Source organism: Canis aureus, chromosome 4 (assembly GCF_053574225.1).
Source record: "Canis aureus isolate CA01 chromosome 4, VMU_Caureus_v.1.0, whole genome shotgun sequence".
Lineage (NCBI taxonomy): Eukaryota > Metazoa > Chordata > Mammalia > Carnivora > Canidae > Canis > Canis aureus.
In genome coordinates, this window is record NC_135614.1 from 79,141,238 (window position 1) to 79,284,432 (window position 143,195).

General features: G+C 33.7%; 1 long non-coding RNA gene across 5 annotated transcripts; it reads right to left on the reverse strand.

The window, feature by feature from the left end:
* Positions 1 to 6,909: 6,909 nt before the first annotated feature.
* Positions 6,910 to 97,712, reverse strand: LOC144313053 (uncharacterized). Of its 5 annotated transcripts, none has more exons than XR_013378748.1 (9): positions 97,361 to 97,712; positions 79,739 to 79,823; positions 67,086 to 67,154; positions 65,222 to 65,357; positions 26,422 to 26,446; positions 21,395 to 21,585; positions 15,384 to 15,489; positions 7,094 to 7,124; positions 6,910 to 7,057 (listed from the first exon to the last, which is right to left on the reverse strand). It is a non-coding gene; the product is annotated as an uncharacterized LOC144313053 (long non-coding RNA). The 5 variants fall into 5 exon arrangements; XR_013378744.1 differs by having other exon boundaries at positions 79,722 to 79,823; XR_013378747.1 differs by lacking the exon at positions 67,086 to 67,154 and having other exon boundaries at positions 79,722 to 79,823.
* Between the last annotated feature and the right edge of the window lie 45,483 nt (positions 97,713 to 143,195).

A 143,195-nucleotide genomic window follows, 5' to 3' on the forward strand; every position in this document is an offset into this window, starting at 1 on the left:
TTTCTCAAAAATTTAAAACTAGAACTCCCCTACAATCCAGCAAATATGCTACTAGTTCTTTACCCAGAGCATACAACAGTACTAATTCAAAGTGATATATGCACCCCAATGCTTATAGCAGTATTATTTATACTAGCCAAACTGTGGAAACAGCCCAAGTATCCATTGACCAATGGATGGATGAATACGTGGTATGTTTGTGTGTATGTTGAGATATTAGTCTTAAAAAGAGTCTTAAAAAGAATGAAGTATCACCATTTGTAATGATGTGGACAGAGCCGGAAAGCATTATACTCAGTGAAATAAGTCAGTCAGAGAAAGACAAATACTATATTATTTCACTCATGTGGAATTTAAGAAACAAAACAAATGAGCAAGGCAAAAGAAGAGAGAGAGAGAGAGAGAGAGAGAGAGAGAGAGAAAGGGGCAAATCAAGAAGCCAGCTTTTAACTACAGAGAACTTATAGTTACCAGAGGGCAGCAGGTGGAGGAATGGATTAAATAGGTGATGGGGATTAAGGAGTGCACTTGTTGTGATGAGCACTGAGTGATGTGTGAAAGAGTTATATTACTATATTGTACACCTGAAACTAATATAACATCGTATTAAGTAACTGGAATTAAAATTAAAACTTAAGGGAAAAAAGTTAATTTACCCGTGTTATAATATATGAAACACCTTCCTGAATGGAGAAGGGGGAAATATGTTGGCTTAAGTAACTTTGGAAATAACTAAAGACAAAATAAACTGTACATCAGTACTGTTAAAGAAAAAAAAAAGGAAGATTGATTTTACTATTTGGGGTCTTTTTGTGTTTCTGTGCAAATTTTAGGAATAGTTTTTCCAGTTCTGTGAAAAATGCAATTGGTATTTTAATAGGGATTTCAGTGAATCTGTAGATTCCTTTGGGTAGTAGGAATATTTCAATGGTATTCTCTTAATCCATGAATACAGCATATCTTTCCACTTATTTGTGTTGTCTTCAGTTTATTTCACAATGTCATAGTATTCAGAGTATAGGCCATTGCCTTTTTGGTTAAATTTATTGCTAGGTATTTTATTGTCTTTGGTACCATTATAAATGGGAAGAATATCTTGATTTTTCTTTGTGATAGTTTGCTATTATTATATAGAAGCCCAACATAATTTGTATATTAATTTTGTGTTTTTGAAAATTTACTGAATTCACTTATTTGTTTTTTGGTGGCGTTTTCAGGATTTTCTATATATATAGCATTATGCCATCTGCAAATAGTGGTAGTTTTACTTCTGCCTTACTAATTCTGATGCCTCTTTCTCTTTCTTTCTCTTTTCCTCTTTCACTGCCCTTCCTTCCTTTCTTCCCCCCCACCCCCACCCGCTTTCCTCCCTTCCTTCCTGAAGCTAGAACTCCTAGTACTATATTGAATAAAAGTGGCAGAGGCACTTTTCATGGCATCTTTGTCTTGATACTGATTTTAGAGGATGAGCTTTCAGCTTTCCACCACTGAGTGTGATGTTAACAGTGTGTTTGTCACATACGGCTTTATGACATTGAGGTATGTGCTTGGTGATAGCTTTGAATCCTCTCTCAACATACTTGTCAGTCTACCTTTTTAGCTGTACTTCTCAACAGATTCTACATGGGATTTTTCTTTTATTTTTTCCCCAAAATTTATTTCCCAAACTTTTCAAAGCTTCTCCTCAGATCTAGAATGAAATAAAACTTATCTCTAAAATGTACATGATTTAGCCCCAATCTGGCCTTTCTTACCTGTATCTTCCAATTCTTACCATATCCCATAATCTTTACCAGTTCTTGGGGTTCTTCTGCCTGGAATGTTTCTCTAGGAGATATCCCATAATGGACCCTGAGATCATTTAGCACGCATGTCAAATACCTCCTCCTCACAGACCTTTCCTGACCACCTTATGCACATTCTTCTCCCTCCTTAGCTAATATTTCCATTTGCTTTACTTCTCTTATTATAAAGTTTATTATTCAAGTTATATTATGTATTATTTTTTTTACTATATTCTGCATTTCCTACTACCATGTAATTTTTATGAGAAAAAGAGCACTTCTACTTTATCACTATTGTATCCCTGTTATCTAGAACAACCCTTGGCTCATCCACATCTACCATAAATTTTGGATTATAAATTGGGCTAGCCAAATCAGTTACAAAAAAAAAAAATCAAAAAACAACAAAACAAACAAACAAACTCCAGACTTTAGTGTGCCATTGCATTGAAGGAGATTGCCCACCAAAACAACCATAGGACAATTCAACGAGGTAAAAATGGATTATAATATTTTGGGAAACAGTGTTTTACAAGTGTAATTTAATTGAGCAGTACTTTTATATGCCCCCCCCCCAAAAAAAAGGATCGTATATAAAGTGGGGAACATCAGATCTCTACTGGAAAGTTAACTGAAAATCCCATTTCCTTGGAAACTACAGTAGGAAGATTGAATTGGGATTCTGAGTCCAGAAACCTCTTATCTGAAGCTTTTTTCCTGGATTGTAAATCAAAACAACTTTTCCTTTTCAAAGTGACTTTGGTCCTCCAGACATGAGTAGGCTGTTTCTTTCTTATGGACGTAATTTCAAAAATCACTGTTTTATGATATTTGGTGATTTTAGACAACAGAATTTCTGAGTTAGAAAGCAATATTTTCTCAAAGACAAAAGGTGGTGGACATGCTACAATATTATGAGCTGCAGCATCCCTGGGAGAAATGTTTCTTATTGAGATTACATCTGGCTTTATGTGTCTGTTACTATTGCATGATGAATGCTTGGAAAGATCTTATTTAGCTTGAGTTCACTACCTGTTGTCTCAGTATGGATAAAGAACAGAATGAATTTTATAATTCACAAAGGAAATTTTGAAACTTCTGAACTGGTACTATATCAATACTATATAGACTTTAAAATTACATTTCATCTGCTTAATAATACAAATTAAAATATTGAAGAGTATAATATTTAAAAACAGATTCTAATCAATACAGTATTGTCATAAGTTCTGTGAGTAGTAATACATATATGACTATGATAGGAGTTCAAATCTATAACTCTAGAAAAATTAATTTGATGCATTCCAATTTGACATTAAAAAAGATTTTTTGCCAAAAGTGAATAATATTTTCTAGACATATGTATACTCTTTATCTTTTGTGAAAGACACAGCAACTTTTAGAGTTTTATTATCTTCTTAGTCTATATATATTCAGAATGTTTTATATATAAAATATGAATATATAAATATATATGTGTATATATTCAGAATGTTTTATATATAAAATATGAATATATAAATATATATGTGTATATATTCAGAATATGTAAATATATATATGTATATATGAGAGTTGGCATGGCTTACTATGTCATATAGGCAATAATTGAAAGACCCAGCATGTAAAATTAGATGAATAAAACTTTTTCCGATACACCACTTTCCCTTATTCACTTTGTCTCATGCTTATAATACATTTGGAATAGAAAAGAAAAGAAGTTAAATACTTAAAACTAGCAGAAGTTAATTGGAACTAAAATGGGCTAAAGCTTTAAGGGAATGTGAGAGATTTTTCTTGCATTTGCTTTAATGTGTTTACAGAGTCATTATGTAATAGTGTTATCTCTGTTGTTTCTACTTTCCTAAGTGAGTACCTTTTGTGCTTTTTTTCCTAAAGATTTCAGAATTTGACATGTAAGTTCAATGTCAAAGAGCTCAGGCTCATTCTTTTCTTCATTTATATAAACTATTTATTTGTTTTCTTCAAAGGCAAGGAGAAAGTATCAATAAGAGTAAAACACAAAAGGTAACTCTGGGCCTGAAAACATTTGAAATACTTATATACATTATCTAAAAATCCCAACAGTTGTACAATTAATTCTGCTTAGCACATAATAATACATGATATATACATAAAGTGTCTCTCACAGCACAGTGGCAAAAAAATAAAAGAAAGTTTTTGGTTTATTTTTTTAATCAGCTACATGTATTGAAGAACATGGGCAAACGGAGTCCAAATGATTCCATACACATTTCTTTTGGTATCGTTTAAAATCAGAATTTTTTTCTGAATATTGAAAACTGTTTAGAAAGGAAACTTCAAAAAATTAAAAGCTGATAAAGGAAAGAACACCAAACATTTCTACATTCTTATTGTTTATTTTTAAAAATAAAATTGATTTCTTTTTCAAATTTTAAATTATAAAATAAATCAAGGGGCACCTGGGTGGTTTAGTTGGTTAAGTATCTAACTCTTGATTTTTGGCTCATGTCATGATCTCAGGACTGTGAGATCATTCCCTACATCAGGCTCCATATCCAGTGTAAGATTCCCTCCCCCCGCATCCCACCACTGTCGAAAGAAAGAGAAAGAAAGAAAGAAAGAAAGAAGAAAGAAAGAAAGAAAGAAAGAAAGAAAGAAAGAAAGAAAAGAAAGAAAGAAAGAAAGAAAGAAAGAAAGAAAGAAAGAAAGAAGAAAGAAAGAAAAGAAAGAAAGAGAAAGAAAGAAAGAAAGAAGAAAGAAAGAAAGAAAGAAAGAAAGAAAGAAAGAAAGAAAAGAAAGAAAGAAAAGAAAAAGAAGAAGAAAAAGGAAGGAAGGAAGGAAGGAAGGAAGGAAGGAAGGAAGGAAGAAAGAAAGAAAGAAAGAAAGAAAGAAAGAAAGAAAGAAAAAGAAAGAAAGAAAGAAAGAAAAGAAAGAGAAAGAAAGAAGAAAGAAAGAAAGAAAGAAAGAAAGAAAGAAAGAAAGAAAGAAAGAAAAAGAAAAAGAAAGAAAGAAAGAAAGAAAGAAAGAAAGAAAGAAAGAAAGAAAGAAAGAATCAGACATATAAAAATAAACACAGCAGCTATATCACTGGGAGAGCAGATTCCGAGGAGATTTAGATGTGGGGAAACAGTGCCATACTGAATATTGATCCCCATATTGGATTCATTTTACCACGGGCAGCACTGAACCACCACAATTATTTCCCAAAGGTAGAGGATATCACACTGTGTGCATCCTGAGAGCAATTGGAGGGATGGGAAGTCTGGGTTAATAATATATAGTTGCTAATTTTGTTTTTCTTTTTTTTTTCTTTTTTTTTCTTTTTTTACTGTAATCAAAATCATTGGTCAGATTGAATGGATAAAGGTATCATCTTTACCATTAAGTTTAGGCCAGACCAGTATATTTATTCTCCGTATCCAGTATATTTATTCTCTGTATCCAATCTTATTTAGAATGGAGGGAGGAAGAAGTTCAAAGTCTCTAACTCCAAATTCATTAAAGAGAAAATTCACTCTTCTTCCACTGAGATGGACTGTGTAAAGGAGTATGAGAGAGGCCTGAGAGCCAAAGTCTTTCCCTTTATTTATTTATGTGTTATGTGCTTTATTCACTTTATTGAATAAATGAGATTCTTTTGACCTGTCACCTGAAATCACACACCCTAAAGTATATTTTAATTACGTCTTCCTTATTGATTAAAAAAAAGAGAAGCCATGGAAGTGAATATGTCTCATTAGCAGTTTCTAAAATAGCTCATAACTCTCTCCAGACACTTATGTTGGAGAGGGAAAACAGTACTATATTTTGAGGGGGAAAAGCAACAATATGACGCTTCCTTCAGGGAAAATGAAAAACTATTGGAAAAAGCAAGGATCAAAAACACTAAGCCACCAGTTATTAAAAATTATTTATCACTTGAACTTTTAGTAGGAAAATTTCATTTCCTGTAGAGATGTAAGAATTTCAATCACAGAACTAATGTCCTGAGAATTAATTTTATTTACTCTGAAATCTCAGAAGATTGGTTACATTTTTATAGTTTTAAAATCAGGATAAACTCTATTGGATTGTTTTAGATGAAATACATAGATATTATTTTTTCAAGCACATGTTAGGACTTAACTAGTAAGATACCAGCCTATATGTTAGCCAGACTACATACACTCTTAGAAAATGTTACAAACTGTGACTGATGTTGATAATGTGTGTTTGTAAATTCACCTTTACTGTTCATCTCTTTTTAGATATCTGGTAACCTCCATTGAATGTCTTACTAATTTCTTTATCTTTTTTAATTTATCCCTTTATCTTCCTTGTTGCCTATCATTTTGGTATATTTTTGTATTAATGATTAAATAAGAATTACCTTGAATTATGATTAATAAGTTTTATTTAATGTATACTCTTTGCACTAGCCATTCATTTGCTTGTTTGTTTATTTATTTTAAACATTTTATTTACTCATGAGAGGCAGAGACACAGGCAGAGGGAGAAGCAGGCTCTCTGCAGAATGCCTGATGTGGGACTTGATCCCCGGACCCAGGGATCAGAGCCTGAGGCAAAGGCTCAACCACTGAGCCACCCAGGCATCTCATAGCTTTCTATTTAGTAACAGAATTGTAAACACTTAAAACCTATTAGCTTAAAACCACATACCTAAATTTACTGGGTGCTGATAAAGCATTGCCTGAGTAAAAATTATAGTTTTAAATGCCAAGAAAATATATACTAATAATCTAACATACTATTTTCAAAAATTATAAGAAAAATAAGTGCAAACTAAACCCAAAGGAAGAGGAAGAGAATAATAAAGATTAATGAGTACATTAAATGGAGATTGTATAGAAATTATTCATTGTTTTTAGTTAAAGTCCACGTGTATCTAACTCAAGACCTAGTGTATGTGTATCTTTTTATCTCCACATTTATCAATCTTTGCCTCTATGTGTCCATTTACTTATGGATTTGTTTATCATTTACATACGGAGGTATTTAACTTTGTAAATAGGTCATTTATAATTCCCACTTTTTCTTTTTTTCTAGTAATTTCAATATCTGTTTTATATTTCCCTACAACACAAGGAATTTAAAATGCCTTAGGCTTTATTTTTCATAACCCACTATTTTTATTGAAATATACATTGAAGTTAACATACCATAATTACAAAGATTGAGGCATATTCATTTAATACACTCACGTGCACAGCACCTAGATCAAGAAACTGAACATTGCAGCATCCAGAAGTCTTCTGTGTCACCTAATAGGTATATAGCCCTTGGGCAAACTACTTCATTTTTCTTTTTTTTTTTTTTTTTTTTACTTACTTCATTTTTCTTAGTCAAGTTCCTCATCTATAAAATGTGAATATATTATATTTTGTTACTGGTTTTTATCTAGGCTGCAACAGAGTTATTAAAAATAACATAAATTATTATAAATAACCTAATTCCTATTCTCTCTCATCTCCTCAGTTAATAACCCAACATAGCCTATGTACAAGGTTTTTAAGGAGTCCCAGCAGCATTGGGCACTGCCCTCACTAACTACAGTAGTCATTTGCTCAAGGTTTTGATGGTCTGTTGTGAGATGGCTTAGAACCTTTTCACTCTACGCCTGCTTTTGTGTTTACCTTATGTAGATGGTTCACCAGCTATGCAGACTGTGCTTTGATATTGTAGAGAGGTTTGTTTGCAAGGCCTAGTTTGATTTGTCCTCTTCATATTGCATCACATATAATTTTAATAATTCAATGATTTTATTAAATGCGTATAATGCCTAGAGTTGTTCCTTCATCAGTTATCACAACAATTCAATTTTAAAACTTTTCCATCACTCCTCATGCTTCCATGGAGCCTGTGCAGATAATTCACATTTCTCCCCCTACCACCCAGCCCCAGGCAACCAGTAGTCTCCTTTCTGTATTTTTCAATTTGCCCTGTTAAACACTGAAAAGTTCAGGTAAATGGTGTCATAGAATAAATATTATTTTTGCAACTGACTTAGTTTATTTAGCAAAGTTATTTTGATATTTATCCATGTTGTAGCACGCATCAGTATTTTTAATGCAGAACAGAATTGGATTATATGGATATAACACTTATGCACTGACAAGCTGATAGGCATTTGGTTTGTTTCCAATTTGGGCTATTATGAATAATTCTGCTATGAAATCTAAGTGTCTTTAGACATGTTTATTTCTCATGGGTAGATTACTAAGACTGTGATTAGTGAAATATACAGTAAATATAAACTTTAAATAGATTGTCAGACTGATTACCAAAGTATCTGTAGCCTCTTACATCCCTACCGGCAATGCCTGAGAAATCTAGTTTTCCACATACTCACCAACACTTAGTATTGTATGAGGGTTTTTTTTTTTAACTTTTTTTTAAAAAAGATTTTATTTATTTATTCATGAGAGACACAGAGAGAGAGGCAGAGACACAGGCAGAGGGAGAAGCAGGCTTCCTGCAAGGAGCTGGATGCAGGCAGGACTCAATCCTGGGATCCTGGGATCATGCCCTGAGATGAAGACAGACGATTGGCTCAATCGCTAAGCCACCCAGGCGTCCCATTGTCTGAGTCTTTCATTGTAGCCATAGTATTGGGTTTACAGTCCACAAATTGTGGGCTTAATCTACATTTTCCTAATTTATGAGATTATTCACCTTGTCTTGCCTTTATTAGGCATTTATATGTCTTAGGGTAACGTTTGGCATTTTGTATATTTTTAATTGAGTTTCTTACTATTGAGTTGTAAGTAATACATTCTGGGTACAAATGTCTTATCAGATATATAATCTGAAAATATTTTCTTCCAATCTATGGCTTGCCTATTCATATTCTTATGAACATGTTTGTCTAGAGGTTCAAAGCTGTGGTGCTGTTTTCTTTCTACTTTTAATTTTTATTTTTAGTTGAAGTATGTTTGACATACTATATTAGTTTCAGATGTTCAACATAAAACACTGTGATTCAATAATTATAAAGATTCTGAAATATCACAATAAGTGTAGCTACCATCTGTGATTATATGAAGTGATTACACTATTGACTATATTCCTTATGCTGTTTTTCACCCCTGTGACTTATTTATAGCTGGAACTTTGTACCTCTAAATCTCTTTCAATTCTGAATGACAACCATGTGGGGTAGAGTATTCTTGGTTGTTAGGATTTTTATCCTTTTGTTACTTTGAACATGTCACACTAGTCTCTTCTGGTCTACAAAATTTCTGCTAAAAACTCAGCCAGTAGCCTTATGGTGTTTTCCTATTTGCTTTTCTATTGTTGCTTTTGAGATTCTCTCTTTAACTTTTGATGTTTTAATTACTATGTGTCCTGTGTTGACCTCCTTGGGTTCATTTTGTTTGGGGCTTTCTTTGCTTCCAGAGACCTGATGTCTATTTCCTTCCCCAGGTTGGGGAAGTTTTCAGCTGTTATTTTTTCAAGTAAGTTTTATGCCCCCTCTATCTTGCTCTTTTCCTTCTGGGAGCCCTATATTAATATTATTAATTTTTATATTGTCAGAGACTCCTTAACCTATCCTTTTTATAATTCTGTTCAGATTGCATACTTCCATCATCCTTTCAGATCACTGACCCAGTCTGCATATGTATATATCATTTGTTGTATTTTTTCAGCTCTGATTGGTTCTTTTAAAAAATATTTTCTATCTCTTTGTTGAAGATTTCACTGAGTTTATCTACTCTTAATTCCAGTGAGTATTTTGTATGGCCATTATTTTGAACTCTTTATCAGATATACTGATCATTTCCATTTTGCTTAGTTCTTTTTCTGAGGTTTTGTCTTATTTCATTTAGAACATATTTTCCTATCTCTTCAGTCTGTCTGATTCTGCTTATATGTATTACATAGATCAGCTACATCTCTTTGTCTTGAGTATGGTGGCCTTCTGTCAAAGGCATTGTATGGGGTCCAGTAGTGCAACACCCCCTAGTTACTGGAAGCAGTACCTATATAACCTTTTTTTGTGACCAGGTTGCAACCGCTGAGAACATGCTAGTGGATGGCAAGAGCCCTCAGCCCTGCTGTTTATAACTCTCCGTGACTCCTGCAGGTCCACTGTTGGGCAGGGCTGACTCCCAGCTCAACCAGCTGAGAGGCTGGGTTGTGGCTGCTATAGATGTGCTGGCAAGTGAGGCCAGTCCCTTGCAAAACTGACTGAGAGGTCTGATTGAAATTGCTGCAGGTGTGCTGATGCGGGGTTCACAGGACAGGAGCCTTTTGGAAGATCAACAGTCCTAACCTGATTGCTGGTTGAGGTGAGGCAATAGTTACTTTGTGGGTATTCCAGTCCTGACCAAGACCGCCTACCAGGTGTTGCAGTGTGAGCCACTTTGAAGGAGTACCTGCTGGGGCAGGTGGGTTGGATGGGCCTGGTTTGCAGGAGAATGACAGGGCAGGACAAGCGGTGCTAGCGTGCTTGGAGACTGTCAGAACTGGCTCCCGTTAGCATCAAGCCAGCAAGGCTAAAAGAGAGTAAGAAAAGTGGTGCCCTACACTACTTTTGTTTCTAGAGGACGATCCTTCAGATTCCTGTTCTTCTAGCATATGTCCTAAAATGAGTTAATAAATCTCCTTCAAGTATAACCCAGACACTTTTCAAATTGCTTTTTCTACGCTATTTCCTACTGAGTGATATAGTTGGCTGGCTCTCTAATAGCAGAATAGTGGTTTCCTATAGACTTTTAGTTCTCCTGGAATTAAGCTTTGCTGATTTCGCAGCCAGATGTTACAAGCGCTTGTCTTTCTGGTGCAAGACTCAGGCTGGGCACACCCATTGTGGGGTTTGATCCCCTCCTCGGAGAGGCCTTGGTGCCTGTGATATTCCTGGGTCCCTCACCAGAGGTTTGATTCTTGACTATGTCCCTGCCCCTCTTACTCTTCTCAATGTGGCGTTCTCTTTACATCTTCAGTTATGGAATGTCTGGTCTGCAGTGTGCAAGTCATTTTAAGAGTGAGCTGTATCACATCTATTTGTTCCCTCTCTGAGGAAGGTAAGCCCAAGATCCTCTTACTCTACCATCTTCACTTTATTTTGGTTTCTTTTTAAAAATAAATTCCAGTTTATCTTAAAAAAAAAAAAAAACCTTCTGATTTATTCTATTGGTATCATATCTGAGATATTTTTTCCTAATCCAAAGTTAAAAGTTTTTTTCCTAGAAATCTTAGTTTTAGCTTCTAAACTTTTGTGTATGTGTATTCTTTGATTTCCTGCAAATATGATCATGTCTTTTGACAGTAAAGAAAGCTTTGCTTTTAATAGCACAGATAATTTTATACTTATTTTTATTACTCTATGGCATTGGGTAGAATGAGGTGGAAATTGTTGACTCTTGATTTTTTTCCAGTCTTAGAGGAAAAACAGCCCATCATTAAGAGATAGAAGTTTCCTTCTATCCCTAGTTTTTTGAGTTTAACTTTCTCAGATATAACTTGTCTAATACTGTTGTTCTTTTGCCTAATAATTGAATGAGAAGTAATAGCTCCAGTTATTTGCAAAATAGGGCAGAAGTATACCTGCTATGCGTGTTGTACTCAATACACTTTCATATAGTATATTAGATAAAATATTGCTCTGGGTCATTGGTGCATGTCCATACTCTGTCAGTCTCTGATTGCTAAATAAAGTGTCTTTTAGTTGTTCAGTATTTATGGGACTAGGGGTTTGATCTGGTGGACTCAATTTTTCTTTATTTTATTGAAATAGTACTTAATATAATTCAAATTGTAACTTTGAGTTTTCTTCTCTAAGTATATTCTGATCATTTCCCATTACTGTATTTCCATTTTCTCTCTACCAAAATTCTTCTGAAATCTTGTAGAGTTAATAAAGGGTCTTAGATGAGGTCCTTTAGAAGCAGACCCTGAGATGACAACACATGTGCAAGTAATTTATAAATGATATGTTTCCAGAAGAAGCTGGGCAATGGCAGAAGAAGCAGGGTGGGGAAAAGGAGGAAACTAAGTAGATGATTTCATGTGAAGTATGGGCTCTAGCCTAACCCTGCAGGGGTGCCTTAGGCTATGAATTGTACTTCAGAGTTAGTTCCAAAATTTAAGAAAATAAGCCAGGCTCTTATAGTTCTTCATTGACTAAGGGTTACCTTTGAGGGTTGGAAGCCTACCAGGAGCTACAGGATCATTGCATATAGAGGTAAAGTGGTTCCAAGCCAAGAGCAGTCATCCAAAGACCATATTAGGCACATGAATTGAAGAAAACGCATACAGGGACGCCTGGGTGGCTCAGCGGTTGAGTGTCTGCCTTTGGCTCAGAACGTGATCCCCGGGGTCCTGGTACCGAGTCCCACATCGGGCTCCCTGCTTGGAGTCTGCTTCTCCCTCTGCCTGTGTCTCTGCCTCTCTCTGTGTGTCTCTCATGAATAAATAAATAAAATCTTAAGAAAAAGTAAGAAGAAAATGCATACAAGAGCTGGGTGTGACCCCACAGGTAAAAAGAATCTAAAGGATCTGGGCATGTACAGGAAGTGTCCATCACATTAGATCTTCATGCTTTTCATAACTATTTGGAAGTCTTAAGTATTTTTATAAGTTTTTAAATGAACTATAAGTGATATATAATATCCTATTAATTTAAGTTGTACATCGAGGTAATTTAACTTAAGGTAATTATAATTTATAATGTATAATTATAATTATACATTATAAGAGGATCCTCAAAATAAGTGTCATTAACATCTATCACCATATATGTTATTAAAATATTATTGACTATATTGCCTATGTGGTACCTCTCCATGACTTATTTATGACTGAAAGTGTGTACCACTTACTCCCCTTTACCTATTTTGCCCTCCCCTTAACACCCCACACCTTGTAAACAACAGTTTGTTGTTTGTGTCTATGAGTTTGTTAATTTGTTTTGTTATTTTAGGTACGACCTATAAGTGAAATCATATGGTATTTGTCTTTTTCTGTATGACTTATTATAATACCTCTAGGTTCATCCATATTGTTGCAATAGATAAGATTTCATTGCTTTTAAAGCTGAGTAATATTCCAGTAGACACACACACACACACACACACAATTTCTTGATCGATTCACCTATCATGAACACTTATATTGCTTACATACTTCGACTATCATAAAAACCACTGCAATGAACTTAGGGGTGCAAATCTCTCTTCAATTTGGTGTTTTCATTTTCTTCAGATAAATACCTAGGAATTGAATTACTAGATAATATGTTAGTTTTAATTTTTCAGTAACCTGAAATTTTTTTCCATAGTGGCAATACCAATTTACGTTTACAGTGAACAAGTGTCCTCTTTTTTTCCCATTCTCATCAAAATCATTTTTTTTGTCTTTTTGATAATAGCCATTTTTGACAGGTGTGAGGTCATATCTCACTGTGTTTTTTTTTTTGTTTTTTTGTTTTTTTTCTCACTGTGGTTTTGATTTTGCAGTTCCCTGATGATGAGTAGTGATGTTAAACATCTTTTTATGTGTCTGTTGGCTATCTGTCTTCTTTGGAAATGTGTATTCAAGTCCTCTGCTCATTTTTTATTTGGGTTATTTTGGTATTAAGTTGTGTAAATTCTTTATATATTTTGGACATTAACCCCTTATTGGATGTATGTTTTGCATACATCTTCTTCCATTCAGTAAGTTGCCTTTTCACTCTGTTGATTATTTCCAATATTATTGTGAAAAAGTTTTTTAGTTTGATGTAATCTCTTTTGTTTATTTTAGCTTTTGTTGCCCTTTTCTGAAGTGACAAATCCAAATTTTGCTAATATCCAAGAGCTTACTGCCTATTTTCTTCTAGTAGTTTTATGGTGACAGGTCTTACGTAAAAGTTCTTGTCCATATTTTTGCATGAACTGTCCAGTTTTCCCAGCATTATTTATTGAAAACTGTTAAAAAAAACTGTCATTTTCCCATTATATATTCATGCCTCATTTGTTATAGATTAATTTATCATATATACATGGTTTTACTTCTGGGCTTTCTATTTCATTGACCTATGTGTCTGTTTCCATGAGAGTACTATACAGTTTTGATTACCACAGCATTGTAATATAGTTTGAAGCCAGGGAGTCTTTTGTTCTTCTCTGTCAAGATAACTATGGCTATTCAATGTGTTTTGTAGTTCTATTTTAGGTCTCTTTATGATAGTTTTATAAAAATGGTCATTGGTATTTTTGACAGGGAATAGAATGAATTAAGTACAGAGGTTGCTTTGGGTAGTATACATATTTAAACAATATTGATTCTTCCAATCCATGAGCCAGACTATTTTTACATTCATTTGTATCATCAACCTCTTTGGTTAAGTTTATTCCTAGGTATTTTCTTCTTTTTGATGCAGTTTTACATGGAACCATTAATTTCTCCTTCTGGTAGCTAATTATATGTGTAAAAGAACACAACCAACTTCTATATGTTAATTTTGTCTCCTACAAATTTATTGAATTCATTTAATTGTTCTAATAGTTGGGTTTTTGTTGTTGTGATTTTTATATATATAATTCAGGGTTTTTATATATAGTATCCTGTCACCTACAAATAATTTTATTTCTTCCTTTCCAATCTGGATATCTTCTATGATTTTATTTATTTTTTGCCTAATTGATTTGGATGGGACTTCCAGTACTTCATGAACATAAATGGCAAGACTGGGCATTTTATTTTTAATTTTAAAAAGTTTAAGCTTTTCATCATTGAGCATGTTGTTAGCTATGGGTTTGCAGTATATGGCTTTATGTTATGTTTCTTATATACCCACTTTTATGAGAGTTCTTATCGTAAATGGATGTTGAACTCCATCAAATGCCTTTTCTGCATCTATTGAGATGATTATATGATTTTTATCCTTTATTTTGTTAATATAATACACAACGTTGATTCACTTATGGGTGCACTTGCATCCCTGGAAGAAATCACATTTGATAACAGTGTACAATTATTTAAATATTTTTTTGGCAGGCCAGGTGGTGTGGGTACAAGCCAGGGAGGCCCAGGGGTATGACACATTGGGGACCCCTTGGTGGGATACCAGGAGGTGGCATGGATCAGGAGCCCAGGGTACACAGGGTCAATGTTAGCAGGTTGGCTAGAGTTCCTGGACCCTATTTCTAAACTTTTTTTTTTTTTTTTTTTTTTTTTATGATAGCGAGAGAGAGAGAGAGAGAGAGAGAGAGGCAGAGACACAGGCAGAGGGAAAAGCAGGCTCCATGCACCGGGAGCCCGACGTGGGATTCGATCCAGGGTCTCCCGGATCGCGCCCTGGGCCAAAGGCAGGCGCCAAACCGCTGCGCCACCCAGGGATCCCACCTGGACCCTATTTCCACCCATGTTATTAAGCTAAAGGAACATAAAATATAGTATTCAAAGGTACCTCAATCTCAGAGAAAAATATCAGAAATTCTTACTTGTTGGGCTCTTTAGGACTAGTAAGTGAATTTCCTTCACCTATAATCCTGTTGCCTTTTAAATGAGGTTTTTCGTTTTTTCTCTGTGACCCAGGTGGGTGAGTCTGCACATGGGCTCCTCAGTGATATTCCTCCTTCCTACAGATTGTCAAGGAGGGTGTGGTTCTCTTCATTACCATGTTTTTCTTACCTTTCTCCATGTTTTCCTTCTATCATTTGTTGTGCAAATTACTTCAATCAGCCTTCAGTTTTCCTTCCAGATGATTGCTTTATATGTAGGTGTAGATTTCGCATGTCTATGGGAGAAGATGAGTTCAGTGTCTTCCTATACAGTGTCAGGAACTCTAACATGATTAGGTTTCATCTAGTTGTCTGATCGTGATAGATACCACTTGGTATGTGAATACGTGCTGATAGGTGTTAAAATCCCTGGGAGTATATAATGTGTTATATAGGTCAATATGGTGAATAAATGGAATAATAGCCAATGATTAAAAATTTCTTGGAGTGAATTCCTGGAGCCAAGATTTAACCATTTATATTCAGATTTTAATTTTCTAAATCAATTTTTTGAATAATGTATACTTGGGTTTTAATTTTTTGAGTTATTTTCATGAGTATAGCATGATGTATTAGCAGACACATTCTCATGATTACTTAAAACATTCTCAGATTTATCCTGTTGTAAATCAAGAGACAATATTGCAGCAGAGCTTCTACCTAAATTAGACCTTTATATGATGGGAATAATTGGGTAGGTAGAGTTAGTTTTTTAAAAATTTTCATATAAATTGTAGTTTAAGAAAATTATACATTTGAATTTGGAGAACACCCACTCTAGAGTGGTTTCAAAACATCTTGAGATGGTAATATGAGGATGGCAGTTTTATTCTAATGGGTTTTTCTAGTTTAACAATGTTTGATGATTTCAGCAGGTCCTCTGTTGAACTTCCTTGAGTTGCTCATACAGCAATAGGCATAAAGTTGTCCACATACAATTTATTGTGGTGAATTCTCTGAAATTTACAAGTAGGTAACAAAACCTCAAATACAGTCATTACAGAACTAAAATCTGATATCTACCAGGGTATATTATTGAAACATAATCTAATATTTATCATAGATAATCATAGTAAGATAATAAGACTAACTTATTTGCGAAGAAGTCTAGTTTCAAAACACTTGGTTTGATTATTTACAAAAGTGCAGCAAGAAATGTGATTGACCAGATATAGGTGTTTTTAAACCTAATTTGATGAAACTTTTCATAAGGAATCTCAGATTGGACTCTTAAAACCATCTCAAGAATAGGAAGCCAAGCTAAGGATTTGTCTAACTGTATCCTGACACAGAAACAGACTTTTATTCAACTTATGCAAATAGATATATTGTCATGAAAAATAAGAATATTTAATAAGTTTCTGCATTCTGCAGAGATCAGGTAGTGAGAAAAAGATAAACGTATCTGCTTGTTGCAAAAATCTACTTTACCAAATTACAGTAAGCTATAGTTTGCTTAAAAGATAGAAAAGGGGGCCTTGTAAATCTGGAAAGCACACATTAAAACAGCAACGTTTTAAGTGAAGTCATAAGAATTATAGCTCTTATTTTGCTTCAACTTGGATTAGCAGCTTTATGAATCAATTTTTTTAAATATTTTTTTTCTTTATTTATTTATGATAGTCATCACAGAGAAAGAGAGAGAGGCAGAGACACAGGCAGAGGGAGAAGCAGGCTCCATGCACCAGGAGCCCGACGTGGGATTCGATCCCGGGTCTCCAGGATCGTGCCCTGTGCCAAAGGCAGGCGCCAAACCACTGCGCCACCCAGGGATCCCCTATGAATCAATTTTTCATTAGAATTTTAGAAACTTTTACTCAGTTCTGTCTTATTAAAGTTACCAGAAACCTACATTTTAGAGTAGTAGTCAGGGTCTTTTCCAAGAGCCTCAGAGTAAAACAGTAACTGTGAGTGACAAAGGACTTAAAAATGGCCATAACCAAAAATTTGATGAGTTCATTATAATTTACAAGGAAATTTGTTATCTCAGTGACATACATTTTAAAACAATAACAAATTATGACTGATAACATTTCAGAATATCAGATTTTTAGAAATTTCATATAATTTCTGAATCACTTATTTTAATGACATACATAGGCCATAAAAATGTGGTCTAAGAAAGTTAAAAATTACTTTATGTATCAAATAACATTTCTCTTTCCATTAATTCAGAATTTGATATTGAGAAGTTTAAAATGTCAAAATATTTAAGATATTTCAAGAAATAGGGTCACTATGAAACAATAGGTATCCATTCAAAGTGACAACAGATTTCAAAGGTAAATACAGAAAGTTATATAGTTGTAAAAAGCCTTAGCTATTTTCCTAAGTAATCAAAGTCTGAAATGGTTTCATCAGAAACAGGAGCCTTGTTTTCTAGGTAGATTACATTAAAGGTAAAGAAATTGTGTTCATAATTTCTTATTGAGATCAGAGTAATAATTTTTAAAAATACTTTGTCCTTTTAACAGAGAGAAAACTGAATTTGAATTCTATAACAGTGTACATTTGATATTAAAACTCTCTAACTTAAATCATTTATTTATTTATTTATTTATTTATTTTATTTTATTTTTTTTAATTTTTTAAAGCCATTTCTATTTTAGCTTGACCACATAAAGTTTCTTTCTCAGGATCTATTTTCCACCAACCTTCTGCAACTTTCTTATCCTGGAATATTTTCAGACAAAATTACCTTATTTCCCTTTAACAAAACAAAAATCCATGTCCTTTAAATCATTGCTTATCCAAAAAACACTATTTTTTAACTTTTTATGCACAATTGGTTTCTTTTATTCTTTATTTCTATTAGTTTTACTTACACATATTAATTTGAATTCTTAGCCCTTATAATCCATAATTCCTACTGAAAACTAAGAAGCAATCATCTGATTACTGGAAAGTTAATATGTAATGATAAAGACATTTTTTTATAGTATAATTTTTTTAATGTGGTGAAAAACATATTACTATCTTCTGTCTTTCTGTAAAAATTAAAAAGCCAAGTTGATAAATTTGTTTATATTATTTGGAAATAATCTAGCTATTATTTAGTATAACTGAGTAGAAACTTTGGGCTTATTTACATTTATTTAAAATATTTGTTGTTACCCAATATGCTTGGATTGCACATTAAATAACTAATCTCATTTTTCTTGATGATAAATTTTTGACATAGATATTGGGCCTATTTGATTAGTAAACCAAAGTAGAATAAGTTATATGTTTGGAATTACATTTAATATTGACATTTCTGAAGACAAGCCTGTTTTTTATTAAATCAACAGACAAACTAGCTTTTATTTATTATAGATTACTCAAGGTCATGTGAACCTGAAAAACCTTTGGGTTAATTTCTGTATTTCTTAAAGTTTTACAAATATGTAAGCATTTATTTTTTCCATAACCCAACTACATAGAACTCTACATATTTCTGTGCGTTTATGTGTGTGTATATGACAGGTACAAAACTCAAAAGAATAGTTGGATCAAATTGTGTGTATATAGGCTATATTAAGGTTACTTGCTTAGAGGGCCAACTTTGTTTTTGGAGAAGTTTATTTATTGTTATTTATTTTTTTAAAGATTTACTTTAGAGAGAGAGAGCAAGTGAGGGCAGCGGGAGAGAGAAACTCAAGCAGAGACCATGGCTGAGCATGGAGCCCAATGCTGAGCTCAATCTCATCACCTCCTGAGCAGAAACCAAAAGTCGAGTCAGATGCTTAACCAACTGAGCCACCCAGGTGCCTCTGCTTTCTAAAAGTTTTCTATTTCCATACCATAATTATTTTTAGAGCTATTTTTGTAGTCATTGTATCTTTTAGAACTTTCTGAATACTGAGGTATCCATTCCTTTGTCTTTGAGAGGTTTGAGATCCTCTCTTAGATAAGACCACCTTGAGGGTCACCCTCATAAGTTAAAGGTGTCTCAAAGTGGCCACTGCAATTACAAAAGTTCACCCATTTTCCCAAAAGACATAAGAGCATGGTCTATAGACAGGTGGAACCTGCCATGCCTTAGGATTCCCCAAGATGTCTTAACTATGAGTGACTGTTTACCAAAATTCAGGAAATCACGTATTTTCCATGCTTTTGAACAGAATAGAAATAGATTATGATGGGGTCATGCTTGATAAGAGAACCCTAAGTCCAACTCTTCTCTGTGTTTTTCTTTGTCTTTGATCTTACAAAGGAGTTAAAGATGGCTGTGTAAAGATAGAGGCAGAAATTGTTATGATGTAGCTATGAGCCAAGGATTATTAGCAAATTGCCAAAGCTAAGAAAAGGCAAAAAAGAATTCTCTCCTGAAAACTACAGGGAGAGTGTGACAGGGCTGACACTTTCATTTCAGCCTTCTTGCCTTCCAAAGTATAAGAGATCAAACTTCTACTTGAAGCCACCCAGTTTGTGGTTAAGTATTATTGCAGCTCTAGGAACCTAATACACTATTTATCCCTCTGCTTCATCTCACATTGAAATCCTCTGTAAGCCTTTCCAAACAGCCACCAAGCCAAGCTATGCGCCTCTCTGCAGTGTGTCCTTTGTGCCCTTTGCATTGTTATTCACAACACCAAATACGATATATGAAGATTCTCTGCCAACAAGTGTATCTACTACCCTAGTTTTCTCCTATCATGTTTTTAACTATTTAATTGTGGTACAATTACTATACAACAATCTGTACATGTAAAAATTGCAGAGCTCTGTCATATGAATGTACCTGTTAGAATATTACCTAATCAAAATATCGCACTGTTCTGTTGAAAATAACTATTCATATAAAACATTTTATAGTTTTGATGAAAAAAAAATCTTCTTCAACAGTGAAAGTAGAATAACTTTTGTCCATTGGTACCCTTACTTGTGACAAGGACAATGTTGGCAATGATATAAAGTGAAATGCATATTAAAAATGAAATATGAAAACTAACTTGATCATTAAAATAGAAAATGTTTGTACTAAATGCAAATTATTTATAATACATTTTGACTAATACTATTAAAGGAGATTCTTCTGCAAATGAAATGTGTTCAGTATTTTGCTAACAAATTGCATCTCAGTATTAATTATGATTGTGAAAGATAAATATACACAATAAAAGAGAGCTCATTAAAGATAGATTCACTCCATTATTTTCTTAATTATTTTTAACCATTGTATATTCTTTCCAGAAATAAAACTTGCAAATATTTAAATGCTCATTTTCTTCAGTTTATAGAAGAACATCATACAATGCATTTATACATAAAGCACTTATGGAGAGCAAACCCACATTTTAATTATACAGTATCTGCTAATGATATCTGAATAATATCAACACACAAAAACAATTCTAGGAGAAATCTAAAACTCTATTAGAGCTTTAAAATCAAACAATAGGTAACTGTATGAAATGGAAAAAGGGAGGTAATTTACTGAACAGATATTTCATAAATAAGTCCAAATTAAACACTGTATCTAATTGGAAAACATGACTTAATGATTTTCACAAAATGCAATCCTTTATCTTCATTTCTTTTGCTTTTGAAATGAATTTAGACAATCTACAGTGAATTTTTTCACTGTAGAACTTAAAAGTTATTTTGCTTACAATTTAAAAGATATACCTAACAAAGGTTCTGGTTTCAGCTCTAACACATGAAAAACACTGAAGTCATCCCTCTAAGACACACAACAGGAAAATCCTGAAAAACCTAGAAATTAATGTATCTTCTGTGGCTCGATCTGGAATCTAGTCTGTAGGGCAAATCACCATCCCAAAGTCAAGAAAAGCAGGTGAACTCAAAGGATCTGCTTAAGCAGAGAAAAAAACTACAGGAGCCAGAAAATGGTAAGGCATCTTTAATGATAATATCGATTTGGTTAGTCCGCAGAGTCCAGAATGAATGAGAAATTTCTGGGTGCTACAGTTTGAGGGAACCCCAAAATTTCATGGGTTTTATTTCCAGAAATACCACTAGATTCTCACAATGAAGAGTCAAGAAAGGTTCTTTATGATGTTAGGAATGGAAAAAATAGCTTTATTAATTTCTTAGGGCTGCTGTAACAAATCATCATAAACTCTTAAGACTTAAAACAATAGAAATATATTATCTTACAGTTTTGAAAGCTAGAGGTTAAAAATCAATTTCACTGACCTGAAATGAAAGGTTCAGCAAGGCCATGCTTCCTTGGGAGAGAGACTTTGAGGGGAGACTCCATTTCTTGCACTTCCAGGATCTTGGCTTATGGCCATATACTTCCAGGCTCTGCTTCTGTGGCCATGTTGCCTCTTCTTCCTTTATGTGCTTCTTATATCTTAACTGTGAGGGATCCTGTTTTCCAACAGCTATTCTAAAATCAGGGAATCATGTTTCCCATGCTTTTGAACAGAATAGGGTGACTTACCAAGAAACTTCAACAAACAAAATACATGTCCATTTTGAACTTGTAAATGTAAATGCGACATTATTTAGAAACAGAATTGGTGCAGATGCAATCAAGCTATGATGGGTCATGCATGATAAAGATATTCCAAGGATATAAGGGTATTCCATATTTGCAAACTGATCAGTGTGATGCATTTCATTAGTAAGAGAAAGGATAAAAAACATAGATGATCAAGGATGATCATATGATCATCTTGAAAGATGCAGATAAAGCATTTGACAAAGTACAATATCCATTCATGATAAAAACTTCCAACAAGGTAGGTTTAGAAATAACATCTCAACATACTAAAGGCCATATGTGAAAAACTCATTGCTAATATCATAGTTGTGAAAAGAATGAGAGCTTTTCCTCTAAAATCAGGAAAAAGACAAGTGTAGACATTATCACTTTTATTCAACCAACATAACACTGGAAGTGCCAGACACAACAATCAGACATAAATAAATAAATAAATAAAAATAAATAAATTCCAAATTGGTAAGGAATACATAAAACTTTATTTGCAGAATACATGATACTACATATAGAAAACCCTAAAGACTCCATGCACACACACAAAAATGTATTAGAAATGTTAAATGAATTTAGTAAAGTCAGAGGATAATTCTTTTGTATTCAATTGGTTGCATTTCTATCATTTTTTTATAGACTAAAAATGAAGTAGCAGAGAAATTAAAAGAATACCATTTAAAATTACATCAAAAGTAATAAAATACCTGGGAATAAACTTAACCAAGGTGGTGAAAAATCTGTCCTCTAAAAACTATAAAATGCTAAGAAAAAAATTGAAGATGACACAAACAAATGGAAAGATATCCCATGATAGTGAATTGAAAAAAACAATATTGCTAACATACATTTTACCCAAAGCAATCCAGATTTAATGCAATCTCTACAAAAATGCCAACATATTTTAAAAGGTTAATTTATTTTACAGAGTGAGCAAGAGAGAGTGGGCAGGGGAGAAGGAAAGAGAATCCTCAAGTAGACTCCCTGCTGAGCGTGGAGCGCAAAGCAGGTCTCAATCCCAAGACCCAGGGATCATGACCTGAATAGAAATCAGTCAGACACTTAACAGACTGAGCCACTCAGGCTTCCCCAACTACATTTTTCACAAAGCTAGAACACATAATACTGAAATTTGTATGAAAAAAAAAAAACAAAAACGAAGAATAGCCAAAGCAATCTTAAAAGAGAACAAAGCTGGAAGTATCATAATTCCAGATTTCATGATATACTTCAAGCTGTAATAAAACAGTATTATACTGGTACAAAAATAGACAGTTCAATGAAACAGAATAGAAAGCCCAGTAATAAACCTACATTTATATGGTCAATTAATCTGTGACAAAAGCAAGTATGTACAATGGGGAAAGACAATCTCTTCAACAAATAGTGCTGGGAAACTCTTATACCATACACAAAAATAAACTAAAAATGTTTTAAACACCTGAATGTGAGACTTAAAATTATAAGACTCCTAGACAAAAACACAGGCAGTAAATTCTCTGATGCCAGCTTAACAACATTTTTACAGATGGATTCCCTCAGGCAAGGAAGACAAAAGCAAAAATAATTACTGAGAATACACCAAAATAACCATTTGCAGAGCAAAGGAAATTATCAACAAAAAGAGTAGCTGACTAGAAGAAGATACTTGCAAATTATACATCCAATAAGGGGATAATGTCTAAAACATATAAAGAACTTACACAACTCAAAATATACACACAAAAACCTTCCCAATGATCCTATTAAAAATGAGCAGAAAACCTGATCAAGCATTTTTTCAGAGTACATACAGATGGCCAACATAAGACATGAAAAGACACTCAACATCACTAATCATCAGGAAAATGTGCATCAAAACTACACCTTCCAGAATGACTAGAATCAAAAACATAAATAACGTGTTCATAAGGATATGGAGAAAAGGAACCCTGGTGCACTGTTGGTAATTCAAATTGGAGCATGCACTATAGAAGATAGTACAGAAGTTACTAAAAAAAATAAATAAATAAAAATAGAATTTCCATACGGTCCAGTAATTCTACTGCTGGGTTTTTACCCCTCCCCCAATAAAAACACTAATTCAAAAAGATATGCACCCCTATGTTCACTGTCGCATTATTTACAATAGCTAAAATAAGGAACCAATGCAAGTCCATCAACAGATGAATGGATAAAGATGTGTATGTGTACACACACATACACACAGACACGTATTCACAAAGGAATATTACTCAGCCATAAAAACAAATGAGATTTTGCCATTTGTAACAGCATGGTCTAGGTCTAGATGGACCTAGAGAGTATAATGCTAAGCAAAATAAGAAAGACAAATATGATTCATTTATGTGGATTTAAGAAAAAAATAACAGACAAACATAGGAAATAAACAGACTCTTAAATACAGACAACAAACTGTAGCCATCACTTTGTTGGCTGCCAGAGGGGAGGTAAGATAGATAAAGGAGATTAAGATTTCACTTATCTTGATGAGTACTTAATAATATGTAGAAATAATATATGGAATTGTTAATTCATTATATTGTATACCTAAAACAAATATTGCAAGTTAATTTTACTTCAATAAAAAATCTGTTCAGAACTTGTATGTAAATCATACAGAGAACTCTTAAAACTAAATGATAAAACAAAACAATTGAAATGTGCAAAATATCTTAATAGACACTTACCAAAGAAGATGCTCAGAGGGCAACTAATCACTTGAACTCAAGCTCAGAATCATTTGTCATTAGGGATTTACGAAATGGAACAATAACACCACATAGGTACATCTCTATCAGAATAGCTAAAATCCAAAACCTGGCGATATTGATTGCTGGCAAGCATGCACAGCAGTGGAAACTATTTTTTCCATTTACATGATATTCTGGAAAAGGTAAGACTGTAATGATTTTGTTTTTATTTCTTTTTTAAAGATGTTATGTATTTATTCATGAGACAGAGAGAGAGAGAGACAGAGAGAGAGAGAGGGGGGCAGAGGGAGAAGCAGGCTCCATGCAGGAGCCCGATGTGGGACTAGATACTGGGACCCCAGGATTATGCCCTGTGCCGAAGGCAGGCGCTAAACTGCTGAACAACCCAGGGATCCCCCGACTGTAAAGATTTTAAACAAATTAGTCATTCCCAGGTGTCCATGTGAAGGTAATGAGAAGGTTGAATAACTGAAGTACAGGAGAAATTTTCAGTGTGGTTAAACTACAGTGTATGAGACAGTAAAGACAATACATTTGTCAATACTCAGAATTTTAAAGTACAATGCTTGAATCCTAACAAATGAAAAGAAAGTTAAGTCCTTTAGGAGAACAGAGAATTACAGGATGGAATTCAGAGTATTGAGAAAAATTAACTGTATTTGAAACATATTAAACTCACTGGAAAAGATATGAGAGATTAATCTAATAATCTAATCTAGGTAATTTTGGAAATGAATGTAATCTCTAAGACTAGAGGCAATGGAAACTGTACATGAGAACTGTATTGAGGGATGCCTAGGTGGATTGGCGGTTAGCATCTGCCTTCAGTGCAGGGCATGATCCTGGAGTTCTAGGATTGAGTCCCACATCCGGCTCCCTGCATGGAGCCTGCTTCTCTCTCTATCTGTGTCTCTGCCTCTCTCTCTGTCTCTCATGAATAAATAAATAATTTTTAAAAAAGAAAAAAAAACTATTGAGTTGATAAAGTCGTTTTTCATGGGGTATAGGTCAATAATTCTTGTACCACAATACAAATACATTGAAGAACTAAGTAAATGGATTAAGGATGGTAGGAGTCAGTTTTCTCACTTTTGGAATGGGAGATTGCACATAAGTAAGAGAAAGAGCCTAAAATAATACATGTGGTTATTTAAAAAAAAAAAGATTTTGTTTATTTGATAGAGAGAAAGAGAGAGAGAGAGAGAGAGAGAGCAGGGGGAGCTACAGATGGAGAGGAAGAAGCAGGTTCCCTACTGAGCAGGGATCCCAACTGTGGCTTGATCCCAGGACCCTAAGATCAGGACCTAAGCCAAAGGCAGACACTTGGTTAACTGAGCTACCCAGGAGATCCAGTATATGTGGTCATTAATTAGAGTCACAGACATTAGTATTAACTCATAATTAACTTAATATGGATGCAGATAACTATATATATATATATATATATATATATATATATATATATATACACACCACCCAGGGATTTCCTGACTGGGATATATATATATATATATATACCCTCAGAATTGTACTGTATAGAGTACAACTGAGCTGGAGATACATATTTTAGAGTAACTGATTAAAAACAGCAAGCCTAAATAAAAAAGATAAACCTTTAGTCACTTACTGAAATATTATAAGTAACCACCTAAGCAGAAAGTGACAACACTGCATTTCATCTCCCCTCCCAATGAATGGTATGCTAGTCAAAGATCAAATAGATCAGCAGAGACATGAAAATTGTATTACAGTACATGGATCATTAAGCAAAATATTCCTGCACATTTATGGACCCTGAGGCTAGGGGTGGATGGTGGATAGTAGGAAAAGAGGAGGAAAACAGTAGAAAGTAGAAAAGTACTATTGGGCCAGAGTGGGGAAAGCCTTGTTAAGTATTCTCTTGTTACCCTAACAAGGAGGTGTTGAAGACTACTTTGGCTGAGGACCCCAAGTAAAGAAACCTAGAAATGAAGGCACCAGGGCATTAAGCATAATGACATTTAACTTACCTGACTGTTCTCTCTCTCTTCACAACTAGAAAAGAAAAACAACGGCCTGAAATCACAGTGAAAATCAGCAGCATGACAGCATTAGAAGATGCAAATGATATCAAGCTCCTTTAAAGCCCCATTCTCAATTGTTCATATTTGATCTCTCTGGTTATTCCCTGAAATTTGTACTAAAAAACTTGTCTTTATTTGACCTGACTCAGAATTCTCCAGGGGCCAGATATGTTTCTGGTGAATATTTGTTTGAAACAATCAGTGGCAATTTTTTAACATTACAAATGTCCCAGGTGGTGAGTAAAAACTGGAGCAAACAATAAGTTAACCATAAGGCTTAATGAAAAAATCTAGGGGAAAAAGATATCCACATAAGGCAGAATAATTTTCACATATTCCTAGAAGGTTATACACAAGTTAAAGCCTGAGTGTTTCCCTGAGTTGTAGACATAATCACATTCTACATGAAGAAATTCTCAGCAACAAGCAAATAAACCTAATTACAAACATCTAAAGATCATTAACTGTCCACTAATGTGGCCAAACAAACTTCAGTGGAAATTCTATTACAGAAAGAATATATTCTTTACATAATTAACTTAGATATCTCTAAACAAACAACAATAACAACAAATACTGGGGGAGATCAGGTTTCCAGAACTGTCATGTTATTTAATATATCCATTTAAAAAAATACAAAATATACAAAGAAATAAGAAAATATGACCAATACAAAGAAAAGGAAGTAGTCAAGGGATGCCCAGGTGGCTTAATCAGTTAAACATCTGACTCTTGATCTTGGCTCAGTTTGTGCTCTCAGGGCTGTGAGATCAAACTCCACAATGGGCTCCATGCTGGACATGGAACATGCTCAAGACCTTCTTTGTCCCTCTCTCTCCTTAAAGAAGGAAAGAAAAGGAAAAAAGAAAGGAAGGAAGGAAGGAAGGAAGGAAGGAAGGAAGGAAGGAAGAGAGAAAGAGAGAAAAGAGAAAAAAGAAAAGAGTAAATAAAAATTGTCCCTTAGGAAGTTGGTGGCTGGACTTAACACTCAATAAAGACATTAAAACAGTTATCTTAAATATATTAAAAGAACTTAAGGAAAGCATGTCTGTGGTACTGAGCAAAGAACAAGAATGGTATTTATGAAATGTGGAACATCTATGAAGACATGGCAATCATTTAAAAATTATAGAAATTCAGAAGTTGGAAATCACCATAAATAGCATGCAGAATTCACTACAAGTCCCCCGGGGCAGTTTTCACTTGGCAGAAGAAATAAACACCAAATTTGAAGGTAACTAAATTGAGATTATCTGAGTAATATAATATGATAATTAAGATTATTTCAGTCTGAGAAACAGAAAGAGAAAAGAATTTTAAAGAATCAAAATTATTTGAGACCTGTGGCACATCATGATGTGTGTGTGAGTACCAGAATAAAATGGGAAAGAAAAAGGCATGGAGAGAATATTTGATGACATGATGGACCAAAACTTCACAAATTTGGTGAAAAACATTAATATACATATCTAAAGGCTCAATGAACTCCAAATAGGATAAAAGATCCACACCAAGACACAATATAAACATTTTTACAAAAAGAGAACCTTGAAATTAGCATGAGAAATACAATTTATCATACATAAGAATTCACTACAAGATTGACGGTTTTTTTTTTTTTTTCCATCAGAAACCATACAAGTCAGAAGGCAGTGGAATGATATAGCCAAAATAATAAAAGAAAAAAATACAGTAACGCAAGAGTTCTATATCTGAAACTATCTATTGAATAAAAGGGGAGATTTAAAGATTCTCAAACAAAGCTGAGGATTTCACTGCTAGTTGAACTGCTCTACAGAAAACAACAACAACAACAACACAACATACTAATGGTAACCTTTCAGACTAAAATAAGTGACAGCAATTAATTGAATCCCATAGAAGATATTAGGAACACCATTAAAGGTAACTGCATAGGTGAATGACAGCATAAGCATAGTTTTTGAAGCATTTTTCTCTTATATGTATTGAATGACAACTACAAAAATCAATATTTCTAAATCTGTGTTGTCATACATTTTACAAAGATGTAATCTGTATGACAGCAGCACAAAGAAGGGAGAGATAATTAAGATAAAGAAATATATTTTTGTGTACTCTTGAAAATGTTCATATCAATTGAAGTAAATTGTCATAATTTAGGACGTTAATTGTAAGAAAGACAACCATTGGGAGAACATCATAAAAAATATAGTCAAATAACAAGCAAATGTACACTATAAAAATATCTATTTCATACAAAGGAAAGCAATAATTAAAGGACAGAGGAACAAATTAAATATATGACATATAGAAAGGAAATAGCTAAACAGGGGATATTATGCAAAATTTAATGGATTATATTTACAATAAAAATGAAAAGATTTGAAGAATGGATAAAAATTAAAAAAATAGCAATATGTTGCCTTTAGGAGACCACTTAACCTTGAAAACATAGGTAACTTGAAAATAAATGATAGAAAAAAATTACCATGCAATAGAAAATAATCAAAAGAAACCCAAAGGGGTACGTGGGTGGCTCAATTGGTTTAGCATCTGACTGTTGATTTTGGCTCAGGTAATAGTCTCAGGCTCCTGAGATTGAACCCCATGTCAGGCCTTGCACTGAGCATATTGCCTGCTTAGGATTCTCTCTCCCTCTGCCCCTCCCCACCCAGCTAGTGCTCTCTCTGTCTCAGAAAGAAAGAAGAAAGAAAGAAAGAAAGAAAGAAAGAAAGAAAGAAAGAAAGAAAGAAAGAGAAAGAAAGAAAGAAAGGAAGGAAGGAAGGAAGGAAGGAAGGAAGGAAGGAAGGAAGGAAGAAAGAAAGAAAGAAAGAAGAAAGAAAGAAAGAAAGAAAGAAAGAAAGAAAGAAAGAAAGAAAGAAAAAAAGAAAGAAAGTAAAGAAAGAAAGAAAGAAAGAAAGAAAGAAAGAAAGAAAGAAAGAAACCTGAAAGGGTTAATATCAGACAAAATACCCTCGAGTACATAAATTGTTACTAGAGAAAAAAGAAGATATATTTTTAATGCTAAAAGTGTCAGTTAATTAAAATATATGATTATATATCCATATGTACTTCATATGAGATTTCTATAGGACATAAAACAAAATTTTATAATGGAGAAATAAATAATTTTAGAATAATATTTGGACATTTTTGCACTTTCAGTAATGGATAGACTAATATAAGATCAATAAAGAAATAGAAAAACTGAACTACATTATAAACAAACTATAAATAAACATATCTACAAAACAGTTCAGCCAACATCACCAGAATACACATTCATCTCAAGTAATATAGAATATTCTCCTGAATTGATAATATGTCAGGTCATATTAACAAGTTAACAGATTAAAATCATACAAAATATATTCTTCCAATAATAAAAGGAAATATGATATATTCAATAACATTCTCCAAAATCACTACTGGGTAAAATATGAAATCACAAGTGAAATTATGACATAATTTGAGTGGAATAAAAGGGAAAACACAGTATGCCAAAACATTAGATACTAATAAAACACTACTTAAGAGAAATGTATTGTTAGAAATGCTATTTAAAAATATTTTTTGAATTGATAACCTAATGTTCCCAATTAAGAACTAGAAAAAGAAGAGTAAACAAATCCCAAAGTGAAAAGAATGGATATAAGAAATATAAGAACAGAGGTAAGACAATAGGTACTATATAATAAATAAAAAAATCACAACTAAGTATTTATCCTTTAATGAGATCAACTAAATCAATAAACCTTTAGCTAAACTAAAAAGGGAGAAAACTCAGATTGCTATAACCAGACATGAAAAAGAGGACAATACCAATGACTTTACAAAAATAACAATTATATGGGAATACTATAAACAATTGTATGCCTAAAAATATATCCGAAATGAGAAAATTTCTAGATAGACACAAACAACGGAAACTAATGCAAACTAATATACTTGTAATAAGCAATAAAACTGAAATAGCAATCAAAAATGTTCTACAAAGAAAAATTTTATACAATAATGAAAAATTCTGCAAAATATTTAAGATGAATTTATGCTGATACTTAATGGCCTCCAAAAATAGAAGAGGAAGAAACATTGCTCATCTCATTCTATGAGGCTAGAATTACCCTGATACCAAAACCAGAAAGAAATATCACAAGAACAGAAAATTATAGAACAAATATCTCTCACAGATGTAATAGACATCAATAAAATATAGCCAACCACATCCAGAACAATATTAATGGGATTAAACAGTATGTCCAAGTGGAATTTATGCCAAAAATACAGTATTTCAATATATGAAAGTAAATCTATGTAAAACACCATGTTAAGAGAACAAAAGCTATAAAAATGTCCTTTCAATAAACCAAAGAAAAAGTCACTGACAAACACAGCAAATACCAAACTTAATAACGAAGACCAAAACCCTTCTTCTAAAATCAAGTAAAAAACAGCAATGTCCTCTTTCACTACATCAATTTAAAATTATTCTGTAGGTTTTACTCCATGCAATTAAAAAAATAGAAGGAATTATAGAAAACATATTGTTAAAGTTATACATAATGGTGAAAGATTGTCTGCTCTCACCATGTCTATTCTATTCAACCTTGTAATAAGGGTTCTAGCCAGGGCAATTAGGAACAATTATATTGAAAAGAATGCATTAAAACTATCTCTATTCACAGATAATATGATATTACATATTCATAATCTTAAGGATCCACAAAAATGATTAGATCTAATAAATGAGTTTATCAAAGCTTCAGAGTACAAAAATAATAAACAAAGAACAATTGTATTTTTATGCATAAACCAAATCAGACAGAAAATGAAATTGACGAACAATCCCATTTATAATAGCATCAACAAGTAAACTAGAGATAATTTAACAAAAGAAGTACATGACTTCTATATGAAAAACTACAAAACAATGTTAAAAGATATTAATGACTAAAACAAATGCAGGGGTGTCTTATGTTTATAGCTTGGAAGACTTTTTTTTTTTTTTTTTTTTTTTTTTTAGAGATTTTATTTGAGAGAGAGTGTGCATGTAAGCAGGAGGAGAAGCAGAGGGAAAGACTCCTTTCTGAGTGTGGAGCCTGACACAGTCCTGATCCTATAACTATGGGATTATGGCCTGAGCTGAAACCAAGAATCAGACACTCAAATGACTAAGGCACTCTGCCACCCTTGTCTGGAAGATTTAAAATTATTAAGACAGCAAACTCTTTAACTGTTTCACAGAGTTAACACAAACTATCAAAATTCCAGCTGACATTTTGCAGAAATTTATAATTGGATACAAAGTTTCATATGGGATTGCAAAAGACCTAGAATAGCCAAAACAAACTCAAAAAGGTAACAAAATGAAAAAAAAAAAAAAAACTCTCACAATATTTGAAGACTTATTTATTTCAAAACTTAGAACAAAGCTACAGTAATCAAGGCTTCATGGATTAGCATAAGTATAGACAGACAAACTATAATAAAATTTAGAGAAGAGAAACTCATTTAAGTTTAATTAATTTTGATAAAGGTGTCAGGACAATTCAATGGTAAAAGCATAGTCTCCAAAAGACCATGCTGAGGGGTGCCTGGGTGGTTGTTAACATCTGCCTTCGCCTCAGGTCATGATCCCAGCATGCTGGGTTTGAGCCCCTTATTGGGCTTCCTGCTCAGCAGAGTCTTTTTCTCCTTCCCTCTGCTCGTGTGCTCTCACTCACTCTTACTCTCTCTCTCCTTCTCAAATAAATGAATAGAATCTTCTGAAAAAAAATTTAAAAATGGTGCTGAGAAACTGAATACATGCAATGACAATGCTGAATCTCCACCTTATGCAATATACAGAAAAAGACAAAAACCAAAAGAAACAATAACAACAAAAAAAAAACCCTAGGAATAGATCAAAGACCAAAGTGTAAGAAATAAAGTGATAAAATTATTTGAAGATATACACCCAAAATTTTATGTTGTTGGATTATATGACGGTGTATTTTATATGTCAAAACACAATAATAGGCTGAGAAGATGGCAGCATAAAAAGACTGTAAGCTTACCTCATCCCACAAATCCTGCTAGATTACAGCAACATAAATAAACCAGAAAAATTACTGAAATAGTGGCAGAACAAACTCTCCAACTAAAGGTAGAGAAGAGGCCATATCAAAGAGTTTATGAAGGGCAAAGACATAGTAAAGAACAGAACAGATTTGCAAGACTCCTGTATGAAACCATTGGCTTATCTCAAAGCATGTCTGGAGGTCCAGGGATCATAGGACGACCATTCTAGGAACAAAGGAGCTGATAGGCACCATTTCCTTTGAGGTCCTCAGAGTAACTACATGGCCATATGGGAGAACCACATAGCACTGACATTCACTACCTACCTTATTTAAACCAAGTCCTACCCCCGTGATTCAGTGGATCTGCCCTTTCCAGTCACACTAGTCTCAGTCCCAGCATTGCAGGTTCCTTCCCTCAGAAGGCCAGCACAACCCCTGCCAATCTGCATCTATTTATCAGTGTGCTTTGTAGAGCCTCTGTGCCTGTGGTAGTGGTGGTGGTGGTGGTGGTGGTGGTGGTGGTGGCAGGCCCTTTGGAATTCTGAGGTGGACCTTGTTAAGAGTGCATTCCTCACTTACACATTCTTGGTCCCTGTGGCAGTGGCTACATGTATAATTTTGAAGGCAGACCTGCAAGTATTTTGTTAAAATTATGTTGCCCCATCATGGCTGGACACATGCCCACAATAAGTAAAGAGAGCCTCTGCAGGATGACTGGATTGAAGGAAAAAGTGGCAAGGAAATAACAGCTGGACACATGCAACACACATAGACGACCCCTGAAATGCCATGTTCTGGGGGACAGGAAATGCTTCACTGCAGGGTCCTATAGGATCTCTTCTTCATAAAGCCATTATTTTCAACAGCAAGAGATATAGCTCATTTTCTCAAACACAGAAAAAGAGAGTTAGATAAAATGAGGAGACAGAGGAATATATCACAAATGAAAGAATAGGACAAAACCACAGCAAGAGACCTAAGTGAAACAGATATATATAATGTGCCTGATAGAGAATTTAAAGTAATGATCATAAAGATACTCACTGCACTTGAGACAGGAGTGGAGGACATTAGTGACATTTTTAACAAAGAGATAAAAAATAACTAATCCAAGATGAAGAACACATAAATAAATTGAATATATATTAGATGGAATAAATAGTAGACTAGATGAAGCATAGGAATGAATTAGTGACTTGGAAAACAGTAATGTAGGTAATCAAGCTGAGGAGGTGACAGGGAAAAAAGAAGCAATAGGAGATTAGACTCAGGGGATTTAGCAATTCCATTAAGTAAAATAACATTTGCATTATAATGATGCCAGAAGAAGAAGAGAGAAAAGAGGTCAGAACATTTATTTGGCAAAATAATAGCTGAACATTTCCCATATCTGGAGAAGGAAACAGATATCCAGATCCAGGAGGTACAAAGATCCCCCAACAAAATCAAACTAAGGAAGTCTGTACCAAGACCCATTGTATTTAAAATGGCAAAAAATAGGGGCTCCTGGGTGGGTGATCCCATTGGTTAAACTTCTGCCTTTGGTCATGATTTGAGGGTCCTGAGATCAAGCCCCATGTTGGCTCCCCCTCAGCAGAGAGTCTGCTTTTCCCTCTGCCCCTCCCCTTACTTATGCTCTTTTTTCTTTCTTCCTTCCTTTCTTTCTTTCTTTCTTTCTTTCTTTCTTTCTTTCTTTCTTTCTTTCTTTCTTTCTTCTTTCTTTCTTTCTTTCTTTCTTTCTTCTTTCTTTCTTTTTCTTTTTCTTTTCTTTCTCTCTCTCTCAAATAAATAAATAAAATCGTTAAAAAATAAAATGGCAAAAAGTAGTGATAAAGAATTTAAAAACAGCAAAATGAAAGAAGGCAGTTACATACAAGAGAAAGCCTATACTGATACGAGCAGATTTTTCAGCGGATACTTTGCAGGCCAAAAGAGAATGGCATGATATGCTTAAAGTAGTTAAAGGAAAAATTCTGCAGCCAAGAATACTCTATCCAGGAGGTCCACCATGCAAAATAGAGGGAGAGATAAGATTTGCTCAGAAAAACAAAAGCTAGAATTCATGGCCAGTAAGTCAGCCTTACAAGAAATATTATAGGGGACTCTGAGTGGAAAGGAAAGATCACAAATGACAGTATGAAAAGTAGGAAGCACAAAAACAGAAAAATAAGTATATCTGTAAAATCAATTAAGGGATGCATAAAATAAAGCAATATAAAATATGATACCATTTACTTAAAGTGTGAAGGATAAAGGAGAAAAGAATGTGTTCAAATTTAAGTGACCATCAACATAATATAGAGTACTATATGCAGAAGATGTTATCTATAAACCTAATGGTAACCGAAAAAGAAAAACCAGTAATAGATATGCAAACACTAAAGAGAAAAGAACCCAAGAATATCATTAAAGAAGCCCAGCAAACCATGAAAGAGAACAAAAAAGGATCAGAGAAAAAACACAAAAACAGCCACAAAGTAACTAACGTAAATGGCAATAAATACCTATCTATCAATAATTACATTGAATGTTAATGCACTAAAAGCTCCAATTAAAAGACATAGGGTGACGGTATGAATAAAAAACAGGACCCATCTATATGTTGCCCACAGGAAACTCATTTCAGACCTAAAGACACATGCAGATTGAAAGTGAGAGGATAGAGAAAAATTTATCCTCCAAATAGATGTCAAAAGAAAGCCAGATTAACAATACTTCTATCAGACAAAATAGATTTTAAAACAAGGACTGTAACAAGTGACAAAAACAGACATTGTATAATAATAAACAGGACAGTCCAACAAGAAGATATAACATATAATTGTACATATTTCTGCACTCAACATAGGAGCACCCAAATATATAAGCAGTTAATAACAAACAAAGGAACTAATTGAGAGAAATATAATAGTAGGGGACATTAACACTGCACTTACATCAATGGACAAATCACCCACATGGAAAATTAATAAGGAAACAGTGGCTTTGAATGTTATACTGGACAAGATGGATTCAATATAGATATTCAGAATATTCCATTCTAAAACAGAATACACATTCTTTTCTTTTTTTTTTTAAGATTTTATTTATTTATTCATGAGAGATAGAGAGAGGCAGAAAGAGAAGCAGGCTCCATGCAGGGAACCTGATGTGGGACTCGATCCCGGGTCTCCAGGATCACACCCTGGGCTGCAGGCGGCACTAAACCGCTGAGCCACTGGGGCTGCCCCACATTCTTTTCAAATGCACAGTGAACATCCTCCAGAACAGATCACCTATTAGCCTACAAAAGAAGTCTTAACAAATTTAAAAACATCAAAGTCATATAACCATGCATCTCCTTTGACCACAACACTATGAAATTAGATATCAAACATAAGAAAAAGTTTGGAAACAGCACAAATACATGGAGGTTAAAAAATCATGCTACCAAACAATGCATGGGTCAATTGAGATCAAAGAATAATTGAAAAATTACATGGATAAAATTGAAAATGACAACAAAATGGTCCAAAATCTTTGGATGCAGTCAAAGTGGTTTTAAGAGGGAAGTTTATAGCAATACATGCCTACCTCAAGGAGCAAGAAAAATCTCAAACAACCTAGCTACACACCTAAAGAAGCTAAAAACAGAAGAACAAAACTCAAAACCAGCAGAAGGAAGGACATAATAAAAATTAAAGGAGAAATAAATGATAGAGAAATGAAGAAAGGGGGAGAAGGAGGACAATAGATCAATCCAACCAGGAGCTGATTCTTTGAAAAAAAAATCAACAAAAATGATAAACCTCTAGCCAGATTCATAAGGGAGGGAGGGAAGAAGAAGAAGAGAAGAAGAAGAAGAAGAAGAAGAAGAAGAAGAAGAAGAAGAAGAAGAAGAAGAAGAAGAAGAAGAAGAAAAAGAAAAGAAGAAGAAAAGAAGAAGAAAGAGAGAGAGAAAATTCAAAATCAGACATGAAAGAGGAGAAATAACAACTGGCATCACAGAAATACAAAGGGGTGCACGAGCATATGATGAGAAATTATATGCCAAATTGGACAGCCTTGAAGAAATACATAAATTACTGAAATCATAAAACCTATAAGATATGATGCAGGAAGAAATAGGAATTTCAAGAAGACTGATTACTAGCAATGAAATTGAATCAATAATAATAATAAAAAACTCCCAACAAGCTATAAACTTTAAGACTAGATGGCTTTGGAAGTGAATTCTACCAAACATTTAAAGAAGAGCTATACCTATTATTTTCAGACCATTCCAAAAAAAAAAAGAAGAGGAAGAAAGACTTCCCAATTCATTCTAGGACGTTAGCTTTACTCTGAAACCAAAACAACATAAAAACAGCACACAAATAAGAGAACTAAAGACAAATATCTTTGATGAACATAGATGCAAAAGTCCTCAACAAAATACCATCAAATGGAAGCCAAAAATACATTAAAAAATCATTCACCATGATCAAGTAGGAATTATTCCTGGGATGTAAAGATGGTTCAATATTTGCAAATTAATCAATGTGATACATCACATCAACAAGAGAAGAGGGTAAAAACCATATATTTATTTCAGTAGATTCAGAAAAAGCATTTGGCAAAGTACAACATCTATTCATGATAAAACCTTTAACAAAGGAGGTCTAGAAAGAACATACTTTAACATAATGAAGACCATATATAAGAAACCCATGGAGAACATCATACTCAATGGGGGAAAACTGAGAGCTATTCCTCTAAAATCTCAGGAAAAAGACAAAGATGTCTACTGTCACCACTTTTATTCAACATGGTACTGGAAGTCCTGGCCACAGCAATCAGACAACAAAAAGAAATAAAAGTAATCCAAATTGGTAAGGAAGAAGTAAAAGTTTCACTATTTGCAGATGACATGATACTCTATATAGAAAACCCTGAAGACTAATCAAAAAACTGCTAGAACTGATATATGTTTTCAGTAAACTCACAGAATATAAAATCAATATACAGAAATTCATTGAATTTCTATACACTAATAATGAAGTAGCATAAAGAGAAAGTAAGAAAACAATACCATATCTAATAGCATCAAAAACAATACCCAGGAATAAATAACCAAGGAGGAGAAAGACCTATAGTCTGAAAACTATAAAACAATGATGAAAGAAATTGAAGATGGCACAAATGGAAAGACATTCCATGTTAATGAATTAGAAGAATATTGTTAAAATATGTATTCTATCCAAAGCAATCTACACATTTAATGCAATCCCTATCAAAATACCAACAGCATTTTTTGTAAAACTAGAACAAATAATCCAAAAATTTGTATGGAACCACAGACTCCAAATAACCAAAGAAATCTTGAAAAGCAAAGACTTGAGGTATCACAATTCCAGACTTCAAGTTGTGTTACAAAGCTGCTGTAATCAAAACAGTTTGATACCGGCACAGAAATAGAATGATAGATCAAAAAAAACAGAATAGAAAACCTAGAAATAAAGTCACAATTATCTGGTCAATTAATCTTCAGCAAAGGAGGAAAGAATATCCAATGGGAAAAAATATTCTCTTTAATAAATGTTGGGAAAACTGGAGTACATACACAAGAATGAAGCTGAACCACTTTCTTACACCATACACAAAAATAAATTCAAAATGGATGAAAGAGCTAAATGTGAGACCTGAAACTATAAAAATCCTAGAGAAAAACACCTATTCCTCTTTGAAAATGGCTCTGCAACTTCTTTGTACATATGTCTCCTTAAGGCAAAGGAAATAAAAGCAAAGATACACAATTGGGACTTAATCAAAATAAAAAACTTTCTACATAGCAAAGGAAACAATCAACAAAACTAAAATACAACATACCAAATAGAAGATACTTGCAAATGACATATCCTATAATGGTTAGTATCCAAAATATATAAAGAAGTTATACAACTCAACCTCCCTGCAAAAAATCCAAAAAACCAAAACCAAAACCAAATAATTCAAGTAAAAATGAGCAGAAGACATGCAGCTAACAGACACATGAAAAGATTTATAACATTATTCATCATCAGGGAAATGCAAATCAAGATTATAATGAGGTATCACCTCACGCCTGTCAGAATGCCTAAAATCAACTCAAGAAACAACATATTATTGAGGATGTGAAAGAAAAGGACTCCTGCTATAGTGCTGGTGGAAATGCAAACTGGTGTAAGCCACTGTGGAAAGCAGTATGGAGTTTCCTCAAAAGAGTAAAAATAGAACTATCCTACAATCCAGAAATTACACTAGTGGGTATTTTCTCAAAGAATATGAAAACACTAATTACTAATTTGAAAAGACATATGCATCCCGAATATTTATTGCAGCATTATTTAAAATAAACAAACTATGGAATCAGCTCATGTATATACATATATATATACATGAGCCATAAAATCAGACATAAAAAAGAACAAAATCTTGCCATTTGCAACAACATGGATGGGTTTAGAGAGTAATATGGTAAGCAAAATAAATCAGTGAAAAAATAAAAATATAATTTGACTTCACTTATATGTGGAACTTAAGAAGCAAAACAAATGAACAAAGGGGAAAAAAGACAAACCAAAACCAGCCTCTTAACTCTAAGAACAGATGGTTACCAGATGGGAGCTGGGGGGTCGGATGGGTGAAATAAATGAAGTGGATTAAGAGTATACTTAATTTATTGACCATTGAGTGATATATTGAACTGTTGAATCATTATATTGTACACTTGAAACTAATATAACACTGTGTGTTAACTATATTGGAATTAAAATTTTAAAAATGAGCAGAGAAAAAACACAAAAGAAAAATTCATAGTTTTAGCTGTGTGATTTTTTTAAATGTGCATCAAAAAACACTTATCAGGAAGATAAAAAGACAGAATGCCAGATGATGTTTGCAAATCCTATCTCTCATAAGTGGCCAGTGTTCAGAATATATAAAGAACTCTTACAACTCAGTGATTAAAAATACTCAATTGAGATTGGACAAAACATTTGAATAAACATTCTTCTGAAGAAAATAGAAATGACTAATAATCACATGAAAGGATGCTGAATAGTCATTAGCAAAAATAGCCACCAAAACAAAAATGTGAATTGTTACATCATAGAAAATGGCAGAATAGGAAGCTTCGGACATTGGTTTCTCCAGTAAACAACAATTTAGCTGGAAAAATTATAAAAATCAATTATCTTGATACTCTAGACCCTGATTAGATACAGTGATGAGAGGAGTGTTGTATATAGAGAGATTGCACACAGGTAGTGGGGAGGAGCAGAGGGAGAGAGAGAGAGAGAATCTTAAGTAGGCTCCCAGCATGGAGTCTGATACGGAGCTCAATCTCACAATGCTGAGATCATGACCTGAGTTGAAATCAAGAGTCTAATGCTTAACCCATGAGCCACCCAGGTGCCCTGAGGGGAGTGCTGTGTAACTGAAGAGTCTACATAACTTTGGTAAGAGAAAAATGTGTACAGGGCCTGCTACTATTACCCTTGTCAGGTCTATTCTAGCCACAGAGATGGTGCCCCACACTCCTGGAGTGGTTGGTGTCAAGATAGCAAGAAGCAACTTTGTCCTTGGAGTTGTATATTTTGGTCAATCCAGCAGTTCCAAGAGATCATGGCACACACCTGTATTTGTTTTGGCTCCCTGTTTGCAGCAACCTCTCTCATAGCTTCTCTTGTAAGATTCAAAGAAACACAGGTGTTTCTTTTTTTAATTAATTAAATTAATTAACAGTAATTAAATAAATTTAAATTAATTAACAGGCTTACTGAAGAGATAATAAAGCAGAACACAGGTGAGTGATCCCACAGGACAAGGAATACAGATTAAACAAAGTTAATGTGGAAAAGATAATATACAAAATGATGACTGCAGCCCTCAGTAAGTAGTTAATGCAATTCCTGATGTGAGAAAGAATATGAATTGCAGACTTACCACATTAATGGTACTCAAGATGTCCAGTTATCATTAAAAAATTACACAGTAAACTGATGGGGAAATATGAATAACTCACAGGAAATAAACAGAAACTTTCTGAAGAAGGAAGACCTGATGTTGATATTACTAATCAGTGTCCATATTAACTGCCTTAAATATGCTCGATGTGCTAGAGGAGACCATGGGTAAAAAAAACTAAAGAAGATGATAAAAAGTTATTTGAACAAATAGGGAATGTAAACAAAGAGAAATTATGAAAGGAACTAAATAGAATTTCTAGACCTGAAAGTATAGAATTCTGGTACCGAAAGTAAAATAGTAAAGATGAAAAGATCACTAGAGGAATTCAACTGCAGCTTTTAGCAGGCAAAAGGAAGAATCAGGAAAAATTAGACATAAGGTACTCTGAGGAGCAGAAAAAGTTCAGAACGATGAACAGAACCTGAGGGACCTGTGGGACACAGTCAAATGCACCTACATACACATCATGTGAGTTTGAAGAGGGGAAGGATGAAAGGGTCAGAAAAGTATATTTGAAGAAATGGTGGCAGAAAACTTCCCAAATTGGATAAAATATATGCATATCCACATCCAAGAGGCTCAATGAACTCCAGTCATGAAAACTCAAAGAGGAACTTTATAGTCAAACTGTCAAAATACAAAAACAAAGAATCATGAAAAGCAGAAAAAAAAATGGATAAAAAGGACCATGAACAAGATTAACAGCTAATTTCTCATAAAAAAACAATAAAGGCCAGAAAAAGTGGATGGCAAAGTTAAAGCACCAAAGTTGAAAAAAATAACTGTCAACCAAGTATTCTGTATGTGGAAAACTATCCATCCAGAATGAAGAGAGAATTAAGATATTCTCAGATAAAAAAAATTAAAAAGTTTATTGCTAGTAGACTTTTCACATAAGAAACGTTAAAGGGCATTCAGGCAGAAATAGAATGATATGAGATAGTAATTTGATCAAGAAATAAAGAAGACTAATATAGGTAACTGCATAGGTTAAAAAAAAAACAATGTACTTATAAAAATAGGTACCATTTAGTGTGTAACTCTATCTCCTGTATGATTTAAAGGTGAATACATAAGACAATAATTATAAATTTATATTAATAATCACGCACATATAAACGTAATCTGTGACAATAGCAAAATAAAAGAGGTGAGATAGAGATATATTGGAACAAAATGTTTATGCATATTGACACTAAGTTGATAGCACTTAAACTATGTTGCTATGTTTAAGATACTAATTACACTGTCTAAGATAACTACTAAAATATAGCTAAATATACACAAAATGGAAAGTACAGGAGAGTCAAAATATTGTACAACAAAGAAGTACAAAAAAAGGCAGTGATGAAGAAATTGAGAAACAAAAAGTACGTACAATATACAAAAAACAAATAGCTATATTCCAAAAGTCCTTAATATAATTACTTTAAAAGTAAATGGAAAATTTTTCACTTAAAAGGCAATATTTAGAGAATGGATTTTAAAATGGAGTCCATCTATATGCTGTCTATAAGAAATTCTGTTGAGCAACTTGTTATGAATTTATCAAGTTGAGCAACTTGTTATGAATTTATCAAGTTAACACTTAGGAATTTGAACAGAGTATGCAGATGGTGAGCTAAGTTTCAACAGCAGAATATAAGAAGAACTAAAATCCTCATGAGTCCTGGAGGAAGTACCCGACATGCCTTGAAGGTCCAAACAGGAAGATGAAGACAGAGACACCCACTGGGGGGCACATGCCTTTACCAGAATCCACGGGTGAAGTGCTGTGGCTTTCCTGGGCTAAGGCTGACTTGATCAATTCCATCCAAAAGAGCCCGATAAGTTTGGTAAGTTACATGAGCATCTTATCTAAGGGGCAGAGAAGAAGGTGGCAAGAGAGAATTTTTATCATAAAGGCTTTTAAGAAAATGACATTGAAAACTTACATTCGCTTATGACTCTGTAGGCTTCTGCCAATGTGTGCATTTGCATGAGGGGTCTGGTGTCAGTTTACAGTTATTGCTGTTTGGCCAGACCAAATGGATGACAAGGCATTATTACCATGCAGTAGCTTGCCCAACTCTTCACACAATCAAATTAAAAATGAACAGTCCTTGGATTAAACATTCTCCAGAGAAGATATACAAATGGCCAACAAGGTCATAAAAGATGCTCAATGTCATTAGTCATTAGGGAAATGAAAATTTAAACCACAGTGAGATACAACTTCAGACCTATTAGGATGGCTATAATTTAAAAAATGAAAATTAAAAGTGTTGGCAAGGATTGGAAATATTTGAAACCCTCATGTATTGCTTGTGTGACTATAAAATGGTACAGCTATTTAGAAGGATAGTTGGAAATGCCTCAAAATATTTATCATAAAATTACTATATGGTCCAGCAGTTTTCAGAAATTCCACCAAAAGGAAATTAAACACATGTTCACATAAATACTTACACAGAGATTTTTTATAGTAGTATTTCTTAGAATAGCCAAAAGGTATAGACAACCCAAATATATATCTATCAACTGACGAATATATAATCGGAATAAAACATATCCATATAATAACATATCATTCAGTCATAAAAGCATAGGAAGCATCGACACTTGCTATAGCAAGAATAATTCTTGAAAATATCATGCAAAGTTTAAAAAGCTAGACACAAAAGGCTGGACATTGCATGATTTTATTTATATAAAATGTCCAGAATAGGAAAGTCTACAAGGATAGAAAGCAAAATATTGATTGTCAGGTAGAAGAGGTATGTGTGGAGTAACTGCTAATGGATACATGTTTCCTTTGAGGGTGTTAAAAGTGGGGAATTAGTGGCAATGGATACACAGTGATGTACTAAAATCTACTGTAAATAATTGCCACTGTAAATTATGCATTGCACAACGGTAAATTTTATGGTATGTGGACTACATCTCAATTAAACATGAATGAACACGCATATATAATAAAATTAGCAAACTAATAAGTACTAATATAGTTTATCCCATCATAAAGTTGAAAGAGAAGTTACGTTTCCAGAACCATTAACAGTTCATCCTACATCATCAGGGTGGTCCTAGTCACCAGAATCTTTATGTTCCATCTTTTGTGTTAAAACAGTCATTAGAATTCTGGGATGTCTACATGTGGGATACAACTGGCTTTATACCATTGCAAAGCTGATCATGTACATAATTTTGAGCTGGTGATGTTCTTAAATGAGGGAAGATAGAGAAGAACAATTCTCTTGTCGAAAAATGCAAATACTCCTTAATCATCGTCTTCCTACACACAGCTCTGAAATCGAGTTGGATTAGAGGAGAATGTTTCTTTTACAGTAGTTCCCATTATCCAAGGGTACCTCAAGACCCCTGGCGGATGCCTAACACCACAGACAGTACTGAGCTCTGTATACATTATGCTTTTTGTCCTATACATACATACCTAGCATAGAGTTTAATTTATAAACTAGACACAGTAAGAGAATAATGACAAAAATAATAAAACACAATCATAGCAATATGCTGTAATAAGTGTTGTGTGAATATCATCTCTCCCTCCCTCAAAATATTACTCACCCTTCTTGTAATGATATGCTATGATAAGATAACATGGCTACATGATAAAATGAAGTGAGGTGAATGATGTAGGTATTTTGATGTAGCATTAGGCTGATACTGAGCTTCTGACAATACATCAGAATACGGATTATTTGCTTCCGGATTGTGGTTAATTGATGGTAACTGAAACTGTGGAAAGTAAAACCATGGGTGAAAGGGGACTACTATAATCCTAAAAACAAATATCCCTCTTAGCCTGCTAACAGAAAATGAGTTTTATCGCATCTGCTTAGACATTAAAAAATATCTTAAATATTGCACCCAAACATAATGTTTCGATGTGATTAAGAAATGCAATTTATATAAGCTCCCAACGTAATAGTATATAAGCATGCTTTTAGGAGTTAATTTTAGAGGAACGCAGTGTCAACAACTATGTCCTTATGTGATTTCTAAAAAAAATCCACTCAATCTGAATTTCTTTACTCTGTTTAAATTTCCCATGTTGGAAGAATCTGTTTTAAAAGTAGCACTTAGTGTTCTAATTCCCCTAATTTAATGTCTGGAAGCTGCCCACTTGTAACTATGTAAATACCAAATTATTCTATCTTATTGTCATTGCTTCATTAATTTTCTGCAGGTTAAATGCAATTTTAGATCATACTTTCAAGTTTCATATTATATCAGCAATTTTCTAGCTCTTATTTAATACAAGCAATTTAATCAAAATGTTGCCAGTGAAATTAGAGTACAGTGAAGGGAATTTTTTTATTATTATTAAGTATTTTGTACCTCCCACAGGTTATAGTACATAAAATGTTCAGCAGTTCCTAAACAGTACTACTGTGTTTTCATATTAATGCAGCTAATGTTTGGATGTTATGGCAGGGGAAATAAAACAAGACCTCATAATTGCCATCAAACTCCTAGAATCTTCACAATCTAAATCCTATTCTGGATATTTATTTAAATACTAGCACCCCTTCTTTAAATCAGAAAGTTGTGCTAACCTTTGAACTATTTGATTTAGGGATATATTCAAAAATCCGATTAACAGAGAAGCCACTCCATTCCTAAGAATTTTTTATTTTTATATCTCTTGATTATGTTATTTTTCTTGTATTGATTTATCCTCAGAGTTTCTCCCCTTACTGATAAGATGGCTGCAGCAATGTCAAGTGTGATGTCACTTTAGCCTCATGTCCAGAAGGGAAAATAAGCAGGTGCCCTGAGTTTGACTTTCTCTTACACTGATGATGACAGGGATTGTGGCCAAGGGCATAATAGGAGGTATTTATTCCTAGAAAAAAAAAAATTGCCTGCTTGCAAAGTTGAGTATAGGGTAAATTCATCCAACTGAGTGAACTAAAACTGAGGTATATATAAGCAGATTCCCATAGAAATGTATATATTCTTTTATCAGGATGTGAGTAGATTGAAATAGGAAGAAATAGAAAAGAATGATTTCAAATACTTTGGGGGATCAGTAGTGTGCAGATATCCTATTAAAATGTTAAGAAATTACATTTAAATAAAGAGAAATTTCTGAATTCCAAACTTTTATAAATTTATTAGAGAAAATCAAAAGGTGTCTCATTTAACTAAAAATCCTAGAGAAAACTATGGGAATCTTGAAACACATGTACAACATTCATACATATTCTAATGTGCTTATTTGTCATTTGTATACCTTTGGTTTGTTTTAAGCAGTGTGAGCTATAGTTTCTACCTTTAAGAAAAGTTTAATCTCCAGTATCTTGAATTTTGGCATAAAATTTGAACACCTGAAACTCTGCTTTATAACAAAAAAGCTATCTTGGTATCCACTCTTTCTTTTACCACTGTTTTTAGTCCTCAAAAAATATTTTTATTCTGTTTTTTTTTTTTTCTGTACTCAGTCATGAATTTCTCAATTTCTCTCTCCCTTACTTTAATTTGCTCATCTACCAGAGATTTAAGGAAGCAAGCCTATCAATACAGAGAAGCAGACAGAAACATCACCAGCCTTTATAGGAAAAGATTAATGCATTTGCTTATTCTGTCCCTTTTTGTGGCACGTCTGAGCAATGATTGTATTAAATACAGGCTCAGCTTTAGGCAGTAATATAAAAAATGATAGTAGGAAGGAAAGTAAGTTTATCATAGAGAGAATGCTGTCATGAATTAGTCTTCTTTTTTTTTTTTTTTTTTTAAGATTTTATTTATTCATGAGAGACACAGAGAGAGGCAGAGACACAGGCAGAAGGAGAAGCAGGCTCCCTATGGGAAGCCTAATGCGGGACTTGATCCCAGAACCCTGGGATCATGGCCTGAGCCAAAAGCAGATGTTCAACCACTGAGCCACCCAGGCGTCTCTAGTCTTCTGTTGATAGGCCTGGCTGGAATGTGATTGGTGTTCATTACTGGTTCTTTTATGCTCTATTTTTCTGACTAGCTGCCATCTTGCATATGATCTTTATTTTATCTTATTTTATTTTAAATAAAATATTTTATCTTTTTTATTTATTTATCTTTTTGTTTTATCTTTTATTTTATCTTTTAAAGATTTTATTTATTTAATCATGAGAGACAGAAAAAAGAGGCAGAGAAACAGGCAGAGGGAGAAGCAGGCTCCATGCAGGGAGCCCGATGTGAGACTCAATCCGGAGACTCATATGAGTTATTTTAAAGATAAAATTATTACTGGAAAAATAAGGAAGTAGTTCACTTTCTTTTTTTTTTTTTTTTAAATTTTTATTTATTTATGATAGTCACACACACAGAGAGAGAGAGAGAGAGAGAGAGAGAGAGAGGCGCAGAGACACAGGCAGAGGGAGAAGCAGGCTCCATGCACCGGGAGCCCGACGTGGGATTCGATCCCGGGTCTCCAGGATCGCGCCCTGGGCCAAAGGCAGGCGCCAAACCGCTGCGCCACCCAGGGATCCCAGTAGTTCACTTTCTTGCTTCATTATTCTTCACCTATTATTTTCAGGAAATACATAAGGCAAAGATAGGAAAATGAGAAATTATTTTTAACTACATCATAATTTATTAAGTGATCTGGACTCTACAAGGGCAGAGGAAATGTGTCATACTGCATTAAGTAAAACCTATAACTACACATTTTAACAAAACAGGTTTTTTGGGTTAGCTTTCGTCACCTAGAAAATTAAGGATGAATTCATATTTTTTCATATTTGGTAGGTAAATATTACATGGAGCATGTAATCTTGAAATGAATAAGTATATAAAAGTGGGCCTTTTAATCACTTGCAATAAATAAGAAAAGACTGCAGTTAGCTAAAAGAAAGAGTACCTATTTTCCATTAATCTTAGTCCAATATACTATGTAACCAGAAAAAGATGCGGTGACGATTATGAGCTATGTGTTCCAGCAATGTCCCACTCAAGCTGTCAGGTTAAAGAAAATTTTCCTGACCTTCTGTTAAGATACATGAAGAGCAAAATGAAAGCTAACTTAAAGAATAATCTGCAAGTGCTCTCTTTTGAGTGATCAAACGCATAAGTAGGTGATGAGCTTTCTTACAATCTTCCCTTGCTTTCAACTGGCCTTTACTTTCACATTATTTTTTCTTCAGCATTCTATGCTCTGAGTTTGTCTTTGATCTCTCCCCAGAAGGAAGCATGAATATGCACTTCCAATTTCGAGGGATATTGTAAAACTTTCAAGAAATTGCTTATTTTATGTTCATTACTTTCCTGTTTCAGTTATATACACCCTAAACTCTCTAATGTCATATGCTTGTAAAATCCATTAAGAAAAAGAAAAATAGTCTACATCTATAAAATTGGGAAATTCCAATACCCGAGGGACCTTCCCTTTTACTTCTGCAATTCTAAGATTTCTCTACCATAATGTAGCCCATAGCAATAGAGGAGGAAAGAAAGAAAACAAAAAAACAACTTGAGTCAATACATGTTTTTTTTGAAACAACAACAACAACAACAACAACATTGTATACTTCCATGATGCTGTCAAATAACATAGAAAACTGACTTAATTAGGATAAACTCAAGGTCATTTTCCATGTTAGGCACTGATTACTAAAATGTCACCTATAACCTTCTCAAATAATTAGATTCTCCATTTAAATATTCACTGATAAAGCATTTTAAAAGGCAAAATAATTACTGTTAAACCATTCTGTTTTATTCAGGGTCTTATTTGCTGCTTTGTCACATCCATAGAGTGCTGTTAGTAATTTAAATAATTCAAGCTTTGGAAGATTGGTATGTTAATTTAATTAAAACTTTTCTGCCAATTGTTATTTTGCCATGTCTTATTGCCAGTACTTTCATAAACTGTGGAAGCTGTTGAGGAAAGAGACTACAATTTGCAATGAATTTCCCTTTCTGTTGAAAATGAGAACCATTATAAAATTTTATTTAGCCATTTATCCAAGATGGCAATACACTATACCCAGGATTATAGGCCTGTGAGTTTGAAATCTTCTGTGATTTAATGCTGACTGTCCTTTTCCAGCTCCATGGTAACCTGATTACATTGCCTTGAAGTAGTAAACATGTTGCTTGATATCTAAATACATGCAGAACTTTTGCCAAAGGCACAGCATCTACTAATGAATTTCAGTGGTGTTGGCCAGGAGAGTGTCAGTGAAGGCCAAGTACGGCTTTAACTTGAGAGTCTTGATACTGATCACGGAAGAATTTAGCTACAACAGTGTTTTTAAGCCACCAATTTTGCAGGTGACTTAGCAAATTAAAGGTGACAATATGAAGTTTTAAAAAGTCTGAATAAAAGCAATGTATAGGCAGTAATCCAATCCAGGAATCAGAAGATACAGATCCAGGCTAAACTCTGCACTATGAAACTTTAGGGAGAAACATTTGCCTGTAAGAGTTTATTTACAGAGAATCTGATTTAAAGTATGAAATGAGAAATAGAACCTATTATAAAAAGCAAACATAGATAGATGTTATTTACAGAGAAGAAAATAGGCTTAAAGTATTTTATACAACCTAGCCTTTGGTGGGGAGGACCTGTAATTAACGCCAGGTCATTAGATGTCATAGACAGCCCACAAGCTTAACCTTTTATACATTATATTTCCTCCCAGCTGATGATGTAAGAGGTTAAGTAGTGGAGGTGAAGAAAATTCAAAATAAATAGGAAGTCATCTCAAATGTGTCACTTTTGTCTTTCTCCCAGGGCTAACCTAATCATCTCTTTGTCTTCTCACTGTCTGCGGCCACACTCTGGTGTCCACTAAGAGGCCATGGCATTGCTCCCTGTTCCAGATCGTCTCTTCATCCATTCTAGTCAATGTCATTTTACCTTCTTTTTTTTCTCAAGTAAATAAAAAGTTAATAATAAATCTGTGATAACAAAAAATTTTTGAAAATGTGGGGAAAAGAGGGTAAGCCCAAAGCTAAGTGTCTTATAATCATTTTCATTTTAAGATTGTGTGATGAAATAAGGTTTATCCTGAGTTTTTTGACATTCATCCAGTGAAGAGACACCTCTCCTTGAATATGGGCAAGCTTTTGGACTGCTTTTATTCACAGAACATGGAGGAAATGCTTCTATCTTCTGGGTGGAGGCTACTATTGCTTTCTATCTCTTAAAACATATATGTTTAGGACCCAACTATTCTGAGAAGCTCAAGAGATGTTAGGAGGCTATGTGGGGACGAAGTATGATAAACTCTAGCTGGGTTCCCAGCCAGCAAACAGAACGGACTCTCAGCAATGTGAATGAGACATCTTGATTTTCCTGCCATGTCAATCTTAAAAATGACTCTAGTTTCAACTTCTCTTCAACTGCATTCACTATGAGAGGCAACAAGCAAGAACTGCCCAGCTGATCCTAAGCAACACATAGAAATAGGATAGAAAACAGTTTTTAAATTTTTTTCCTTTAAGCCATTAAGTTTTGTGGTGTGTTATATAGCAATGGAACAGGTTGCCATATACCCAGTTATCTATCCATCACAGTAAATGCAGTGCCTTATGCCAACTAAAATATACTGGTACCTGACCCATCTCTGGCATCTATTTAAAACTTGTTACCCAGGATTTAATCTTAAATTTAGCTAAATCCTTATCTTGTTGTGTCTCAACTATTTTTGGATTTCTCTGTTTAGAACTTCCACATTCAATTCAAACAATAACGTTTACTCTCCTTCACCATGTCCATTTCTTCTTATATTCCTTTCTCAGGTTAATGGAAATAGAATTTGAGAATCACATATTCTCTAAAGAGCTATCAATTTTGACTTGAATTGTTTTTGGCATCTAAGCTCTTTCTTTATATTCTCTTAGTGGCATCCTTAGTTGAAATCCTCTATTTTACATACATTAATTAAAGAGTTTTTCAGCCACTGTTTCTCTGCTCAATTTACCACTTAGCAATGAATCTATCTTCTACACAGTTCCTTATTTTTCCAAAAGTAAAATGTAATAATGCCATTACTACACTTAGTTGATTTATTGTATAAAAACATTGTTTTCCCTCCATCTGTAAGATACCAGATGAAAGATACACAGACAGATCTTGAAGGTTTAGAACTTGGGAATTCACTAAGATTCAGGGAGCCAACACCTGTCTTTACAGGAATAAAGCCAAAAAAAAAAAAATGATACTGAGGAGAAATACATAGCTAGTACTAACAATAACCCAGATGCTATTCTAAGCATCCCAGATGTATTGACTCATTTCATCCTCACAATATTTGTATTTGATAGGTACTGTTATCCCACTTTACAGATAAAGAAATTGAGACACAGAGGTTAAAATAATTTGGACATTTAGCACTTCTATATCCCTTTCAAATATTAATACTTGATAAGCATTGGTACTAACAGTCTTCATAAATGTCATGAAATTTATGAAAGATATGAAAAAAAGGAGAGTATATAGATTAGAACATCTAGGTTTGCTTCAAAACCATTACAGTATCCAGATAGAAAATTGCTCTATTCAAACACAAGAGTGACTTGATCAGAACTTTAAAGTCATCTCTAGAGCTAGGAAGAAATTTTGAAGGTATACCTTTCCATGGAAGCATGAATTGCACAAGAGCAGATTTCGTAAAAAGTAAAATAAATAGTATAGAAACTGTATACTGAAATGTAAATTAATGATATGGGTCAATTTCTATTTTTTCTCACCTCTTCTCACAAATGTACATAAAACTACAAAGACTAGAATCCAAAAATAATGGATGTGGGTCACAATATTTCTTTATCCTAACCTTCAAATACTGTATATGTATGATATATGTGTAATAAAAGTCATGGGAATTTTGTGGGTTTTTTTTTTTTCTCAGTTTCTTTTTTTTTTCTCTCAGATTTTTGACTAAACTCCTAAAGTTCCTAAAACTCCTTCAAGGAGCTCTTAAAGGAAACAACATAGAAATAGGTGGTGTCATCCTCCATACCTTGTGATGAAATACACTTATTCCTTGCTATCACTTCCCTTACCACAATTATCTATGTAATCAGAGCAGACTGGAGAGTCTATATGCTCAGAAGATTGGAATTCACTTGAAGGGAAATCATCGAAGTATGAGTAACGAAAATTAAATTTTTCCTAGACTTGAAAATTAAGACACAGGGAAGAAGATTTAATCCAAAATGGCTGAAAAAAAGTGAAGTGAGATATAAAGACATTTCTATTTTAACATTATTGAGTCCATACTTTTAAAGAACATATTAGATATCAAATAGTACAGAGCAGTTTAGGAATGACAAACAATGGTACATGTGAAAGCCTTATTCTCTGCCCTATTCTTCAAGGTATATTTTAAGTTTCTATTTCAGTTTGAGAATTGGCTCCAAAAATTTATATGATATAATATCACCATTTTTTTTATTTATAGGTTCTATAAGAGAGTATTGATCCCTACCATGAAAGATGGAAATTTAACTCACTTGAATTGGCATCTCTTCATCCCTGACCCCATATGTGTTAGAAAATTATAATATTAATTTTCATTCTTGTATTTAGCGGAAACAGTTCTTAAAATTAATGTTCCAAAGTTACCTTTGCACAGTTAACTATATTTGAGTTATATAAGGATTGGAATGAAAAATAACAGCCTGCTCCATCCAGAAGGAACTCACTTCCCATCGCCTTCAGGCTGTGACTTTCAACACTTCTGGTTGAATTTTTAGTATTTGGGAGGTTTTTTTCTATCTCAAAATTACATGCTTATGCTGATATTCATTTGTTCTATATTTTAGTCATTATGTACTTGTATTCATTTGTAAGAAATGAGTTTAGCCTACCTTTCCAGCTTTTCTCTATCATACCCTCTCATTTTTCATCCTTTGATTCTCTTGAAAGATACATGGCAAATTTTTAGATCGCTACTCAGTAGTTATATTATAATACTTAAATGAATATGTCTAGCAGTACTTCCTTTTTTTGAAGTTTCCAGTAAGTGCCTATTATATGCTAGACAATTTTTTAATCATTTGAGATCCATTGTTCAATGAAAATAGATGAAATGCCTCCTTGTAAGGAGTTTACATTGAAGAGAAGAATATAAACTATAAATATAATAACCAAATAAATTTAAAAAGAATATCAGAAGCTGATAAATGCCATGGTCAAAGTAAAAAGTGGGGCAGGAAAAAGAATATCTGGAGTTGCTTAGAGGAAAAAGAGAATATGTTTTAAATATGATACCAGGCGTTGCAATATCTACATGAAGGGAACACTTGAGCAAAGATGTGAATGAAATAAAGGGATTTGCCATGCAAATATGTTGGTGAAAGCATTCTACGTGGAGAAAATGGTGAGCATAAAGTCCCTTTGGCTGGAACATGTTTCTATTGGATCTGGAGGATTTAAGCAAGGAACTTGGCTTACCTGGAATGAGAAGCCTATTAGTAGGGGATGCTGTGAAGGAGGACATACATGGCTAGATCATGAAGACCTTATAGACTATTTTAAGAACTTTGTTTTTTTCCTATGAGTGGAATGACAAATCACTGCAGGATTGTGAGCATAGAAATCAGCAGTCTTAAAAAAATTTTAATCTGGTTGCTTCATTGAAAATAGGATGTTGGGCTCCCAGTGAAGGAGAAGGAACAACAGTGATAAGATCACAGAAAAGAAGGAATGGGGGAACAGACCCAGAGACAGCAATTGGGATGATAAGTACTCAGATCTGGATGTATTTTAAATGTAAGCAAAAAGGATTTTCCAAGGCATTGGTTGTGAAAAGTAAAAATGATGGTTCAAGCATGAAATCATGGTTTTTGTGGTGAACACTTGGAAAGACAGAGTTGCCATCAAATAAGATAGGGATGGCTTAGCAGGAGCAGACTGAGTTGAGGAAGAAAATTATCAGTTCATTTTTACATATGTTGATTTGAGATACTAAGTAGACAATCTTGGGAAGCTAAAACTGAGACAAAGGCCAGTACCGTAAATTAATTTGGAAGTTAGCGTATAGATTAAACCCATAAAACTGGAAAAGTACACCAAGGGAAATGAAAGTATAAAAAGAGAAAAGATGGGAGTCATAAGTCCTGGAACACTTCGACAGAAACAAGACAAAATAAAACAAAACAAGAGGTGGAAGAAGCAGAAAAAAGAGACTAAGAATGAGTTTCTAGAAAGTAAGAGATAATTAGGTATGGTGGGCTGCCTTGGAAGGAGAAGGGGGAAGTATACGGATGGAGAGGGCAATAAACTCATTGAATTGTGCTGCTAGTTTTATGCTGCACTATGGGTCTACACTGACTCATTCACTGGCATTCTCTGTGCCTTGTCAAGTGTCCTTTCTTTGGCTCTGGGAACTCCTCACCTCCATATTCTCTTTCATCTCTTTCTAGAACTTATTTCTGTGTATACTTGGCAGATAGGTTGTCTGACTTTTTTTTTTGTCACCTTTCGATAATTTCCATTTCATTTGTTTTTGTTCTACTTTGATTTTTAATTCTATTTAATTCTCTGTTGAATTCTTTTTTGTCTTCTAAAAGAAGACAAAAAGAAGTTGCTTTTTATAGCATCCACTTGTTGATTAATGCTGTACCTTCTTTAAATGCTCAGAAGCTACCCATTATAGTTATCTTCCCAGATTCTGTTCTTTTCCTACTGTTGTTTTTTTTAAGATTTTATTTATTTTTCATGAGATACACAGAGAGAGAGAGCCAGAGACACAGGCAGAGGGAGAAGCAGACTCCATGCAGGGAGCCCTATATGGGACTGGATCCTGGGACTCCAGGATCACGCCCTGGGCCGAAGGCAGGCGCTAAACCTCTGAGCCACCCAGGGATCCCCACTGGGGAATTTTTAATGTCAGAATTTTTAGTTACTTCTTTTAAGCTGGTAAGATTTTCCAGTTTGGAAGAATATATGCCTTGCTAACAGCATTGAAAAATTATAGAATTCCAGCAGGGAAAGAAACTGGTGGGTCCCAATATTCATATTTGATATGTAGACTTTCCTTCCAACCATACCTGTTAACTGCAGTCCATACCCTTTTATCGCCCTCCAGTACAGTGTTTACTTTTCAGTAATAGAGAAGGTGTAATGGTCTCCAGGCTGAGTGGAATGGAGTAGCTGAAGGGTGGGTGTAACTTCCGTTCAGATAAATTAATCTTCCTGTTAACCACATCAAGTTCATATCCACTTCTGGGTTTATTTGTTACAGCCAATTCCAGAAACTTATGAGGGTTCAGTCCCACAAATCCAATTGCTCTTCAGCTTGTCACAACTGGTTTAATATTCTGCGTTTTAGGTTTAGTAACTCACACACTGCTTATGAAGTTTCCAAAACATTGTTGATTTTTTTTTTCCCTCCTCTACTTTCTTTTTAATTTAGTACTTAAAACTATTGTTTTAGGAGGATTTTATGTTGTGGAGGGTAATGAATTCTCACTCTGCCATGATACTCTTGGATATCTCTTGTAACATTTATAACTTTCATATATATAATGATAGTCTTTTTTTCATTTTTTCCTCAACTTCCATGTTACTCAAATTAGCAACATTCTTAACTTTACACTAACGTTTTTTTTTGTTTGAACTTTTTACTTTCGGGAACCCTGGGTGGCGCAGCGGTTTAGCACCTGCCTTTGGCCCAGGGAGCGATTCTGGAGAACTGGGATCGAATCCCACGTCGGGCTCCTGGTGCATGGAGCCTGCTTCTCCCTCTGCCTATGTCTCTGCCTCTCTCTCTCTCTGTGTGACTATCATAAATAAATAAAAATTAAAAAAAAAATTAAAAAAATTAAAAAATAAACTTTTTACTTTGGAGTGATTTTAGGTTTACAGAGAGGCCCTGTCAGTAGAACATGTGATGCTTGATCTTGGGGTTGTAGTTCAAACCCTGTGTTGGGTATAGAGCTTACTTAAAAAACAAATACAAATACACTATCATTTATGACTTATACTAAAAGTTTATATATCTTATACATATATGTATCTTTTGAACAGTACTATTATACACTTCATAGACTATAGTACAAATACAAATTTCATATGTGCTAGGAAACAAAAACTGTGACTAGTTTTGTTGCAATATTCTTTTTATTGTGATTGTCTGGAACCAAACCCACAGTATCTCCAAGGCATGCCTGTATTTAGGAAAGTGACAAAAGTATTAAACTTTTAGTATAAGATATAAATGTTAGTCTATTTTTTTCTTTCTTTCCATAAGAATATTTTAAAGTAGCTTCAGATACTAGAAGAAAATATTTTCGACATCACCATCTTATGGACTCTCTTTTCTTACATTCAACTAATTCTTTAAAATCATTATAAATTACAGCTCAGTGCCTTCATATTGATTTTGCTTGGGTTGGTTGTTTTTGTTATTTATGGAGATTCTGTTTGCCTTATTATCTGCTAATGGAAATATGACTATTATGTTTTGAAAACATCATATTTACAATAGTTTCAGTCATTAAGCCTATTGGATAAAATTCCTTTTATTTCTGGAGAGAGCCACCTGTGGGTGTGTCATGTAAAATCACAACTCCCAATCCATCCCCTTTATTCTTCTTATAATTAAGTATGCATTTCTTTAAACATAATTCATTAGTCTCTTCATATTATGATATTTTACAAACATTTTTTGTTCTATTTTTGGAATTTCATGCCATTTCTTTTTCCAAGTGAGGTCTTTCTTCCCTGATTATTAATGAATTTTTGTGATCTTATTAAGTATTCTAATATAACAGAAAGCAGTAGAGTTTATTAAATTTTACTAACAGTAAAACATGTACCTTTAGCTCCTTCAAAAGGCTGAAGTGACAGGGATTAGACAGTAGCTGTTTTCCAGAAATAATCCCGTGATCTGACATTTATGGCCAGGACAGCTGGTATAGTCTAGTTCCTTATGTCAAGAATAATTTAGTATTTATGTGGCACTTCACATTTAAAATGCTCTTCAATCATTAATAAAACATTTCCCTTGACATTCCTGTCAGAGAGGTCAGAATAACTACCAGTAACAAAAACCACTTAATAACAAAATGGTGAAAAAGTTACCATAATCCTCTTTGTTTCTTGGTGTTAATTTTCAGGCATGTAAAATCTGAGAATTTATTAAATCCACTGACTACACTGCATTAAGTTCCATGAATTTACAATAAGGATGTGTTACTATAAAAGATATTCTAAAAAGTTTAAGAAGTTGTGCCACCCCTTTCAAAAGCAGGCTGAATTCAAGGAAGTCTACTAAAAAACATATAATAAATCCTCTCCAGACTAAAGGCTATTCTAATCATTCAGAGGGGAGAGAATTCTAGAATATGTAGCATTAGCAATGTCTTGCTCAGAACTGAAAAATGAATGTAAGAGAGATTGATTAGAAGTTGAAATCATCTGTGAGAAGGATTGTTGTCTCTCAAGTATGCTTAATGGAAACATTACTCAACATTTTTCAAACAGATAATGAAAAATAGTGGCAATATACCCAGATGTTTTCAACTTAAGATACATCTAGCAAACATTATGATCTTGTGCTTAGTTACCACACCATAAAATTGTTACCAGTTCACAAATGATTTTGTGGGGTATGTGTGTATGTTAGTGTCCTTGTCCTTTTTTTACCCCTTTTTCTCTTTTTTATATTGTCCTAACAAGACTTTGAAAGTACATCCTTTATTTATACTCTCTAAAGCTATCTGGGCCTGTTTTTTTTTGTTTGTTTGTTTGTTTTGTTTTGTTTTGTTTTTATTTAAGGGAAGGTAATCAACATTTATTTCTAAATAGAAATAAAAACATTCAGGGGTATTTTTTCTTGGCACTTTTATGATAACTTTATTTCATGTTCATTTTATGTTTTTATATTAATTTTCTTGTCAAAAAGTGATACCCCTAATATATTATTTTTAAATATATGTATTTTTTGATAGTTAAATCTACCTTTTTTATTCCTTAATTGTGTTTTCTATTTTATTTGCGATCAGTCTTTCTCAAAGTGTTGTTAACTTATTAATTCTTTCCAATAAGCAAATTTTGGCTTAATATTTTTCTGTTTCAAGTATTTTTTTTTAAGATTTTATTTATCTATTCATGAGAAGCAGAGAGAGAGAGAGAGAGAGGCAGAGACACAGGAAGAGGGAGAAGCAGGCTCCATGCAGGGAGCCTGACGCGGGTCTCAAACCTGGGTCTCCAAGTCCATGCCCTGGGCCAAGGCAAGCGCTAAACCGCTGAGCCACCCAGGCATCCCTCAAGTGTTTTTTTTTTTTTTGTCAGATACAAAATGTTTTAAGCTTTATTGACCTACATAGTTTCCATTGCAACTACTCAAATCTGCCATTGTAGCATGAAAGCAACCATGCAATACATACATGAATAAACATGGCTATGTTCCAGGAAAGCTTTCTTTTAACAAAAACTTCAATGTTGTTGCAAGTTAAGTAAATATTTGATAACAGGAGTATCAGTGTTTGGGCAATAAGTTATTCTTTGAAGCACCTTTGGGTAATATGTCACATTATCTCTCTTAATTTTAGAAGGAAAAAATGGCAGGATTTGGCTTAAAGGAGGATTACAAAGTTTCTGGCATAATGAGAATGAGATCATATAACTTTTTAAAAAATTCCCTCATGTAACCACTTGCCTCATTTATAATTAGAGTAATAACAACCTGCTGACTATGGTCTACAAAACTGTACATAATGCAATTTCTTAGGATCTTGAGACAATCTGCCTCACTGTCCACATTCCTATCATACTACATGTTCTTTATGTCTTATTATAGCCAGTTAGTTCCTTTGTCAGGGCCTTAGCTCTTTTTGTCCTTCTGACTGGACAGTTTTTCATAGCTCTACTTATCTGGCTTGGGGCAGTGTAGTGTAAAGCCTAGGGCCACCTCTCTACTACCAGACCATTCTCATATATACATATATATATGAGACATATGAGATACCTATATCATAATTTGACACCCAGAAATGGTCATTTGTAACATTTTCCTTCTCTGCTTCCCTCCCATTCTGGTAATAATCACAGAATGAAAAAATAATAATGGCCAGGAAACAAATGCAGACAATAATACTTATCAAGTGCCTGGGTGGCCCATTTAGCTGAGTGTTGGTTTTGGCTCAGGTCATGATATCAGGGTCCCAAGGTCAAGCCCTATGTGGGGCTCCAAGCTGGGTGTGAAGCCTCCTTAGGATTCTCTTTCTCTTTCCCTCGGCCCTTCCCTCCTGCTCTCTTACAGAAATGAAACAAAACAAAAACCTAAAATATTTTCATTACTGAACTTCATATCTATAAGCATGTAAGATAATAAATTAGAAATTATAATTATAAAATAATGATTTCAATGTAAGAAGGAAGATAAGAAATAGAGTAATATTTTTTCAGTTACAATATGTAGTTCCTGAAAAAAAAGAGGGAAATACAATATAAAGACATCAGCATGCACATGGACCTCAGCATCATGACCAACAGCTTGTGGACTCCTATGCTAAACCTGCATTTCCATAAACTTTGCTAACTAATTGACCCAGAATCTCTGGCTTGGGCTGACTGGTGAAGGGATTTCTTTTTCAAAGCCAGTCTACCTCTACCAAGAAGATTAGTATTGGTGATTGATCCTTCAAATCTGATGACATCAATGCAACTATACAAATATAAAGAGGTGCCAGGGGAGCATGATGCCACCAAATGAGCAAAATAAATAAAATATCAGAAGAGCTTTACTTATTGAACTACCTTCCTGGGAGGTTGGGGGAGGATTAGTACCTTTATTTTAAGGAATTCTAGTAAACCACAAGAAAAAAAAAACGATGACTAAATGAAATCAGGACGATAAAACCTAAACAAGATGAAAATTTTAGCAAAGAGAAATCATTAATAAAAAAAGAACAAAGAAATTTCTGGAGCTAAAGAGTGCAATGACGGATATGCAAAATTCAACAGAAAATTTCAACAGCAGATTCCATCAAATAGAAGAAGTCAGTAAATTCTTGACAGGTGCTTTGAAATTATCCAGTTAGAGAAATAAAAAGAAGAAAATTATAAAAAATAAATGAAAGTCTATGGGATTTATAGACCATGATTAAGTGAACCAGTGTATATACCAGGTGAGTAGTAGCAGGAGAAGAAAAAGATAAAGAATAGAAGGCTAATTTAAGGAAATGCTGGTTGAAATTTCCCATATCAAAGAGGGAAAAGGACAACAAGATTCATGAAGCCTAAAGGACAAACAAAGGGAATTCATCACCACTTATAAGAAATAATACAAAGAATTCTTCACATTGAAACAAAATGATGCTAGATAGCAACAAGTAAGCTATGAAAGGTAAAAATATTTAGTCAAATTCAGAATGCTATTAATAATGTAAGGGTAGTGAGTATATTATTTTTATCCCTAGTATAAAAGTTAAAAGACAGAATTACTAAGAATATAACTGGGGCATCTGTGTGGCTCAATTGGTTAAGCTTCTGACTCTTGATTTTGACTCAGGTCATGATCTCAGGGTTGTGAGATCAAGTTCCACGTGGGGCTCTGCAGTGAGCATGAAGCCTTCTTAAGCTTCCCTTCCCTCTCTTGCTCCTCTCCTGCTCACACTCTTGTTCTCTGTGGAAAAAAAAAAAAAAAAAAAAAAAAGGAAGTAAATTCTGACATTAATTAAAAAGTCAGGGGAGAGGGAATAAAATTGTAGATTTTTTTCTTGCCTGTGATTGTAGTTAAGTTCTTAACAGTAAGACACTGTTATAACTATAAAAAGTTTTATGTAGGGCAGCCTGGATGGCTCAGTGGCTTAGTGCCAACTTCAGCCCAGGGCCTGATCCTGGAGACCTGGGATCGAGTCCCATGTCGGGCTCCCTGCATGGAACCTGCTTCTCCCTCTGCCTGTGTCTCTGCCTCTTTCTCTCTCTGTGTGTGGGTCTCTCATGAATAAATAAATAAAACATCTTTAAAAAATAAAAAAATAAAAAGTTTTATGTAAACCTTGTGGTAATGACAAAGGAAAACTTATGACAATTAGAAAAAGGAAGAGAAAAAACAAAGAATATCATTACAAAAAATTTCACAAATCACAAAGGAAGACAGGAAGAGAGAAAAATAGAAACAAAAGAAGTACAAAATAGAAAACAACAAATGACAATAGTAAGTCCTTTCAGTTTTCTGATTACTTCAAATGTAAGTGAATTAAATTCACCAATCAAAAGAGATATGGAGAAGTGATTCAAGATGGCAGTGTAAGAAAACCCCAAACTCACCTGCACTCACAGACACACCAACTCTATAGTTACATTGAAATAATCCCCACTGAAAAAGAACTGAACATTAGCTAAACAGATTTCTCCACGAGGGATAAATGGGACACATTCATGTTTTGGGGGCCTTGTTTCTTTAGTGCAGCTCTCAAGGGCTGGGATGCCCAGTGTGAGGCCCCCAAAACAGGGGTTTGGAAACCAATGGGGTTTACATCTAAGGGATCTAGTAGGCTTTGTGGATCTGAGATACTTCTTTTGAGGAGCTTGCATGCAGACTCATTCATCGCAGGGTCTTGTGCAAAGGCAATGGCTTGAGAGGGAACTGGCTTCTACCTGAAGGACACTTAGCTGCTAATCTTAAAGTGCCTGCCCAAGGGGCAAGAACCAGTGGAGACTTTCTCTGGGGATGAAGGCGCTGGGAAGTACCATTCTTGCATTCTCCCTCTACCTTGTTAATGCAGGTGAGTGCATGCAGACAAAGCCTCACTAAACTATGGGCATGCCCCGCATCCAGCCCTCTTCCTCTGCATCACTAAACCTGAAGGTGTGACCTGGCCCAAGTACCCTTCCCCTTTTATCACAAAAGGCACGGATGTGCCCCCTCCTCAGCACTCTCTGTAGCCTTGCTAAAACTGGTGGGTGGGTGCAGTCCACATAAGGCATGGCACAGTATCACTTGCCTTGACAGCTAGAGGAACTTGCATTTCTGGCTGCATGGGATCATAACAATTGAGGAAGACAGTTCTAGGTAGGGACCACATTCAGGAAATTATACAGAGAGTGACGATAAGATACCTTTAATGTACCTGTGAGAAAGGCCTATCTACTTGTCTTGAAGTTTAAAGCTAAAGAAAGACTTCAGGACTTCCGGGCAGGAAGCCTTTACATGCCACACTGTAAAGGCTACAGAGCCATTCTCAGGAAACACACACAGGATGAAACCATTTGAGCCCTCCATTAGCTTCATTCCTACTTCCCAAAAAAGAGCTTATACAATCATCTGAAGCCCCAATTTTTATAACAGTTTCCTTGCAGACAATTCCTGATCTCCTGTTTTAGGACATCAGCAGGGTTTATTATTGCAGACCCAAAAGACTAGATCTATTAACATACTTTAAAAGCTTCTGCCCGAGGATATGGCTTTCAATAACCCTGAAACTAGGTGCTGACTGAGATCACTCCCTTCGGAAGACTTGCAGGTCTTGGCATACTCTCAGTAACTAGGAACCATCAAAAACAAGCCATGCTACTTACACAATCACAAAAGTTCAAGAAACAACAAAGAGCTAGGGCAAAATTGAGCAATAAGTTTCATCTGCTACACACTGCTACTACTTCAAGCCTGGGGGAGAAAAAAAAAAAAAAAAGCCTGGGGGAGGTAGCTGTTTCATCTAATACATAGCAACAAATGCAGAGTCAGTCAAAATAAGACAAAAAATAAGTTCCATATGAAAGATTTTGACAAAAGGTCAAAGAAAGACTTTAATGAAATGGAAATAGGTCATCTACCTGATAGAGTTCAAATTAATGGTCATAAAGATGGTCAGCGAACTCAGCAATAGAATGGATGAACACAGAATTTCAGCTGATGTAAAAAATATAGGAAAGTACTAAAAGGAGTCACAGAGTGGAAGAATACAGTGATTGAACAGAAAACTACACTAGTGGGGTTCAACAGCAGACTAGAAGAAGGAGAAGAACAGATCACTGACCTAGAAAACAGGGTAATGGAGCTCACCCAAACAGAGCAGTGAAAGAAAAACAGAATTAAAAAAAAAGGAATATAGCTTAAAGGACCTATGAAGCAATATCAAGCAGAATAATATATCATATTAAAGGGGTCCCAAGAGATGAAGATGGGAAGAAATGTACAGAACACTGGTTTTCAAAATAATGGCTGAAAACTTCTGTAACTTCGGGAAGGAAACAGATGACCACACCCAGGAAACACAAAAACCCAAGTAAGACACATCCACACCAAAATACACTATAATTAAAATGTTAAAAGCTAGAGGCACCTCAGGTGGTTAGGCATCTGATTCTTGATTTGGGCTCAGGTGATGATCTCAGGGTCATGAGATCAGTGATGGAGACAGTTTAGGATTCTCTCTACCTCTCTTCCTCTGCTCTTCCCCCATCCTACTCATGCTTTCTCAAGTAAATAAATACATTTTAAAAATACGAAAAGTAAAATGTTAAAAGTTAAAGAGAATCCTAAAAGCAGCAAGAAAGAAAACAATTTTTTTGTGTATAAGGGACTCTCCATTAGACTATCAGCTGATTTTTTTTTTTCAGAAAATCTGAAGGCTATAAGACAGTGGCATGATATATTCCAAGTGCTGAAAAGAAAATATTTCAACCAAGAATACTATGCCCAGCAAAATTATAATTAAGAATTGAATGAAAGAGTTTTTTCAGACAAGCAGTGGCTAGAGTTTGTCATACAGACATATACATATATGAGTATATTTGTATACCTATGAATATTTAAACACATATATGTATCATATATAAAAATATATGTATATACAGACAATCTGGATTTTTTGGTGAAACTATATAATTCCAATTCTTAATCAGTCCCATACTGATATCTTTTTTTAATTTTAGTTAGCATTTATCTTTACATGAAATCGTATTATTATTGTATTATGTCTATATCATTACAGTAGATTATCATTATAGGATATATACAATTATTTCTCTTACTATTTTTGGCATAAGCACAGGAAAGCAATCTTTAGCAGTCCTTAGTTGTATTTTTTTTATTGTCTAGAATAATTCTTGACAAATAGAAACTCAATAATTTTTAAAAAATATTTTACTTATTTGAGAGAGAGAGAGAGAGAGAGAGAGAGAGAGAATGAGAAGATGGAGCAGCAGGCAGAGGGAGAGGGAGAAGCTATATCCCTACTGAGCAGGGACCTCTATGAGGGGCTCAGTCCCAGGACCGTGAGATCACAACCTGAGCTGAAGGAAGACGCTTAACTGACTGCACCACTGAGGTGCCCTAAAAATCAATTTTTTTTCTGGAATTAAAAAGTATATAAAATATATATAGAGAGTGATACAATCATATAAACACCTGAGCCAATAAGTGTGCCATCTGTTGCCATGGGAAATATTGGAAGCAGGAGTGTTGTAGAGAAGAAGAAGAGTTTCTGGGGATCTCATTTAATATCACCAAGGACAGGATCAAGAAGTTATCAGAGATGGACAGATGAAACCAGGCAAGAGTGCTGATGCATTATTTAAAGAGAAAGAAGCTATAGGAAATAAGATCTCAACCACATGACAAGCTGATGAGAGTTTTAGTAAGAAAAAGATTCCATTTTTGTTTCGCAACATGAAGATATTAACAAGTGCAACGATGATAGATTTGTAAGGGTGGAAGATGAACAAGGATAAAAAGAGTAACTGATAGATTAAGAAGTAGAAGCTGTTGGAAGAAAGAAACATTTTATAGAATAGACAAAGAGAACAAATCAATAGGGCCATGACTGGAAGGGGATGTTTTCTAAGGATGTTTATAACAGAGCTATACTGGTCAATAAGGTAAGAAATGTTCATGTATCTGTTGAGCACTGAGTAAAGTCCAAATGCCATAAACGTAAAATGTGCACCAGAGTTTGAGGATTCGATAGGGAGAATATAAATTTTTCCTAAACATATTTATATTGTGTGCATATCAAGGTGACTATATATTCAATATGTTGAGTTAAATACAATATATTACAAAAATTACTTTCACATTTTTTACTTTTTAATGTGATTACATGTGTGGCTTGCATTATATTTCTATTGTATAGGACTGATATAAAATATATTTAAATGTCTAACCCACTTGAGGGAGAGTTAGGAAAGGAAGAGGAAAACAATTTATCTGAAATTTTTAAGACAAAGAGAAGATGAAATTATAAATAAGGTTGATTGAGTTCAATGTTTTAGAGAAGGCATATAGATGTAAAAAAAATAAAACTTCTTGAATTACTGGGAGAAAGTATGAACGTTTAGGTATGCTTTCTGATGGTTTACATGTGCCATGATTTCAGCAGATTGCTCTTCTGTGGCTCAGATCTAAGATGGCAAGCTGTGGTGGACATATGCTAGGGTGATCTCTCATGATATCCATTCCCTAGTGTTCATGCCTTTTATAATCCCTTCCCTTATGTATAGGTTGGATCTGTGATTTGCTTCTAGCTAAAAGAATATGACAAAGGTGAAGCGATAGTGCCAAAGTGATGAAATTCCCCAATCAGTTCTATTAGAGATAATAAAAATGCAGATTATTTTGTGCTGGGCTGACTTAATCAGATGAAAACCCTTAAGAGAGGGACAGGGACTTCCTTAAGGTGAAACAATACCCTTTATGGTTTGATGATATAAGGAGTCATGCCAAGGATGCCCACTCATGTGGCCTCTATGAACTTTTAGTAGCCTCTGTGACCTGAAGAGTGGCCTCCAGCTGAGGACCCGTGGAAAGCCAGTGCCTTCAGCTATACATTCATGAGAAAATGACACCTACCAACAACCTGAATGATCTTTGAAGCATATTCTTCCCTAATTGAGCCTCCAAAACCTGGCAGACAGCCCGATTATAACCTTTTGAAACCCTGAGCAGAGGAGACAGTGAAGTCATGTTCAGGTGTCCGACTCAAGAACTGTGAGATAATAAATAAAAGTTGTTTAAAATTGCCAAGTTTGTGCTTATCTGTAATGCAGCAAGAGAAAAATAATACATAGGCTTTTCCCTTTAAACAATTTTTATGGTGCACAACAAAGTTCTGGATATCTAAAAAGCTGAATTCTAGTCTGAGATATGACATTTAAAACTATATTAAAGTTACTTCACTGTTGGAGATGTTTCCTCTTATGCAAAAAATAATTTGGCCTAAATTAAATCTTTGATTATTTCCAACTCCAACATTCTATTTGATTATAAAATATCCAGAGAAGGATCCTCCATAATCATTTGCTACTTTCAGAGCCTCACTAGAACTTGGCATCACTTTTTTGCAAATTTATACCATACACAGACATTGGCAACAGACACATGTAAAACAAGTATGCACTAAAGAGCAGTAAATATATAATTAATATGATAAACATTGTCATAAAAATCCATTAGTTATTTTGTATTTGGAAGTTTGCCAATAATGACTTTTGAATATCTTCTCAGAAAGAAAAATCTATTGATATTTTACATTAATCTTACGTTTTTAAAGTGTTTAAAAACTCTTCAGTTTTCTTTAAAGTAAATATTATCTAACTATGAAAATAGAATATGGATAATAGGCATAAAACACAAAATTTTATCTACATTTGACACAAGATACAACTATTTTGTGGTCCTTGAAAATGTCCCAACAAGACCTGCATTGCATAGGAAAGGCATCTGTTTGAGTCCTAGAAGTCAAGTCCGATCATGAAGCAGGACAGCTACTTTCTCCCCTTCTTATATTTGTGTCAAATAATAGAACAGCTTAAAGATTAATAGCAAAATTAATAGGAGGTTCTTAAAGCAAAATGTGTATAATACTTCATAAAAATGACTGGCAGATTTTGAAAATGAATTATAGTAGATAATAAACTTACAAGGGCAGGTATCTGGTAGGGTGGTGTAGAGCCTTCCTGTCAGAGTTAATATTTCCATTGAAGATCTTGAAAAATAAGTAAAGCAGCCCTTAACCATATTTTCACATGAAATTACATCGAAAGAATGTGTGGAGAGGAAAGAGAAGCAGTGTAAAACAAATAGACTGTGACAAGATCATAGCAATCCCCTCTAGTTGTTGACAGGTTAAAACTTCAGTCTAAAATCCCTTCATACAAATCAGAGTAGAAATGAATGCCAATGGAGTCAGTGACGATTTCATTATGTAGAACTGAGAAAAAGGAAAGGCTTGTGAGAAAGAAATATTAGAATGTGTCAAAAAATGATTCATTATTGCACAAAAAAGATAACACAAACATATTCAGGAAAAAAATAAAAATGAAATACATTAGTATTTTCTTTAACTTGAGAAATAACTGAAATTTGAACAGATCTGCAAAAATTAAATGGCCTAGAGTACGAATCCATTTGGGTGGGGGAAAGGAATCACAAGGCCCGACTCAGTCCCGACATCTCTCCTTATTCATGTTATATATGAACTAAAATATGAACATCATTTTTATATTGTGAATAAAGAACCATTTCTAAAAGTACAGCACATTTAATTCAAGTAAGGTTCTTCTCTAAATAAGGACTTTCTTGGGTTGTTACTACGTTAAAAGCATATATAATACTTTTTCCCCCCTCAGGGAGTTAATATTTTTAATACATAGTTTCCTTTATCCTTTACAGGTATTTATAAAGTGAAACTATACAACAGCTTCTGTACTTTTACCTGAAACATTCTTCCATTTAAATTTATATTTTCAATGGAGCACTAACTTCAGGTAGGTAGGTTCACTCCCTATGTGAAGAGTTGAACAAGAGAGTGAGATATGTTTGAAAGTTCAAGAATGAGTAAGAGATGTCCGGAATAAGCTAAGCTCTACATTTTCCCAGCTCTGCTTCCTGGGGTAAGTTACTAGATTTCTCTGAATGTTGGTTTCCACAGCTGGTAAATGGAAACACTGACACATAATTCCGTGTGTAGTGAAACTCAAATAAGATAATCTTGACCAAGAAAAGTATTTAATGTACATGAATAGTATATAAAATATGATGGAAAATAGATTTCATTCTCTCCAGGCAAAAATAAAGTAGTGCTAGTTATCAGTGGGTGAGCTGACAATTAGTATCTCTATCTCCAATGCTCTCCCAGTTTTCATAATTTGCTTCCATTTGCCTTCTGTTGCTTATGTGTGCAAGTTGTTGATTTTATCTTGTCTCTTGGTCTTCCCTCATGTAGCTAGAATTTGTGGTAAAACATGAGAGCCAAAGAAGCAGATATTGAATTTTCCCCCTGTGACAAGGTTTTTAAAGCTAAAATCTTAAAGATTGATGGAAAATTAAAGTTACAAAGATGAAAACATAAAACCTCCAATGTTACATTCTTTCTGGTTGACTTAGTATACAACTGCATACTCCAAACTTTCCTGTTTTGTGATAATCATAAAAAAAAAAAAAAGACGTCGTTGGAATTCAAAACAGAAAATTTGAAGCAAGGATATTTGAAATAAACACTTTAAGGTAATAATTAAATTTTCTCATTATAGATACAAGAAAAGATACGGGGGAAAGGGGATAAATATTTTAGTTCTTTTCTTCTATCCTTCAGGATTTAAGTCACTTTAAGGTAAGGTAATAAAAGTTGTCTAAATTGATATATACAGTGATAAAACCAGACTAATTCTGAGATATTCATGCATTTGAATATTTTGCAGAGAATCCATTAATCTTATGTATCTCTCATCTTTTTTTACAATAGTGCCTCTTGGTTAATATCTATTGGACTGATTTACTCACAGACTGACTGAATTAAATCATTGATGTTTTCGAGACAATCTTAGGGTGGGTTAAAGCTGCCCTAATTTAGTTACTGTATGTTATTAGATAATTATATTTCTAAATGGTCATTTGATCATTTACAAAATGAAGAGAGTAATAATTTTAAGTTCTAGATAAACCCTAAGCCAATTAAGGGATGGGATTTGATGAGGGGCAATCAAAAAAAAAAAAAAAAAAGCTTATTGTAGCCTTCCCTATTTAACAACATAGATTAACCAAATAAATCTATAAAACCTAACCTTGCAATACAAAGACATTTATTAGGAAGCAGTAGACAATGGGAGTACTAAACCATGGTCTCAGAGCATTGGGCTGAGCGGCCTACTGGTTTCGTGATAGCATGACATTAAGCTTTGCTCTTTACTGTCCAAAAAAATAGGCTTTAGATATAAGTAGCTCCAAGGTAGCCAAACCATAGTTCAAGCAAAACCATCAAACTTACCACCAGATACATAACTCATAAGGGAATACTGCCACAGTAAAAGGTCATTTTCAAGAGAAAGGTGGGCTTTAGAAGATACTGGGAAATTATTTGTGGTTTTCCTTTTTCCTTTCTTGCTGTTTTTTTTTTTCCTTTATAGAATCCGATGTTATTTTGAATATCTATTAAATAAATTTCTTTTACAAGACTTGAACAACAAAACCCCTAAAAATCTCATTAAAAAATGAGGGTAAAATAAACATTTTGTTAACATGTAAAGGTATGTATACTAGTAATAGTACTATAAAAAGTATAAACCAGTAAGAAACTTATTTTTAAACAAAATAGCACTGGCACTTCGACTTGTCATTATTTTCTCAAGGTGACCCTCTTGGATCAAACTTAATTAAGCACTGTACCTTCATAAAATAGATATTACGTTGATTATTATGCATGGAATGTCAATACTCATACTCCCACTTGATATTTGTAAGAGAATAATAATCAAACATTTATTCTAAAGCTATAAAGAAGCATAAACCTGGAAGGCACTGTAAAATCATTTTGCCTACCTTCTTTTTTACATGATCACAATGAAAATACCTTAAATAACCAAAACTTTATTTGAAAATAAATAGAGCAAATTTTTACTTTATTTATTTATTTATTTATTTATTTATTTATTTATTTATTTTTTACCTTTTTTAAGCAATGTCAAAACAAAGAACAGAAAAAAACATGAGCACTGAAAATATTTTTATGGTATATATGTTATCATTTGACCCATTTTTATGATTATTCTATAAAAGATGTTTCAATAATCTTTCAAAATTCTCCATTTTTAACGCCCAAATCCTATATATGACAGAACTACTAGCTATCATATATTAAAATTAAATGAACTTTTTCCTATTTAAAGTTCTTTTTCTAAATTTACTTCAGCCAAAACTGTAGGATTAGAATTGCTAACACATTTTTTACAAATGGAATGAAATACTTAACATTTTAATTTTGGTCTTATTAGAGAGATCATAGTGAATTCAATCTTAATGAAAAGGCATTCTATACCATGTAAATTTGGGGTCAATTTAGAACTTAAAACCATTATGGTATCTTTATGGGGGAAAAATTGCAATTTGGGGGCACCAGAATTTATTCTTTTCCATGCCCTACTTTACAATTTGAACTCCAAATTTTATATCAGGAAAGTAATCTTTTTATATGAATGGAAAAATAAAATGTCCAGATTTTAGATTAAAATAATTCATATAGAGCAAATCACACATCTAAAGTATTATTTTTAAAAAATGAAAAAAACAATGAAACACTGACAAAATCATTCTCTAGAAAGACAATAAAGAAAATAATACATCTTCTTTGTTGTAATGAAAACTTCATATAGTGTTTTTTTTTTTTAATAAAAAGGCATGGTTTCAGATAAGATTATTACAACGTTTTACATAAGGTCATATGTCAAATATTTACCTCATATTCTAGATTTAGCCAAAATTTCTAATATTCATATTGTGGAAGGTAAATTTCATTTCACATTTAATGTTAAAAAATCAGAAAATGATAGAAATCGCATAAAGCTCTCAAAATAATATGTTTAGTATAAACTTTAAGAGATATTGTTAACAATGAATAAATCAGCTTCATTGCAAATTTTGGTTTTGCGGAATTAAATGTTACATTGTTTTAGTCATTTCAGTAATTAGTTTTATTATATATATATATTTAAATTATTTTCTCTATCTGAAAGTACTTGTTTTGACATTCTAACAGGGATCTTGTTTTTATTTTCATTTTCCTCAAAAGTAATGATATTGATAATCTTTTTTTTTTAAATTTTATGTATTTATTTGACAGAATGAGTGCATAAGCAGGGGGAGCAGCAGGGAAAAGGAGAGGGAGAAGCAGCTCGCTGCTGAGGAAGGAGCCCCGCGGGGGCTCAATCCTGATCCCAGAACCCAGGGGTCACAACTCCAGCCAAGGGCACACACTTTAACTGAGCCATGTAGGTGCCCCTTGATAATCTTTTCATGTGTTTTCATTATTAAAGCTTATGATAACAGACTTGTAAAACATATATAATGGATTTACTTTTTATTTGGGGGCAGAGAATATTTAACTTTATAAAATCAACTTCACAAAGTATAACATATACAGTAATTCTTTTAGCTTTAAATGTCCACTGACATTTCTCTCAGAATCACATATAGAATATTTGTAGACCATCACTCCTGCCCTCCATGCCTGCAGCAACTACTGATCTGTTTTTTCTAATTTGTATTTTCTAGATTTTATATAAATTGGATTATACAGCATGTATTAGTTTATGCCTACCTTATTTTGCTAACAATTCATCATCAGGATTGTCAAGTATTAGGAATTAAATTTTATTAATTAGTATTATTCCTTTGTGCAGATATGTATTTTGTTCATCTATTTATATTTTGAATACATTTGTTTCTAATTTTGGATATTGCAGCAAAAGCTGCTATAGAAATGTGTGTGCAAGTCTTTGTAAGGACATATTTTACCAATTCACTTGCTTATATACTTAAGAGTACAATGATTAGATCACAAGATAACTTTTTTTTTTCAGAAATTGCCTAACAATTCTTCAAAATGGTTAGACCCTTTAACATTTCTTGTTTCTTGCCTACTTTGTCGTAGATTAATTGACATTATAAACCTAAGTTAATTTCTGGGCTATTTTGTTCTATTGATCTGTGTCTGTTTTTGTGCCAGTACCATACTGTTTTGATTACTACAACCTCGTAGTAGATATTAAAGTGGAATTGTGATCTTCTACCTTTGTTCTTCCTTCCCAAGATTGTTTTGACTATTTAGGGTCTTTTATGGTTCCATAGACATTTAAGTTTTTTTTTTTCTGTAAAAAATGCTGTTGATATTTTTTTAAATAAATTTATTTATTTTTTGTTGTTCAATTTGTCAACATACCGAATAACACCCAGTGCTCATCCCGTCAAGTGCCCACCTCCCCTTCCACCACCCCTACCTAGTTCGCTTCCCAGAGATAGGAGTCTGCTGTTGCTATTTTAATAGGGATTTCATTGAATCTGTATATTGCTTTGAGTAGTATGGACATTTTAACAATATGGGCTTTCCCAATCCATTAGCATGAAATATCTATTTGTTTATGTCATCTTCAATTTATTTCATCAGAATTTTAGAGTTTTCAAAGTACAGTTCTTTCACTTCTTTGGTTAGCTTTATTACCAGATATTTTGTTCTTTTTTGACAGAATTATAAATGGATTTGTTTTCTAAATTTCTCTCTCTGTTGCTACATTAATATATAGAAATATTACCAATTTCTGGGTATTAATTTTTCATCCTGAAATTTACTAAATTCACTTATTATTTCTAGTAGGTTTTTGGTTGAGTCATTAGGATTTTTTATTTATAGTATCATGTCAACTACAAATAGTGATAGTTCAGTATCTTCTTTTCCACTATCAATCTCTCATTTCTTTTTCTTGTCTGATTACTGTGGCTAAGACTTCCAACCATGTTGAAATAAAAGTTGTGAGAGTGGATATCCTTATCTTTTTCCTGATTTTAGAGGAAAACTCTCCATTTTTCACTATTGAGTATGAGTTAGCTGTGGATTTTTCATATATGGCCCTTATTATGTTGAGACATGTTTTCTTTGAACTTACTTGGTTGAGAGTTTTTATCATGAATGGATGTTGAATTTTCTAAAAGGATTTTTCTGCATCTATTGAGATAATCACATAATTGTTATCCTTCGTTTTGTTGATCTGATGTTATGTTGATTGATTTGTAAATGTTGAATTATATCCTTGGATCCTTGGAATAAATTGATTTGATCAGAGTGAATGATGCTTCTATCGTATTGTTAAATATGGTTTGCTAATATTTTTTTGAGGACTTTTACATCTAATTTCATCAGGGATATTGAGCTGTAGTATTTGGTGTGTTTTGTGATGTTTTTGTCTGGTTTTGATATCAGGGTTTACCTGCTGATCTTGTATATTTGGAAGCTTTCCGTAGCTTTTTTTTTTTTTTTTTGAATAGTTTGGGAACAATAGATATTAATACTTCTTTAAGTGATGCCTGGGTGGCTCAGTGGTTGAGCATCTGCCTTCAGCTCAGGGCATGATCCCGGGGTTCTGGAATCAAGTCCTGCATCAGGCTCCCCAGAGGGAGCTTTCTTTTCCCTCTGCCTATGTCTCTGCCTCTTTCTGTGTCTCACATGAATAAATAAATAAAATCTAAAAAATGATGATAATACTTCTTTAAATGGTAGAATTCACCTGTGATCCATCTGGTCTTGGACTTTTATTTTTTGGTAGTTTTTTGTTTTGTTTTTCTTTTGTTTGATTCAATTTTGTTAGTAGTAATGAGTCTGTTTAGGTATCTATTTCTCCCTGATTCAGACTAAGATTATATACTTCTAGGAATTGCCCATTTCTTCTAGATTGCTCAATTTTTGACACAGATTTTTTTTTTTTGTATAATTCTCTTACACAGTCTTTTGTATTTTGTGGTATTAGTTGTTACTTCCTCCTTTTCATTTATGATTTTGAGTCCTTACTTTCTCTTTCTATCTCTCTTTTTTTGGATGAACCTGGGGAAGAGTTTATCAATTTTATTTATCTTTTTAAAGAAGTGGCTCTTGGTTTCATTGCTATCTCTCTTTTTTTTAATATATTTTCTTTTCTTCTCTCCCTCTCTCTCTCTCTCTCTCTCTCTCTCCAGCATCTATTTCTGCCTGTTCCTTATGATTTCCTTTCCTCTGCTTACCTTGGGCTTTGTTTGTTCTTTTCCTAATTCTGTTAGGTGTAAGGTTAGATTGTTTATTTGAATTTTTTCTTGTTTCTTGAGGTAGGCTGTATCACTATATGTTGCTCTCTTAGAATTCTTTTGCTATGTCCCCAGGATTTTGGACCATTTTGTTTTCATTTGTCTCTATGCATTTTTTTTTTAATTCTCCTTTGGTTGATCCACTAATGCACTGGTTGTTTAATAACATGTTGTTTAGTTGCCACATGTGTGATTTTCCCATTTTTTTAAACTTATAATTTACTTCCAGTTTCATACCACTGTGGTCTTCTAGAAAAGATGCCTAATAGCATTTCAGTCTTTTAAACTTTATTGAGTTTTGTTTTGTGGCCTAATTGATCTATTCTGGAAAATGTTCTATGTGCTTTTGAAAAGAATGTTTATTCTGTTGTTTTTGGATGGAATGCTCTGTATATTTATATTTATCTGCTCTATTGTGCTATTTTAAGACATTTTCCTTGATTTTCTGCATGGTTGATCTTTCTATTGATATAAGTTGGGTGGTAAAGTCTTCTACTATTATATTACCATCAACTTTCTTTATGTGTGTTAATCCTTGCTTTATGTGTTTAAGTACTTCAGTGTTGGGTGTTAGATATTTACAATTATTCTTTTGTTGAATTTGTCATGATATAATGCTTGTTACAGTCTTTTTAAAATTCTGTTTTGTCGGGTTGCCTGGGTGGCTCAGCAGTTGAGTGTCTGCCTTCAGCTCAGGGCTGATCCCCTGGTCCCGGGATAGAGTCCCACGTTGGACTCCCTGCAGGGAGCCTGCTTCTCCCTCTGCCTATGTCTCTGCCTCTCTCTCTCTGTTTCTCATGAATAAATAAATAAAATCTTAAAAAAATTATAAATTAAAAAAATTGTTTTGTCTGATATAAGTATTACTATCCTTGCTTTTTTTTTTTTTTCACTTCCATTTGCATGGTAAATATTTTCTTTATATTTTTACTTTCAGTCTGCATGTGTCCTTAGGTTTGAGGTGAGTCTCCTATAAGCAGCATAGAGAGAGGTCTAATTTTTAAAATTCATTCTGCCACCAATAGGTGGGATTTTTAAAGCTAGAATGGTAAAGCTGTCACATAATGCAGTGATACCAATGGCAAGGAATATATAGCTAAAAGACAGATGTACTCTGCAGATGGTATGTGTGATATACAACATATTGCATATTGTAAATCAGTAGGAAAAAAACAGAATTTTTGATGAGCCATTATAGGATAATTGGTTTTCCATATGGCAAACAAATATAGTTAAATATCCATCTCACATTAAATATATTTTTTCTTTAAATACTTGAATATGAACAGCAAAATAATTTATACAGAATATGTTAAGAATTTTTTAAAATGATCAGAAAATGATTGTAAAAGACTAACAACTAATAGAAAGAAATGCATATAGCTAATAAATGTGATCACATTACTATTCAGCATATATAAAAAAAATTTACAGAAGCTCATAAACAGTAATTCAAAACCCATTTGAAGAATGAGTGAAGAATATCATGTGAATATAAATTACATAATTGGTAAGCCTACAGTTAATTGAACACATGAAAACATGAAAATTTGATAAATTCAAATTTAAAAATAACCATGTCATATCTACTATATTATAGATAGTAATATCTCAATATCCCAACAGTTTATTCAATACAAAATATTGACACAGAGGTAAAGAAATTGGGGCACTCAAAAATCATCTACATCTTGGAGAACAGTTTTGCAACAGAGTTTAGTTAAATATATTATACAGGCCCCAGAGAAGAACTTGGCAGTTATAAGCATGTAGTAAAACATACATATGAGCCTGAAGAACCATATATAGTAAAATTATTCAGCAATATGTTTAAAATAATAATCAAAACTTAAACATACCTTTGTAGAGAAATACATAAGCAAATCAAAATATACTTATAAGAACAGCATATATACATTTTGACTTTATAATGTTAAAAAGAAAAACACATTCTAGAATTATATTGACAATGCATTATTCATGTGAATTGTATAAATAAGTAGAACCTTATATATATTATAATGAACACATTTCATATATGAAATTATTAAATTCACATTTGTAAAAGTATATATGTGTATAGCAATAATAAAATATAAATTATATTAATGGATCCTCAAAAAGATGAGAAACATGGAAATCTATGGGAATGAAGGGACTCTAGAAAAGTACTTAGCATCCAAAATCTATAGGACTAAAAGTAACTGTAATTATTATTTTTTCTTTCTTATTCCTTGTAAGCACATAAATGCTAATAATTTTAAAAATCTCATAGTTGGCAAATACATGCTTGAAATTTACCAGCCATGTACTTACTGGAATATTTCATTATTTTATAAAATTGTGCTTGCCATTCAAGTCAAATGTATAGCCATAGATTTTATAGCAGGGATTCCATGAGGGCCAATGCAAGGAGGGGGGCTATTTTTAAGAAATAGATTACTTTAAACTTGACTTGCAAGATGTTAACTGCTAGAAAAGGGAGTTTAATATAAAATAACTAAGAAACACTATGTAATTTTCTTCTAAACCTTCAAATATTTTAACTGAATTAAGTAGCCTAAAACTTGGCACTGAAGAACTAATTAATAATGATATTCATTAAATGTAGCAAATAAATAGAACAACTTTCCCATTTGATGACAGGGTAGATAATCTTCATCCTTTCAGAATTCCCTTAGGATGGGTATTTTTTTTAAGATTTTAAATTTATTTATGCATGAGAGACAGAGAGAGAGAGAGAAGCAAAGAGAAGTCTTTGCTTCTCTCTTCTCTTCCATGCAGGAAGCCTGGTGTGGGACTCAAACCCAGGTCTCCAGGATCAGGCCTGGGCTGAAGGCAGCGCTAAGCCACCTGGCCACCCAGGCTACCCTAGGATGGGTATTATTGGAGGAGTATATTGGTGCTATGGCCCTGTTTGGTCATTACTTTACCTCTGCTTCATTAGTTAGATCTGGTTTCTAAGGGTCAGTTAGACCCTCAAAGCAGCACCTACCTCAGTATGTCTCAAAGCAGCGCCTACCTCAGTATGTGATAGTGGTTACAATTCCAAAAACTTGTTTTAATGCCAGGTCTAATTTTTATATCTCTGTGCCAACTTTCCCTATTTGAAAAATGGGACTACTATAATAGCGAATTTATAGGATTGATTGTAGGATTAAATACATGAAAATGAATTAACACAGGTAGCATCTTCATAGAAGTATCTGGCATGTTCAATAAAAGTAGGAGGAAAACAAATACATTTGTATCTCAGTCATTCTGTATTTATCTTTGTGTTTTTTAATATTTTATTTATTTATTTGAGAGTGAGTGATCAAGAAAGAGAGAGTATGAGTGGGGGTGGGGGTACAAGGAAGAGGGTCCCTACTAAGCAGAGAGCTTGACACAGGGCGCAATCCCAGGACCCAGGGATCATGATCTGAGCAGAAGGCAGATGCTTAACCAACTGAGCCACTCAGGTGTCCCTTGTCATTTTTTTCTGATGACTAAAGCAAAGCTAAGTTTTCACTATAATTCCTCTTTTGCTTTATCACATTACAATTATAAATAGAGCTTATCCTTCTCTTTGGTGAAAGTCTTTCAGTCTTTCTTGGAAATAAATATGACAAGGATAAAACACAACATTTATCTAGACAAGTGATCTCTAATCTATCTAATCTATTGTTTTATGAACTTAAACCTACTGCAATTTTGAGTTCTCATTAATATGGTGTGCTTTTCTATCTTAAAGGACAAGCAAACATCTTTATATTATTTCTAAAAATTCTTTAATATTGACATCAGCCTTTTTTCTTCACTCATACTGAATTATGTCATTTCAGAAAGCAGGTAACCTTAAAAAATTGCATAGGAAGTATTTCAGGGAGGAAAATACATAGCAAAATTATGGAGGCAAAAAAATGGATTTAGGTAGTTTCTGCTTTTTTCAATACTAGAATAGCCTATAATAGATTAATTCATCTACTGGAAAAAAAACACAATAGGAAAGTAGTTTAAATTAAAATGATATTACTTATGGGCATCAAAGCACAAAGTTAGACTGGATTTGAAGGACTAAGTCCTAAAGGAAGAAAGTCCATCAATGTAAGGTTGGTATTCTCTGCCAGTGTTTAATTTAGGTAATTTGCTAACTCATAAGCCAAACAACCAAATCACAACAACATGGATTCATCTCACCATCATAGCCCACAAAATGCTGAAAAAGCTATAAACACACAAAACGCATGATATGATAATACTTACATAAATTTAAATTTATGTTATATCGTTAGAAACAATAGTAATTACTTTAAAGAGAATGAGGCTTAGATCATGGGAAAATTTATGTGAGAGCAATCTTGCATACTGATTATAATCTATTTCTTCATCTACTAATGGCTATACATAGGTGTCTTTCCTTGTGGAAAGTCACAATTTGTGAACTTTTCTGTGTATCTGTGTTTGTAAACACACACACACACACACACATACATACATACAATACTTCAGTAAACATTACCAGTAATTACAATTTTCCATCTGTCAATGGTTGGGAATCAAACTCTTGGATATCAACTAATGTTTGGTTCAATGCAATGACAATACGCATATATAATCACAATAACTAATAGCAAAAAATACTGTTTTCTATTTTAAGAGAATTAGTTTTATATTTTAATGAGACAATTAGAAGGCTAACTTCATTGATCCTTCTCCTCCCTCATCCACCTGTCTATTTTCCTGGCTTTATTTTCTCTTTCAACAAATTATTTCTTGTCTATGCAGTGCCAGATATTGTACTTAATTTGTGGGTGACTTGTCTTCATTAAATGTTTTTTGGTGAGAAAGAGGTTCCTTTTACACAGATTATGGAGAAAAAGTCTACAACACAGACTCAAAATTTAGACAGAATGTAGGATAAGTATGAAAATAAATAAAGGAAATTTTGTTGAAAATGGAGTTTGGAGGCCCAGAAGAGAGACTTGTCATGCACTACCACTCAGACCCCAAACAGAAGGCATATTTGCATACCTCAGCAGGGGGAAGGAAAGAAATTTTCCTTGCGCAGCTACAGTCCAGCCAGTGAGGAACTGCCACACTCAGCCAATGAGAAACAATCATCACTTTGAACTCTTTAAAAATCAGTCCCTCCTAGCTTCTTTCTTTTTCCATGATAGCACACCTTTCTCCTCTGTTATATGAATTTGCCTATAGTTCCCTATAGTTTGATTGTCTCAAATTGCAATTTTCTGCTATCGCCAAATAAAGTCATTTTTGCTGGTAAAATAGCTGGACCTTTCATCTCATAGGTGAACATAAGAGAACTGTAATGTTGAATAAGTCAAAAGGAAAAAATTATTTGGTTGGAAGGATAAAGATATTTTCAGTGGAGTGATGGGAAAAATGGAAGAGATTGGGTAGGAATTGGGAGGGGAGGCAATCAGAACCTGAATGGAGACAATGTTTTCAGACAGTAAGATTTGAGCTGAGGTTGTACGTATGGTACTATGGTTTAGATTTTTGTGATCTTTTTTTTGTCTTTAAAGTCAATAGAATATGTATACATCTAATAGAAATAGTAGAAGAAAAAAATTGACAATACTAATGGGCAAAAAGAGGGTAAATGGAGGCATAATTGAGATATCAGATAGAATGGAATCCAAAGCCTGAGGGTGGAGAGGTAAGAGGAGCACAGGATGTTCTTTGGGTGGGAACACCTACCCACCTCCTCCTGTTCAACGATTTAGAAAGAAGAAACAATAAGTGCATATGAGGGATAGGGGATATGAAATTGAGATATTACCTGTTTTTGAGGTCTTTTGAGTTTTTGTGATACATCAGAAAACATTAACCAGTAAAAGTGTTTATGTTCATAGAAAAGTACATCTTAAAGGATGCATTTTTCTTTTTTTTTCTTGTCATTTCTTTTTTTGTATATTTTTTGGTATATTATTTGGTATATTTTTTAACATTAGTCGATTTGCCAACATATAGTATAACACCCAGGGCTCATCCCATCAAGTGCCCCCCTCAGTGCCTGTCACTCAGTCTTCAGCCCCCACCCTTTCCACCCCCCTCATCCCCCACCCACCTTCCCTTCCCTTTCACTACTCCTTGTTCGTTTCCCAGAGTTAGGAGTCTCTCATGTTTTGTCACCATCTTATTTTTCCCACTCATTTTCTCTCCTTTACCCTATAGTGCCTTTCACTATTTTTTATATTCCCATGAGTGAAACCATATAATGACTGTCCTTTTCCGATTGACTTACTGCACTCAGCATAATACCTCCAGTTCCATCCACATCAAAGCAAATGGTGGGTATTCATCGGATGCATTTTTCTTTATGTAAATTATACTCCAATAATCTTGCCTTGAAAAATAGAAAATAAATTATATTAATTTCTTCTTCTTTTACCCCCAGCTTCATCATGTAATGAGGATAAAATTATTTAGCCTGGGGGAAAAAGAATACAAAAATTATAAAAATATTTGTGTGGATTAAGAAAAAATTACAATTTAGATGAACTGTCACTTTTTAACGATAATGCTTATATCTCATAAGCATTCCTTATACTTTCATTACAACACTTTATCTAATTTTATTTGTAAGTTTTAGGGGATTTTGTATATTAAAGTTTATAAGTGTGTGATTCAAGTTGCATGTGTGTGTACAGATATAAAACATATGCTGTAGTTTGCTATAATTCATGAAATAGATGAAATATATATGCAAAAGAAAGCATTGAAATGATTATCACAGGGGTAGCCCCGGTGGCTCAGCGGTTTAATGCCACCTGCAGCCCGGGGTGTGATCCTGGAGACACGAGATTGAGTCCCACGTCAGGCTCCCTGCATGGAGCCTGCTTCTCCCTCTGCCTGTGTCTCTGCCTCTGTGTGTGTGTGTGTGTGTCTCATGAATAAATAAATAAAATCTTTAATAAAACAATGAAATGAATATCACATTCATAATAAAAGTTATTTCCGTTAAAGAGTTAAGGGCATAAATTAAAAATAAACACAGAAGTGTTTTTCTAAATATTTTTTTATTTTGTAGATTTGCCTTTGGAATATTACAAGGATTCTTGATTTTACTTCCTGGTTTTAAACTATAGATCAAACCTATAGTAATCAAAACAGTATGGTACTGGCATAAAAATAGTCACATGGAATAGAATATGGAACCTAGAACTAATCCCCTGCATATATGAGCAACTAATATTTGACAAGGAAACCAAAATGACCCAATTACAAAAATGACAGCCTTTTCCAAAAGTAGTGTTTGGAAATCTGGATAAAAACATGCAGAACAATGAAATTGGATCCCTGCCATCCACCACTCACAAAATTAACTTAAAATGGATGAAAAACTTAAGCATAAAACAATAGACCAAAAAGCTCCTGCAAGAAAACATAAGAAAGAATCTCCTCAACATTGGACTTGGTGATAAATTTTTGTATAAGAAACCAAAAGAATAAACAAAAGCAAAACTCATTAAGTGGGACTGCATCATACTTAAAAAGTTCTGCACAACAAAAGAAATAACCAAACAAATGACATGGCAACATACAAAATAGGAGAAAGTATTTGTACACCATATATCAGACAATGGATTAACATCCAACATATATAAAGAACTCATACATTTCAATGACAAAAAATCATTAGAAAATGTGCAAAGCAACTAAATGAGTTTTATTACAAAGAAAACATCCCAATGGCCAACATGCAGGTGAAAAAATGCCCAACATCACTAATTGTCAGGGAAATTTACACCAAAACCAGAATGAGGTTATCACCTAAAACTAATTAGAATGGCTATCATCAAAAAGACAAGAAATAGCAAGTGTTGGCAAGGATGTGAAGCAAAGGCAACCCATGTACACTGTTGGTGGGAATATAAATGGGTACAACCATTGTGGGAAACAATATAGAGGTTTCTCAAAAATTACAGATGGAAATACCATACAACATAGTAATTCCACTTGGTTTTTGCCCAAAGAACACAAAAACACTGATTGGAAACAATTTGTGCACCCCTATGCTTATTGTAGCATTCTTTACAAATGCCAAGATATGGAAGCAACCTAAGTGTTTAATTGCTAAATGGATAAATATGTAATATAAATATACATATATATTCAATATGATATTCAATATCTTCAATGGGATAGCACTCAATCATAAAATAGAATGAAATTGTGTCACATATGACAATATGGATGGACTTAGAGGGTTTGCCAAATTAAAAAAAAAAACAGAAAAACAACTATATGATTTCACTTATACATAAATATGAAAATAAGAAAGGAACAGAACAGAAATAAATTCACAGATGCAGAGAACAATCTGTGGTTGCCAGAGGGGAAGAGAATGAAGGGATAGATAAAGTAGAAAAAGGAGACTAATAGGTAAAAACCTCTAGTTATAAAACAAGACATGGGGATGCAAAGTATAACACAGGGAATATAATTAATAACATTCAACAATTTTGTAAGGTGACACATAGTAGCTAAACTTGTGTGGTTATCACTTCCTAATGTATATAATGAATCACTATGTTTTATACCTGTAACTAATCTATATCAACTACACTTCAATGAAAAAAAAAATAAAACTCTTAAAAGTAAACATAATGCCTATTTAGTCAGTAAAGCACATTACCAAGAACAAGGAAACATTTTTGACAGTTTAGTATTTAACTATATAGACAGTTATGAAAAGAATTTCAGCCTATACTGAACATAAGAGAAATGTTCTTTGCTAAAACTGTTTTTCATTTATTATAATTTTCATTTATCAGTGCCATTTTCATAAGTAGTTTAGAAAGATATAAGATGACGTTTCATATATTAGTGAATATTTCTATTTAATAAGAGAATAATAATATCCAACATGTCACATACAGATTACTGTTGCTAGAGTTTCTCAAGATTTAGATGGGATCATAATCCAGGGATCCTAGTGTAAAGTTATCTTTGCATGCTCTATCGCCATCTAGCTCACAGCCTGGGTATTTACTTATGCATACATATTTGTATGTTTCTGTGTATGTACACAAAATTTTGTGTATCTCTGTGTGTGATATATATGCGATGTCATATATGCAGAAAACATGTAACTAATACATACCATATATTTAAAAATCAAGACATTGTATGCATATTCAAGTGGTATTACATTTATCGCTAATGTTGGTTAAATTTCCTTTTAATCATCACCTGGTATCAGCAAAATATGTTTCTATATTACAAAAACAGAGGGAACCCCTATATATGAACTCATTTCAATATTGGTAATTCATTAATTTACACATTTTAAAAATGGCATGGACATGAAATTGGACTAGATTTGAGTCATATCTTTACAAAACACCTAACTGTGATGAACTAAAAATATTTCCTAAAGAACAAATAATAATCCAAAGTATCTCGGCTACCTATGGTTCCACAGATTTCTTGTCTATTAGTTAAAATAGTATAAACCCTTAGATGGCATTTTCCCGAACTAGAGAACTTCCACTCTTTTACAGTTGACTTCTAGAGACACTGAACACATACACAAAAATTAATAAATAAGGATGCAAATATATTACAAGAATAATGAACATTCACTTGATGATTTGAGTTACAAATTGAATTATTCCACTGCTCTTGCAATAAATTAACTAACCAAACCAACATAAATACATACTGGTCTATACAGCACATGTTTATCATTCTCACTTATGGTCTGTATAACAAGTCAGATGGCACTGGGTTAGATTTCAGAGAGCTCAACCTGGCTCTGGGCTTTGAATGAAATTCAGAGGTATTCCACATGTGTCCGCATACTCCTTGGGCAAGCACCCAGGGTGTATTATACTCATGGTCATCACAGGGGGGAAAGGGGGCAAGTGAACCAAAGCTATTCACTTGCCATTGGACAGACCAAGTCAAAGGCAGGTCCATAGTCTGTGTGAAAGGAATGTGAACTTTCCCCTAAAGGGTTTGAACAGTTGGTGAATATCTGCTACACACACACACACACACACACACACACACACAGAGTTACACATATGTACACAGAAAATGATTCTCTGATTAAATAGTGATCTTTAATTTTTCTGGTAAAGTTTTATTTGTCTTATTTAAAACCATTTTATTTTTACAGAATTATTATGAAGATAAAACAGAGTTCCCATAATATCCTACACCCAGTCTCTTCTATTTTCAAAATCTTAGTATGGTACAGTTGTCAGAAATAATATTGATATATTATTAATTAAAGTTTATGCTTTATTATGATTTCTTCAGTCCTATTTTTTTCAGTCCTGTTTTTATTTCAGAATTTCATTCACGATACCACCTTGCATCTAGTAGTGATACCTCCTTAGATTCCACTTAGCTATGAGTTTCTCAGACATTCCTCAATGTCAGATTCCTTAGATTCCTGACATTCCTTGACATGGACAATTTTCAGGATTACTGTTCAGCCTTTTTTTAGGATATTTCTCAATTGGAATTTGTCTGGGATTATGTGTTTTGGAGAAGAAGTCCACAGAGTTAAAAAGTCATTCTTACCCCTTTGCATCAAGGGTACCTGCCATCAATATGAAATCACTTTTGATGCCAACCTTGATCACATAATTTGAGACAGTGATCATCAGATTTCTCCACTATCAACCTTTTTCCTCTTCTTTCCACACTGTGCTCCTTGGAAGAAAATCATGCACAGCACACACATAAGAAGTGGGAAGTTATGCTTCATCTTCTGAAGGAGGGCATACCTACGCAAATGCTTTTGAATTCTTCCACATAGGAACTTTGTCTATTTTTTCCACTTTATTTACTCAATTATTTATACCTATATGGATTTATGGATATTTATTTTACACTTATACTATAACACTAGTTTGTTACATTATTCTAGCTTTTTCAGTTGGCTTAAGTATCACTTTTATCTTCTCTCATCATTTTGTGTGTGTGTGTGTGTGTGTGTGTGTGTCTGCTCTTTCTTTGCTTTATGGCACTACAAATACTCCAGGCTCATCCTGCACGTTTTCTGTCCCAGTCCTAGAATAATACATTTCTCCAAAGAGCCCTGGTTCCATTTTGAAGACTGGTATTAGAAGCCAGTATTTGTCCATTATGTGTAGTTGTTGCTACCAGACATTTTTTTTTTTTTTTTTTTTACTTGAACTATTTTTTGGAGGAGGTGGGACGGGCAGAGAGAGAATCTTAAGCAGGCTCCATGCTACTTAAGTAGGGCTTCTGAGGTGAGGATCATCTCACAACTGTGAGATCATGACCTGAGGCAAAATCGAGTTAAGTGCTTAACTAACTGAGCCACTTAAGTGCCCTTTAACTAATTTTTTTTTGTATTATAAAAACATACTACCTGTAAGAAGTTAGACATTTAAAGACAAAAAAATCATTAATTAAGGGAAATACATTTCCTTCTAACAGATTATACTTTTCTAAGAATCAAAGAAAACGAACTTTGGAGTACCATACATAGGAAATGTTTGGTATAGAAATCGTGGGATAGGGATCCCTGGGTGGCGCAGCGGTTTAGCGCCTGCCTTTGGCCCAGGGCGTGATCCTGGAGACCCGGGATCGAATCCCACGTCGGGCTCCCTGTGCATGGAGCCTGCTTCTCCCTCTGCCTGTATCTCTGCCTCTCTCTCTCTCTCTCTCTGTGTGTGACTATCATAAATAAATAAAAATTAAAAAAAAAATCGTGAGATATATTTCTAGCAGATGTGCATCTTTACTTGTGCATATATATGCACGTGTACATATATTTTATATGTATGTTGATGGTAGATACCCTTGATGCAAAGGGGTAAGAACATATATTTAATGTTTATAAATAAACATAAAACATATGTACCTCTATGTATATTAATATATAGGATAGTGCTGAAGATAAAAGTTGTTTTTTTTTCCCCCTAGATTCAGCTCCGATAATTTCTTTATATAACAAAAACACTGGTAATTTTAGTATGTAACTATTTTAGGAAAGCAAATATTCATAAATGAAACTTAAATATATAATCTGATTTCAAACTTTAAAGTGTGTTAATAATTTCTCAACAACCCAGAATATGGACAATTTTGATAAATGTTGTATGTGACCTTAAAAGGCATGTAAATTCATTTTTCCATTTTAATCGCTTTGCTGTGTTTATCATCTTTGGTTTCTCTTACTGTCTTCCTAGGCCTCGCTTGGATTCTCAGCTTTAGCCAAGAGAGTTTTTACTAATTACAATGAATTTACTTCTGAATAGTTCCTTCCAATTTGGGACTTAATTCAATGATTGTCCTTCATTTCTTTATCTCTTTTTTTCCTTTGAAATAACATTTTTGTAACTACTCATGATTTTTTTGTTTTGGTTTGTTGAAATCTAGTTTGTCTTAACTGGAAATTTAATACTGATTAGTACTATTAAACCATTGCTAGAGTATATCATATCCTCATTTACCAACTAAGTCCAATAGGCTAACATGTAAGATTTACGTTGTTATCTAAAATGATACTGGGCATTACTGTCAATGATATCAAAAGGATTTTATGTGGACTGGAGGTCATTGTAGCCTTGCCTGAAGAAATATATAGACATCATCTATACATAGTTACAATCTTATTAGAAAAGAGAATGATCTATTGAAGTTGGGGTACAAAATTGTTTTCTATTTCTGATTCCACCTTTAACTTGCCACTCAACCTTGAAAAAAAAATCACTACATTTCTCTGCACTTCAATTTCCTCGTTTCCAAACCTAGGTTAATGCTTATCATGGCATCAAGTTTGATGGTGTTTAGGATGACTAAGTAGGGAATGCCTTGAATAGAGCAGTGGAGCCCCATGGTATTCATTATAGGCTCACTCTTATGCCACACTGGAACATACAGTCCTAGAATTTTTATTCTGGCCTTTCTTGTATTTCAGATTACATTTCTTCCTAATACTCGAAACTGTTTATGAATATTCAATTAACATTTTCAATTATCATTCACTGTTATACTATCTGGAGCTAATATTAAGAAAATAATAAATGGCTTTATAAATAAAAGACCATTGTTTTTTTTTATCTAATTTTAACTATATTTCCCATAACTTATCTTGTAAAACTTTAGAGAGAATGTTCCAAATTTATATGTAATAAAATTCCTCAACCAAATACCCTCTGTTTTTATCTCTAAAATGGAGCTGGTCACTTAAAGTAGAATCAGTAACAAGAGTTTCACTCAGGTCTTTCAAAAATGTGTAATTTTTAAAAACATATAACTAATAATGCCTCTCATTGTGATATGAAGTGAATAATGTAATAATTATAATTATCACAACACACAAACTTTTAAAATATTGCAAAAGTAGCAAAACACTGAATATAGTTTTCTGATCTCATCTTTTTTTTTTTTTGGTGTCTGAAGGTATGCAATTCTGTGAGTTGGAAATAACAGTGAGTTTACCAGCATATTTTCATATATTACTGCAAATCACCATAAAATTTTTGAAAGCACCATTGATTTTCTAATGCCCTAAATCTATTAACAACAAATACTGTGAGCATAGAGTAGTTATATACAGATCTGCTTTGACTTATAGTGCAGTTACCTCCTGCTAAACCCTTTCATAAAATTAAAATATCTTATGTCAAAAATGCATTTAACATATTTAACCTAATGAACATCGTAGCTTAGCTTACCTTGAGTATATTCAGAACACTTATATTAGCCCACAAATGGGCAAAATCAATTAATACAAAGCCTATTATATAACAAAAGTGTTGAACATCTTACATAATTTATTGAATACTACACAAAAGTGAAAAAGAGATTGGTTGTATGCATACAGAATGGTTCTAAGTGTATCTGTTGTTTACCCTTATGATTATGTGGCCGATGGCAGGCTGTGGCTTGCTGTTGCTACTCAGCAACATGTGAGAGCATCATATTGCATATCACTAGCCTACGAGAAGATCAAAATTCAAAGTATGGTATCTACTGAATACACATTGCCTTCACACCATTGTAAAGTTGAAAAATTATAAGTTGGGTATCTTCTATACTGTGAAGGAAGAGATATGCAAAAATCATTAGCTCAAACTTTATTAAATATTGCAATATGATATTATTTCAAGGTTACCCTTCTGAATGCAGTATATATATTATATAATACAGTATACACATTTTCTATATATATATATTAAAGAATATTAGACCCATTCATATTGTTCTGAGTATGAACTTATGATAAACATGGGATCATATATAGAGACAGCAGATATATTCAATGTTTTAGCCTCATTTGATAAATAGGCTTAGATATTATTAGAACAGTTGTGAGAAATAGATGTGGCTAATGTTTAGCAAGAGTCAGTTGGAAATTTTCAGTTCTTCAGCATCTATTATATAGAATTCGTGAGAAAAATATAATCTTATTTAGCAAGTTAGTTTTTATTTCTCAATCATATGGAGATTATTTTATCTCATATCAAAAATATCACCCCTGGCTATAGGCAGCATTGAGTTCAGGAACAAGAGTGTGAGCCATCACTAGGAAAGATGGAAACTAGTTAAAGCACACATTGAAATTTAATTTATCAAGTCTCAGGCTATTTGGAAAAAGAGTGTTAGAACACTGTGCCTCATATTTAATAACAATAAATATCTTAATATTGAAAAGAAATTAAGGGTCCTTTCATGGATAAGACATGTCTGATCCCAATTTTACAACATTTAATGTGTTCCGTACCTTTTATTATATTAAATTCCCTAAGTATTTAATTTGATGCTATGCTATAAATTGTTAATGAGAATATTTCCTAAATGCATGGACAAGCTAGGAAAAATAAAAATTTATATTTCACTTATTACTTCAGATATTTATTAAGCCCTATAACTTTGTCAAGAAATATTTTATTTGCAAAACAATCTCTGGGGAATACAAAGGAAAATAAGACGATCCCAAACTCTGAATTTAAAGTATAAAATTTCAATATCCAAGTTCAATTTCTGGGGACTCCCTAAGCAAAAAATGTCTAAAATAATAACATGCCAAGAAATGTGAGATCTTGTTAATAGACATATGAAGAAAACCTAGATATGATGTTGCTAAGCTAAATATCCTTAAAATCTAAATTGAAACCTGAAAAGAAAGATTCAGCATAAATATCAGTCTATCTGCTCATAATTGTCTACCATCTTGGCTTTTAACTTTTCACTTCTTTTTAAATAAAATTAAATGCCTTCTTTTTCCTCTATGTTGATTGACTTTTGCTATAGACTAATCATTTTTCATCGTATAATATAAAAATATGTCAACTTTATGAAAAAGAAATTGAAGTTTAATATCCTACACAGCATATAATGTATCCAAGACAGCTTACAATTTTTACATAATAGACTTGAGATCAAGGATCAGAGAATGGCATCAATCAGATTGTTACTCTGCCCCTTGATACTTGTCACTCAACTATTCTCAGTAAAATTCAAATATTTCCATCTAGTGCCACTGTAATTGGGCTCTCCATTTAAGTATAGTGTTTTATAACCAAGCTGCCCACATTATCAAGCAAATAGCTATCATCCATTTGAAGGAACTTGTGACAAGATTAGTATTCGTAGTTCATGGAATTTTACTTTCTTAGTTGGACCAGAAAAAACAAATTTTAAGCGTAAAATTCTATTTTTGGTGATAGCATCTAATATAACCACCACCTTTTCTGGCTTCACACTTCTGTGGACAATGAGATACTGAAGACTGAAGCCCCTCCTCTACTCTGTTTTACAATTCTATCACCTAGTATAGTAGCTAGTTACTTTACTCAAGATAGTAACTGTGCCTCATTAATCTATCTTTTGCCAGTATCTGGTATCCAGCATGACAGAAAGTGAGTTCTTACAAATATTTATAGAATGGAATTGAATCCTAGTGATGGGCATTATGGAGGACATGTGATGTGATGAGCCCTGGGTGTTACATGCAACTGATGAATTATTGTACTCTACATCTGAAACTAATGATGTGGTGGTATATGTTGGCTGATTGAATTTAAATTAAAAAAAAAAAAAGAACTTTGAAAACAATGAAGTAAATGCCTGCAATAGCAATTTTTTCCATTGGCCTGAGTTATTTAGCAGAGACATGGGGAATCATAAAATCTGAAAATAACATTAAGAACACAAAATGTGTGGATAGAGTATATATGAAACTTTTAGCCACCATTGGCAGTTTTTAAATTTTCTTATTTACAAGAGCCTATAGTCTAAATGATTTAAGAAGTTAAATGCACATATTTAATATTGACAGATTTTACCTTATTTCTTGTGATGCTCACAAGATAGTCACCAAATCTGCAACATATACATAACACATATGTATAACATAACTTGTTAAATAACTAAGGCACAGATCTGAATTATGGTCATGCATGTATGTGTTTCACTTAGTGAACTGAGCCATCCATCTTGTCATCTGCATATCAAGAGTTTTGGTACCTTTATATAGTGAATATATAGTACCATATATGCTTTACATGGTGACTTAAAGAAAATCTAATGATTTTTGCAATCTGACTTTATTCTACTACACACTCTGGTCTACTGTGATTCTTATTTACTTACTACCTAAAGTTAGAGCAGCAAAACTGTCCGTATATCATTTTAGCTTTTGTAAATACAAATATATTTTTAGTCACTGGTGATGAGAAATCAGGTTTTGTTTTTAATTATTAAAGCCATTTTTAAGATCTCTTTCCTTTTGTGGTAAAAAACAATCTATTTTAGTAGTATTTGGGAAATCAGATTTTCTCTAGAATCTTAAAATTGATCTACAAATGCAAATTTATAGAGAAATTAAGGTGGAATTTAGTTTCTTCAATTTTTTTTTCTAAAAATTATTTCAAAAAAAGAGCCACAAAATACAAATATCCCCATTTAAAAAAAAAAAAAAAAAAAAACCTAAAACACAAAAGAGAACAAAAAAAAAAAAAAAAAGAAAAGAAAAGAAAACAAATCCAAAGAAGTTAAACTTTAAAAGACATAAATTTTACTGGATATATTCTTGGAACCATGCTTTCAACTCAGTCGATGACAGGTTGCTTATTTTAGTTCAAATGTAGTAAAAGTAGTTTCATTGGCTTTAGGAGCTTTTCAAATTCAGCGCACAAGTTAGAAACCTATTTTCAAATTCTACTGACATTAGGATATTTGAAACCCTACAGTATATAATTTGAAAATCTACATGTGTGTCTGTACATATGTGTATGGCAGAAATGGAAAAAGAACATTTGTAATACAATGCCAAAAATCATTTAAGAAGTACAGAGTCACACAATTTTAAACTGTAGAATTATATAACTGAAAAATCACAATCCAACATGAAATTGTTATATAATCACCAATTTGACAAGGACCTAGCCTAGTTGGCCTTTTTAAAAATCCTTAGTGTTTTTAATAGTTTTAGGTAAAATACTTAAATGTTTTTATTGATTCATCTGATTCATTAATACATCACAGTTTCTTTTTTTAAGCAGTAAATGCTACAGTGTATATAAATAAGAATAGGGATCCCTGGGTGGCGCAGCGGTTTAGCGTCTGTCTTTGGCCCAGGGCGCGATCCTGGAGACCCGGGATCGAATCCCACGTCGGGCTCCCGGTGCATGGAGCCTGCTTCTCCCTCTGCCTGTGTCTCTGCCTCTCTCTCTCTCTCTCTCTCTCTGTGTGACTATCATAAATAAATAAAAATTAAAAAAAAAATAAGAATATAATTTCCCATGGATCTAAAATTTTTAAAAAATAAGCAGGTTTGGTTTTTTGAAAAGGTCAACAAAATTGACAAACCTCTAGCCAGAGAGAGAGAGAGAGAGAGAGAGGGAGAGAGAGGGAGAGGCAGGCATAGGACTCAAAATCACAAAGAAAAGAAGTGACAACCAACACCACAGAAATACAAATAATTTTAAGAGATTTTAATGAAAAATATATAACTAATTGGGCACTCTAGAAGAAATGAATAAATTCCTAGAAACATATAACCTCCCCCAAATGAATCAGGACAAAATAGAAAATTTGAACAGATCAATTACCAGGAATGAAATTGAATCAGTAATCAAAACAAACAAACAAAAACAAAAGCAAAAAACCCTCCTAACAAACAAAAGTCTAGGACCAGAGGGCTTCACAGGCCAGTTATACCAGTTATACCAGACATTTAAAGAAGAGTTACTAGCTAGTCTTATCAAATGATTCCAAATGATAGAAGAGGAAGGAAAACTTCCACATTTATTCTTTAGGGCCATAATTACCTTGATACCAAAACCAGATAAAGACACCACCAAAAAAACAAAACAAAAACAAAAAACAAAACAGCAAACTACAGGTCAATATCTCTGATGAACATAGATGCAAAAATCCTCAAGAAAATACTAGAAAACTGAATCCATTGATACATTAGAAAAAGAAACTCACCAAGATCAACTAGAATTCACCAAGATTCTTGGGATTCAAGAGTGGTTCAATATTTATGAATCAATCAGTGTGATACATCACATCAACAAGGGAAAGGATATGATGATATGATTATATATATATATATATATATAATATGATTATTTCAATATAAGCAGAAAAAGAATTTGACAAAGTACATCATCACTTTTATTCAACACAGTACTGGAAGTCCTAGCCACAGCAATCAGACAACAACAACAACAACAACAACAACAAAATAAAAGTCATCCAGATTGGTAAAGAAGTAAAACTTCCACTATTTGTAGATGACATGATACTATATATAGAAAACCCTGAAGACTCCACTAAAAATGTACAGAAATCCATTGCATTTATTTGCACTAATAATGAAGCATCAGAAAGAGAACTTAAGGGAAAGAAATCTCATTTACAATTGCACCATAAAGAAAATATCTAAGAATAAACGTAAAAAGGATGATGGACTTTCCTCTGAAAACTGTAACACATTGATGAAAGAAATTGATGATAATAAAAAGAAACTGAAAGGTATTCCATGCTCATGGACAGGAAGGATGTTGTTGAAACACCCATACTGCCCAAAGCAATCTACAGATTTAATGCAATCCCTATCAAAACACAACAGTATTTTTCACAGAGCTAGAACAATCCTGAAATTTGTATAGAACTATGAAAGACCCTGAATAGGCAAAACAATCTTGAAAAAGAAAAAAAAAACTGGAAGTATCATAATGTTAAATTTCAAGTTATATTACAAAGCTGTAGTGAAAAACAAAAACAAAAACAAAAACAAACCTGCCAAAACACAAAATTCCAGGACCAGTTAGATTCCCTAGTGAGTTCTACCAACCATATAAAAAAGAGTTAATACCTATTAAATGCACAAAAATGAAAGAGCTAATAACTACTAAAGAATAGAAGAGGAAGTAAAGCTTCCAAATTCATTATAAGGTCAGCATTACTCTGATAGCTAACAAAACCAAAGATGCTATAACAAAAGAAAACTATAGGCCAATATTCCTGATGAACATAGATGCAAAAATCCTCAACAAAATATAGCAATTAAAAAACAGTGATACAATAAAATATCATTTACCACCATCAAGTGAGATTTATTCCAGGAATGTAAGTATGATATATTATCCACAATTAAACATGATACATTACACTGATTAAATAATGGATAAAAACCACATGATCAAGGTGCCTGGGTGGTTCAGTCTGCCTTTGGCTCAGGTCATGATCTCAGGGTTCTGGGACTAAGCTCCACATTAGGCTCCCCACTCAGTGGGGAGTCTGCTTGTTCCTTTCCTTCTGCCCCTCTCCTGCTTGTGCTCACTCCTTCTCTCTCAAAAAAAAAAAAAAAATATATATATATATATATATATATATATATATATATATCTTAAAAAACTCCACATGATCAGAAAAAAACATTTAACAAAATTCAAATCCATTTATTTTTTTTTATTTTTTTTTTATTTATGATAGTCACACACACACACACACACACACACACACACAGAGGCAGAGACACAGGCAGAGGGAGAAGCAAGCTCCATGCACCGGGAGCCCGACGTGGGATTCGATCCCGGGTCTCCAGGATCGCGCCCTGGGCCAAAGGCAGGCGCTAAACCGCTGCGCCACCCAGGGATCCCTCAAATCCATTTATTATAAAAACTCTCAAAGAAGTGAATTCAGAGGAAATAAATATACTTCAACATAATAAAGTCCATATATGACAAACCCATACCTAATATCATACTTAATGATTTTTAAAAATGTAAGCTTTTCCTTTGATATCAGGAAAATGACAAGGATGTCCACTCTTGGCACTTTTATTTAACATAGTACTCAAATTCATAGCCACAACAATTAGACCAGAAAAAGATATAAAAGGAATCAAAATTGGTAGAGAAAAAAAATCAAACTGTTACTATTTGTGGATGACACAACACTATACACAGAAAGCCCTACAGACTCCACCAAAACCCTATGAGAACTAATAAATGAATCAATAAAAGTCACAGGATACAAAATATACAGAAACCTCGTTGCATTTTTATAAACTAATAATGGACTACCAAAAAGATAAATTAAGAAAAAAATCCATTTAAAAATACACCAAAAAGAATAAAATATCTAGAATATATGTAAACAAGTAGGTGAAGATATATATTCCCTGAAAATTACAACCAATGATGGAAAAAATTGAAGACACCAAAAAAATGGAAAGATACATTATGCTCATGGGTTGGAAGAATATTGTTAAAAAATTCATACCACTCAAGGAAATCTATAGATTCAATCCAATGCAATCTTTATCAAAATGCCAACAGCACTTTCACAGAAATAAAACAATCCTAAAATTTGTGTGGAAACACAAAAGACCAAAAATAGATAAAGCAATTTTGACAAAGAACAAAGCTAGAGGTAGCTCAATCCCAGATTTCAAGATACATTACACTCTTTGCATCCCCCTAAAGAAAGATGAGATAATCAGCTCTTTCCATGTCTCTGCTCAATTCTGCCTATTAAAGTCCCATTTTGTGCAGCTTTTCATAACTTCTTTTGGCTAGATGAGATACCGCCCAATTCATGAATCTCTGAATAAATCCAATGTGATCTTTAAGTTTATTCGGTTGAATTTTGTTTTTTAGCAGTTTTGCTGGCAATGATGGGGTTTGAAGTGAACTTCTGATGGCATTTGAAACAGATAATGACATGGGAAAGGTACATCATGAACCTTTCTGTATTTGAGGAATTGAGAACAACTGTCCTTATCTTACAAATCTTTGCAAAACTCAAAATGCGGGTCTAGAGGTAGTTCAAAGTTTACCTATTCCTTTTTATCAGTCTCAGAACATCTCTCATTTATCTCAGAGGCTTGTAAATATTATCTTTAGGAAACAAATTTTTCTGGGAGGACATGCGTTCTTTCCATAACTCTTACCCAGGCCATCTGTAAAATATCAACTTCAGGGAGGTAATTCTTTATCTATGTATCATCTATCTTCTATCTATCTATCTATCTATCTATCTATCTATCTATCTATCTATTTATTCATGAGAGACACAGAGAGAGAGAGAGGGGCAGAGACACAGGCAGAGGGAGAAGCAGGCTCCATGCAGGGAGCCCGACCTGGAACTCGATCCCTGGTCTCCAGGATCCGCCCTGGGCTGAAGGTGGCACTAAACTGCTGAGCCACCTGGGCTGCCCCAGGGAGGTAATTCTTATCTGAAGGACAGCAAAAGAGGAGAGAGTATTTTAAAATTTAGGAGAATGGAAAATATTATGTCTTCTCCACAAAAATTAGTAATTCATTAGTCATCTGGAGCAGATAATCTTAATTTATTCCATCCGCCAGAAAGATCCAATTTCTTTTCTAACTGATCAATTTTCTATTATTGTACCTGATTCCTAATAGTAATTTTTAGTTGCTATATTATTTATTTCTACTCTAATCTTTATTATTTCCTTTCTTATATTAACCTTCGGCTTTTTTTTTTCTTTTTCTACTTCTTTTAGGTGTAAAGTTAGATTTTTTGAGATTTCTCTTGTTTTGAAGGGGGCTTCTATCACTACACACTTTGCTCTTAGAACTGGTTTTGCTGAGTCCCAAAGATAAATTCTTCCACTCACACTAACAGTCACTAAATATTGACTACATGCAATTTAAAAGCCTGTTTGTATTATTTTTCCTATTTAATGTTTGACAACAAAGGTTCTGTGTTCTGTGAAAATAATATTCTGTGTTGTCTTTAGCAAAACTTTATTGGAGAAATTGAGTTTTCCCTATTAAAAGAGCTAAGATTTGTTGTTTTTAAACTTATTTTCTGTGTTTGCCTGTAACTGTTTAAAAATATTGTTTCACAGTAACCTATGATCCTATTTGACCAAGTGCTTTAAAATCTTTCAAAATTTTTGACAAATTTTCCAAAATCAAATTCTAAAGGAAGTTTTTTTGACCTGGAACAAACTTAAGGATTTTAAAGATGGTCCTTGAGATAGCTGAAAATATTTGTTCTCTCTCTTTATAAAAAAAGAGAAATGATAAACTAATTAGGCTAATTTGATATGTTAAATTATACGGTAAGAATGTCAAGTAAGAAATAATAGTAAGATTTCTTTATGTTATATTTGTATAGATAGAAGTATTGCAGAAATATGAAATTTCCAAAATTTGCTATTTCCTGTTCTAACATTATCAGTCATAATTCCAGTTCTTATCTTCAAATGTGTGCATGAAAATAACCAAATTTCCTTGTCAATTGCATTATAATAAACTCTTATCAGATCTTTTACTATAAGAATCTTTAAGTATTTTCATAGGCTCTTATTGTTTTACTTTGCTGCTTTTATAAAGTTATTCCTGTAAAAGTACTTCATCTTCAAGGAAATTCATGTAAAGAATCTTAAAGCTATCAGAAAGCTGTCCTCATCAAGATCATTAAAACTGAACTGGGTAGGAATTTCTTGAACTAGTGGAGAAACTGTAAAAAGCAGAATTATTAATTATTGGGATTACAGGAACTGAAAAGTATGATCATAATTTCTTTTTTTTTTTTAATATCTCTTTATTTTTTTTTTAATTTTTATTTATTTATGATAGTCACAGAGAGAGAAAGAGAGAGAGGCAGAGACATAGGCAGAGGGAGAAGCAGGCTCCATGCACTGGGAGCCCGATGTGGGATTCGATCCCGGGTCTCCAGGATCGCGCCCTGGGCCAAAGGCAGGCGCCAAACCGCTGCGCCACCCAGGGATCCCTGATCATAATTTCTATGACTTTTTTGAAACATTACTGGTTCTATGATGACTTGCTTTCCAAAATTTAAGGAAGCATTTTTTCTTAAGCTTCCTATGGGTTATGGCAGTTTGGTAAATCACACATTTATAAACCAAGAGGAAAACATTTATTTTTCCTACCTGCCTGATTCCTTCAGAATTCATAAACTCTCGAGTAATATTTTCCTAGCAAAATAATATATTTATATAAGTTTAACAAGCATTTGTTCTTGTTACAGGACCCAATTGAAAATGTTGACTATATTACCAAGGCTTTGATTGGAATGCCATAGTTGAGAGAGATGTGCATACACTGAGAGGTGATAAGACATTTCTCAGGAAGCAAGGTTGACTTTATGGAACCAATAAAGCTTCTTGGAAAAGTCACAGAGGACCTTTTTGAAAAGATGTCGGTAAAGCATTCTTAAAAAGAGCTTATAGGGTCAATCACTATTCTCGCTTTACTTTTGTTAATAATGAGGCCAAGTTTAATGAAAATATTATTTTAATGTTATTATCTTTGATAAAAATGGGGCTGACTATAGAGAGAAAAATGAAGAAATATTTTTAGAGAGAGGAATTATGTCTGCATAAAAAATATTAGATTCTAATCCTGTGAGCATGTCTAATTAAGTTTTGGTACATACCTGTAAGTTGAACTGGATTCTGAAATCTTCTAATTTTTTTCAAATACCTGGCTACAATTCTCTGAACGAACATTTCTAATTTTCTTCCACCTTCTTTTGGACTAAGAGAAAGACTTCCCTTGAATCTCCTTAGAGGTAAATATATCAGGCTGCCTTCACTCCCCAAATGGAAGCCAAACTTCAGAAACCTGAACCTTAGATATACATCTCACAGCCAAAGAGGGCTGTATCTCCCAAGCCATTGCTAAGGGGGTAACCCAACCTTCAAACAACTCTTAGATTTGCAGTGATTACGTAGTTCAGCTCATCACAAACTACTTTGATTTCCAAAGCATCAGTTTGTCTGGAACAAACTCTGTTCCCTCTCTATTGTGTCATAATACTTAACCAAGAGATTCTATTTCTCTGTGGTTAATAATTCCAAACTCAGGGAAACTTGCATCTAGGCTCTATGCAAAGAAAGAGGCACAAGGCATTGGTAACCAGAATAAAACTGTGTGGTCTACAGACCATTAAAATTTACTGGCTTTCATGTAAATTTTCCAGTCTTGAGCCATAGACTCATGTGGAAATTACCAAGAGGAGTTTAGCTTCCTTTGATAGATCACAGCTCCCCTGGCTAAGAATAGGTGGAAATGAGGCTATGATCAGGAAGTTTTCCTTAACTCTTGAAGGTATTACATGACTGCTAAAACAATAGCTGCCCAGCAAAAATCTTTAGACTCTTTGGCCAAAATCATTCTTGATATAGGCTAGCATTTGATTATCTTTCAGGTGAACAAGTACTAGTATCTTGCCGTGGCCAACACCTGTTTTTAGACCAGGATTAACACTTCTCATGAAATTCAAACTTGGTATTTTCCAAGTATGTAGGATTATTGAGCTAGCCCCTTGGTTTAAAAAGATAATTCCTTAATGGTGTCTTTCTTTATTTTATCTTGATTGATTGTGTCTTGGAGACCGTGGCTCTGAAGTTCACTCCATATGCTAGATTTTTTTTTTTTTTTTTTTTTTTTACTTCTAAAACTCAACAGTAATCTCTGTGTCATGCTCTACTCTCTCAAAAACTTTAAATGCATATTTGCACCTGTCAATCACCAAGCAAACGATCTCCCTAAGACTGAAATGTCAGAAATGGTATGAAGAAAATGACTGAATTAAAATTTGTAGATCTGAAGTTGTGGCTTGTAACACAGAGATTAAGGGGGGAAAAAAGTCATGACCTGTGAATACCACACAGAAGATCAACAAAAACACGCAAGAACTTCTGAGCAGTAGCTGGGAGTGGTGACAATGCCTCAAATTTTGTTCTTTTCTCTCAATCTGAGACTTTGATCAAAAGAAGGAAATTAAAACAAGAAAAGACAATAGGCCCACAATGGAATCACTTGTGCTAAACCCCACATCAGAAAATCAAGACTCAATACCTAACCTAATTGCAATTTCAATCTGTCCCAGGAAAATAATCTTAAAGTAGTAAATTTGAAATTTCCTGGTCAGTGCTAATGAGCTACTTCACCTGATAGGCCCTTTCCATCCCCCAAAGATGATATAATTCACTCTTTCCTTGTTCCCTGTCCCCTTCTGCCTATGAACATCTCCTATTTTGTTCAGCTCTTTGGAGATCATTTCCATTTGATATATAGGATGCTGCTAGATTCATGAATCATTAGGTAAAGTCAATTGATCTGTAAATGTATTCACAGTTAAATTTTGGCTTTGAACACATTTTATCCAAATATTTCTCCAAAAAAAAAAAAAAGTTGTTCTCATTTTAGCCCTAAAACAGAGATGAATCAGTAAAATAAAATGCAGAAATGGATAGAAACTCTATAATCTAGTCTTCCTTCTGTCACCATGGCAAACTATTAGAACCTAATTAGTTTTTGGCTTCTTTATATTTATAATGTGGTCAGTAATACCAACCCACAGTTTACGTCATAGTATTGGTTAAGCATTAAATTAGATGAAAGGCAAATTTTAACTACATTTGAAATGATAAATGAAGCAAAACTAGAAAATAAATCAGAAACCATTATTTGGTATTTTTTGTACTTTGTGGGTAGCAACATTTCCCATCTTATTTGTTGAATACTTTAGAGTCAAATAGTATGTTCTAAAAATAATTTCTTGATCTTTGCTGAGGGTCACGTTGAGCTGCAAGTGGCTACAGGGGTGTCTTTAGAGTGAGCACCAGGGCAGAAGGCATCAGGACCAAAATCGAGAACTACCAGACTGTCCCTCTTGACAGCTGCTTCCCCAACCAGAAACAGACTAGGAACTGCTGCCAGAACTACCTGGATCTCCACTGCTGTGAGCAGCCAATGACTGCTAAAGAGGATAACATCTCCATGTGAGAACAGTGCTGGGCATGCATACAAGTCCCTCTGCCCCATACCCCTGGTGCCAGCCTGGGATGACCACCAGGAAGAAGGCAACTTGCCTAAGAAGATCTGAACTGGTCCACCCACCTCTCCTCTGGCCTCCATCCTTCTCCCAGGGTGGTGAAGGGGGACCTGGGTACATGGTGATCTCCACCACGGGATCCTGAATCAAGCCTCAACTAATAGTAAATACTCGTTGAAAAAAGTGTAAAAAAATCAAAATAATTTCTTGTAGATATCTCACTATGCCCTACGTCTACAGAGGAATTTTCTGAAACTGCTTGGTTTTGTACAAATATGTTATTTCCACATCCGGAATCAGATTCTTCCAGGTGTATAACTACTCCATAAAACATTAACTACAAAGATTATTCCAGCAGCTTCTGAAAACACAATTTAAACTACTGAACCTGAAAATGTACACATATATCAGACAAGTCAATTTTAGCAGAAGGAGTCAAAAGGATTAAGCGCCGTATTTACATATATTTGAATCCTGGAAACTTTACTATTAATCCACTACCTTTCATATGATGTTGTAATGTTTGCTCCCTGAGGAGACAGGAGGGAAGCTGACACCATCCGTGGTTTAATGTACTTTACTTTATGTAGTCAGATTGTTTCATTTTGTTTGACACCAGATATAGAACTCTAAATTATCCCTTGCAATGTTCAAGTCTGAAGGAATATAAATAAAAAAAAACGTATGCTATTTTTCTAAGAAATGGTTCCTTTTTAAATTGTATTTACCTTAACATTCTATTTGTTTCCTAATATAGGCATAAATACGTGTGCATGGAGCCCAACACAGGGCGTGAACTCACAACCCTGAGATCAAGACCTGAGCTGAGATCAAGAGTCAGATGCTTAGCCAACTAAGCCAGTCAGGAGCCCCTGTGTGCATGTTTAATGAAACATTATTTTTAAAATATTTGTACTAGTTTCTGGATCAACTACTTGGTACTTTAATAAGGACCAAAATAATTGTTACCATGATATATTTAAAAACTAGCAAAACAACCTTTCAGAAAAAAGAGAAGTGAAAGGTATAGAACCTTGATGAATGTATATTATACAATATATATGTATATTCTATAGTATATTATTCTATCATTATTATTCTATAGGATATATCCTATATATATGATATATATTATATAGGATATATAATATACATATCCTACAGACTCATTAGCAAAATTACTATATAATTTTATATATACCCTCTCTTATTCTCATATGATAATAATGCAGCTTATTTAAACAAAGACCAATTTTTTTAAGACTTCATTTATTTATTTGAGAGAGAAAGAGACAGAAAGACAACATGCATGAGTCAGGGGGGAGAGGGAGAAGGAGAGGGAGAAGCAGACTCCCTGCAGTGCAGGAAGCCACGTGTAGAACTCAGAGATCATGACCTGAACTGAAGGAAGATGCTTAACTGACTGAACCACCCAGGTGTCCCCAAACAAAGACTAATTTTTAAACTTCATTTAAACAAGTTGATTATTTTCACCTGTTGCCATCATTTTTTTCTTAAAGCACCAACTAGACACTGTTATTATTCCAGTTTATTATTTTAAAATTCTAAAGAAATATGAAAAAATTGATAATGAGAACAAGAATTGTAATTTTGGTGGAACTGACATATTATTTTTTTCCATTTCTTTATCATTTTTTCCCTAGAAACTCCCTTCCCCAGGCTGCTCTGTTAACTCTCTATTTTCATTCTAACTTTATATTTACTGTGATAATATTCTAGTTAAATAGATACTGCCTATGATGCATAACTTATTGACCAGAAGTGGGAATTAGACACAATATATGAAAATGAGTAGCTCTTTGGGTAACTGAACAAACACTTTCAGATCTCACTGGGTTCTTTAGTAATATGGTTCTCATATAGTAGACATGTCAATTTAGGAGTTACTGGCCATTTTCTGATGTGTGAACTTGAAAATGGAGGAAAGAAATATGGGGCAAGTGATAACAAATCATGTAAAAAAAAATGAACTGGTACACCAGTAGAGTTTGAAAGGGTTTGTATTTCTGAATTTAGTTCAGCCCTTTTTGAGTCTCTGGACTTATATCAGCATCATTACTACACCTTACTCTTTTTTATTAATGCAGCTTGGGTTGGACTTTTGCTACCTACTATGAGAACAATTCCTGGTAATAACAAGTGTTAAACTTTTTGTCAGTTTCAGAGAGAAATTAGACTTTATAGGCCATAAATAAAGGGCACTAATGTAATTAGTCTATACAGATATCTTGCTGCCTAGGGAAGGAGGGAACACCTTTCCTAAGGCCTTCAAGCTGGTTACAAACCCAAATAACTATACATCTATTGCAATAGCTTCTATAGAGTAGCCACAGTTTTGTTTAAAAATTGTGCATCCTGCAGTAGTAGATCTTTTATCAATGGTCCAATGAGGTGACATTTTAAGAAACAAGACAGGATGTGAGTGGGGCTAACAATTAGCAATACATTCTGGGAGGATGATTCCTCTGAGAAATACTGAATATAAAGATAAATGATATCAAACCTCTAATACCCAAAGAATTATAAAGTTTTTAGGTTGACAATAAGATCAACTGATAGCTATAGAGAGAGAAATTAGGTAAATCTGGGCAATATTCATGTCACATTTCAAAAGAACCCAGCAAATGCATGCTAGATGGATACAAGGAAATAGACTTGGGGGTAGCCCTGGTGGTGCAGAGGTTTAGCACCACCTTCAGCCCAGGGTGTGATCCTGGAGACCTGGGATTGAGTCCCACGTCGGGCTCCCTGCATGGAGCCTGCTTCTCCTTCTGCCTGTGTCTCTGCCTCTCTCTCTCTCTCTCTCTGTATCTCTCATGAATAAATAAATAAAATCTTAAAAAAAAAACAAGGAAATAGACTTGGAATTTTGAGACTCATAACTCATCAGATTCAAGTGCATCAGAAGGCACTACACTAGACATACTTTGAAGTGAATTTGCAGAAAGATTTTTTTTTGCTATTGTGCAAAAAATATTCACCCTCTTGTTTGCAAAATGTCAACAGTTTATAATGCACTTTAATTAAACAACCAAAACATAAGGTTGGCTTCAACATAACCAGAACTTTAAAGTTGGTTTTAAGCTGCTTTAATTTTCATAGCTTCTCCTGGTTCAAGATACTGACAGTTTGGATGAGGTTCCTCAATCTTTCACTTCCCCATGAACTAGTGGTTCCTTTTAATTTATATAATCTCATCACTTTAAAAGTTAGGATACTTTAAAATATAATGAGGTAAGATAATGTGTACTTCTATTCCCTTTATGCTGCTATCTTCTTTGTATATTAGATCTTTTAATATCTTTGTCTAATTTAAATTTATTTTATCAACATTCATTTATTTGGCACATTCATTAAGAAATCTCACATTTGGGTATCCTAACATTCAATTTCTTGTCAATACATTTTTTAAAAATCTCTATAATATTCTATGGGGATAATTTTCTTTCACTTTATAGAATTATAGGGAAGGAATCATGGTTAAAATTGCTTCTTTGTTAAAATATTGTGAAATATGTTAATTTTTTAAGAATACTATTTGTAGAATCTTGCATTTCTTGAACTGCTTTAATGATCTAATTCAATTGTCTTCTGGTTCCAGGATTCTGCTGAGAAATCAGATGTCAGTTTTATTGGTTCTTAATTTAAAACACTGTCTTCTAGGGGAATGTGGGTGGTTTAGTCAGTTAAGCCTCTGGCTCTTGATCTCAGCTCAGGTCTTGGTATCAGTATTGTGAGTTCAAGCCCTGCATTGGGCTCCATGCTGGTCATAGAGCCTACTTAAAAAAATAAAATAAATTTAAAAACCCCAAACAATGTCCTTTAAAATTAATTTTCTTAATTTTTCTTTTTTCAGATATTTTGACTATGATGTTTATATATGTCATTTTATATTTATACTGCTTGGTGTTCATAATGCTTTATAAACTTGTGTTTGCCATCTCTTCAGTTTTGGAAAATTCATAGTGAATACATCTTTAGGTATTTTGGGTACTCCATTTTCTTCTCTTTTTACCCCTATAAATCAAATTAGATGCATACTAAACTTTTTCACTGCATTACACTTAACTGTGATGTTTCATTTTTGTTGTTTTATCAGTTATTCCCTGTGTTTTAGTTGGAACACTTTCCACTACATAGGCTTAACCTCAGTCTGGGTTCAGAATAGGAAGGCTAGTGACCATTAAGGCAGGTAAAAATAGTAAAGGTGGAACAGAAAGGAATAAAGAATGAGAACTGAAAGAGAGGATCTCTGATATATGCCATAATAGCAAAGGGAAAAACTATATATAACTAGCTTCCAGAAGGAGAAAAAAGATAGGATAAGTCAGAAGAACTATTTGAAGAAATAAGGAATGGAGAATTTCCAAACTGTTAAAAAGACATTGATACACATGTATAGGAAGCTTAGCAAAACTCTAAGCATGTAGTATATACATAAAAGCACACTAGCATATCATAAATTATTTAAAGCAAACAAAAAGTAAATCTTAAATGATAAGGGAAAAGTACATATAACATACAGCAGGACAACAAGATGAATGACTAATGGCTTCCACCAGGGAAAATGGAATGTCAAATGGCAGAACAAAAATAAATTTTTTTAGCTACAATTTTATATTCACTAAAAATATTGCTTGAATTTTAACAAGTCTCAAGGAACATTTCCAGATAACACTAAGAGTATTTTATCCAGTAAATTCACTACAAGAAAAGGTTAAAAGAAGTTCTTCAAGTAGAAGGGAAAAATTAACAAATAGCCAGATTTAAAGTGTATAATAAAAAGTACCAGGAAAGGGGTATCTCTTGGGAAATATATAGTAGCATTCTTTTAGTATTTATATTTTATAGAGTTTTAAAATTATTGAATTATTAAAAATCTAGTGATTTCTTTCAAAATAAGTTATGTTGGGTTTAGAGTATAGAAAGGAATATAAAAAATGACAAGTATTTGGAGAAAGTAAATGTACTGTGATTGGTTTGTAAAATTATTATGATGTACAGTAATATTATTTGCATATTAAAATCTCTAGCATACCAAAAGCAAAAATATAATTAAGTCGATGTAGGCAAAGGAGAACTAACAAAGAAGAACCAAATAATAGCAAATGCCAAGATGGGAAACATGGCCCAAACATACCAACTATTTTATAGATTGAATTAAGATTATTAGCAAAAAAAAAAAAAAAATCAGATCAGACTTTTGATCAAGTAAGACCATGGTGTATTTGCTTATAAGAAATGCATTTTAAGTAAAAAGATGCAGTAGTGGAATCAAAAATGTTTAAGAATTACTTACTATTCTAAAACTAAAGAAGGCTGTGATGACTACATTAATACCTGACAAAGTATATTTCAAGTCAAATGCATTACTAGAGCTTAAAAGATATTTTATAAAAAATAAAGTATTATTTGAAAAGATCTAACAGTCATTAAGTGTGCACCTCTTAACAGAACTACAAGATACTTGGAGAAAAATTTAATAGAGCTAAAGGTAGAAATATCAAATCTACAGTAAATGCTAAATATTTTAGTATTCCTTTCAGTAATTGACAGGGCAAGTGTATAAAAATGAGCACAGGTATGGATATTTGTGGTTGGATATCAAGCCAACCTAAGTTCTGTAGATCTAATTGACCTGATAATTAAAGAACAAACGCAACCCACCCCTGAAGCATATATAGTCCTTTCAAGTGTCCATGGCATATTACAATAAGTCATAAGGTGGATTTCTGGGATCGAGTCCCACATCGGGCTCCTTGCGTGGAGACTGCTTCTCATCCCTCTGCCTGTGTCTCTGCCTTTCTTTCTGTGTCCCTCATGAATAAAGAAATAAAATCTTAAAAAAAAATGAGTAAAGCAGAGTATATTTTCTGTCCCATATTTATTTCTCGTGTTTGATTAGGTATAGAACTCTATGCCAGGGAAGCATAGAGGAAAAAGACTGTAGTGAGGAGACCATCAGACCACAATGCAGGGAGAGAGAAAAAAAAAAAAAAAAAAAAGAAGCAAATTTGGATAGAAAGAGCTTCAGCCTGCAATGCAGCCCTGATCAGGCCCTGGCCAGGATGATGGGAGCCTCATAACAATGATAGTCCATTAGAGGAGTCACACATGAGGCAAGGATCTGATACTTCAAGTACCCTCACCATGTTCTGTCTTTGGTTGGGAGTAGACTGGGAAATGTGGCTTTGATAAAATGCTCTGGTGGGTCATGAATTTGTGGCAGCTGGAGGTTGTGAGCTAACTTTACTCTTCCCAGCATAGATTCTCTTTTGAAAAGAGTTCTGAGTGGAGCACTCTCACGTCTGCCACAGAAGGAAACTTTGTTATCCTAATATAGAGCATCTTTGATAAGGATGATACTTGTTGTCTGATGACAGAAGACTGAATACTTTCTCTTGAGCTCAAGAACAAGACTGGACCATCTGCTTTCATCTTTTCTATTCAATATTGTAGATACACACATATATATATTATATAAAGATGTTATATATGTATGTTATATTATTATAAATATTACATCTGGGTTTTTTTTAACATTTTATTTATTTTTTCTTGAGAGAGAGAGAGAGAGAGAGAGGCAGAGACACAGGCAGAGGGAGAAGCAGGCTCCATGTGGGGAGCCCGAGGTGAGACTCAAATCCCAGGACTCCAGGATCAGGCCCCGGGCCAAAGGCAGGCGTTAAGCCACTGAGCCACCCAGGCGTCCCTACATCTGGCTTTTTAAAGATCTAATTATTTTTGGTAGATAGTTCTCTCATATCTTTAAGGGTATAAAGTAGTTTTTTTTGTTTTGTTTTGTTTTGTTTTTTAAGAGGGTGGGAGGGGCAGAGGGAGAGAGAGAAATGGAATTTTAAGCAGGCTCCATAAAGTAGTATTTCTTTCCCATGAGTAAACGGATTCTCAGAAGTTGCTTTAGTTTGTTTTATTAGCTACTTTCCTGGTGGGTTGATCTATTATATATAAAATAGGGGTACTGAAAATCATGTTCAACTAAGATCCATGTGGGAATACAGGTCCTCTTTGTCCTTTACTGTAGATTGATCTTGCTGGTACTTCTTGTGGAAATCTCTGATATTTTTTCCTCCATTCGTACTTCCTATGCATTCTGAAGAAGTTAAAGCCCATTTCCTGCTTGAAGGATAAATACCTTCCTCCCAGTTAGGATACCAAATAGCAGGAAAAAAAAAAAATCTTTAAGTATCTCTTAATTCTCATGTGAACGGCATGGTCTCCCAACCTTCAACTTTTCCCCCCAGGCAAAAAGAAATTGTGTTTTATTCTCTCTAGAGTACAATCCTTCAGTCTCCTCTTAAGCAAGGCAGCTACAATCTCCCGCCTGCGTGGAGTGGGAAGAAGATACTTAGGTCTAATTTCTTCTCAATTAGACTTTGAACCAGTCCACCTGTTTTAAAGGTCACCTTCCTTCACCTTTTAGCATTTACTGCCACTAATTAGCACAGCTTCTGGAAGCTCTATGGGGACATATTCACTTCATTCCTAACTTTCCCCACTGCTAAATTAAGATTCCGTCTTTTCAAACTTCCTGCATTTATCCATACGACAAATGTTACCTCTTTAATCCCTTTAAAACACACTTAGGCTACCTGTATGTATGCATGTGTGTCTAATTTTTCTGTCATCCTAGGATCCCATGCTCTTGGGGTTTACTTTGAGGTTTTAAACCCAATAGCTCCAGTTCTCCTTGAGCATTTGACTGCTATCACTTACCATGAATGTTTTAATTTCTGATCTGGAGCTTTTGAGCTCATCTTAACCTGGCCTCTTTTGATTTCTCCCCATTTATAAATCCTACATGGACTAATATATCTCTCCAGAGCAATTTTGCATTTGATTTCTAGACCACCCAGGGTTTGCACCACACCAGGATCATTTTTTAATTGCTACCATCTCAGCTTGCAATATCCCCATATTATAAGCACAGTGTAAATTTATGTTCAAACATGTCAAAGTTGCAAGGCTATCCTTTTGATTTCTTGTGAGAATTTTTACCCCACCCACAGAGCCGTGGGAGAGGCAACCTTAGTTTTCTCTGGTGACAGATTTAGTTAGTTTCCTTATCACTGACACTAAAGGCCTTTGATGGTACCTACTCTATAGGAATTTTGTAGGCTTGTAAGTGCTGTACTCTAACCATTACTATTGCAATAAATTCACAGAACTGCCGCTGTATCATCTTATTTACTTCCATGTCTAGTTCTCAGTGGATTCTTTACTTCTGGCATCTATAATTTCCCCTTCCTTTTTGCAAACTACTGCACATTTTTTTAAATGGTCATATTTCATGTAGAAAATCTAGTTTTTCTTTTCCAGAAGAAATAAGCAGTTGCAATTTCATTACTCTAGTCCACCACACATTGTAAGTAGTATTATAAAGAAACCATCATTTATGTGAAGAAACATAGTTCTTAACAGTGATATATATTTATCAAAGTCATGGACTTAGTAAATAGGGCCATGGTGTATGGGCATGTGTTTCCTTTCTCAGTATCTTTTTTGAAAACCATAAAGCTGCCCGTGCCACTGCCTCTAGTGTATGACAATCTTTAGACCTATACCTACGTTGGTTATTGGCTTGCTGTACTAAGCAAATAACTTTTCAGTTTTCAAAATCTCTTTTTTTTTTGCTTTTTAAAAATCATCTCATTTGTGTTGCAGGTGCAAATTTTCAATGTGTCTTAGGTTTTATCTTCTTGCTTGATGTTATACTCCCAGTTTTTTCCTTAAGTAAATTCTATGTAATAAGCCAGGAAGCAGTTGCTGGCTTTTCCTACTTTCATGTGTCTCCGAAAGTATTCAGTATTAGTGGCCTGGTTGATTTGTGAGGCTGTCTTTTCTGTTGATGGTGAGGATGGCTCACAGTGACACTTTGAAGCTACTCAAGTAGCTGAATGTGACATCCATGGCAAGTCTGTGTTCCCAGCTGGAGAGATTTTATGCTCAGCTTTGCTCTACTGACCTTTTGCTCAATTTGTCCTTTCATGTCATAAGCCATGATTCAGAAATAGATGCTGGCTTTCTCTATTTTTCAAGTTTCTATCACTTGCCAAATAATATGCCACATGACAGGGTTGCCTAAGAAGAAACTTGTGTGATTTAATGACATTTCTGATTCATGATGGAAATCACTATATTATCAAGAGTTTTCTTCCAGGTATAAAACCTATCAATTTATCAATTACATTCTAGTAAGTATGTGTATGTGTATATCCTTAGGAAATTATAGTGTGTGTGTATTTACTTTTTGGTGACTCCATCTAGTTTCATGGTTTTAAGTATCTATATCCTGACTTTTTAAAATTTGTATTTCAAGCCTCATTCCCTCTCTTAAACACAAGTCAGATAAATCTGTCTATTCAATATTTTTGCCCAATTGTCCAATTGATATGTGATAGAAAGCTCAAGTTTTCTACTTTCAAAATATAGTGGCTTTATCATGCCTTTTTTTTCTACTCCAGTCTTTCTCATTTCAGGCAATCCCATTCTTCTATCCCTCACATGAAATATATTGAAATTTTCCTCAACTCTTGTCTTTTCCTGCATAGTCCTTTGCCCAGTGAATCATGAACTCTTGCTGGTATTTCTTCAAAGTATTCTAAACTCTAAAACTTTTGCTAGAACTCTCCACCAGAAATTTATTTGGCTCACATTCTCATAACATACACTCAAAGATTGATTACCTTCCTACTCAGACCTAGCCTGACTTCTCCATTGAAAATTTCAACATTCCCTCCCTTGGCCTAACACTGCTGTATATCCACTCAATGTTTGTTCATAAACCTATCACACTTTAATATGCTATCAGATTTACTTGATACCTAATTGAACTTATTTTGTTGTTATATAACACAAATAGAGTGAAAAATAAAATTAGTATTTTGGGAAACAAAATAACAGAAGTTAAATTTCATTTATCCCAATCACTCTTTAATTTATACATAGTCTTTTCCTCTGAGATTGTTCTGAAATGCTTACTAATAATTCTAAACTGTGATAAGTTAAAATGCACTTGAATTGGTAGTGCAAAGTTATGGGTAGACTAAGGATTCTAAGTTTCTAAGGCTGACTTTAGAGACAAAACAAACATAATGAGAATTAGCAATTGACATTTTATGCTCATTATCAGCTCACTATTACTTGTCCTTTAAGCAATTTTTACCATATATAATTCCCTTTATAAACACATATAAAAGCACTTTGGAAATAAGCTATTATTAAATAAATAATATTTATTGGGTACTTTCTAAATCTAAATCTAAATATGTTAACATAGGAGCACATTTAACTATTGTAAATGTTTATGGAGTTCTATTATATCCTATTTTTATAAATAAAGAGTTCAGTTTACAGAGTTTAAATGTCTCACTCAAATTTATCCACATATAGTAAGTGGTTTACCAGAATATAAGTTCAATAATTTCTTCCAGTAGAGACCAAGGTCATCATCTACTGACATTCTCAAATTTCTTCCCCTACTCAGTATGGAGAAATGAAAACTTAAGTGTACATATTAGTTGGCCTAAGGATACTTATTGCTATGGTTAATGTCATTTTACAATGCCTCATTTTATTAGGAAATTAAATAGCTCTTTAAATGTTTTAAAATATTAACATATTCTAATATAATCATTACTTTTTCTATTGATTTTTCTTCCCAAGAAATATGTTTTCATGTACACGAATTATTTATAAAAAGGAGATCAAATGTGAGAGACTATATGGGCAGGTATCCACACAATTATAAAAATGTAATTAAATTATTCTTATTCTTACTTTTATACTTATAATACCCTGAAATACTTTTGAGATTGACTTCTCTCCAGGTCTATATTTTATGTGCTCTGATTTTCAAGAATGGTCTTTGTAAAACTCTGTCTTACAGTAGATTGAACTTTGTAAACAGAACCACTTTTGGCTTCCATAGCATTTCTTGAATGTTACTATAAATTAATTTATAATGAAGCTATTAACTGAACATTCATTATGAATATCCAGACATTCATATTAGCATAAGAGACTCTCTGTCCTTCCCTTGTACAATCTCTTAAGATACTTTGCAAATAAATGTATAACTTGTGTCAAGTTTTTTAAATAAAATTTGAAGAAAAAAAATACTGATTGAGATTTGAGATTAACATGCTTCAACTTCATTTTGAGCTTCTTTGTTCTGATTGTATATCATTTGATTTACATGTGGATATTATGCTATCAAAAAAGAGTGCTGCATTTGAGAAAAAATGTGCTGATAGTTTAGCTCATGTTAATATATACCTTGTTACATATGAATGGGTAAAATATTAAAATCATTCTTTGAAATCTTTACCCAAATGAATGCGAAAATAAATTGTAATGTCTTCTTAAAGCATAATTTGAGAAAAAAACAACAGGACTAAAACATGATTGGTGATTCTACAGAGGATTAAACTAAATCAATATAAGACAAAAAGTCATGGCTCTTCAAAATGCAAATTGTTGGGCAGCCTGGATGGCTCAGGGGTTTAGCACTGCCTTCAGCCCAGAGTGTGATCCTGGAGACCCAGGATTGAGTCCCACGTTGGGCTCCCTGCATGGAGCCTGCTTCTCCTTCTGCCTCTCTCTGTCTTTCTCTCTCTCTCTCTGTCTCTTATGAATAAATAAATAAAAATCTTTAAAAAATGCAAATTGTTAATTGTTTTTAATTGTGAAAAATAAGACTATAGGAACGGTCAACTGCTGAATTAGCAATATAACTAACTTCAACTGACCTGTTGTTTTCTTATCTGTAATGTGAAGATAATAACAGCTATCTGGCCTTCCTCACAAAGATTTTATAATATCAAAAGAGTTGACAAATATGAAAACAAATTATTTATAAAGAAATCCAACCTCCTTAACCTACTTATGCTGCACTTTTTTGGTCTAGCTTATACCTCTTTTACCTCTGCTCCTCCAAACACATAAAAAAAAAAAAAAGTTTACTACTGGAATTTTATTATATTATGTACTGCAGCCACAACCAATGATAGTCTTTCACATATCCTCACCCATGGTCTTGGTTCCCTCTGGAAAGTATCTTAATTTGTCTTTGTGCTACTCACTTCTGTAGCCTATCTTGCGTCAGTGCAGACAAAAGAACAAAAACAACTTCTGGACATTTCTAGCATAAAAATACTTTGTCACAAATTTATCTGTAAGACCTAAAGTTGAAAATCAAAAGATAAAAAAAAAAAGAAAAGAGATTCTACAGAAACATGGAAGACATCTTACCTAGAGCCCACAACTCTACATTTGCAGCTATGCACCTGGAGAGTTCCTTGCTACTGCTGCCAATGGTATTGGAACTAGCAATTTCTTGGAGGTCCCCAAATCTGTTATTGGTTCTTCTACCACAGTCAGAAGAAGAAATACATTTTCTCTTTTATATTCCCTTCTAATATCCCATTAGGGATTCCCAATTATGACAACCAAATAGAAATCATCTGGTAAAGGAGCCTAGGAAATAAAGTTAGTAGATTCTCAGCCTCCTGTGAAATTGTGAAGAGCTCAGGAGGGCGGGAAAATAACTTGGACCAATAATATGTGTTAGAGTACCTGTATCAGTTTGTTAGGGCTGTTGTAACAAAGTACTATAGACTATGTGGCTTAAACAACAGAAATTTATTTTCTCACAATCTGGCAATTGGGAGTTCAAAAGCAAGGTGTTGTCCTAATTAGTTTTTATTTTTCTCCTGAGGGACCTGAGGGAAGAATCTGTTCTACATCTCTGTCCTTGATTTGTAAATGGCTGTCTTCTTCCTATGCATCTTCACGTTATCCTTTCATCTGTATGTATCTGTGTCCTAATTTTCTCTTCTTTCAGGGACATAAGTCATATTGGATTAGGGCTCATCCTAATGATTTCATTTTAATTTAAGCGTATAAAGACCCTATCTTCAAATAAGGTCACATTCTGAGATACCAGGGATTAGGACCTCAGCATATGAATTTTCAAGAGACACAACTCAACACAATAAGAGGGGCCCAATGTGGTAGGAACCTAAAGCATTTGTAGTTCATATGCAGCTTTATTGAGCTTTTCTAGTTGCATGTTTTTTGTTTTGTTTTGTTTTGTTTTGTTTTGTCTTTCTCCTTCTGTAGGAGAAATCTTGTTTTACCTCTCTTTTAACCTCACCCAGTAGTCTGGTGCTTGGGATATCAGAGTCTCAATACATGTCAGTTAGTCACTTGTTAAGGATTGATTGAACTAAACATTTAATGTTACATTAATGAATTAAAAAACTGGAAGTCAAGTTGCATTTTACAGCTATTAACACTGCATTCCTCTCTGACTATTCCATTCATTTGCTCAATATAAATCTACTGATATCTTATATCTCAGACCCTTATTTACAGAGGCACTAACCAGTTACACAGTAAAGATAGATTCAAGTAAATGTGTTACTTCTTCAAAAAGCTTATATTCACTAGTAAGACCAAGAGCTACATTGACAATCTGCTCAGTTTAATAATTGCTCTTAGATAAATCCAATATTCTGGGATTAAAGGTAGACCAATTAGGGGGCTCCTATTTCTATGGAACTCGTTTCTTCTCCCACATATCAATCATGATGTTGACCCTACCACAAACACTCTCCACATTACTCTCCACCTACATAAAATATCCATGAGTATTTAACTTATTCTTGCCTTCTTTCATAAACACTAATACACAATGGGTTTCCTCCCACGTTGATTGCCTAGAAGCTTCAATATTTCTCTCCACTCCTTCCCTCTCCTCTCTTCCCCTCTGCTCCATCCTCTCCTCCTTCCCTTCCTTCCTCACGTCATTTCAACAAATTCATAACAATCGCAGTCAGTTTTGCTATAACATGACATATGTGTTGATAAAAATCAATTTGGTATCCAAAAATCATGCCATAAACACCACAAGGCTTTAGGGAAAATGTAAACCTAAACTTATATCTGATTACTTATAATCAGAATTTGGCAATTCCTTTTTCCTTTATGTCTTTTATAATAAGACTCTCACATATGCATCTATTTCTTAATGTTAATTGAATTTTCTTCTATTATTTAATAATTTTTTTCAATATGAATGCTAGTTTAATAATTTTATAAACATATATGCTCATTAATTTCTCATTAAATTGTGTTCTGATTAATGAAATGCTCCTTTTGTAGAGATTTGAGGAAAAAATTATTTCTGGTTACAATTTTTTCTTCTCAGCATATAAGCCACCTAGAGAAAACAAGCCTCATTGGTTTTACCTATGTATCATTATCTTTCATATACACATTGGCTCTATCTGAAAATGATTCAAAGTGCAAATAAATTGAGAGAAAATAGATTGTGTTTGTTAAGAGGATTGGCATTGGTGTCAGAAACCTGTTTCTGATTCTTTATCCATTAAAAAAATCCCATAATTGAGGTTCATATGGGTCTTGATTTTCATGTTTCTTAAATGAGGACAATAATCTTGTCAACTTCATAGTCTTTTAGAAAAAATTAAGTTAATATAAAACATGAAGAGTTTAACTTAAAAAGTAGTAAACTGAAAGAGCATACACATAGAATAGTGCTGTCATCACTGTCAAAACCGTCACGGTCAAAATCATCATCATCATTACTGTTATATTTACACAGACAGAATTCACCTAAAATTTGTAAGGATAAAAGAGAAATATTCTATGCTTTCTAATATCCTTGTGAAGCACTGGAATGGGTAGCCAAAAATCAGAAGATGTGCCATTTAGTTTATGCCCAAGGCAACAGGAATGTTAAAAACTATGTGATGAGAAGTTCCAGACTACATACAGAAATAATTAAATGCCTAAATTGTTTCTAAAGAAAAATCTGGGAAATTGAAGGACATGAAGCCATGAATAAAGATTAGAAAAGAGCAGCCTGAGTGGCTCAGTGGTTTAGTGCTGTCTTCAGTCCAGGGTGTGATCCTGGAGACCCAGGATCGAGTCCCATGTTGGGGTCCCTGAATGGAGCCTGCTTCTCCCTCTGCCTGTGTCTCTGCCTCTCTCTCTCTATGTCTCTCATGAATAAATAAATAAAAATCTTAAAAAAAAATAAAGACTAGAAAAAATGTTCATTAAATGTAAACATAGTAATATGCTGTTTCTCAAACAGAGAGGGAGACAGATAATCAAGAGCATAGCTAAATATAAATCCACATAATATTTACTAAATTTAAGACAATGTGATATTGAATTAATCATAACAAATATTTAAATAATGTAACATTGAACTCTATAATGAAGAAATATTTAACATAGTTATTGAAAATTTTGGGATGTCAATCATTGAATAATTTCTTTCTTCTTTTTAATTATTTTTTTATTAGAGTTCAATTTGCCAACATAGAGCATATCACCGGTGCTCAACCTGTCAAGTGCCCCCCAGTGCCCATCTAATTTCCTACCAATGTAAACACGTTGCATAAGAAATTATTCAATGATTCACTGCATCTTTGAATAATTTCTTATGCAACGTGTTTACATTGGTAGGAAAATACAGTTTTCATGATTTTCTTATTTTCATTAATTTTGAATTATTTCAGAGCTAAATAAGATTTGTTACATACATTCTAATCACTCTTTTAAGTTTGGGCTTAAAAATTAGGACTCTCTAGATTTAGAATAAATTCAATATATAACAAAGATGCCCTATTGGTAAAATAAATGCTTCTTCACTGTTGACTATCTTTCTCTTCCTTTTGAAGTCCTAAGGGAGTATATACTTCTAGATCCTCTGAATATTTCTTCTCAAAGATTTAACCCACACTTGTTTGCCAATGATATGAAAATTACCATAAATCTATGTCAGGTGAGGATTTTATAAATTTCAATACACAAATAAATAAGTTTAGAACAATAAATGGCTGGTAGGCACACACAATACCTAAGAGATATAAGCTAGGCTCTCTTTTCCTTAAAAGGAGTACTTGTAATATCTAATTATGCCCTTTAAAATTATACGAATCAATCGGCCCTGGGCAATATAGCTCAAAAGGCTTAGTAACTTTTTTTACTACCAGCTTCTTAAAAACATTCATGTAAAATAGCATAATTCCTTCAAACTGAGCTTTTCTTACTTTTATCAGCATGATACATAAAATAACTGTGTTAAATAAATTTAAGAAATAAATGATATTTTCAATCCAGGAAAGAAGAAATGTATTAGTTTAAATATTAAAACCATGTTCACAAAAACCATCAGATCAAATGAATTATACACTTGAAGTAATTTGAGGGATTAAGTAAAAACCTTAAATATGTTTATTAAGAGGAAACTAACATTTAACAGCTAGGAATAATGTAAATAGTTTGCTTATCTATGTCTTGTTCCAGGTTATTCTGACATTTATACACATATATTTATAATATACATGCATATATTTACATATATATATTTACACACACATACATGCACAAAACCACACACATACACATTTCCCTATTTGTCTTTGGCATAAAACCCATGAATAAACATGGAAATGTTGAAAAGAATGATTATTTTTATCAATTTTATACTCATTTTTTCTTGACATTATTAAAATACAACAATGCCTAACAAAAATCATACAGTATCCTCACATGAAAATTACATAACTTGGTAGTATTTCACTCAAAAAAATATTTCTCATAGGTTTATTATTAGTTTCAACAAAAACAATAGAAAGTTAATATGTATCAGGTGTTACTTATTTACTTTTGTAGTTTACCAACTGACAAAATTCTACCATGCTAACTTTCAGGAAAATTACTAATATTTATGTTGACTGTATTTCACTTTTATTTACAAAGTATAAGAAACTGTGAAGACTCCTTTTATTCTCATTTCATTTGTCTACATTTTTAAATTAAATTTATCCACTCTACTCATGACAAATTAATAAGGATAAAACTACAACTTATGCCCTAAAAATAACTAAAGTGAAAGCCAAAAACCGAACAAAATAACTTGGCAAGAGATTAAACACATGTTTCAGGAATTAATCACTAAGAAGTGCAAGATTTTGATTAAAGATATGAAGAAAATAAATGAAATATTCTTGATATTGATTTTCTGCCTATATGCTTCTTTTAAATCATAGAATCAGGTATGGCAAATAAAACAGAATCTAAGAGCCCTACTGAGAAGAGACTGTAGAGATTGGAAATCTGGTGAGACTAAGATGGCTGAAATTTAGAGAGCTAAGTTCTAGAAAGGAGAGAACCATAAAGAAAAATAAATCAGAAATATGGATAGTGTCCCAATTGATATTTGCGGAGTATGAAATTATGCAAGTGTGGAGAGTTATTCTAAAAGGCCAGGGGGAAAAAAGTAGAAAATTGTAAACTTGAGAACATCCATCAACCCCATAGAACACTAAGATATTTGAGCTATGTACAAGCAAAAGAAATACAGTTGAGCCTTGAACAACACAGGTTTGCACTACATGGGTCCAGGTATATACGGATATTTTTACAGTATAGGACTGTAAATGTATTTTTCTCTTCCATATGATTTTAATAACATTTTCTTTTTTTCTAGCAGACTTTATTGTAAGGATAGATTATATAATACGTATAACATACCAAACGTGTTAATCAACAGCTTATGATATTGATAAGGCTTCCAGTCAATAGTGGGCTGTAAGTAGTTAAGTTTTGGGGAAGCATAAGTTTTATGTGGATTTTCAACTGTGTGGGGGGTTGGCACTTCTAACCCTCACATTGTTCAAGGGTCAACTGTCATCTTCAATGATCACCTGAATCATTAGGGGTCAGTGATACAGAAGTCTCACTTCCTTGTAATAAGACTGAACTATCCCTGAAGTAAAAGGTTATAGTTTATGTTCCATGGAAAATCTAGTGTTTCACTGATTCACAAATGACTTACCAGCCAGCCAAAACAAACCCAAAACTCCTTAAGAAACAAATCCAGTCACTCAACAAGAAAATACAGTAACCAGCATCCACCCAAAATATGACAAGCAGCAGAAATTTGGGGTGTCTATAAACTTGGAGACATAGCAAGATCATGTGAATTCTATGAGCCAAGTAAGTCTGATTAATTCTTTGACTCACCTGCCCATTATGGAAACAGCTAATTTTATAAATGACATTTAATTTATGCCAGGTAGCCAAGCTACCATGGATATTATCATCTCCATTTAGTTCAGTGAGCTCAGTTTCATGGCACCACTCCTAATGACATTCACGGCTGCAGATAATAGTTGCCATATTGTTGTTTGAGAAGATTAAGACCACCTTGCTTAAAGCCACTTCCTACTTCTATGGGATTTATTTTTACTTATTTATATAAATTCATAAAATCACAACAATTATTTTAGAAAAGATATAAGATTGAAATTAAATTTTTAATACAAAGCCTATGGAAAAGATATAGGAATAGGTCTTAAAAGATATGCATCAGGATCTAAGATATGTAGTGTTGGACCAGCTTGAATGTTCAATTTGTGAATCAGGAGAAATTCTGGTTCCCATCTGTAAACTCAATTTTCTGGGAATGACTAGCATCTTGATCAGTTGATTTAACCATAAGCACAAAGGCATTTAACAAAATAAACTTGAAACTCCAGAATTTTTTTTTTTTTGGGTATTCTGTACAAAAAGGAGAGAGAGAGAGAGAGACAGACAGAAAGAGAGATCAGAAGTTTATAATGGATCTATAAGATAAGACTTGCTCTTTCTACCGGTGTTCTCTGGAGGGACCTCAAAGGTATTCCCTTTGCCGTTAGCCTTTTGATGTGCCTGGGTGATCAAGCTCCCAACAAAAGCTAGAGACAGGCAGCCTGCAAAGGTCATATTTGTTTTGCATACACAGGAAACATCTATACCTATTGAACAGAATGTGACTGGAATCACTATAATAGCTGCAACTAAAGCTCTTAATTCCCAGACTTGAGCCAGTTTACAGAGTCAAAAAACCTTTAAATAAATTTGAAGTCATTTTCCCTTGCAGGAGTATCCTGCTACGTAACCAATGTCACCCTGTAATTTTCCCTTTAGTAAATCTTAGAGAATCTGGTTGAAGGTGACAACATGGATGAACCCCAAAGACATTATGCTAAATGAAATTAGCTAGTCAAAGAAAGAAATACTGCATGATTCATTTATATGAGGTATCTAAAATAAAGTCATAGAAGAGAGAATAAGAGTTGCTATGAACTGAGAGGAAGTAAAAAATAGAGACCTACTATTCAAAAAGTATAAAATTTCAGTTATGCAAGGTAAGTTCTAGAAAATTGCTGTACAGCATTGTGCCCACTAGTTAATGATACTGAATTATTCATTGAATTTTTTTGTGTTGTGATAGATCTCATGTCACATGTCCTTATCACAGTAAAAAGGGGTGGGAGTGTACGGTACATTGGCAAAGGGGAAATAAACAGACTTTTCATAAAGTCTTAGTGTTAAACTGAAACTAATATCTGGAGGACAATGCTATTATATTCTACCAGTCAGAGAAGAAGTTCATAAAAAAACAGGTAATCAATAGAGCTTTGATTAGGGTTAATTTTATATTTGGTCCAGGTCTTCCCTAAATCTCTCTGTGATTATATCCCCAGTTTCAGAATGTATAGTTTCAATAGACCCAACTGGCAGAAAATCCACATTGGTTTTCATGATACATGGAATGATGACTTATACTGTAGGAAAGGCCAAATGGAACCCTAGAAGACTGCCTCTATCTTCAAAAGTGGTAAGTTAAAAGCAATACTATCTCTACAGGGGGACTCTAGAGAATAATGCCACCATGAAGGACTTGAAATATGCAAATATAGGCATTTCTCCTTCAGCCATATTCAATTTGCCTATTTAGTTTATTCTTAAAATGTATGGGTCTTGATGAATGATGGCGACTTTCATTAAATTGTATAATGTTTATCATTTATCTAATGCTCCATGATAAACCACCCCAAAACTTATGATTGTTTTATACCAATAGAAATGGATCACTAGGGATCCCTGGATGGCGCAGCGGTTTGGCGCCTGCCTTTGGCCCAGGGCACGATCCTGGAGACCCGGGATCGAATCCCACGTCGGGCTTCCGGTGCATGGAGCCTGCTTCTCCCTCTGCCTGTGTCTCTGACTCTCTCTCTCTCACTGTGTGCCTATCATAAATAAATAAATAAAAAAATTAAAAAAAAAAAAAAAGAAATGGATCACTAAATGTCTTGTCCAGTGAGTACCTATAAAGCATTTAAACATCTAAGAGTGTCTATCGTTGAGTATCTACTCAATATATATTTTGAATTAAACTAATGAATTATCATTTGTCAATAATGAACTATTTCCAAATGTTTAAACTGATCAAACCTTTTCACACACCTCTGTTCTTGACAATATTTTTCTCCTTGAATGCATGTGTTTAATAAAAGAATAACCATTGTTTAAACTTAAAATATCTAAACTGTCAGATCCCTAGAGTATTGAGGAACAAAAGAACTTTTTTGTAAGTCAACCATTAGATCACTATCTTAAAAGATTTCCCTTCTTTATGTTCCTGAACCTAAATATTCTGTTAATAGAAGAAAAATAGCTTGTGTGGTTTGTTGATTCAGGGCACATGCATATATCTGGGTTTGTATTTCAACTTCACAACATATTACCACCAAGATGTCAAAGGAATGGAGTCTTTAATTGACCTCTTTAGAGATCTTTGATCAGGGAAAGTTTGCATAGGATTCTAGGATACATTTAGTATTAGTGGTATTTATTATGTTTACACATGGTAAATTAAGGCACACATGGTAAGTATACCTTAGTTAAGAATAAATGTTGGGCAGCCCGGGTGGCTCAGTGGTTTAGCGCCACCTTCGGCCCAGGGCCTGATCCTGGAGACCTAGGATCAAGTCCCACGTTGGGCTCCCTGCATGGGGCCTGATTCTCCCTCTGCCTGTGTCTCTGCCTCTCTCTCTCTCTCTCTCTCTCTCTTTCTGTCATGATTAAATGAATAATAATAAAAAAGAATAAATGTCTATTTTAGTGAGAGCAAATATTACTGCCTTTCACAATGGCACAGTGCAATATTGTCAACTTGCTACTAGGTAAACAGCTGGCCTTTTTAAGGTACAATAAAATATAGAAACTAATGTATGGTCCTTCTTCTGGGGAGTGAAGTCATTAGCAATGAAATTAAGTCTTGTGAAAATGGACTTAAATCCATGCATAGTATTTAATATTCATTATTACCCTCATGGCACTTTGCTCAGGAGCCCACTAGACAAGATGAGCTAAAACTAAGCTAAAATCTAACATTCAGAGAATAAATTTTCTGTCTTCAGTACAGAAGGTTTGAGGCACAAAAATCTTATTCTGATATGTCCCCAAACTTTAAACTCAACCCTATAATAGGACAAGACTTCAGTCATTTCTATAAATTTACTTGTTTCTTCTATCATGTTAGTTCCTATTCTGAGTATAAGATGTACTGCTTAAAGATAAATATATTGGATGCATTTTGGCATGTTTGTGCTCCTCAGAGATTCTAATGCACTGGGACATAAATTTGTAACAGGCTACTCTGGCTGATGGAACTAAATTCTTTGTTTACCACACTTTTTTTCTAACCTTTAGTCAATTAGTTAAAAATAGCTCCTATTACTGCAAATATGTAGAGGTCACAGCAGTAGGAAGATAAAGAATCTGCTTAGTCAGAATGAATATGCCTTCAGGATATGTTTGAACCGGATCTCTTTTGCACATTTTTAATTGGCCTTGTAATTAAACGTACCTAATTCAAAGGCTAGGTGGGTCAGATTAAGTTTGGAATAGGCACCTTGGATTTTATGTTCACTTGGGCCTCATATTTCATCAAGGCCAGTGGAAAACCAGGTGCTGAAAATCAAGGGGAGATTTATTGACCAAAACCCGTAAAGTTTTACTCACAATTGTATGGGTTTTCATGGGTCCCATGCTACATCATAATTTTCCTTAGACATCAAGTTAATTTAGTTATAGTTTTTGTAACTAGTATGTGAAGATAGCCAAATGCTTCCAACACTATGTGAAAAGCTAGAAACTCCTCTTACACTCTGAATGCATTCAGAGTGGAAACTTTCTCACTTACTCATTATATAGATAAAAATAGCATATCTAAACAGAACATGTTTTCAAAAATTAGTAGTCTCACAAAAGCTTAGTACTCTTAGAGCCAGAAGGAATAGAGTATAACATTTTGTCCTTTAATTAAGAGATAGTACTTTAACTTACCACTGTATGCATAAGAAATGTAAAAGGTTGGCAGACTATTGAATTATCCCTAGAGTATCTCTTCTTTGACACTTGACTTAACCATAGCTGTCTTAACTTAGAAGGTTCTGATACTTGCTTTTCAGGTGGTAAGAGGGATAATGTCATAAATGTGTGGAACAGAGTAATATCATCTGAGATGGTGAGCAATTATGATCCTTAGGAACTCAATTTTGGGAAATGAAGTGTTAATGCATTACATAAGAGCAGAATAAGGTATTTACAGATTTCCTCAGCTTATGATGACATTACATCCCAACAAATCCACTGTAAATTGAAAATATCTTAGGTTGAAATTTAATTTAATACATCTAAACTACTAATATCATAGTTTGGCTTAGCCAACTTTAAACATGTGCAGAACAGTTATATTGGCTCTAGTATGGTGTATCAGGATATATCTTGTGAACCTAGAACTCTGAGGTTATATAAGCCAAGGTGAAACTTATTTGTCCATTTATAACTTGTGGTTTTTATGGACTCCATGATCAATTAAAAGCTACAGAGCATTTTTGCTTCAGACTAATATGACCATCTTGACTCTACTGACTCTTTGGTATCAATGCTCACTTTATCTCCAGGAGTTAATTCTTACTAACGAGTAAGTATGAGATCATTCTATCCTCAGAAATAAGGTCATTTTAACTTTAGTATTTCAAACTAGCATGACTATAGCATTAAAAATGGGCTAGTGCATGCTGAATAAGCAGCCCAGAAATCTCGGTGACTTAACACAAAAAAAGGTTTTTTCTTACTCATGCTCCATGTCCAGTAGGTCAACAATGGCTGAAGAGACTCAGAGACTCATATCATGAATTACAATCTGCTATCACAGATACTATACAATGCCTGAGTGAACAATGCATTGGTCTTTACAACTTCTACTCAGGGGCACCTGGGGGGCTCAGTTGGCTAAGGATCTGCCTTCAGCAAAGGTCATGATCCCAGAGTCCTGGGATCGAACTGTGTCAGGCTCCATGCTTGATGGGGAGTCTGTTTGTCCTTCCCTTTCTACCCCTCCCCCTGCTTGAGCTCTCTCTCTCTCAAATAAAATAAATCTAAAAAAAAAAAAATCTTTACTCATTTTATTGGACAAAAATTACTGAAAAAATGCACAATTTATCAAGTTTCTGGAAATATTAGAATATTTGTGAACAAAGCTAACATACATTACAGCTACCAGTTACCAAACTTTTTTTTTTTTTAAGATTTTATTTATTTATTCATGAGAGACATAGAAAGAGAGAGTCAGAGACATAGGCAGAGGGACAAAGCTCCCTGTGGGGAGCATGATGTGGGACTTGGGGAGCCTGATGTGTGGCTTGCTCTCAGGACCCTGAGATCATGACGTTAGCCAAAGACAGACAACCACTGAGCCACCTAGGTGCCCCTATCAAACTTCTTCTAAGAAATGTTTTTATTTCTTTCACCAACATATGTTTCATGTGTTTCTTCAAGAATAAAACCTAGAAAATGAGTGTTTATCATTCTTCAAAATTCCTTTGAATTCCTTTCTTTGAACTATGGTAAAGAAATTCGACCGTTTTTAATTTAATGTGGGTCAAATGTTAAATTTAGGTATTTATCAGCTCAGCAAATACAAAAACCAATTGTTAAGTATCTTTGTTAAATATACATGTGATAATAACTCAAGCGTGATATTAATTTCTCCTTCAGACATTTTTTTTATTTTTTAAAGATTTTATTTATTTATTCATGAGAGACACACAGAGAGGCAGAGACCCTGGCAGAGGGAGAAGCAGGCTCCCTGTATGGAGCCTGATGCAGGATTCGATCCAGGCATCCCAGAATCACCCTGAGCCAAAGGCAGACTCCCAACCACTGAGGCACCCAGTCAGACACCTTTTAAATTTATTCCAACTTTTATTTCATCCTTATTTCATCTGTTAATAATGCGAATTACATGAAAAGATTTTTGTATGGTAAATAAGTTTCCCATTCTTGGTGCACATGCTATGCAATCGTATGTTTATATATTATTAAATATATTATTTTTATATATTTTGTTTCATTGTTTGCAGGAGATCTGCTCTGTAATTTTCTTGTATTTATCAGGTTTTGATAGTACAGTATGCTTGAATGTTTGTTTCAAATAAAAACACAAAAGGTATATGATCATTATCATTAAAATACTAGAAATATAAATTGATCATTAGATATTTTCTGATTCAAAGTAACTTTTCAAAATCTACCTATATTAGAATTTTCCAAAGAAGCAGAACAAAACAGGATGTGAGAGAAAAAGAGTGACAGAGATTTGTCTTATTTGATTATGGGAGCTGATGAACCCAGAATCCTCAGAGTAGGCTGACAAACTAGAGATCCAGTGAAGAGTTAATGTTTTAGCTTAAGGTTAGAGGCAATTTAGAGGCAGTATTCTTGCTTTCTCCAGGGACTGCAGTCTTTTAAGACTTTCAACTGATTGAATAAGGCTCACCCACATTATGGAAGGCATTCTAATTTACTCAACAACTATTGAACTATTGATTTAAATATTAATCTCATCTAAAAACATACTTCCATCACAACACCTAGACTGGTCTTTGACCAAATAACTGGGTACAATGGCTTAGACAAGTTGATACATAAAATTAACTATCACTCTACCATATTTAGACAATGGAATGGCTATTATTGAAAAGACAAGAAATAACAGTTTTAGGATGTAGAGAAAAGGAAATCCTTGTGCACTGTGGGTAGGTATATAAATTGGTGCAGCCATTATGGAAAAGTGCATGAAGATTCCTCAAAAAATTAGAAATAGCTACTTTATAACCCAACAATTTCACTTTGGGGTACTTATTTAAAGAAAACAAAAGCACTAACTTGAAAAGATATGTACACTCCAATGCTTATTGCAGCATTACTTACAACAACTTAAGAGTTCATTGATGAATGAATAGAGAAAATGTGATACAAACACACAATGGAATACTATAAGCCATAAAAAGGAATTAAATCTTGCCATTTGCAACAACATGGACTCTGTGGGCATTATTATAAGTGAAATAAGATAAAGATAAATCTCAATAAGTGAGATATAATCTCACTTATTGTGGAATTTAAACAAACAAAAAATAGATATAGATATATATATAGAGAGAGAGTACAAATTGGTAGTTGTTAGAGGTGGGAGGCTGGTTATAAGTGAAAAGGGTGATGGGGATCAAGTTACAAACTTTCAATTGTAAAATAAATGTCATGGGGATGTAATGTACAGCATAGTTAATAATACTATTGCATATTTGAAAGTTGCTATGATAGTGGATCTTAAAAGTGCTCATTATATGAAAAAAATTTTACTATGTATGGTGATAGATATTAACTAGGCTTATTGTGGTGACCATTCCACAAATACTGAATTGTTATGCTATATACCTGAAATACGTTGCTATATATCAATTATGCCTCAGTTGTAAAAAATAGTATAGTTAAGATCTACAGTTTTCCATGGCTACTTCAACATACAATATGCCAAATTACAATAGTCAACTAAAAATGCACCTTTGTACTACAATCCAGGTTTTTATGTTTTAGAATCATTTTACTCAATTTTAGGTCAATACAATAAATAGTAACAATATAAATTCTATCCCAGTAGTTAAATTATTACATTTTCTTATTTATAAAGAAGGATTTGCTAAAGTTAAACTTCCAAATAATTCCAGGTCACATATAAACATTTCTGACATTCAATAGAAAAAAAAAAAAAAACATGTTTCCTGTCTAGTCACTCACATTTTTATGACACACAGTTATGTATTTTTTCCACCACTTTCTTTCAGCATGCCCATTTCTATCTCTAAGTACATTTGACACAAACTGGTGTCCATTATAATTCCCTGGAAGGGCCATTTATCATGGGAGAAAGTTTAATTCCATATTGCTAAAATGATGTCAAATACTGCAGAACAAATTAGAACTACCAGTAACCTTAAACAGTGATTAACACTTGAAAATCACATGGGAAATATTGTATTGAAATTGTCTTTTTAGTCACCAAATGTATAATTCTCCACCTGATCATATACTGTTACTTGAAGGGAAGTCAAGGATTTTCAGAAATAGCAATGTAGAGTACTGTTGAAAAGTACAAAGCTTTCAAATTTGTATTACTGCATTATGTTAAGAATTTTTACCTCCTTTAGATTTAGAATTCTTTAAAATTTCTAATTAATAAAAAAAATTTCTAATTAATATAAAAGTTTTCATTTGGAAAAAAAATGTCAACATAATTAACAGATGCAATTAGTCTAAACTCCAAAGCAATAATGGAAATAATTTAATCTAGATTATTCAATATATGTTATTCTTTTCTCCAATTTATTATCTGTATTTGCTATTCCTAGGAAACATTTAAAAAATGCTCTTTTGTTAGCAATGTAATTAATGGGCTTTTAGATAACATTTTCTTAACAAATGCTGAAAGCACAACATCAATACTAAATAGAGTTACCTTTGCATCTTTGTAATCTTGTTAAAGACTCTAATGTTGATGTTGTGTTTTAGCATAGTTGGTGACTTATCACTTATCATAAATTAGGAATTGTCAAGCAATAAAAATGAGCAACGTTTTATTTTACGAATTACCAGATTTATCTGAGTAAAGAGAAGTTTTTCAGCAATATATACCTAGAAATATTAAATACAGGAACTATTATACTACAGCTACATATTTTTTTTAGGACTGAGCTATCAGTTAGTGCTTATTTTTAAATGTTATTTTATCAACTTACTGAATCTTTAAAAATGACAGGTGAGAGGAAACTAAAAATTATGAGGAACTAAATTTAACTATAGAGAAATAATGATTTTAGAGAAAGGCTATTATATATAATAGTTATATGTTAATAATACTATATATTATATAGTGATTAAGTTAATACTAATTGATAGGCCACATTCTTCATTTTAAACCTCTTTTAACTAATTTATTTGTTTAAAGATTTATTTATTTTAGGGAGAGAGAGAGTTGCACATGCACACACAGGGGAAAAGGGCAGAGGAAGAGAAAAAGCCTGAAGCAGACTCCCTGCTAAGTGCAGAGCCTAATACAGGGCTCTATCTCACAACTCTGACATCACTATCTGACCCAAAACCAAGAGTCAGATGTCTAACCAACTATGCCACTTAGGCACCTGTAAGCAATTTGAATATGTTATTATGTAAGACAAAGTTATGAATATATTATTCATGTTTGTATGTATATACAGATTAAATATTTTCAAAATTAAACTGTGGTAATGGCTTCCTGAAATGGTCTACATGTTAATGCCCATAATTGTGACTATTTCAGATTACATGACAAAGATGATTAAGGTTTCAAATGAAATTAAGATCAGTAATTGATTGACCTGGAAATAGATTATCACAGATTATTTAGATGTACCTATTGTAATCACAGGAGTATTTAAAAGTGGAACAGGGAAACAGAAGAGGAGATTCAGAGAGATATGTTTTTATGAAAGAAAGGCAGAGAGTAATGCAATATTGTTGGTCTTAAAGTGGAAAAGTAGTGTTTGTCTGAAGCTGGAAAAGACAAGGAAAGTCTTCCCTAGAAACTCTAGGAAGGGATGTGGCCCTGCAGACCCCGGGATTGTAGCCCAGGGAGACCAATATCAGGTTTATTACTTATGGAACTAGAAGATAATAACTTTGTGTTTAAGTTGTTTGTAAAAATTTATTATCAGAGAAAGTAGGAAACTAATGAACCAAATAAATTAATTTTTAAATCACATTATAAAAAAAAAGACAGACTAAATTGCATTCAAGACCCCCTTTTTCTGCTAATGACCTTTATGGAGGTAGCACCATTAATAAGTAGACAGTGGAATCAGCTTGAGTGGGGTAACTGAAGCTCAAGAATCAAAATATCCAGTTCAAAATTAGAAAGCTCTTTTTTTTTGATACAGGATCAACATTTTAATGACATGACATGTAATATAAAGGACACAATGATAGACTGAGAAACTTTTTCTTTCTATCCAAGGGTATTTAATTTATTTAATTTGCATGGGAGAGGGAGGAATTAATCTCCTAACAGGAAAAGACAAAACTTGCATTGGTGTTCTTTATTCACAAATTTCTACTTTGGATTGGACTTCCTTTTGTATCTGATGAAACTGAGAAGAGAAAAAATGCCTCCCAATAAATATACTGGTTTATTTTTTCCCAGGCTATAAGATCAAAAGCTGTTCTAATTCCTTACTGGCTGACTCTTACTTCATAATATCAGCAAATTGAGGTCTATGAGTGTTAAGAAACCGTATCATTCTGAGGAACCAGAGAAAAATCTTATGATGGATTACTCAGTAACTTGATAGAGAAAGGCCACAGTGAACTAATGGAAGTGATAAAAATTAAAAATAAATTATCAAGAATACAATTAGAAGAAAAACAAAAACACCAAGAAGTACCAAAAATATATTTCCAATTTTTATTAAAAGATAACTGATAAGGAATGATCATTTCTGAGAAATGAATTCATTTCCTAGAATACAAACTGAATATTTCATAATTTGGAAACAAGCCAGGAAGAATGCAAAATCATTTGTTAAAAATCAAGGAAACATGGGATGCAGTAAAACTTCTAATTTAGACAACAACTAGAAAAGAGCAAACGAAATCCAGAGCAAGCAGAAGACGTAAAATTAGAGCATAAAGTAGTGAAATTGAAGATAGGAAAACAGTAGAGAAAAATCAATGAAACCCAAAGCCAGTTATTTGAAAAGATCAATAAAAATCAGTACTCCTTCAGGCAGAACTAAGAAAAAGACACAAATTATTAATATCAGAAGTCAAAAAGGGAATATTATTACAGATTCTATGGACATTAAATGGATAATAAAGGGATATTATAAGCAAGTTTATGCCACCAAATTTAATAACTTAGAAGAAATGGATTAATTTTTTGAAAAACACAATCTATCAAATTCATGTAGAAGTAATCTGAATAGTCCTAAAACTATGAAAGAAATGTAATCAATAATAACCATACAAAACAGAAAGTTCCAGGTTCTGAGTGGGTTCAATGATGAATTCTACTAAATACTTAAGGGGGAAATTATACCAATTCTCTACAATCTCCTTAACAAGATAGAAGTAGAAAGAACACTCCCTGTCTCATTTGACGAAGTCAGTATTACCCTAAGACCAAAACCAGATAAAGACAATATAAGAACTACAGAATGATATCTCATGAATATAGATGTGAAAATCTTCAGCAAAATATCAGCAAGTTGAATCCAACAATGTCTAAAAGAATTATGTAAGTGCAAATAAGTAGATTATTAAAGGTATGCAAAGCTGGCTCGGTATTTTAAAATCTGTTAACACATTCCATTATAACAACAGACTAAAGAAATAAAATCACATGATTATATAAATAGATGGGGAACCAACATTTGACATAGTTCACCATCCACTCATGGAGATGAAAAAAAAAAAAAAAAAAACTCTTAGTAAGTTAGAAATAGAAACTTCCTTAACTTGACAAGAAGTGTTTGTTAAAAACAAACAAACAAACAAACAAACAAAAAAACCTTATAGCTAACATCATACTTAATAGTGAGAAATTCGAAGCTTTCCCCTGATACCAAAAACAAGACAGGAATATTCTCTCTCATTACTGCCCATCCACATTGTGGTAGAAGTCCTAGTTAATGCCATAAGACCAGAAAAGGAAATGAGTTATACAGATTGCAGAAAAAGAAAGAATCTGTCTTTTGTCCAAAAATGACTTGATCATCTTTGTAGAAAGTTTGAAAAGAATCAACAATTCTTGAAACTAATAAGTAATCATAGCAAGGTTGCAGGATACAAGGTAAATGTTTAAAAGTCAATTATTTTTCTACATATGAGATACGAACAAGTGGAATTTAACGTTAAAAATATAATACCATTTGCATTAACATCCCCAAAAATAAAATACTGAAATAAAAATGTAACAAAATATAAGAATATTTGAGCAAAGCTACACAACTCTGTTGAAAGAAACAGTCAAAAAGACTCAATATTGTCAAGATATCAGTTCTTTCAAAATTGATTTATAGATTCAAGGCAACCCAAAATTAAAATTCCAGCAAGTTGCTTGTGAATAGTGGTAAAATGATTCTAAAGTTTATATGGAGAAGCAAAAACAAAAAAAAAAAAAAAAAAAAATAGAGAACGCAACATTGAAAGAGAAGAACAAACTTGGAAGACTGGCATTATCTAACTTCAAGACTTACTATAAAGCTATGGTAAACAAGACTGTGTGGTGCTGGTGAAAGAATGGACAAATAGATGAATGGAACAGAATAAAGAAGCCAGAAGTAGGCCTCATTTACATAGTTAACTGATATTTTGCTCAAAATTTTATTTTTTAAAGATTTTATTTAAATTCCAGTTAAAACACATTGTAATATTAGGTATACAACATAGTGATTCAACACTTCCATACAATATCTAGTACTTATCATGACAAGTGTGCTCCTTAATCCCCATCACTGATTTAACTCTCTCCTCTGGTAACCATCAGTCTGTTCTTCATAGTTAAGAGTCTGTTTCTTGGTTTGCCTTTCTTTCTCACTTTTTTTTTTTTTTTGTCTATCTGCTCATTTGTTTTGTTTCTTAAATTCCACATGAATGAAATGATACGGTATTTTTCTCTCTCTAACTGATTTATTTTGCTTAGCATAAAACTGTCTAGCTCCATCCATATTGTTGCAAATGTGGTTAACTCATCCTTGACAAAGAAGCAGAGGCAATAAAATGGAACAATGATAGTCTTCACAAATGGTGCTGAAAAAAATAATGCTGAAACTGGACATCCATAAATAAATAAATAAGCAAGCAAGATACAGAATTTATAGTCTTCCCCAAATTAAATCAAAATAGATCATAGACCTAATCGTAAAATGCAAAAATATCATATAAAATATTGTATAGGGCAGCCCGGGTGGCTCAGCGGCTTAGAGCCACCTTTAGCCCAGGGCCTGATCCCAGGGACATAGGATCGAGTCCCACCTCTGGCTCCCTGCATGGGGCCTGCTTCTCCCTCTGCCTGTGTCTCTGCCTCTCTCTGTCTGTCACTCATGAATAAATAAATAAATAAATAAATAAATAAATAAATAAATAAACAAACAAAAAAAATTGTATAAAATTGCTTAGAAAGCAGCATAGGAGAAAATCTAGATGATCTTGGAAATGAAAGTGACATTTTAAGATATGGCACCAAGGCACAATCCATGAAAGAAAGAATTTATAAGTTGAAGTTTATTATAATTCTAACCTTCTGCTCTACAGGATATATTGCCATAGAATATAAAGACAAGCTACAGACTGGGAAAAATATTAGTAAAGCATGTATCTGATTGATGACTGTAATTCAAAATATACAAAGAACTGTTAAGACTTATCAATGAGCAAGCAAACTACCCCCATTTAAAAATGGACCAAAGATTTTATCAGTTACCTCACCAAAGAAAATATACAGATGGCAAATAAGCACAAGAAAAGATGTTCCACATGACCTGTCATTAGGGAAATGCAAATTAAAACACTGAGATACTACTACTCTCCTAATAAGATGGCCCAGAACACTGACATCAAATGTTGATAAGATTTGAAGCCACAGGAATTCTCATTCGCTGCTGGTGGGAATGCAAAATAGCACAGCCCTTTTGAAGACAGTTTGGCAGTGTCTACAAAAATAACTGTACTCTCACTGTCTCAGTCTGTTTTGGCTGCCATTCATTCTTCATCATCTTGGACTTCAATTATACGTATATTAAATCATTTGATATTGATCCACAGCTCTTGGATGCTTTGTTTTTTGTTGTTTCATCTGTACTCTTCTGCTTTCATGTGTTTCAGGTTTTGTAATTTTTCATTGGCCTGTTTCCAAGTATATAACTTTCTAAGATATCCAATTTGCTAACAGCCCCTGAGTAGTGATTCATCATCTGTGAAACTAAAAACTTTTTTAAAAAGATTTTATTTATTCATGAGACACACACACACAGAGAGAGAGAGAGAGAGAGAGAGGCAGAGACACAGGCAGAGGGAGAAGCAGGCTCCATGCAGGGATCCCGTTGTGGGACTCGATCCCGGGTCTCCAGGATTATGCCCTGGGCTGAAGGCAGGCACTAAACCACTGAGCCACCCAGAGATCCCCTAAAAACTTTTTAAAATTCTATTTTCATTGTATTCTTTATGTAAAATTTTGATTTCCCTTAAAAGTCTCCATCTATTTTTTTCCCTATCTTTCTCACTAGGTAACTTAACATAATAATCATAATTAAAATAGTTTTGACTGTTGCTTCCAAAATCTTATTCTTCTATGGTTCTACAACTGTTGATAACTTTATATCTTAAAAATGAGTCACTTTTGATATGTTGCTTTTGCTTTTCCTTTTTTTTAATTTAATGCCAGAAATTGAATACAAAAATTTTAGTTTGAGAAAGATATTTATACTCCATACCATGTACTCACATCTCTTCTTCTGACAGGACATTTGTGTGAAGTGCAGTCAATATAGTCATTAGTTAATTTTTTTTTTTATTTTATTTTGGAGTAAGCCCATATTTTTAGTATGAGCTGTAATTGCTTTGAGATTACTGCTGTCTTCAAATTTTGCTTTACATTGTGCTTTGCAGAGTTTTAGAGATCCGGAGATTTCTCTATTCATTTGCCACCTTCAGCTTTCACAGCAGGTTTAACACATTTTCTCCAGAGTGGTTCTCTTGCAGTCTTGCACCTAACTCAGTAGATTATGGTCACTTGTTTCTTGATGGAAGTCTCATGGTGAGATGGGTGATTTCTTGGTTTTATTTCTTCAGCTTTAGGCAGGCGCATTACCTACCAAGTGAAACAGCTTGTGTTTCCAATCTGTCACTGAAGAGACTTGTCACCCTCTGGAATTTATTTTACTTGTTTGACTTCCAATACCAGTGCCCTCATACTTAGGGAAACTCCTGATTCTGCAGATGAAGTTATTTTTTTCATTGTTAAGTATGAAGAATTGTTCTTGTGGATTCCTTTACCCACAGTGGAAAGAAATTCTGTTAAAAAGAAGAGAGAGAAGACTCAAATTAATAAAATCATGAATGAGAAAGGAGAGATCACTACCAACACCAAGGAAATACAAACGATTTAAAAAACATATTATGAACAGCTATACGCCAATAAATTAGGCAATCTAGAAGAAATGGACGCATTCCTGGAAAGCCACAAACTACCAAAACTGGAACAGGAAGAAATAGAAAACCTGAACAGGCCAATAACCAGGGAGGAAATTGAAGCAGTCATCAAAAACCTCCCAAGACACAAGAGTCCAGGGCCAGATGGCTTCCCAGGGGAATTTTATCAAACGTTTAAAGAAGAAACCATACCTATTCTCCTAAAGCTGTTTGGAAAGATAGAAAGAGATGGAGTACTTCCAAATTCGTTCTATGAGGCCAGCATCACCTTAATTCCAAAACCAGACAAAGACCCCACCAAAAAGGAGAATTACAGACCAATATCCCTGATGAACATGGATGCAAAAATTCTCAACAAGATACTGGCCAATAGGATCCAACAGTACATTAAAAAAATTATTCACCATGACCAAGTAGGATTTATCCCTGGGACACAAGGCTGGTTCAACACCCGTAAAACAATCAATGTGATTCATCATATCAGCAAGAGAAAAACCAAGAACCATATGATCCTCTCATTGGATGCAGAGAAAGCATTTGACAAAATACAGCATCCATTCCTGATCAAAACTCTTCAGAGTGTAGGGATAGAGGGAACATTCCTCGACATCTTAAAAGCCATCTATGAAAAGCCCACAGCAAATATCATTCTCAATGGGGAAGCACTGGGAGCCTTTCCCCTAAGATCAGGAACAAGACAGGGATGTCCACTCTCACCACTGCTGTTCAACATAGTACTGGAAGTCCTAGCCTCAGCAATCAGACAACAAAAAGACATTAAAGGCATTCAAATTGGCAAAGAAGAGGTCAAACTCTCCCTCTTCGCCGATGACATGATACTCTACATAGAAAACCCAAAAGTCTCCACCCCAAGATTGCTAGAACTCATACAGCAATTCAGTAGCGTGGCAGGATACAAAATCAATGCCCAGAAGTCAGTGGCATTTCTATACACTAACAATGAGACTGAAGAAAGAGAAATTAAGGAGTCAATCCCATTTACAATTGCACCCAAAACCATAAGATACCTAGGAATAAACCTAACCAAAGAGGTAAAGGATCTATACCCTCAAAACTACAGAACACTTCTGAAAGAAATTGAGGAAGACACAAAGAGATGGAAAAATATTCCATGCTCATGGATTGGCAGAATTAATATTGTGAAAATGTCAATGTTACCCAGGGCAATATACACGTTTAATGCAATCCCTATCAAAATACCATGGACTTTCTTCAGAGAGTTAGAACAAATTATTTTAAGATTTGTGTGGAATCAGAAAAGACCCCGAATAGCCAGGGGAATTTTAAAAAAGAAAACCATATCTGGGGGCATCACAATGCCAGATTTCAGGTTGTACTACAAAGCTGTGGTCATCAAGACAGTGTGGTACTGGCACAAAAACAGACACATAGATCAGTGGAACAGAATAGAGAATCCAGAAGTGGACCCTGAACTTTATGGGCAACTAATATTCGATAAAGGAGGAAAGACTATCCATTGGAAGAAAGACAGTCTCTTCAATAAATGGTGCTGGGAAAATTGGACATCCACATGCAGAAGAATGAAACTAGACCACTCTCTTGCACCATACACAAAGATAAACTCAAAATGGATGAAAGATCTAAATGTGAGACAAGATTCCATCAAAATCCTAGAGAAGAACACAGGCAACACCCTTTTTGAACTCGGCCATAGTAACTTCTTGCAAGATACATCCACGAAGGCAAAAGAAACAAAAGCAAAAATGAACTATTGGGACTTCATTAAGATAAGAAGCTTTTGCACAGCAAAGGATACAGTCAACAAAACTCAAAGACAACCTACAGAATGGGAGAAGATATTTGCAAATGACATATCAGATAAAGGGCTAGTTTCCAAGATCTATAAAGAACTTATTAAACTCAACACCAAAAAAACAAACAATCCAATCATGAAATGGGCAAAAGACATGAACAGAAATCTCACAGAGGAAGACATAGACATGGCCAACATGCATATGAGAAAATGCTCTGCATCACTTGCCATCAGGGAAATACAAATCAAAACCACAATGAGATACCACCTCACACCAGTGAGAATGGGGCAAATTAACAAGGCAGGAAACAACAAATGTTGGAGAGGATGCGGAGAAAAGGGAACCCTCATACACTGTTGGTGGGAATGTGAACTGGTGCAGCCACTCTGGAAAACTGTGTGGAGGTTCCTCAAACAGTTAAAAATATACCTGCCCTACGACCCAGCAATTGCACTGTTGGGGATTTACCCCAAAGATACAAATGCAATGAAACGCCGGGACACCTGCACCCCGATGTTTATAGCAGCAATGGCCACGGTAGCCAAACTGTGGAAGGAGCCTCGGTGTCCAACGAAAGATGAATGGATAAAGAAGATGTGGTTTATGTATACAATGGAATATTACTCAGCTATTAGAAATGACAAATACCCACCATTTGCTTCAATGTGGATGGAACTGGAGGGTATTATGCTGAGTGAAGTAAGTCAGTCAGAGAAGGACAAACATTATATGTTCTCATTCATTTGGGGAATATAAATAATAGTGAAAGGGAATATAAGGGAAGGGAGAAGAAATGTGTGGGAAATATCAGAAAGGGAGACATAACGTAAAGACTGCTAACTCTGGGAAACGAACTAGGGGTGGTAGAAGGGGAGGAGGGCGGGGGGTGGGAGTGAATGGGTGACGGGCACTGGGGGTTATTCTGTATGTTAGTAAATTGAACACCAATAAAAAATAAATTAAAAACAAACAAACAAACAAAAAAAAAAGAAAAAAAAAAGGAAATGCAGGCATAAAAGAAAAAAAAAAGAAATTCTGACTAAAATATGGTTAATAATTAGTAAATTAAAAGCATACATTATTGTCATGACCACATGCAAGCTCAAATATTTTTATGGAAAAAATAGTAAATGTATACTGATTTCATTTTCATGACAATATATACTCTCTATGGACTCCAAAATTGAAATTACAAAGAGGCATGAGCCAAGCTATAAAAACCGTAGTGGGTTACCAGGATGTTTTTTTCTTTTCCATATTTTATTCTCTTCCTATATGAACAAACATTTATCGATGAAGTAGAAAATGCCAAAATCTGTGTTAAATGTTAAGATACAACAGCTAAAATGCTATATAGTAGAAAAAAAAGACATTTATAAATCATCTAAAAAGTATAATAAAGGGAGAGGCATTAAAAGGGATCACACATAGAATACCAAGATTGATAATGCATTCTAGTTTGTAGAGCACATGCTAAAGTAGATGTCTTGAAAGATAAGACTTCACAAAGTATGAAGTGGGCTAAATTTGGAAAAGTAGTTAGAAATAAGAGTCTGTGGAGGGTTCATGCATTTTTTATAGTAAAAATTAATCAATCAACAATTTACTTGTATTTAAAGAGTTTTAACATCTCTAAACAGAATTTCAGAATGCATAATTCTGTTTACTGAAATATTTATTTTTATGTAAATATTTTTTCTCTAGGAATACCATCACAGAAGAAATTTAATATGAATTTTCTTATATATACTATGGTCCAATAGTTCTGACACTCCAACTAGTGGATCAAACACATTATTTTTGTGATGTATGTTTTATAGGTGATTGCTTAAGACATTCTTTTAGCAAAATTAGGCATTCCTTTTTATGACTTTGATTTACCCATTTACTGATTGAAATGAATGGCCAATGTGGGAACCTGGAATAAAACAAATTCATGTTGCTTTTATTTTGTTTATTAGCAGAGAAAGGCACAAAGTGAGAGATAAAAGACAAGGGATCCCTGGGTGGCTCAGCAGTTTAGTGCCTGTCTTCGGCTCAGGGTGTGATCCTGGAGTCCCGGGATCGAGTCCCAGGATCGATTCCCACATCGGGCTCCCTGCATGGAGCCTGCTTCTCCCTCTGCCTGTGTCTCTGCTTCTCTCTCTCCGTGTGTCTCTCATGAATAAATAAATAAAATCTTAAAAAAAATAAAATAAAAAAAAATAAAAGACAAGGAAGCAAGGAATTATAGCCAGTGTGGGACATAAAATCACTGCCTAAATCTTCCAACTGAGGAATTTAGAATGAAATTAAGAAATTAGCAGGGATCCCTGGGTGGCTCAGCTGTTTAGAGCCTGCCTTCGGCCCAGGGCATGATCCTGGAGTCCCGGGATCGAGTCCCATATCGGGCTCCCTGCATGGAGCCTGCTTCTCCCTCTGCCTGTGTCTCTGCCTCTGCCTCTCTCTGTCTCATACTGATACTTTAAGAATGGCCAACCTTCTAGGAAACAAACAAACAAAAAAAAGCAGTAGGAATAGACAATCTAAATGAGTTGAGTCATTTTGACAAAGGACTGGCTTTTTGCTCTTTTTTGGGGGGAGGTGGGAGCAGTACTGGAAATACATGCTGCAAACAAACGATAAATCACTAGGTGTGTGGCTTCTGAGAGTACAGGTTTACCTAATCTTTAGGAAAGTTCTGAAATTGAAAAAACAAAACAAAACAAAACAAAGAAACCAAAGAGCTCTGATTACTTTCAGATTGACATGACATCACAGTCCTGCCCTTCAATACCCTTCAAAATTTTGGAAGGATAACAGTTTTACTAACAATAACAAATATGCACTAATAAACACTTTCAAAAAAAGACATGCTGAATATTCCTTCAAAATTACAGAGCAGATTGAGTTTTAGGATTGAGAGTTTCCTTGATTTTCAAGGGCCAGGGATACTTTTCTACAAGTAATTTTCTCAAGAAGTTGGCACAATGGGAATCACAACTAAGTGTATATAAAGAAATTATAGGCAAGATTAGAAAACTTTATGCAGAAAGCAGTGTTTGTTCTTATAGGGATTTAAAAATGCACTAAGTGGAATTAAACATAAAACAGAAAAAACATATTCAAAATGTTAGTTAAAATGACAAAATTGAGGAATATCTCTACCTGTAGATAATCATGTGCATACACATAATTTATATTTTTTATGAATTAAATATCATTAGACTCTTGGAATTATATCTATAAATTGCATTAATCTGTTTTCATATTACTGTATGAATATTACATTAACGTGAATTGTGTTGCAATAGTAATCTTATTTCTTGTACTCTGAGACTCAAATATGTTAATTTCTTAAAACAACATTTACATCATAATAAAAAAACAGGCTATTGAGTAGACTAACTGTAATTAAACTTCAGGTGGCATAATAATAATTAAAGTTTTTAACATGTATTCTCCTGATGTCCCTAAAAATTAATAATTGATGAATATAACTATGATTCAATATAATTAGTAAACTAAATTTTCATACCCATATTAAAACATAGCTGTTTAAAGTACAGCATGAAATCATGCTTATTTTAAATTTTACAGCTTTTAAGTAAAAATGGAAACATGTTAGTACAGGGTAATATTTTTTTGACTTTTACTTCTTGACTACTATATTTGTACTTAAGAATTTAAAACATTTTTTTCTGAGGGAAATATCAAGGTGATTAGAAACACTACATCAAATTTTAGACACCAGTTTAATATACATAATTCTTTTATATAGAGCTACAAGTATTGAAAAAGGGCAAAAATGATAATTATCTATAACATGGTATTTTCTTAATATTTACAAGAAAAGTTCATTTATACTTGCATGTAGATTTCTATAATATATATCCACTCATATATGTGAAATAGGAAAGCAATAAAATGAAAATGCTAAATATTCCTAAATTTTTAAATTTATTTTTAGAATCCAACTCTTCCAAATAATTTTTCTCCTATTATTGAAGGTCTGTTTTCCACTCAATATCCTACTTTGTGCCATTAATAGTGTTAGTGGTACAGCATTCCTACCTTTCTTCTATTTTTCTTTTTTTTTTTTTTTTAAGAGAGCGAGAAAGAGCAATCTTAAGCAGGATTCACACTGGGTGGGGAGCCCTATTTGGGGCTCAATCTCATAACCACAAAATGAGATGCCAAAATCAAGAGTCAAACACTTAACTTAGCCATCGAGGGGCCCTGACACAAGATTTCTTTAAAAAAAAATTATGATAGCTCTGAGATTTTTTTCCCAACGTATTTATCTCTGTACCCTCAAGTTTGAGAACCTTCTTTTTCATCACATCTAAAGGTGACAATGAAAGGTTTGCAGAATGGAAGATAAGACCCATGTTTTTTCTTCCAATAATTTTTAAATTACTGTTGACTGAAACTTTAAAAGGCTAAGGGTGACTAGTCATGTTAACAAATAACAAGACTCATACATGTGACAACTAGTGTCATTGTAACTACCACCTTGCTAATCACAATTGTAATATACTATTGAATTTCAAACATGTCTCAGCTACACTTTCATAAAAATATGGGAAGATGAGGATCTTACAAGTGAGGGAATATGTAATTAAAACTACAGAAGAATACATATTTTGATATTTTATTTTACTATAAATTAATGAATAGCTTTTTAATCGCCTTGCCTTTAAAATTCATTATTAATATATAAAATTAACTTATATTATTCAATTTATATATTTGTTTATAAATTACATTAGATATCATATTTATGTATATTTGTGTTTGTATATATGTATGTATACGTGTAAAATAATTCTTAATTCTCCATAGAAAATTGTATTTACCTGTCCCATGTTTTCCAATGTCATACTGAAGATCTGGGCAAGAATACAAGAACAGATCTCTAAGTGTACAATTTCCTGCAAAAGTTTAATCTTTTTATCACCATCAGTAAAATTTTATTCTTATGCCAGCCTTTATCTTTAGTCTCTTATGAAAAATCAATTTGCTTCAAAAGGCTATTATTTCTCTTCAAAGAAAGTTTCAACACAGTATAGCACTAAAGAACATAACAGATATTCACAAGATGCACATTAAGGAATGTGATTACCTGGATTTGTGTCTGGTGTTACCAGAGGACAGATGGGAAAGAGTTATTAGCATGTAGTGGTAAATGGATTTCTTCTATGCTCTATGGAAGGACAACTATGGAAAACTTGGATACCAACAATAGTGACATTTCTCAAGGTCTATTACTTCAACTTTGCTATTCTACCCTATGAACAATATCTTCTTTTTGTTTTTGAAAGATTTTATTTATTTATTTATTTATTTATTTATTTATTTATTTGAGACACAGAGAGAGAGAGAGGCAGAGACTCAGACACAGAGGGAAGCAGGCTCCCTGTGGGGAGCCTGATGCAGTACTTGATCCCAGGACCCCAGGAGGACCCTGAGATCACAACCTAAGTCATAGACAGACACTCAACCATTGAGCCACCCAGGGACTCCCATATCTTTTTTGATACTTATCTGTATAGGTTTATGATTGATTCCTCTTCTGTTTCTCTAAAAATTATTTGCTGTTAAGTTCAAGAAGGTGGCCTGAACATCCCTCCTCCTACAGAAATATCTGCAGCTACATATGGGACAATTCCCTCAGAACAATGATGAGAAAACTAGCTGAACAGTACCTCCACAACAAAGAAAAAAGGGCTGCATCAGAATGGGTAGGAAGGTTTGAACGTGGCCTTGCAAGAAACTCCAACCCAAGTTTGGTGAACCACAGCTGGGAAGGATGCTATAGTACAGAACTTGTCATCATGGAGTGAGGGATTTGTGTCCTGCATCAGGCATCTATCCACCCAGAGAAAAGAGACACCAAAGTTCTTGAAAGGAAAATCAGAGGGCTATAAAAAATTTAAAAAAAAAATTCTTGAAGAATTTCCACATAGACCTACTTGCCCAGGACCCATAATAAAACAACAGTTTGAAAGGTGCCTAGAACATATGTGATAGAAACTTATTTACTAACCTTGAAGCATCTGAGAGAGAGGCAAGAGCCTCTGTTCTCTCTTGGAAGAGAGGGGTTGGCAGGCACCACTTTTGTATTCTTCTTCTGTCTTGTTGGAGTGGGCACCACTTTCATGCCTCCCACCAGGTTTCTAACTTTAGTGGAAGCATCTTACCTTTATACATCAGCTGAAGTCCAACCTCCAACAGCTGGACAGGCTTAGTGCTCTATCCCTACATTCCACAGTTGTGGCCAGCCCTGCCACAGCCAACAGACACATAATGCCCTTGCAGAGAATGTCCCTGGAGCACGTGGCTCTGATAATAGGAGGACTGCATTTCTGGGGCCTCATGGGTCTGAAACAATTGGAAAGACAATCCTTGGCAGGCTACCAAATACTAGGGCATTGCACAAATTATAGAATGAAAAACACCCCCAGTCCTCATATGAAGAAGGTCAATTTCTTATCTTGGAGCTTCTTCCTAAGGATCAGACTTGCCACACATTCAGTCTACAGAAGTGTCCCCAGAGCGTATGAGCAAGGAGACACTTAGAACACTCCTTTGGCCTCACTACAGCTTGCTGATACCTCTCAGAAAGGATCTACTATACACGTATAAAGCTACAATTTTAGCAACCCTTATACAGATCTACTGGTCTGGGGATAAGACAAGCTTATAACTGTGGACTCACCAGAGTATATATTCACTTACCTTAAGCTGCTGTCTGAAAATCTGGCTTACAATTAACCGGAAATTAGGCACTATCTGAAATCCCTCCTCCTGGAACACTGACAGGTTTTGGCATACCCTCAATGGGAAAATATCAAGAATAAATCAGGCTGGGGTACCTGGGTGGCTCAGGCAGTTAAGTGTCCAACTCTTGATTTCAGCTCAGGCCATGATCTCAAGGTCATGAGATTGAGCCCCGCATGGGGCTCCATGCTCAGCAGGGAGTCTGTTTGGGATTTCCTCCCTCCCTCTGATCTCAACCTCTGTGTGCATGCTAAAATCAATCAATCAACCAATCATTTTTTTTAAATGAATAAATCAGACTACTTAGAAAGGCATGAAATTCCAAGAAACTTTGAAACCTATGACAGAGTTGAATGATAAGTTTCTTCTACTACACAAATCTACTACTTCAAGACCATAAGAGATTGCAATTTCATCTATTACATAGCAGAGTCAGGCAAAACAAAGATAAAGGAATATATTCCAAATTAAAGCACAAGATAAAAGATCCAGAAAATTTCCTAATAAAATGGAGATAAGTCATCTACCTGATAAAGAGTTCAAAATAATGTCATGAAGAGCCTCACTGAACCCAGAATATGAATGGATGAACACAATGAGATTTTCAAAAAAGAATACGTTAGAAAATCAAGCAGAAGTCACAGAGCTGAAGAATACAATGGCTGAACTTAAAATACACTAAGGGGGTTCAATAGCAGACTAGACAAAGTAGATCAGATCAGCAAGCTGATAAAATGGTAAAACTCACCTAGATAGCAGCAAAAGGAAAAAAGAATTTTGAAAGTAAGGATAGCATAACGGGACTATGGGACAGTATCAAGCAGAATAACATCTGCATAATAGGGGGTTCCAGAAGGAGAAGAGAAAGAAAGAAATTAGAAACAGTAGTTGAAGAAATACTGTCTCAAAATGTACTTAATGTGTGAGGGAAACAGACTTCAGGTCCAGGAAGCAGCAAGAGTTCCACATAAGATGATCCCAAAGAAATCCATACCAAGACACATTATAATTAAAATGTCAACAGGTAAAGGTAAATATTAAAAGCAGCAAGAGAAAACAACTTGTTACATACAAAGGACCCCCCATAAGACTATCAACTAATTTTTCAGCAGAAACTTGCAGGCCACAGAGAGTATTAGCATGATATATTCAAAGTGATGAAAGGACAAAGGCTTCCAACCAAAAATCCTATACTTAGCAAGATTATCATTCAAAATTAAAGGAGATAAAGAGTTTTCCAGACAAGCAAAAACTAAAGGAATTCATCACTAGTAAACCAGCCTCACAAGAAATGTTAAAGAGATTTCATTAAGCTGAAAAGAAATGATACTAACTAGTAACAAGGGAAAAAAAAACTATAAAAATACAATCCT